Source organism: Anguilla rostrata, chromosome 14 (assembly GCF_018555375.3).
Source record: "Anguilla rostrata isolate EN2019 chromosome 14, ASM1855537v3, whole genome shotgun sequence".
NCBI lineage: Eukaryota > Metazoa > Chordata > Actinopteri > Anguilliformes > Anguillidae > Anguilla > Anguilla rostrata.
Genome location: NC_057946.1, coordinates 40656135 through 40800313, shown reverse-complemented (window position 1 = coordinate 40800313; position 144179 = coordinate 40656135). Strand labels below are relative to the sequence as shown.

General features: G+C 43.9%; 5 protein-coding genes across 11 annotated transcripts; 2 read left to right on the top strand and 3 right to left on the bottom strand.

Moving 5' to 3' along the window:
- The first annotated feature begins 24100 nt into the window (after nt 1-24100).
- LOC135239695 (EKC/KEOPS complex subunit Lage3) lies at nt 24101-26083 on the top strand. Its single transcript, XM_064308563.1, has 3 exons — nt 24101-24548; nt 24788-24916; nt 25436-26083. Exons 1-3 carry the CDS (start codon nt 24508-24510, stop codon nt 25548-25550), a joined length of 285 nt encoding a protein of 94 aa, XP_064164633.1. The 5' UTR covers nt 24101-24507; the 3' UTR covers nt 25551-26083.
- Nucleotides 26084-26271: 188 nt separating this feature from the next.
- Nucleotides 26272-35004, bottom strand: zgc:100918 (Ras-related protein rab7-like). 2 transcript variants are annotated; one of them, XM_064308561.1, is made up of 6 exons: nt 34794-35004; nt 34076-34146; nt 32686-32812; nt 31868-32086; nt 30020-30148; nt 26272-28033 (listed from the first exon to the last, which is right to left on the bottom strand). In XM_064308561.1, the coding sequence occupies exons 2-6, from the start codon at nt 34126-34128 to the stop codon at nt 27944-27946; spliced, it is 618 nt and encodes a 205-aa protein (XP_064164631.1). In that variant the 5' UTR covers nt 34129-34146; nt 34794-35004; the 3' UTR covers nt 26272-27943. The 2 variants fall into 2 exon arrangements, with proteins under 2 accessions (XP_064164631.1, XP_064164632.1); XM_064308562.1 differs by lacking the exon at nt 34794-35004 and adding an exon at nt 34303-34508.
- A 282-nt stretch (nt 35005-35286) lies between these two features.
- Nucleotides 35287-47552, bottom strand: wdr45 (WD repeat domain 45). The gene is made up of 11 exons (XM_064308559.1): nt 47362-47552; nt 46980-47100; nt 46438-46512; nt 45994-46098; nt 44994-45099; nt 44153-44247; nt 43286-43365; nt 39556-39764; nt 37495-37596; nt 35816-35961; nt 35287-35617 (listed from the first exon to the last, which is right to left on the bottom strand). The coding sequence occupies exons 2-11, from the start codon at nt 47026-47028 to the stop codon at nt 35508-35510; spliced, it is 1077 nt and encodes a 358-aa protein (XP_064164629.1). The 5' UTR covers nt 47029-47100; nt 47362-47552; the 3' UTR covers nt 35287-35507.
- trim69 (tripartite motif containing 69) lies at nt 47553-58898 on the top strand. Its single transcript, XM_064308558.1, has 7 exons — nt 47553-47689; nt 50265-51108; nt 51731-51826; nt 53111-53344; nt 54620-54642; nt 56175-56290; nt 57015-58898. The coding sequence occupies exons 2-7, from the start codon at nt 50656-50658 to the stop codon at nt 57557-57559; spliced, it is 1467 nt and encodes a 488-aa protein (XP_064164628.1). The 5' UTR covers nt 47553-47689; nt 50265-50655; the 3' UTR covers nt 57560-58898.
- Nucleotides 58899-66354: 7456 nt separating this feature from the next.
- On the bottom strand, nt 66355-136326 carry LOC135239071 (bone morphogenetic protein 1-like). Of its 6 annotated transcripts, none has more exons than XM_064307464.1 (20): nt 136065-136326; nt 120001-120114; nt 119475-119660; nt 118672-118789; nt 112892-113070; nt 111748-111853; nt 100550-100674; nt 96912-97027; nt 85682-85784; nt 83881-83997; nt 77905-78050; nt 74353-74548; nt 74012-74137; nt 73527-73690; nt 72179-72359; nt 70184-70309; nt 69315-69442; nt 68889-69102; nt 67443-67693; nt 66355-66722 (listed from the first exon to the last, which is right to left on the bottom strand). In XM_064307464.1, exons 1-20 carry the CDS (start codon nt 136207-136209, stop codon nt 66588-66590), a joined length of 2976 nt encoding a protein of 991 aa, XP_064163534.1. In that variant the 5' UTR covers nt 136210-136326; the 3' UTR covers nt 66355-66587. The 6 variants fall into 6 exon arrangements, with proteins under 6 accessions (XP_064163534.1, XP_064163535.1, XP_064163536.1 ...); XM_064307465.1 differs by having other exon boundaries at nt 73527-73687; XM_064307466.1 differs by having other exon boundaries at nt 119475-119618.
- Between the last annotated feature and the right edge of the window lie 7853 nt (nt 136327-144179).

Below are 144179 nucleotides of genomic sequence, written 5' to 3'. Positions count from 1 at the left end.
ATACTAATTGCACTACATATTACAGTACATAAGTAATTTACCACATTGATATGCCTTAACAGAACAGTCTTAACAGATATTTATGTATCTTGTATCTAATATGATTGTTCAGCTGATTTTAACTCAATGTAATGTCAGGGGGAAAATAGAGGTAAGTGATTCTGACAGCTATACTCGGGGTTTCAGGTTTTTCTGAAATTATTACAGAAATTACACTTTTTAATTTGAATGATTCTTCATTCTCTTGCAATCATATGTGCTTCTCTGCTTGTGTGTGTGTGTGTGTGTGTGTGTGTGAGAGAGAGAGAGAGAGAGAGAGCGAGAGATTTTTATTTTCACCATTTTATTTTCATCCATTTGTTTCCCTTTGTACTCCATTTCCTCCAGGTGAATCCACAGGTATTCCCTGCTTAAGGTTGTTTTGGGCTTTAACACAATGTATATATATATATATATATATATATATATATATCCTTGCATGTATATAGCACTTTTCCGAATGCTCAAAGTGTGTTACAGTGATGAAGGGGAACTCACCTCACCAACCACCAATGTGTAGCACCCACCTGGGTGATGCACGGCAGCCATTTTTCGCCAGAAAGCTCACCACACATTAGCGAAAGTGGAGAGGGAGAGAACATTTTTTAGCCAATTAAATCCAGGGATGATTTTTGGTGGCAGGTTTGAGAGAGCCAGATCTGGGAATTGGCCAGGACACCGGGAGACCCCCTACTCTTAGCGATAAGTGTCATGGGATCTTTAATGACCACAGTGAATCAGGACCTCGGTTGAACATCTCATCTGAAAGACGGCATCTCCTACAGCACAGTGTCCCCATCACTGCACTGGGGTTTATTTGACCAGAGGGAAGATTGCCCCCTGCTGGCCCACCAACACCACTTACAGCAGCAACTCAGTATTCCCTGGTGGTCTCCCATCCAAGTCCTAACCAAGCCCACGCTTGCTTAGCTCCAGCCATTCGGCAGGAGCAGAGTGCATGGAGGTATGGCTGCTGGCAATGGGTTGATAATCCTTGGTTAACCATAGTTATTGAATTTAATTTATTGGATTATTTTTAATTTAATTGCAGTTCAGTGTTTAAGAATCACTGTTTAATTGTCACTTTCAGTTACGCTGTGCCCAGCACTCTGAACCCAGAATACCTGGAGATGACTCTTTATCAACCTCAATACTTTTAGTAAATTTATTTAGAGGGAATTCAACCTCTGCACATATGAATTCAGATGTCTCTATTTGTCTTTGCTAGTGGATAATTTTGTCAGCATGAGAGAGGAACCACAGTCAAGTATGTAAAAAGTTTTAATAAGTAATGATTCAGAAATTAGCCATTTGTAATGCTGGATAAAAATAATGGTACAGTATGGTACAATGCAATACTATACATACAAGGTAATATGTAGTGACAAACAAGATGTGAATGTATTAGTATTATTGTCCATACATTGCTCACAACTCGGCTGATAATACAGAAGTCTAGATTACAGTCATGCAGATTGGCTACTGTTCTCACACTGAGGCATGTATAGGTAAATAGCCTAATGTGGGGGAAACTGGAATTAATGTGTTACTTGCGAGTAAAGCGTAGATTAAGGAAGGAGAAAGAGGAGAAGGGAAGATATCTGAGACCCAGCCAGAGTACGACACGCTAGACTGAAATCTGTGAAATACCACTCAGCCCAAAACGAGTGTAGGTCGGTCACACCGGAATGCAGCAATGTGGCACTTCAAGATGCAGATGACACAGTTTCTGAGTGGGACGGGAACTCAGAAGTCCAGCAGCATGGTGATCCAATCTGTTATTAGCTGGAGATGCTGAAATAATAGGAACTCACCCAAAAAAGGTTTGCTAAGGTTTAAGAAAAAAAAGAAAAAAGAGAGCGAACACCCAGGGTCATCTACCTAAAATCCCTGGCAGGGTGAGTGGGAGGTCTAAGTTGTCATTGGTTGTTTGGTTGGGTGAGCAGGAGGTCTAAGCTGTCATTGGTTGCTTGGCCTGGAGAGCGGGAGGTCTAAGCCGTAATTGGTTGCTTGGTTGGGTGAGCGGGACGTCTAAGCTGTAATTGGTTGCATGGTCGGGTGAGCGGGAGCTCTAAGCTGCCATTGGTTGCTTGGTTGGGTGAGGTATTATTACTGCTGTTTCCATTGGAGCGGTCCATATGTTAGGAAATACCAAACAATGTATAGGTTGAATTGTTCGAGATAAATATCATGTCTTACAGGTAACTAGATATACTTTTTTGCTTCGTCTTCATCCTGATTTCTAGGAGTTAACCATCGCAAAAATAAGAGCTTTAGGCTAAAGTTGCAGTGAGATGATTAATTACTTACTAGCAATGTGGGCTAGCAAATGCAGTACGGCAAGATAAGCAACCACTCACACTCGACCGTTGTTCATGTCCGCTGAGTATCAGGAACTGTGTCATTAGTTATGCCGAATATCACACTCTATGTTTGTTAGCGTGAATGGAGTTGCCTTGAAATACTCGGCACATTATGCTAGTCGTCAGTAGTGTTTCATAATGGACATAAGAGTGTCAGTAGTGTAGTGCCTTATATGGGACATAAGAGTGTCAGTAGTGTTTTATACAGGACATAAGAGTGTCAGTAGTGTAGTGCCTTATACGGGACATAAGAGTGTCAGTAGTGTTTTATACAGGACATACAAGTGTCAGTAGTGTTTTATACAGGACATAAGAGTGTCAGTAGTGTTCTATACAGGACATACGAGTGTCAGTAGTGTAGTGTTTTATACTGGACATAAGAGTGTCAGTAGTGTAGTGTTTTATACTGGACATAAGAGTGTCAGTAGTTCCCCACAGGGGGCACTTATAAATTTATTTGGTACTGGAATGTCTAAATTAGATTATTTTTTCACTGTTTGTAAGGTAAGAAGTTACTATTGACATACATAGAAATGCTCGTTTTTAAGTGCTCCTGAAAATGCTTTCAGCTCAATGGAAATAATGCGTTGACTTTTCCTAGCCTATGTACAAAAAGTGGATTGATTGCTTATGGCTCAGAGTGGGATTTTGGAAACGTCAATACCATCTGACGAAAAACATGTTTTCAAAGTACAAAAATGGCAAACTACTCTCACACAACTTACAAAGCACTGTCTATAAGTCATTAATTCAAATCTAGGCCAGCCATTAAAAGTATTGTTATCAAAATTGTGCCAATTTACATGAAACAATATTGGCTATCTTAGCTCACACAAATTAAATAAGCTGTATTCCAAAGCAATTCCACCCAATGCTTCCTAAATTGTTTCAAGTAACATGGCCCTATAGATTGCCTGAACACAAAAATAATACTGTGCAGGCAGAATTGCAGGCTATGTTAGAGATGGGATTGATAGAAGAATCAAACAGTTTGTGGAGCAGCCCCGTTGTGCTTGTGCCTAAGCAGGTGGGTCTGTGCGCTTCTGTGTTGATTATTGCAAGGTGAATGATGTCTCACGTTTCGATGCTTATCCTATGCCTAGGGTTGACAACCTCCTGGACCAGCTGGGTACTGCTCATTTTTTCACAATGCTGGATTTAACTAAGGGCGACTGGCAGATTCCCTTGTCTCCAGAGTCTAAAGAAGAAATGGCCTTCTCCACTGCATATGGGTTGTACCAATTTGTCACACTTCCATTCGGGCTGTTTGGGGCGCCTGCTACTTTCCAACGCCTCATGGACCGAGTGCTGCAGCCCCACTCTCCATATGCTGCAGCCTACTTGGATAATGTAATAATCTATAGTGACACCTGAGGGCGGCATGTGGAGCATGTAGGGGCGGTGCTTCAGTCTCAGGGGTGTGCATGGCTTATGGCCAACCAGAAGAAGTGTGCAGTTGGACGGAGGGAGGTACGGTATCTGGGGTACCACTTGGGCGGCAGGCAGGTGCGTCCCCAAGTTGATGAGACAGCAGCTATTGTGGCCTGCCTGTGACCCAAAACAAAAAAAGAGGTTGGACGGTTCTTGGGACTGGCAGGCTACTGTAGGAGATTTATTCCAGCTTTCTCTGAGCTGACCAGTCCTCTGACCGATCTGACCTGTAAGGGTGCCTCAGATCCGGTCCAGTGGACGGAGTGGTGCCAGCAGGCGTTTGAGAGGGTAAAACAGGCTCTCTGTGGTGAACCGCTCCTTTATACGCATAACTTTGCTCTCCCGTTTTGTCTGCAGACGGACGCATCGAACAGCAGGCTGAGGGCCGTTTTGTCCCCGGAGGTTGAGGGGGTCAACTGCCTGGTGCTGTACATTAGCCGGAAGCTGTCACAGTGGGAGGCAAAGTACAGCACTGTGGAGTGTCTGGCCATCAAGTAAGCAGTCGCACCTCTCCGCTATTATCTCCTGGGATGCCCTTTCACCCTCTGTTCGGACCACATGCCCCTTCTGTGGCTCCACCACAGAAAGATGGCAATGTGCGGATCACTAGTTGATATTTGGCATTCCCAACAAGTGATCAGTAAAGTGACAGTGGTATGAATTGGGGATTACAAAGCCAGGAATAGGCTGTGGCTGCACAGCTACTAGGACAGGGATCAAGAGCCCATGCAGCCATGAGGGGGGACAACCATACCCGCCTATCAAGAGCCAGCCCATGTGAAGTGGGATCACAGCTGATTGACAGGTGACAGTAAGGAAAGGATTCCACCCCACTATGCTCTATAGCTACAGGCTTCTCCCATCCTGTTTCCAGACTATAACTGATTATAAGCCTGAGCATAAAGGTGTTTTCAATCTAGATTTAAATATTGAGACTGTGTCTGACTCCCTTATAAATTTTGGAAGCGTGTTCTACAGTAGTGGGGCTCTGTAGGAGAAAGCTCTACCACGCTCTAGGTTCTTAGATATTCATGGGACTACCAAGTAGCCTGCATCTTGAGAACAGAGTGACCTTGTGGGTTGACAAGGTTAGTTTTATACACTGGTGCACCTCCATGCAGAGCTTTAAAGGTCAGGAGCAAAACCTTGAAATCTATGCTATGCTTAGTGGGTAGCCAGTGAAGTGATGCTAACACTGGGGTAATGTGCTCATACTTCTTAGTTCTAGTCAAGATACGAGCAGATGCATTCTGCACAAAAACGAGATATTAGGGAAGCTGGTTAATGGCATTACAGTAATCTAGGCGAGACATAACAAAAGCGTGTATCAATTTCTCTGCATCCCCACTGACAGGAAGTGCCTGATTTTAGTTATGTTACATAATTGAAAGAAAGCAACTCTGGATATGTTTCTTATGTGCGTGTCAAAGGTTAAATCAGGATCAATGGTAACAGGTCTTTCACAGCCATATTTGGTTCAGCCAGACAACTATTTTCTCCCTAAGTATTTTCGGACCTAACACCAACATTTTGGTCTTATCCGGATAAGGTCCCATTTTGCCAAGTGGGAGTATATATAATGAGAAAAGTACTGGTCCTAGCATTGATCCTTGTGGAATACCACATTTAATCATTGAGTAGCTAGACTCTTCTTCTTTTAATTTAACAAACTGTTTCCTGGTGGGACTGGGACTCCAGCAGCCACTCGCAGGGCTGAGTCATAGCTGGAAATGGCGGGACTGGGACTCCAGCAGCCACTCGCAGGGCTGAGTCATAGCTGGAAATGACGGGACTGGGACTCCAGCAGCCACTCGCAGGGCTGAGTCATAGCTGGAAATGGTGGGACTGGGACTCCAGGTAGTCTACCTTCCAAGTGCTGCCAATAAAAAGCATGAATGGGTGTCATACTGCAAGTGATTGAATATGCTTTACAAATGGAAAGGAAAGGATGAAAATTATTCAAGGACAGAAAGACGAGAGAACTCAACATCACAAGTTTGGAATTAGTCTCAAAAAGAATTTGGTCATGCACAGATGTACATTCTGTGCATGACACATTTCTACCCGATATCAAGCGGTGAGACTGCAATTTTTTGATGCTCCTCAACTTCACGCAAAGGTGTGTATGCATGTGTATGTGTGTGTGAGAAAGAGAGAGAGAGAGAGAGAGAGAGAGAGAGAGGGGGGTAGAAACTTGCATTCGCCCATTTACTTTTGCTAAAAGTCAGAGATGGTAGCTTGATGAGCTTGTGATTTGTGAGCAAAGAAATCCATTTTAATGTTTTTTGACTTTTGTTTAGTTGAGGAACAGAAGCCTTGTGTGTGTGTGTGTGTGTGTGTGTACATGCATGCATGTGTTAGAGTGTGTATGTGTGCGTGCATTCGTGTGTATGCGTGCGTGCGTTTGTGTGCGCATGCTAATTGGTGAGGTGGTACTTGGACGTTTTGATGATCTGATCAGAGGTGGTACTTGAATCAAAAAGTTTGAGAACCACTGCAATTGACAAACAGTGAGAAATAGCCTATTGTCACAGGTGAACAGTCAGTCAGCTACATCATACTTTGCTGAAATTAGCCACACGTGAGACCATTGTTTTGCTGAAAAGAAAGCAGTCCCACCTTCCTGTCCATTCACTGATGGGGATTTTGGGGAGTTTTAAATGTGGTACCTTGATCTGAAGGCCTTTGATTACCGGCCTATGCCTGGAGTGTAATCATTCTTCACCCACATCTTGTTTACCTGGAATGGGTGCTGTGTATGGGCATGGAAGTGATATTTTAGAGGGCAGGACCTTGGCTATAAACACTGACCAAGTGAAAGGTCTCCAACACTTGGAGGCATAATTATACCTGACTATAATAATTACCTTTCTGAAGAAAATAAGAAAACTGACACAACTCAGAAATAGGTTCAGGCATTATGTACGCCAAAATGCATCATTCACGCCCAATTTAAGCCAGCTAATTATAGGACTTCTTTCTGAGAAGTTTATGCTGATTAAAACATTGAAAAAAACTTTGTCTTGCTTAGAAAGTCTTTACACTAGAAATACATTTATATTTATGTATTTATTTCAAAATAGGCCTATGTTCATGTAATATATTAATGTGTAAGCGTACTGAATGCTCATTTGAAGCATAGATGAACCGTTATTTCAAGTCAGTGTAGAGGTGGTAAGTTTACAGAATGTGGTCTCTTTAGTCAGACTCTAAGGAATTCTGCCCCTGGCCCTGCTAATCGCCCCTGTTCTCTCCACACTTTTATAAATACTCCCATAAATGCCCAATAGAACAAATGCGTGTGTTGGCCAGCTTCTGTCCACCTCATGGAGCCACAGAGATGGGAAATCTGTAGTATGCCCACTGGATGTGCATGAAGTGTCGTCACCTAATACACTAGCTGAGCTTCTTTGTGAATTTTAATGGTGATTCTCGTCCAGAAATCCAGGTTACATTAACGCCACCTACTGCTCCGGAGTGTGGATCAAAGTATCTATATCTTGTCCCTAGACCTGTGTTATTAACAAAATACATAAAAATAACATGAAAACTCCTATAACTGAGGCTCTCCCTGATTCTCAGAAAGTTTACATAATTTACTTACTCTGTGAAACCACCTACAGTGTGATAAAGATGATGCCGAACTTGCTTCAAGCCAGCTAAATGAAAGAGTGCAACAGCCAGGACAGTCAAACTAGAGTAAAATTCCTTACCAGGGCACTTTACGGGGACTGGCCCAAAAGAAGGAACACTGGAGCACACGTTGCTCAGGGCAAAAGTCACTGTTTTAATGAACAGGGCAGGACTGATGTTTCGACGGCTACAACGTCTTCCTCAGAGTCAAAAAAACAAGTGGAAAGGCCACCCCAGGAGGATTATAAATTCCATCCCATCAATTATACAATGTAAGGTGTGCACGTGTACAAAACAAAAACACCTTGCGCAAATTACAACATACATATAATAAATATAGTAACATTTGACAACAATAACTGATACAATAAAAAATGGGTACAGAAATTAAATTAATAAAGGGAAAAGTTAAACAAATTATAGACAATTCTGGTCAAACATGAACAGTAAAAATCTTAGGATTACAAAATACATGAGAGATTGAGGGACTCATTTAGTCCATTAGGTTCCATACGATTAAGGGTATGAATCCAAAATGCCTCTCTGCGGCGCAGTTTCTTAATGATGTCACCACCTCCGGGTGACACAGTAACTTTTTTGATACCCCAAAATTTTAATTAAGAAACTGAACCATGATTGGCTTCAGAATAATGTTGCAAAATTCATAGTTCATAGTGTAGAACTGCATAGCAAAGTTCTTAGTGTGGATTGCTTTCTTGTGTTCTGCAATTCTAAGTTTGAGGGCTCACTCAGTCTGACCTATGCAGATTTTAGAGCATATGCATTTCAACAATTGCAATTAATTAAATCTTTCTTGTATTCTTTGCCCGAATGGGGATGGCGGAAAGCCTTGACATTGCTGGAGATGGAGCAGTGAACACAATGACCGCAGTGATAGAAGCCTCTAGGGGGCGCTGCTATCTGGGAGGGTTTAGTCTGGGGGTTTCTCCCAACACTACTTTATCTTTTGTTGCAAGGCCTTCCGAAGCACGCAAGGGGGATCAGAAAACTGTTTTTTAAAAAGAGGATCACTCTGAAGAATAGGCCAATGTTTCAGAAAAAACAATGTTCTTCACTTCCCCAGCGACCAGATTAAACTCTGGAAAAGCAAATGCGAGGAGGAGTGGCACGCTTCGGTTTTTTGGAGAGGAGGGACTTCCTGTTAGTATCGCGGGCACGGTAACACAAATGAATGAATTAATGAATCATTGCATTTATTAGCACTTTTCTAAACACTCAAAGTGCTTTACAGTGATGAGTTGGAACTCACCTCACCCACAACCAATGTGTAGCGCCCACCTGGGCGATACACGGCAGCCATTTTGGGCCAGAACGCTCACCACTCACCACTCACCACTCAGAGGGAGAGAACATTTTTTAGCCAATTGAATCAGGGGATGACTAGGTGGCAAGTTGGAGAGAGCCAGATTGGGAATTTAGCCAGGACACCAGGGAACCCCCCACTCTTTGTGTCATGGGATCTTTAATGACCACAGTGAGTCAGGACCTCAGTTTAGCGTCTCTTCCAAAAGACAGCATCTCCTACAGTACACTGTACCCATCACTGCACTGGGGCATTGGGGTTTATTTGACCAGAGGGAAGATTGTAGGAGCAGGGTGCATGATGGTATGGCTGCTATAACATCAGCAACGTTATATACTCTCTGAAATCTGTTCCGCATTTGACAGATATTGTCTTCAAATTCAGTCAGTGTCAGTACTATAGTTGCATCTCAACTTCAATACCCATTGTAGCACCATCTTTATTCTTAGCAACTCCACTGTGTAGACATAAATTGTGTTGTATTATTAAACACATTATTAGCCAGAACTACAAAGTCCACCCCTGTACTAATTCATCTGGATGCTTTGAGACAGCAATATACATTTGTTTAAAATCAGGGTACTTCCCTTGAATGCAGTTACTGAAAGCTTTTCCTAAATGAATTTAAATACCCATTTAAACCCCCAAATCACTTTGTCTATTCCTCCTTTTCTTTGTGGCAACACATTCAATGTCCTTACCTCCATAAATCCCTATCATCTGAAAAGAACGATTTGCCCATACCAGGTGGTATACTTGAAAAAAATGAAATTGATAATTTCAGTGAACAACAATGGACTGATAACACTGTCCTATGGAGTACTGGATAGTCCACTATTTACCCGTTGAGCAGTTTTGTGCTCATTCTAACCTGCATTATTCTATCAAGCAGAAAATCCTTAATCCAGTTGAAGCCCTCCCATCGATCCTGATCAAGTTTAATCAATCAGAAGCCCTTCTTTCCACATCACGTCATAAGCCTTTTCTGCATCAAAAATACTGCAATCACAGTTTTGTTCACTTGAGCAGTTCCTTATTTCAATTTATTACTGGATCTACTGTACCTCTCCCTTTCCAATACACTCTCAAACAGATGTGTTAAAAACAGCATATTACATATGTTAGAAAAAAGCAAAAAAATCTTTAAAAAAATAAATAAAATAAACAAAAATGTAGAGACCAAATTGTTTTAGTTTAGGTGTGTGTTTACATAGTAGATAGTAGATTCCATAAAATAAATGAAGTTACGCAATATGTCATCAAATATACCAGTTTTTTATTTCAGATTGTACATTCTCTCATTGGGAACACAAGACTAGAGATCTTTGATAGAGTGAGTTAGATGGAGGGTGTTTGTGCTTCCAGCGAAGGGCAGTACATTTATTGGGTCTTGCACCGGCTTAAGGCCTAAAAAAGTTGTTGTTTTACAACAAAAATGTATTTTCAAAGCCTATGTCTAAGCAGAAGACTCAAATTTCAGTGGCCTTGGAGGAAATCACTCATCTGAGTGAATATTAATGAAGAGGACAGTGAAAACAGCTTTGACTCCTTAGCAGAGGGCATGTGCAATACAAGACTTTTACATTTTATAATGTGAGCATCAAAATATATTCTCATATATTTTTATATATATAATTATTATTATGCTTATGGATAAGGAGTAGGCCTCATTTTGAATAATAAATGTAGCATGTAAAATTGACGTGTTTAACATGTTGATGGTAGCGGGGTATTTCATAAAATGTTCAATAAATGGACGCATCACTGCATTAGTAAACTAAATCAGCGTTTCCCCACCTTTTTCCTGCCGGGGCACACTTTCCAAATTTGCAGAATCTCAGGGCGCACCACTCAAAAGCAAGTGACACACTGATGTCGACGTGATGTGTCAACAGTAGGCCTAAAATGTTCTTTTGGGGTTTCACTTAATGAATATACATATTAATTACATTTATTTTGGCTTTTGTGAATGGGATTTGTTTATTTACGTTTTTTAAAATGCGGTTGGGAAACACTGAACTAGATAGCTAATGTAGTTATTTCCTACAATCGTCCTGACCTGCTGCTGATAGGTGGCAAGGGTAGGGCAGAGAGAGGGGTGGAGAGGGAGAGAGAGAGGGGGGGCGTGGTAGGTAGGGGTAAAGCGAGCCAATTTCAGCACACATCTTCCACTAGCATATAGTATACAATATATTGGGATGGCAGGTATGCCATTCTGCCAAGTTACGGCTTGTTGTGGCAGCATGCTCCATACCTACACATTACATTTGGAACTTTTCAGGGTTCCCTACAGAAATAACCACAATGACCACAGACTCTCAGCCCTTAAAAACATTAACTCCCCGTACCTTCTGACCTCATGTCAACAGACAGAATTCACAAACAACTTCACATGTCCGCATGATAAAGGTCCAGAACTTAGGGGTTTTTGCATTTTTAAAAAATTCTTCTTCTTCCTGTTTTCCCTACCAATTACATCATGACAAATGCTACAGGGCCACAAGGAATACATCTTCCCATTGGATGTTTAGCTACATGACCCAACTAACCAGCTCATGCCTAGTGAGGATATTTGGATTAAGCTCATTGAGGAACATGAAAAGGGCCTTACAGTAGGCGTGTGTTACCAGCCGCCAGCTTCAGACAGTGGTGTGAACTCAATGCTCCTTAGAAACATAACAAAAGCTTGTCAGGAAGGTGAGATTATTATCATGGGTGACTTCAATTACCCTGCTATTGCTATGATGACAGGACAAGGAAAAAGAGAGGAAGATTTTTTAGATGTTATAAATAACCTTTTTTTGGCACTGTATATCAGTCAGCCTACAAGAGGGAAATTAATTCTGGTTCTGGTGCCACGTAATGATCCTGACAGAATTTGGAGCATAGAGGTAATCGAGCCACTTGGGCTAGCTATCATTCGGCAGTTAGTTTTGATGTATTTTGGTAAATTAACAAGGCCTCCTCTACGAATAATTTTAATAAGATGAGAGCAAATTTAAATCATATTAAGTGGGTGCAGCTTCTTGACTGCAAGTTTGTGAATGAAAAGTGGCTCAGGTTCAAAAGGGTTATTCTTGAGGCACAATGTAAATTTATTCCAAAAGTAAAGAAAAGTAAGTTTAAGAACCAGTCTACCCAGTGGATGAACAATGCTATATGGAAGAGTTTGAGAAAAAAACTGTATAAGATATATAAAAACAACAGCACTGAGAGCAATAAGGCTTAATATTGTAATATTCTAAGGTTAAAAAAAGAACTACAGGAATCTAAGACGCTCTTTAAAAGGAAAATTTCCCACGATGCAAAAAGTAATCCTAAACATTTCTTTCAATGAAGGAAATGTAGGAAAAGTAAATTGAAGGAGGATATCAGGTGCACAGGAACAAAGAAGGAGCATTGCTTTTTAAGAATAAAATATTGCTGATACCTTAAAGTTACAATCTTGAGGATCTCCGTTTCATTCTCTTTGGCGGTATCAATGGCGAGAAGCAGTAATTGCAGGTGTGTTTTTGGACCCACTTCCCAGAGATCCAACAAGACCCAACCAGTGTCGCCTGTGTGACATCAGTCAGTTGGCACCTGGGCCACGCTAACTATAACACTTACTATTTACTGAATAAAAAATGGTTGTTATAAAAGTAACGTTATGTACATACTCATTCATTGTCTAAGATTAGGCTAACTTATGCTGTCTCTACACTGCCGAGCTGGGTTAAAATGCTGTAGCACACCTGGGGTAGAATTAGTGATGATCAATTTCCACAGACGTTCTTTATCCACCTTTTGCCCGGTGTGAGCATCTTTACACTGCAGAGAAGAATCCGCGGGATTCGCTGTGGCTCGGGCAATTATGTATCACGTGCACAATAAACATTTTCTTTCTCGTGAATGATTGTTGTGTGATATTTTTGAAACAACTGCCTTGCAAAATTACCCCTGGTGTTTCTGGTTTTGCTAGCTAAACTGTTCGAGAATAAAGCTGATATGGGTGTTAAATTACCAATCAGAACAAGAAGAATAAAAACAAAGGAGATTTCATCAAAAATGGGCATCAAGGCTGAAGGAACATATGAGGAAGCATAATAAAGTAATAATAACGCTAATCCATACTGCCATATTTTTTTATTTAGTTTTCTCCGGCTTGGCATCTTTACACAGAAATCAGATCTGCTCCACCTATACCCCGGGGTTAATGCTCAGTGAAAGACGGCATTATTCCGATCATTATAATATATTGATGAACTTGATGGCAATGAAAATAATGTTAACCTTAAGGCCAGTTCAGATCAATGATTCGCAACGAGACGAAACGGTTTTAGAATGTTGCAGAGAAAATTGCAAAAAATTGCCCTGAACTGGTTAGTTGAGGGCATCTTTAAACCACTGGCAGGCATTTTAGACAGTCTTTAGAAACTGGAGAAATACCTGAGGACTGGAAGCAAGGTAATATAAAACCAACATATAAGAACCCTTTCTTATATGTTGGTTTTATATTACCATGCTTCCAGATCGTACTGATCCAGGAATCTACAGGCCTGTCAGTTTTGCATCACATGAAAAATACTGGAATCTATCATTAGATTAGATTAGATTAGATCCTTTAATGACCACACAGCCAAGGCTGGTGGAATTTGTGAGCGGTACAGAATAGAAAAAACAGCAGGGTCCCAACATTTAACGCCAATATCACAATAATTTCTAACACAATACAACATGGGACATCCCAGACAATTTAACACAATACAACATGGGACATCCCAGACAATTTAACACAATACAACATGGGACATCCCAGACAATTTAACACAATACAACATGGGACATCCCAGACAATTTGACACAATACAATGTGAGACATCATAGACACAGAAGCATGACAGACAGCAGACAGGGGGACAGGTGATTAGCAGAGGGAGTTCAGAGTTCTTATGGCAGTGGGATAGAAACTGTTTTTGAAACAGGTTGTTTTTGTGGGCAATGTTCTATGGTGCCTTCCTGAGGGTAACAACTGAAAGACATGATGTGCTGGATGAGTGGGGTCGGAGATGATTTTCCTTGCCATTTTCACTGTCCGCTTATGATGGAGAGTTTCAATTGATGGGAGGGGGTACCAATGATTTTTGATGACCTGTTGACGATGCGTTGTACTTTATTCTGGGAGTGGCTGTCCAAACTGCTGTACCAGACTGTTATGGATGAGGTGAGGATGCTTTCTATGATGGCAGAGTAGAAATGGAGCAGAAGATGCATTCTCACTCTAAATTTTTTAAGCTGGCAGAGGAAGAATAATCTTTGCTGCGCTTTTTTAAAGATATAGTCTGTGTTGATGTTCCATTTAAGGTTATTGCTTATGTGAGTGCCAATAAATCTGAATGAGGCAGTGACGGATACAGGCTGGTCAGAGATGAGTATGGGGGTTTTGGGGTGTGATTTATGTCTGAAGTCAATGATGAGTTCTTGTGTTTTTGATGAGTTCAGGAGGAGGTCATTGTTTGTGCACCAGGTGACTGCTTGGTTTATCTGTTCGCGGTATTCGTTATTGAAGAAGAAGCTGTAGTAGTCAATATCGCAAACAAATCAATGTATTAAATTGTAGTTTTTAAATTGAGGGCAGTAGGAGAGAAGATGTCATAGTTATTTTTGTTATTCATTGTTGGAGGAGCTTGTCGAGGGAACCTATTTGACACTACCTAGCTAAGATTACCTAATATTAAATAGCAAGTTAGCTAGCTACATTAGCTAGATAATAACATTTTATTTGGCCCTGTTTCACATACGTTACTAGTCGAAGTCAGTAAACCCGATTAGTTTGTTGACATTTTGGGATAAACTCAGGATTGTCATGCTAGTTACATATTTGCTGATCAGGTTGCCTGTCCCCTGTGGTAGAATACAAATAAATGGCATCCATTATTGTTGCCTTACATTTATTTAGCAGCTGCTCTTATTCAGAGTGACCTGCAGTGCAGGAGAATTGTAAGTGCATTCACCTAATTAATATGGGCAGTTGTGCAAGACCTGGCTAACAGCATTCCCACACCAGTAAGTATAAGCCGCGTTTCCACCGCAGGAACTAGGGTCTAAATTTAGTTCCGGGGGCTTTATTTTACCCCCAAAAAAGTTCCTGCTCGGGGGGTAGTACTTTCCAAAAGTACCAGAACCTTTGGGGTGGGGCGCAAGCGCTGAAAATTTCTGATTGGTCGACTACTTGCAGTGTTATTTTTTTTTATTTCAACCGCCATGTTTAAAAATCTGCAGCCGCAAACCGATTTATTTTCATAATAACTTCAAATCAAACTTGTATGTTATGCGGCGCAGTAGCCTAATTTTGGTTATAGCCTGCCAAACGTCTTGGAATTATAACGTGTGCTCTTCTGTTCTTTTCTTGCTTTAGTATTCGTTTTATAAAATGCTAAGCATTCGTGCTGGGACAGCATATTACGTACCAAAACATTCAAACGGATTAATTCGGTTGCTGAATATTTTCTTCCGGATTTTCTTTGTTAGCCCGCTGTAATTGACTCAAAACGTTTGATACAGTTATGTGAGGTATGCGGTAGTTCTGCGTAATTCACATTGGTGATACAGTAAAAGAAAATTGGAAATCACCTTCCGCACTTTTTGTCAGGGTAAAATAACAGGTTAATTCTAGTAATCGTCCCTTTAGCTTTTTCAGACTGCCGTAATTTTACTCTGCCATTTTTCAATTCCACAAAAAGACCAGGAAGACTATGAACTAATTTATGGTGCATGGTTCGCATCTGGAGGGCACACTTCGCTGCTCGGCTAGCAGTAACTTCGAAGGAAAGCAAACGGTGGCTGTACCACTGCTAATTTAAATTTTCACGCAAGTCCGAGTTTTCGTTCTATTCTTGTCATTTTGCGATTAGCCTATATGGAATTGACGATGAGAAAGTAATCAAACAGCGAATTGTTTACAACGTGTGCATGTTTTCTGCTGTTGTTGCCAGTTATATTGGAAATGTGAATGCATTCTGTCGCCTCGAATGTCAAGACATGAAAGTGAATGTTCACATAAAAACATAATGAATGTGTTTGAGAGGATATATAAAACAGTTACAATCTGACTATTGGCCTGTTATATCCTATTTGTTGCATAACAACGGTCCAAGTTCAACTACCAACTACAGTTTTGCTTGACAACGGTAAAATATGCCCAAACGGCTGCAGAAGAATATTTAAATTCCAGGTGATTAAATCGATAAAAATCAATAAATACAAAAGTAACCATATAGCCTACAGTCATTGTTGGTAGCCCGTTGTATATAAGTGGAATAAACCCCTCCGGGCTGTCCCGGTTATTAGAAAATAATGTAGGCTACTTCGGTGGTAGTATGGGGTTACAGAAAAAATCATAGGACAGATGGACCGACGACAACGTCGCTTTTTCATACGTCAGTGGGCTAATTTGCCTAATCTTCGCGCGACTTTAGACCGCGGTGGAAACGCAGACAACCATGGGCTGAAGGAACCTTTCAGTTCCTTGAAAAGTAGTTCCTGGGACTAAAAGTTCCGTACTTTTGGTGGAAACGCGGCTATAGATGCAACACCACCAAAATACTAGTGTGTTCACAGTGCTAATCAAGAACCAAACCACAAATCCAAAATACAAATAGACTGCAGTCTGGAGAAGAGAAACATAAAACCGTAACATAACCAAAATCTAGAAAAATATCAGAACCTGAATTAGTAACAAAGGTGGGAGGGACTGAGGAAGAGTCTTGATGAAAGCATGCTCTGGCGTGTGTGTCCTGCTCAGAGAATTGGCTGCACTTTGCTGTTTGGAGAAGAGACCAGAGGACAGTGCTGTTGTATGAACATTCATGTTTTGTGTCCTGCTGACAACAGTCAAGCACCATCAGAAACCAAGGGAAACTGAGCTGCCTACTGTTGCTAAGCTACAGATGAGAGTTCCATCATTTTGGCCATGTCCCTAACTAACGATTGTTGCTGACGTGGAGACAGCCAAGTGAATTTGTTTCATCTTGCTTGCACTTTTATGTGTTGTCACAAAGGGTTAAAACATGACTGTAAGGTGATGGGCTAACATAGGTAGGTGGATGATCGGGACTGCAGTCATAGAGCCACTCTGTTTTATTGTTGTTTTATTTAATTTGAGGCCAGAACGTAAAGAATCTGAAAACCCTGTTTCAGAAAGCTTGTTCAAACCACCACCCACAGAGGACTATCATTCAGCATCTACAACTAAATACTTACACAAGGTCTCTCTCTCTCTCACACACACACACGTTTGTATTGCTATACTTGTGAGGACTACCCATTGACTTAGATTCATTCCATAACCTCTAACCCTAACCCCAACCACTACATGCCTAACCTTAACCCTAACCTTAACCTAATTGTAATCCTAACCCTAACCCTAACCCTAAATCCTAACCCTAAAATAGCCTCTTGAACTTGTGGGGACCAGCAAAAGGTCCCCACCTTACGTAATTTCCCTCATCTTTCTGTCCTAGTAATACATGCCCACACACACACACACATACAAACACTTACTGCTCCTGCCTCATGCTGAAACTTGCAGTTTACTGACCTGAAGTCACTTCTCTGTTTCAACGTGTATTTCAGATACATGGTGCCACTCTGGAGCATGGGCATCTCCCCACTGTTAGTCTGTACTCATGGCCTTTCCCTCAGCCCAGAGCAGTCCAGTGCAGCTCACTGCAGCTCAGTGCAGCCCAGTGCAGTCCGGTGCAGCTCACTGCAGCTCAGTGCAGCCCAGTGCAGCTCACTGCAGCCTAGTGCAGCTCACTGCAGCTCAGTCCGGCCCAGTGCAGCTCACTGCAGCCCAGTGCAGCTCAATGCAGCTCAGTGCAGCCCAGTGCAACCCACTGCAGCTCAGTGTAGCCCAGTGCAGCTCGCTGCAGCTCGGTCCAGTCCAGTGCATCTCAGTGCAGCCCAGTGCAGCTCACTGCAGCCCAGTGCAGCTCACTGCAGCCCAGTGCAGCTCACTGCAGCTCGGGCCAGCCCAGTGCAGCTCAATGCAGCTCAGTGCAGCCCAGTGCAGCCCACTGCAGCTCAGTGCAGCCAAGTGCAGCTCACCGCAGCTCGGTCCAGTCCAGTGCATCTCAGTGCAGCTCACTGCAGCCCAGTGCAGCTCAGTGCAGCCCAGTGCAGCTCAGTCTAGCCCAGTCCAACCCAGTGCAGCTCAATGCAGTCCAGTGCAGCTCACTGCACCTCACTGGAGCCCAGTGCAGCTCACTGCAGCTCACTGCAGCCCAGTGCAGCCCAGTGCAGCTCAGTGCAGCCCAGTGCAGCTCAATGCAGCCCAGTGCAGCTCAGTGCAGCTCAATGCAGCCTAGTGCAGCTCAGTGCAGCCCAGTGCAGCTCACTGCAGCTCGGTCCAGCCCAGTGCAGCTCAATGCAGCTCAGTGCAGCCCAGTGCAGCTCAGTCCAGCCCAGTGCAGCTCAGTGCTACCCACTGCAGCTCAGTGCAACCCACTGCAGCTCAGTGCAGCCCAGTGCAGCTCAATGCAGCCCAGTGCAGCTCAGTGCAGCTCAGCGCAGCTCAGTGCAGCCCAGTGCAGCTCACTGCAGCCCAGTGCAGCTCACTGCAGCTCGGTCCAACCCAGTGCAGCTCAATGCAGCTCAGTGCAGCCCAGTGCAGCTCAGTCCAGCCCAGTGCAGCTCAGTGCTACCCACTGCAGCTCAGTACAACCCACTGCAGCTCAGTGCAGCCCAGTGCAGCTCACTGCAGCTCGGTCCGGCCCAGTGCATCTCAGTGCAGCCCAGTGCAGCTCAGTGCAGCTCACTGCAGCTCAATACAGCTCAGTGCAGCCCAGTCCAGCCCAATGCAGCTCACTGCAGCTGAGTGCAACCCAGTGCAGCTCACTGCATTCCAGTGCAGCTCAGTGCAGCCCAGTGCAACTCGGTGCAGTCCAATGCAGCTCGGTGCATTCCAATGCATCTCACTGCAGCCCAGTGCAGTCTGGTGCAGCTCAGTGCAGCTCAGTGCAGCTCAGTGTAGCCCAGTCCAGTGCAGCTCAGTGCCACTCAGAGCAGCCCAGTGCAGCTCACTGCAGTCCAGTGCAGCTCACTTCACCTCGCTGCAGCTCAGTGCATCTCACTGCAGCTCAGTGCAGCCCAGTGCAGCTCACTGCACCTCACTGCAGCCCAGTGCAGCTCAGTGCAGCTCACTGCAGCTCAGTGCAGCTCAGTGCAGCTCAATGCAGCCCAGTGCAGCTCACTGCACCTCACTGCAGCCCAGTGCAGCTCAGTGCAGCTCAATGCAGCCCAGTGCAGCTCAGTGCAGCCTAGTGCAGCTCGGTGCAGCTCAGTGCAGTCCAGTGCAGCTCACTGCACCTCACTGCAGCCCAGTGCAGCTCAATGCAGCCCAGTGCAGCTCACTGCAGCCCAGTGCAGCTCAGTGCAACCCACTGCAGCTCAATGCAGCTCAGTGCAGCCCAGTCCAGCCCAGTGCATCTCACTGCAGCCGAGTGCAGCACAGTGCAGCTCAGTGCAGCTCAATGCAGCCCAGTCCCGCTCAGTACAACCCAGTGCAGCTCACTGCAGCCCAGTGCAGCTCAGTGCAGCACAGTGCAGCTCAGTGCAGTCCAGTGTAGTCCGGTGCAGCTCAGTGTAGCCCAGTGCAGCTCAGTGTAGCTCAGTGCAGCTCAATGCAGCTCAGTGGAGCCTAGTGCAGCTTGGTGCAGCCCAGTGCAGATCAGTGCAGCTCAGTGCAGCTCAGTGCAGCTCAATGCAGCCCAGTGCAGCTCAGTGCAGTCCAGTGTAGTCCGGTGCAGCTCAGTGTAGCTCAGTGCAGCTCAATGCAGCTCAGTGTAGCCCAGTGCAGCTCAGTGTAGCTCAGTGCAGCCCAGTGCAGCTCAGTGCAGCTCAATGCAGCTCAGTGCAGCCCAGTGCAGCTCACTGCAGCTCAGTGCAGCCCAGTGCAGACATCACACTGAGCTGTCCTGGTCTCAGTAGCTCCAGGCAAACTCAGAACAATGGCCACACTGTTTAAAAGCCACTCAGGTCTCCTCGTGTAGCCATGCCAGTTATCATAAGAGCAATCAGGCCTGTTCTGCATTTGCATGCATATTTATGCGATGCATTAAACATTTATTGTATATCTGTATCTGTGCATTTATTCATCGTATGAAATGTAAAGGTTTTGAAAATGGCACTTTTTGTTGAGGCTGTTGATTCTGACAGTAATAAAGACAAATGTCAGATAAAGGAATCCTTCATTAAAAATATCTTCAGATGGATTACACTGCCTCTGGATGCATTGGCAGAGGATTTCCTCAAATCCACATTTTTATTTAATCAATCTTTTTTTAACCATAAGAATAAAATCCTGTCCAGGATATATGTATTAAAGTTAACCATTGTTCATTAGCTGTGTTTGTGTTTGTGGTGGCTTTGTGTGTGTATGTGTGTGTGTACCTGTGTGCATTCCCCTCCCCCCATTCCAGCACTTTTTGGTAATTTATATTTGTCCTAATATTGTCACTTGTTCTTCTGCCTAGTTGGCTTGGCAGAGGTTAGGTCAGAATAGTGGTCACTGTGTGAACTAAACTGCGTTCTTGGCTAGAAATAGCTGTACGAAATAAGTATTGTATCTTATTGAACCTGTGTGTTGTAGTTGTCCATGACCATGAAATTCACCTCTGTACGTTGCTTTGGATAAAAGCGTCTGCCAAATAAATGTAATATAATGTAAATGTGTACCTGTGTGCGTTCACGAAAGCAAATGTGTGTGTGTGTGTATGTGTGTGTGTCTGTGCGCATTCATGAAAGCAAATGTGTGTGTTCTTGTGTGCATGCGCTTGCCTGTGTGTGCATGTATATAAATTTATATGCCTGAATTCTCACATTTGTCTGTCCACATCTGTTGATGGTGGCACGACCTTCCCCAATTGGACAGGAAGGTGGATTTGATGGCTGTATTCCACATTTTCAGACTACGCATCAGTTTTTGTTTTTTTTTGTTATTAAGAAAAGCTTCTCTCCCTTCAATCTCATTGGTCTTGAGGCTTTCATGCACTTTGAAATTGGTAATTACATGACTGTAACTGTATCTCTGGTATTTCCTTTCCATGTGAGCTAGCTCTCTCCTGTAGTCCTGTGGCCTCTCCCATGATGAGCGCTAGCTCTCTCCTGTAGTCCTGTGACCTTTCCCATGATGAACGCTAGCTCTCTCCAGTAGTCCTGTGGCCTCTCCCATGATGAGCACTAGTTCTTTCCTGTAGTCCTGTGACCTCTCCCTTGATGAGCACTAGCTCTCTCCAGTTTTTAATGAACCTTCCAAATGAATCAATTCACAAATATCTCATTTAATCAGAGATTTCCATCTTCTGCTACTATTCTTCAGAAGATCTTAATCTTTAGTATTTTGGCTGGCTGGACTGTCAGTGTATGAGCGACTGAGCATGTCAGAATATGAGAGACTCAGTGTGTCGGTGTGTGAGGGACTGAGTGTATCAGTATATGAGCGACTCAGTGTGTTAGTATATGTGTGCCAATAACAGTTTTTACATGCTGTTTAGAAGTTACAAAAAAAATCCAACATGAGACAGGATAGGGTATCAAATTCTGCACAGAAAAAAATGGAATAGAATAACTTTTTTCCCAAAGGAAAATTGTGATATACTTGAGATATATTTAAGAACTTCAGCTTAATGAGCAAGTCATTCTTTATTCCTGATGTCTTTTATACTATGAAGAATAAATAATATTGGGCACATTTCAGTAATAAATTTTTTTTGTAATTTTTTTTTTTTTTTTTGCAGTTGCACACAATATTTCTACTTACATTTCTCTCTAAGTGGGACTTAAATTCTTATATCTAATTCTTCTGTGATTAGCATATTCTGTTATCTACTGAACAGTCCCACATGGGTGAGGTATGAGTAATGTTTTGTCTTTACTGTTAACTTGAAATTTTGAACAGCTTCAATTTCCTTTGTCTTCCCCTGGTCAACCCCCCCCCCCCCCCGCTTTGCAGCACCAGTGTTCAGTTCGGCACTGAAATAGTTTCAGATCTCAGTTTCAATTCAGCAAGTTGCTCACTTCATTTGAGCAAGATAGGGTGAAGTTCATTTAAGGTCTAGAATAAAAAAATACTTTTTCTTTGAAAGTTTAGTAACTTTCCTTTTGCATGCACAATGCATGTATCCCATAGGCCGAACACAATTGGGAATTTACACCAATGGAATGGACTGCTTCCCCGGTACCTTTATACTCACAATTGATGGTGCAAAAAGCAAATGAAAATGCTGCCTGTTCTCATTTTGTTTTTCATAGAGAACCAAACTAGAAAGTATTTTAAGGGGTTCTGTTTGTTGGCAATCAAAAGAAGGATAAAATGGTTACTGGCCTTCTGTGTGTCTCAAAGAAAAAAAGAAAAACAATCAAACATTTTTACGTACAATGCAATTTAACTGGCCTAATTTAATTGAGCGGTAACTGGGAACTGTACCTGCGCTGCTGTCTCTGGTTTGAAAGTGGTCTTATTTCTCATCAAAAGCTTAAATTAATTAAAATAGGATTTTTAATGTATTATTTTATTAGTTTTTGTCCAATAGATTATTGAATTACCTTGCAATAAAGGGTTTGCAAACAACATTTATTGTGACCACTTATTGTAATAAATTTTTTTTGGTCAGTGTGCTGTTCTTGTGTTTCACCAGTAGACGGACGCTTTGCTACCATCAAACATGTTTTTATGATGTAAAACTGTAACAATTTAACATCATAAATAATAGACTATTATAAGGTAACATGAAGATTGTAAGTAATTATTTTTGTTAATGGTAAAATGAGTGGTTCTTTGAAAGAAATAGCATTTGTTTTTTTTACTGAGTGTAAAAATGACTGCAGACATCACCAGGTGCTGAGAGTATCTTCTCTAGTGATGCTCTGCCAAGCCTGTACTGCAGCCATCTTCAGGTCCTGCTTGTTTCGGGAGCAAAGTTGCCTTAAAGGTATACTATGTAGGATTTTTCAGCCATTAGATTTTGGTTTTAAAGGTCAAACATGTATATATTCCTGCAGTAACACAATTTTCAGCATTGAACATAATGTTCATTCTTGTAAGGTACTGACATGTTAAAATTCGCCTCTCTTATCTGTTCAAAATATGTGATTTTACAGAGAATTGTGATTTTTGTGTGTAAGTTGAGGCCAAAGTTACAGACGTAGCCAATATTCATACCCATGCCAAATTTTAGATTACAGTTAATTTTTATTGACAAAATAGGCTTCTTCTGGGTGGAAAATGCATAGATTGACAAGGAAAGTCTTGCTTTGTAGTGCGTAGCCAAAAGCAGCAGCTTAGACTTGACTTGACTTGACTTGAAGGAGGTGACAAAAGACGGTAAGACATTGTGTTAGAGCAGTGGCGGACCGTGCCCTCTCACCGTGGGCCTTCAATTTCCGAAATCCGCCCCCACACCCCCCTCCCCCAACCACGCGCAAGCACCCCGCTGAAAACAAAAAGAAAACAGCCAAACTGCCACCTCAGTAGGCTACACTTACATTCACAACTGGACTGGGTATCACTAGACAGATAGCTACGGCATAAAGCTACAGCTACAATTTTCTAACGAAAATTACTAACAAGTTGCTATGTTGACACGGCAACGGTTGTCACGTGCAGGCGGGCTAGTAGCTATGGAAACTTGAGTGGCCGTTGCCAGAAAGCGACCATTGTTGTAGTTTCAATATAGCTACTTACTTTTTAAAAGCACAGAACAGCTTTGAAATCCATGGTAGTGATATCAATGGGTGTCACTTATCTCGTAGAACAAAACGTGGGGCTATCAGGCTTACGTTCATCGCAGACCTTATTTTCGGCAAAAATACGGAATACCTTTGCGAAAAAAGAATTGGAAATCTGACGAGAGAACTCCATGGCTCAAAAAAGCTAACTTACTTCCGGGTTTTAGGACTACAAACTGTGATAATTGGTCATAGTTTTCTCTGTTCTGTTCAGACAAAAATGTTTTTGCTACAGGAAAAATGTATAATGCTATCGCCTGCTTCTATTGATTATCTCAGTATGAGCTCTTGTATAATTCGCGCAGGAGCGAGTTTGTTGAATTTCTAAAACTCTCATAGGAAATACAAGGCAGCCTCATCATATAATTTTATTTCCGGACCGTGTCGAATCTGCCTGGCCATCCTGCGGCGGTGCCACATGCGGAAGTATCGAACCATGTTACCACGTTAGCCTTCTTGTTCTTATACAGTTCAGTGGTTGAAGCCTAGGATGTAAGGGGGGACAGCCTCTTCTGCGCATGTTGAGGGCACAAGAGCCTGCTGCCCACTGAATTCAATGTAGAAAACCAAGGCGATTTAACTACCAAAGAAAGCCTCATCGGTCAATTTTTTGTGATCATAAATGTCAGTATATGTAGCAGTTTGTGAAGCAATTGTTGTTTGGTCCAGGGGTCTTGGGAAAATATTAATGAAAATGTACATGTTTTATTACATATTTTTACAATCTGCTTTTCATATGAAACATGACGATCGTTAAACGAGTTTCAGAATACCACCAGCTAACTTTTATTTGCCTTCGAAGGTTTGACATTCCCCGTTTATTTTAATTGGAGCTCCAACGTTTTTCCCTTAGCATGCGCAGTACATGCTTACTTCCGGGACTTCACAAGCTTAGGTTAGCTGAAGGCGTGCTTGCCTATCCAGTTAAATTTGCATAATTGCAAAATCAACATGGCGGCGCCTTGCAACGAATATCCCGGTAAACTGGAATTGTATCCTTAAGTAGGCTAACTATCATGATCAAATCTGGTTTATGAAATTGTGCGTTATGTGTGAGTGCCAAATAATGTGCGCCATATTTTTATTGGTTTTGATTGTGTTGTCATAATACACATTTGTTTGCCAGCTAGCTAGTTCGCCCAAATGATCTGGAGACACAGTGCTGAAATACTTGTCTGATCATTTGGAGGGAAAGCTAGGTGCTTGCTACTCTTCCTTAACAGCGAATTCGTTCCCTGCTTGTCCCGTTCCCGTCGGCTCGAGAAGCCAACATTGCGCTGCGATCTCTGTTACCGGACCGTGAGCCGCGCAAGGGCGGAATCAGCAAGGATCTTTCTGTTTCAGATAACGCCATGTCTGTGTGAGTGATGTGTTGTGACTTTTTGCTGGTATCTAACGTTGGGGAAATTATAACAATTTATCCGAAGGTGCCCAGGTGGGCATTGCTTTGGCATCGTCGAGCACAACCTATTTTTTACAGTCTCTGAGCACAACGCATGTCTGAATAGCTTCTATGAAGGCAGGCATGTCGTTTCGTGTATGGGGGTGCACTGTGCCCGTGCGGAGAGTTCAGCGCTTTTCAGGATATCCTACACAAATAAGTCGAGTATTCACAAACGTTATAGAACAGTGTAGTTGCGTGCTCACTTTTTAGTGAATATATAGTTCACTGAAAGCATGGACTTGTGTTTTGGATACTCTGGTTATACCAATATTTTAAACTACTTATCAGAAAGCAGACTAAAATATTGCTCATTTTGGAGATCACTGGCTGGATGAGGAGCTGAAGGATGTAGTGAGAGGTGAAACCAGCAATTTTTTTCTTAAATAACTGTAACCCAGTTAGAGTATTTACCCTTTCATATCTCACCTGTCACAGGAAATGGACTGCAGATGAGGCTCGGATCCTCCGTGTATCAGTTGGGTCCTTTCTGGATCACCTGGCGCTTGTTTTGGAAACCATGGAGGAGTTTGGGCCCCCACTTACCCTGTAACTCCCCCCCCCCCCCCCCTCAAGCCAGGGCAGAACTCCCTGACTGAGTAGATAGCTCAGTTAGACGGGCCACAGGTGTACATTATTGCAGGATGTGTTGGTCGTTTATCTACCTCTCTGACCAACTGTAACCCAATGGATGGTGAGACAGAAAGAAGGAACAGGAAGAAGAGGGAACAGCCAAAATGGGAAAGATTGAGAGTTCTGCAGGAGGGCTGGAACCAGGTCCTCCTTTTCAAACAGAACGCACTGAACAAACTCACTCTTTCTGCACATTTCCTTTGAATAATAACTGCGGTGTGTCATTTTTTTTGGCATGTAAATATAATACAAAAACAATATTTTATACTGCAAATGTACTATCTGTATTACTATGGCTAGTTTTTGTGTAAAAAAATGTAATACATTATTAGCAGTTTCTATTGGAATGCAAGATAAATACAATTAATCACTTATCAATGTCATGTGGTTTCAGCTAGCCTTTCATGTTTCTAGTCAACAATGACTTGCGTAAACAATTCTTTTTGTTTTGTTTTTTTGTTTTTTTACATAAGCAAGTTTTGGGCTAGGTTCTGCGTAAATTGCAACAGTTTCCATAAGTCTGAATTGACATTTAGACCAGCTCACATTTTTCCCTGAGTTGTCACCAAGAAATTAAGTGAACTAACAGAAAAACAAAAAAAGCAGACTAAACACACTTAAGGACACAGCACATCCATATCTGTCATATATGTAAGCTTTTATTTAATTTGATCTTGTCAAGTAAATTATATTAATATAATATATTAATACAGCATGATTGTTCAGACAAAATGTTCTACTCATGTTCAAATTTGAGTTCATAATTGGTATTGTACATATATCAAATCATTCTAAATTGTGATATATTTAAATATACATATTTATACAAGTATAACTAATAACGGTAAAATACAAAGGCAAAACAAAGACTGAAAAGATTGAGCAAAACAGAATGTATGTTTGTGTGTATCTGAGTAATGCAGTCCAGCCTGTTTTCTCGCGGTTCTCTCCTTTGGGCGTATACAAGAAACCCTGCATAAGCCCGGCACACACCACCACCAGACCGTAGCCAGACCAAATGGCAGGGGGTGGAGCGCCTTGGACAAGCGTGCAGCATCTTCAGTCTTCCAGGAAACATCGGAACTGAGCCTGAGCTCCTCCCAAGTTCCATCCTGGCTGAGGTATAATCACACAAATGAGAGCGGAGGCAGGAGGGGGGTGGTAGAGTAGGAGAGACTTTGTCCTGGGCTTATGTTCTGCACATAAATCCCCAGCCCCGGCACTTAAAGGAGCTACACGGTGCACATGCTGACAGCAAAAGCAGTCATTAGTACAAAGGCTGTAAAGGGCTGTAATTATTGCATCTACTCCACAACTGCCCCACGGTCTCCTGGTATTGCCATTTCTCCTGCTGATGTGCCAGATACAGGGTGGGCAGTTGATCGACCATCCTCAAACCAAACTCCTCCTGGCACGTCCTGCTCTGCACTCTCTGCAGGAGCCCCTTCATCCCAAGCCCCGCGCACCACAGGGCTGCCAGTTTCCCCTCAGCCAGTGCCCAGCTCCTTCCACCCACCTACAATCAGAGACGGCCACGGACGCACACAGAGATGCGCGTCTGTGTATCAGCTGAAAAGTTTAAACACACAGAGATGCGTGTCTCCGTTTAGCAACTTAAAACTTTACCCCAGTGTGGTGCTATTCCTCCGGCTAGCTCTTCCTCCCAGCTTTCTGGCCCACTCTCCGCCTGCTCGTTTTGTCTAGGGCCTGCGGGCTGGTCCGGACTGAGCACGTGGCTGAAGCTGCATCTCAGAAGCACAGAGCTCTTGGGCACCCCAGGGCGTGCAGTAGTGCCATAACGGCTACACGTACGCCACAGAGAAGGGAAAACGCTGAGATGAAGGCCGATGACGAGAGAGACACGGACGGACGGACACAGTGGAGTCAGGGCATAATCCACATGTATAACAAAAATATTTCAAAAAATAAAAAGCAATAATACCAGCAAAAACAAGGGCTAATGTTGAGGGAACACAGGATTATCGGTAGTTTCTGAAGCAGTTCTGAAAAGTTTAAACATCTTGACACTGCAGGAGGAGGCTGAGCAAATGGGCCTCTCTGCTTCCTCTGGTTTGACTTCGTTCTCTTTGGGGAGTAAAAATACAGGAACGTTTTTTTTTCACTTGCCATTTACAATCAAAAAGGGGGTAAAGCTGAGGGGTGTCAAATTGCCCCTGCAATTCATAAACAACAACTTCTCTTCCTCCCCTCCCATACCCCATACTTGCTCTCTCTCTCCCCTTCCATCCCACATCCACCTACTCTCTCCGTCTCCTCTCTCCCTCCTGTTCTCTCTCTGTGGTCCTGTCATTTTCAGCAGCTGCAGCTGTCGTTGGCGGAGGCTGGTTTGTCATCGCTCAGTTTGATCTGATCAGGGAAATCGTAGGACTCCACCTCAGACTCCTGTAAGCCAGAGGAAGGGGGCAGTTTACTTGGACATGATGGCTTTTCACAGTCCAGATCACAACAAGCGCACATCATTGGCAAACAGTCATTTCAAGCATCATGACTCCACTGTGGTGTGAACCCCTGAGCAGAAGGCCATTTTCAGCTCTTCTCTGTCACTGCTGGGATGCATTTGATTCTAGCTAAAGGGACAGCAAGTGCATGGGTGTGTACTAGGGATGGCTCGATACCACTTTTTCATGTCCGATACCGCAACCTTGAGTATCTGCCGATACCGTGTTTTTCCTTCTCTTAAACAACTGAGCTGTTAAAGGGGTATTTTACCCAAACATTTTTCTGCCTCTATCTACCGAAAACATAAGACTTCATCATTGCTATGCAAGTATTACTGCTAAAAATATTTCGATTATATACATTATTTTTTAAATTGAGTGTCTTTAAATAGGTTAGTGGTATATCTATAAGCTAACGCTGGTCACTCACCAAGACACCTGCCCAGTTCTCCACTGGTTCTCCTCATACCACAACTCAATTTCTCTCCTCTGACCATTTTTCCTTCGAACCCTGGTCTGTTCCTGGTCTCTTGGACGCTTAGCAGGCTCATAATTATAAGGCTGCGGTCCGTCGTATGCGTTTGCATAAACATTTACAACCTCTTCAGAGTCAAAAACTAGCGTTGAGATCCATTCTTCTTTATTGTTCAACTTGACCGCTCTCCCTTCTGTTACGTCACTTCCGTTTTGGCATTTTTAGATGCGGAAGTATAATTTTCTCACAAAAACGACTCCAGAAATAACTGTAGGGTGTGTATATATATATATATATATATTTAACGAAAATCTAGTTCCTACATCATTTTCCTACACTTCACTGGGGTCTCCAACCTGCAATATGCTCTTTAAGCATTTACGTGATAGTTCAGGCTAATGGATCGTATCGGATTATACTTTTTTTTTCTCCAATATCCGATCCAGTGATTTTGGCCAGTATCAGACCGATACCAATACTGAGTAATGGATCGGTGCATCCCTAGTGTGTACAAGCATGTGTATACCTGTCTAAATGTGTGTGTATGTGTATATCTGTCTGAAGGTGTGTGTGTGCGTATATGTGTGTATACCTACTTGAAAGGGTGTGTGTATGTGTATATCTGTCTGAAGGTGTGTGTGTGTGTGTGTGTATACCTGTCTGAAGGTGTGTGTGTGTATATATATGTGTGTATACCTACTTGAAGGTGTGTGTATGTATATGTGTATACCTGTCTGAAGGTGTGTGTGTGTATGTGTATATCTACTTGAAGGTGTGTGTGTGTATGTGTATACCTGCATGAAAGTGTGTGTGTGTATATGTGTATACCTGCATGAAGGTGTGTGTGTATACCTCCTTGAAGGCACGTGTATGTGTGTTTGTGTACCTGTGCGAAGATGTGTGTGTGTATATGTGCATACCTGTTTGAACAAGCATATATGTGCGTGTGTACAAGCGCATGTGTGTGTACCAACCATGTGTATACCTGTTTGAAGATGTGCGTTTGTGTGTATATACCTGCTTGAAGGTGTGCGTGTGTGTATACCTGTGTGAAGGTGTGTGTGTGTGTGTATATACCTGCTTGAAGGTGTGTATGTGTGTATATCTGCGTGAAGGTGTGTGTGTGTATGTGTGTATACCTGTGTGAAGGTGTGTGTGTGTGTATATGTGTGTATACACCTGCTTGAAGGTGTATTTGTATATTTGGGTATGTGTATATACCTGCTTGAAGGTGTATTTGTATATTTGGGTATGTGTATATACCTGCTTGAAGGTGTGTGTATACCTGTGTGAAGGTGTGTGTGTGTGTATATCTGTGTATATACCTGCTTGAAGGTGTATTTGTATATTTGGGTATGTGTATATATCTGCTTGAAGGTGTGTGTATACCGGCGTGAAAGTGTGTGTGTGTGTAGGTGTGTATATACCGGCTTGACGGTGTGTGTGTGTGTATACCTGCTTGAGTGCATTGCGTGCGATGGTCTGGAAGGCTTGCTCTACGTTGATAGCTTCCTTGGCGCTGGTCTCAAAGTAGGGAATATTATTCTTACTTTGACACCAAGCCTGCGCTCGCTTTGCTGTCACCTGCAGACAGAACACCGTGTGAAAAACGCTGTCTTGCACACAGGTGCGCTCGCCCACACGCACACACATAACAGCACCTGTTTCTCCAAAATACCTGGAGCCTCATAATGTCGATGACAGACTTATTGGGGTTCCAACACATCATCAGATACAGTGCCTTCGGAAAGTATTCAGACCCCTTCACTTTTTCTACGTTTTGTTACGTTGCAGCCTTATTATAAAATTGATTAAATTCCTTTTTAATTCTCATCAATCTACACACAATACCCCATAATATCAAAGAGAAAACAGGTTTTTAGACATTTTTGCAAATACATAAATATTTTTCAAATACACAAGTATTCAGACCCTTTACTTTGTGCACCTTTGGCAGCGATTACAGCCTCGAGTCTTCTTGGGTATGACACTACAAGCTTGGCACTCCTGTATTTGGTGTATTTCTCCCATTCTTCTCTGCAGATCCTCTCGAGCTCTGTCAGGTTTGATGGGGAGCGTTGCTGCACAGCTATTTTCAGGGTTCTCCAGAGATGTTCGATCGGGTTCAAGTCTGGGCTCTGGCTGGGCCACTCAAGGACATTCAGACTTGTCCCGAAGCCACTCCTGCGTTGTCTTGGCTGTGTGCGTAGGGTCATTGTCCTGTTGGAAGGTGAACCTTCGCCCCAGTCTGAGGTCCTGAGTGCTCCGGCACAGGTTTTCATCAAGGATCTCTCTGTACTTTGCTCTGTTCATCTTTCCTTCGATCCCGACTAGTCTCCCAGTTCCTCCTGCTGAAAAACATCCCCACATCATGATGCTGCCGCCACCATGCTTCACCGTAGGGATGGTATTGGCCAGGTGACGAGCGGTGCCTGGTTTCCTCCAGACGTGACGCTTGGCATTTTGCCAAAGAGTTCAATCTTGGTTTCATCACAGCAGAGAATTTTGTTTCTCATGGCCTGAGAGTCCTTTGGGTGCCTTTTGGCAAACTCCAAGCGGGCTGTCGTGTGTCTTTTACTGATGTTGTCCTTCTGGAAGGTTCTCCCATCTCCACAGAGCAACTCTGGAGCTCTTTCAGAGTGGCCATTGGGTTCTTGGTCACCTCCCTGACTAAGGCCCTTCTCCACCGATTGCTCAGTTTGGCCGGGCGGCCAGCTCTAGGAAGAGTCCTGGTGGTTTCAAACTTCTTCCATTTAAGAATGATGAAGGCCACTGTGTTCTTCAGGACCTTCAATGCTGCAGAAATGGTTTTGTACCCTTCCCCAGATCTGTACCTCGACACAATCCTGTCTAGGATGTCTACAGACAATTGCTTTGGCTTCACGGCTTGGTTTGTGCTCTGACATGCACTGTCAACTGTGGGACCTTATATAGACAGGTTTGTGCCTTTCCAAATCATATCCAATCAATTGACGTTACCACAGGTGGACTCCAATCAAGTTATAGAAACATCTCAAATATGATCAATGGAAACAGGATGCGCCTCAGCTCAATTTTTAGAGTCACAGCAAAGGGTCTGAATACTTATGTAAATGTGATATTTCAGTTTTTTATTTTTTATTTTAAAAATCTGAGTACTTTCTGAAGACACTGTATAATCATTTCACAAGCAAAGAACAGCCATGTATCATTAGCCTAATAAAGCCCATGGCCAAACACCGAAGAGCAGGCAGAAATAAGAGTGCTTGCTGCTCTGCTTGCATGCACTTCCAGGTGCAAAGGGCCACTGGTTTGTGCACTCGCCTGCCTGTTCTCCAGGTCGATCTTGTTGCCTAGCACCACAAATGGGAAGTTGTCAGGATCGCGGGGGCTGGCCTGGATCAGGAACTCGTCCCTCCAGCTGTCCAGGGTCTTAAAGGTGTTGGGTGCGGTCACATCGTACACCAGCACGCAGCAGTCTGCCCCGCGGTAGAATGCCACGCCCAGGGACTGGAAACGCTCCTGACCTGCTGTGTCCCAGATCTGATAGGGATACGCATACACACATACACATACATACATACATACACACACACACACACGCACACACGCACACGAATGCATGCACGCACACACACATACACGCATGCACACATACGCATACATACACGAATGCACACATACGCATACATACACGCACACACGCATGCATGCATGCACGCACGCACGCACACATACACGCATGTACACATACATACACGCACACACGCATGCATGCACACATACACATATGCACGCACGCGCACACACACACAATGGAAAGAGAAAGAGAGTCACAATTTCAGCTGACACACATCTGGGTTATAAAGCATCAGATCAACGCTGATCCAGATAATAACACAATGCTGTGCTGTTTTGTGCTCCATCATAATAAGTGTAGGCACACAGGGGACAGGTGAACATAGTGTATTTATAAAGCTCTTCTCATGCATGTCTAACCCAAACTGCTTTACAGAAATAAAATATACAATTAAATAAAACAGGACCATACAAGTAAAACAGGATACCATACATCATAAATCACTGCATACAAATACAACAGCATGTAAGAGAGTGACATCCTGCTGAAATAACAGACAGACCTGCATGGTGACTAGTCGACTGTCCACCATAACCTCCTTGGTGAGGAAATCCGCTCCGATCGTGGCTTTGTACTGGTTGCTGAATTTCTTATTAACATACTGGTTCATCAGAGAGGTTTTCCCCACCCTGAACATAGAGAAAGATAGCTTTTCACTGTGCATGCACTAGTGTTGTCATGATACCAAAATTTTGACTTTAATACCGATACCAGGTTCGAATTGACGGTTTATTAACAACCTGGTTTATGAACAACCTTGTAGTTGAAGCCTGTTCAACATATTAATAAGCATAGGCCTATAGTGTTAGAACACTAAACAATAGAAATGTGTGTGTGTGTGTATATATATATATATCAAAAATTAAACAATTGTAAATTAAAGAATCTTTAAACAGGTATTTCACTTTAAAATAGATCTAAAAATAGCATATTTTAATAACAATACAGCATCTTCCTATAATAAAATATTTCCAAATTAGAATACCTATAGTATAGTGTTAGAACACCATATTAAATAACAGAAATAGAATCTTTCCAAATCAGATCATGTTGAGTCTGAGGCATTACTTTTCTGTCTCTCTCAGGCTAGTCGCTACTGAAATGAACTGAGTCGAAGCTTGCGCTGCATCAACGAGTGAATGCACAAGTCACCTGACTTGACTACCTTAGTTGCTACTGCCATCTAGCGAAGATTCACAAAAATCACACCTTTCTTCCTCTCAATCAGTAATGCGGGAGACAAGTTTCACTGGCATTTACATTAAACCTAAAAGTACCGAACGTCGGAAAATTCTAATACTGAACCGTTTTTTTAAGTACCGAAAAAGTAGGCCTACTGAAGCCTCGGTATACCGTGCAACATACATGTACATACATACACATACACACACACACAGAGGCAAACACACAAAATCAAAAACGAAAATTCTAAATTGATATATTCTTTTTAACTTGGTGTTTATTGACAACATCAAACCAATATAAAAGTAGTTTACTCCCACATACTGATGTGGTGTGGGGATGGGATTAGCCTTTGGAATCTTATGTTCTAGCCATTCCTGTTAAACAGAGAAATTAAAGAGTAAATGTATAAAACACCAGGAAATCTTCTAAATGCCGAAGAATAATTGTGAGAGTAAAATGTACGTTGAAGAATTCCTTGCGAAGAATTGCTAGGGATCTGCCCTAGAATGATTACTGCAATAGTGGTACTCAAACAGGCTCTGCCACAACTGAGCGATGCGCATTAGCACGAATGGCTTCAATATCAACGCTTTACGTGTCAAGAAGAATACGTGGTGTCAGTGTGACTGCTTATTATTTGAGCAGGGCGTATTTTAAAAACACACTTTCCCATGTGAAACGCTGCTGTCACAGAGGTTCTTACTCACCCCGAATCCCCAAGGATTATCACTTTAAGAAGTACCTTCTTCCGAGAAGCCATCGTAGGCAAACCAGAGCTCTGAAAGAGGAAGGGGATTTTGTAGATTGATTTATTGACGTGTTGTAAAACTGACTCGGATACTTGGGCTACTTGCTTCTATTGTTTAAAAAAAACGCTAACTAGCTGGTTAAATGAACACACGCCCTGCAGTAAACTAGCTGTATAACGACTAACCCGCAAAGTTCTTGGAGTAACTTCAACAAACCGACGTTATGCAACGTTGCTAGCTAGCTAGCTACTCGGATGAAACGCCAAGCAATGCAGCATATTGCTCAATCATTGCGATCAGATGGTGAAGTTTATAATAATAAATCACGTGCAGTGACTAAGCGAGTTAACCGTTGCGCAACGGACGTGTGACTTTCACAGAAACACTTCAGACCGATCACCAACGCAAGAACGTAATACAGACTACGCTGTTGCCAGCAAAGTACAATCAATCAGGCGTAACAGTATTTCCAAATTTGATTACAATTAAAAAAATAAAATTAAAAAATAGACGGTAAAATGAGAATTTAGATTAAGCGTGATCCATCGCCACGTATACTGGACATATTATTACGGTTTTTCGGGGAGTAAGAAGGTCGTATAGACTGTAAACAAGCAGTAAAATATGAGGATCTGAAAAACAAAAATATGGCATCACCACAGGCAATCTCACTTACACAATTTTAACCTTCCGGTTCCAAACTTTCGACAGTCAGATAGGGACGCCGTGTGCCAGATGTTGGTGTCCCGTGACTGACGCTTTGCAAATAGTTGACAAGCCTATTAGTGATTTTACAAAAGAAAAATGATTCCAAATTCCAATAAAAATAGTCAAGGGAAACATTCGTTGTTGTACATATCCTTCAATATGGCTGCGGTGATCACGAGGGGGTGACGTACTACTACAAACTCCACCCCTTCGCCGCAAAAGTCTCGTGAAAGCAATCACTGCAGCGCTTGCTCGAATCTATGCCATTTTGGTTTAAAATTGGTTTTGCATCACATGCAAAGTGCAACATTAATCTAGAAGTTTTGTGATGTGCTCCTGTAGTTTGCCCCTCCCCCATAAACATTACACCATTTGATGCAAGTTAGCAAAATGTAATCTTTGAAAACAAAAAATATTTTATTTTTTGCTTTGATTACGACACAGGATTCTGACACAGCAAGTGCTTAAAAAACATTTTATTCTTTACACAATACACTTATTGTCTAAGTACACCTGCAAACAGAATCTGTTTGCAATTTCACAGCAAACAATCCTCTCTTGCATCAAATCTCTCGGTTTATCATCCACTCCAAGTCTCTCAGTTATTCACACATTTCAGCCTCTCACTCTACACCCCTCCATCTTCTCTGTCTCTACCCTCCCTTCCTCTCCCTCTCCACCCTCAGAAGTCATCATCGTCACAGATGTCTAGATACACATCGAAGGCCTCTCGATTGCAGTTTCCGTCAGGTGTGAACACGTACTTGTGGAATGTCCCATCCACACAAATAGCTGAGGACAAGAGCAAAGAAGAAAACAGGAGAGATATGAGGAGACTGTTGATCAAGACAAAAATGATTCCTTCACCTCTGTTTATTAAAGAGCTATAATTAACCCATGCACATCTGGCCTTTTTACACAGGCTGCAGTTTCACATGATGTGACTTTCAGGACACAGCTGAGACAATGGGGTGAGAGGTGCTCTGATACCTATGACAGAGTTGACGTTCTTGGAGGTGTTTTTCCCAAAGGCACAAATGCAGGCACACTCTGCTGGCACTGTGAAACTCGCCAAGGACCACTGGCTGTCCACGTATTGGCCAATCACCGGCCCCACCTTCCCCACACGAGCCAGTCTGAGAGAGAAGCAGTGAGAGATGGGGGAATTAAGTGGGCGAGAGAGTCGTTTACTCAACTAACTCTACTGGTCACATCTTAACACAGGGAAAATAATTTGGGCACAGTTGAGTTACAAGCCGATGTATCTGAGAGAAGAGGAAGGAGAGGTGGGGGGCAAAGAGGGAGAAGAGAGAGAACAGATACAGGGAGGGCCAACCCCTCTTTCACACAGCCAGCGATTCGGTCCACCAGTTGCCGGAAATCCATTCATTCTCCATGAAGCTGAGCGTCGGCCAGCGACCCAAGCAACTGGGCAACTGAGTGACAAAAGTGCTAGAGAAAAGTTGCCCACGGTTTATCTTTTTGTGGGCATTGCTCGTCAACAGCCAATCAGTTTCAGGCTTCTTACCTCTCCAACCAATATGATACCATTTTGTGAATAAGTGTTCCGCCCAGCTTTGCTCATTGCAATGTAGGAGCTGCAAAAACGTAAAGGATAGGCAGCAGACTATATGGCAAATATGTGACTTGTTCTACCAAAATCAGTCACAATGACACCAAAACACATTTGAGTTTCATACACCACTAGAGAGCTGGTTAAAGCAAACAATCTATACATCTCTCTCACTAGCTAGATAACATTAGTTATTGAGAGAGAGATTGCTTGTGAGATATAGAGAGAGCGCTGGCTAGCTAGCTAGAGAGATATTGAGATCGCTAAGTAGCTAGCTGGCAACCGAGAGAGAGAGAGAGAGAGAGAGATCGCTACTTAGCTAGCAGCGGCAAATAATAATTATCAGTGTCATGATATACTTATAGAAACTAAAGGATAGGCTATATGGCGAATGTAGATATTTGTTACACTGTGTAATGCACTTATTTCTCTTCAAAAATGTGTAGCAGCACGAGACCACTAAGAGGACACAACGGGAAGCTCTTGCTCCTTCCTCAGCCTGGTACCCTCGAGCAACCCACCAACCAAATCGCACGATGCGTGACTGCGGGATAAGGAGAACAGACAGACAGACGGACAGAAAGAAGGACAGACAGACGGACGGATGGAGGGCTGAGGAGAACAGACAGACAGACACACAGAGGGCTGAGGAGAACAGACAGACATACGGACAGACAAAAAGCTGAGGTGAACAGACAGATAGACAGAGGGCTGAGGAGAACAGACAGACAGACAGACGGAGGGCTGAGGAGAACAGACAGACAGACACACAGAGGGCTGAGGAGAACAGACAGAGAGACAGACGGAGGGCTGGGGAGAACAGACAGACACACAGAGGGCTGAGGAGAACAGACACAGACAGACGGAGGGCTGGGGAGAACAGACAGACAGACAGACAGACGGAGGGCTGGGGAGAACAGACAGACAGACAGACAGACAGAGGGCTGTGGAGAACAGACAGACAGACAGACAGATGGAGGGCTGAGGAGAACAGACAGACAGACAGACGGAGGGCTGAGGAGAACAGACAGACAGACAGACAGAGGGCTGAGGAGAACAGACAGACAGACAGACAGACAGACGGCTGACAGCGTACGCGGAACGGCGGTTCAGTTTGGTGTCTTTCAGAGCGAAGATGTGCACAGTTCCCTTGTCACTGGAGGCACACAGGAAGGACGAGTCATGACTGAAGTTGATGCTGAGAAAGAGAGAGAGATGTGTTGTGAGCGTGCAGTCCAGCAGTGCTACAGCATACTAGGTACCTGTGACAGAGCTGGCATTCTTCACATTACATTATGTTCACATTATAAGCAGATGCTCTTACCCAGTGCAGTTTACAGAAGTGGAGCACATTTTAGCATCAGGAATATAAAAGTGTGGTATGACTAAGGCGCAGAAGGCCTGTTTATAATCAGTGCGTGTAATGGTAAATGGACTGCATTTATACAGCGCTTTTATCCAAAGCGCTTTACAATTGATGCCTCTCATTCACCCATTCACACACACACCAACAGTGAAAGGCTGCCATGCAAGGTGCCGATCAGCTCATTGGGAGCAATTAGGGGTTAGGTGTCTTGCCCAGGGACACTTCAACACGCCCGGGGTCGGGGGATCAAACCGGCAACCCTCCAACTGCCAGACAACCGCTCTCACCTCCTGAGCTATATCGCCCCTTTATGCTAATGTCGCCCTATAATGCTAATCTAAAGAGTCTGCTGTTAGATCTCTTTCTCACAGTCAGCTGCAGAAATGGACAGCAGGTGAAATAAGATAAGATAAAACTTTATTGTCCGTTTTCACAAAAATTTGTCTTGCATCACAAGCTCCAGCAATCTTCATAAATATAGCGATACATAAAACATAAAACCATGATATACGCATAAAATGTGTGTTCCTCCCCTCTGTTTGCCCTGCTCTGAGCCAATCCATCAGCATCATCATCTACACCATGTGCTCTGAGCCAATCCACCATCACCTACACCATGTGCTCTCAACCAATCCACCAGCATCATCATCTACACTATGTGCTCTGAGCCAATCCATCAGCATCATCATCTACACCATGTGCTCTGAGCCAATCCATCAGCATCATCATCTACACCATGTGCTCTCAGCCAATCCACCAGCATCATCACCTACACCATGTTCTCTCAACCAATCCACCAGCATCATCATCTACACCATGTGCTCTCAACCAATCCACCAGCATCATCACCTACACCATGTGCTCTCAACTAATCCACCAGCATCATCACCTACACCATGTACTCTAAGCCAATCCACCAGCATCATCATCTACACCATGTGCTCTACGCTCAGTCCTCCCTTCAGCAATACTCTGTGTGAACGACCCATTGCCCATCTGTCCCAGTCTCACCAGTACAGCGTGTGTGTGACCCATTCCCCATCTGTCCCAGTCTCACCAGTACAGCATATGTGTTACCCATTCCCCATCTGTCCCAGTCTCACCAGTACAGCGTGTGTGTGACCCATTCCCCATCTGTCCCAGTCTCACCAGTACAGCGTGTGTGTGACCCATTCCCCATCTGTCCCAGTCTCACCAGTGCAGTGCATGGGTGACTCATTCCCCATCTCCCCCAGTCTCACCAGTACAGCGTGTGTGTGACCCATTCCCCATCTGTCCCAGTCTCACCAGTACAGCGTGTGGGTGACCCATTCCCCATCTGTGCCAGTCTCACCAGTACAGTGTATGGGTGACCCATTCCCCATCTGTGCCAGTCTCACCAGTACAGCTCATGGGTGACCCATTCCCCATCTGTCCCAGTCTCACCAGTACAGCGTATGGGTGACCCATTCCCCATCTGTACCAGTCTCACCAGTACAGCGTGTGTGTGACCCATTCCCCATCTGTCCCAGTCTCACCAGTACAGTGTATGGGTGACCCATTCCCCATCTGTGCCAGTCTCACCAGTACAGCGTATGGGTGACCCATTCCCCATCTGTCCCAGTCTCACCAGTGGTGTATGGGTGACCCATTCCCCATCTGTCCCAGTCTCACCAGTACAGCGTGTGTGTGACCCATTCCCCATCTGTGCCAGTCTCACCAGTACAGCGTGTGTGTGACCCATTCCCCATCTGTGCCAGTCTCACCAGTACAGCGTGTGGGTGACCCATTCCCCATCTGTGCCAGTCTCACCAGTACAGCGTGGCGGGATCTGTGCCCCTCCGTAGCTCCACCAGTTTGTCACGGGTGGTGGTGTCGAACAAGCGGATCAGTGTGCCCTTACGGGAGGCGGATGCCACCACACTGCCTGGCTGGTTCAGTGCCAGGCAGGCGATCTCGCTCTGGTGGGCGTTGATGGTGAATGGAGCAGAGGATGTGCCTGGTTTAGTGTTGGACAGATCCTGCAGGGAGGGCGAGACAGGCACAGAGACTCAACAACTACCCTATACCAACATCTGCCTGTTACACAAGCAGGGCCATTGTTCGTCCAATTCCCTGCTGTACGATCTCTGAGGGCATCAAATGCCTTATTTCTGTGTAAACCCCAAATGCTTCTATATCTGCGTACTCCAAAATCCCAGCACTATCTTCCGCTTCCCTTCTGGATCTCCAGACCCCTCACCTCTGATTAGGAGAATTGAAGCTGTGATGACAGTGAGGGTGTTGCCAACCTCTTTCCATACCGCTGAAGCACAACAGGAGATGCTTTTACATCATAAACTATGGATAAGGTGTTGCCGCCCTGCTGTCTGATAGCCTCTGATCATGCCAACTTGGCTCCCAGATAATGGATCTGCCTCCCTATGTCCTGCGTTGAACACTACAGAGAGAGAAAGCATGCATCCGCAGTATTTCAACGCCATTCACACCAATGAATGGAGAAAGTACAGTCATATTCGGCCTAACTTTTTTTTTTTGATAGGGGTTTCAAAAAGAGCAGAAGAAGCGGAGGACAGGATAACGATTGCAGGTGGCAACTGATACGGCTGAGTCGTGGCTACAGGCACTGGAAAAACAAATGCAAAATATGGCCGATTACATGGATGATGTAAAGAACTGAGGTAGGAGAAAGAATGTTTGACTCACTGGGCTCACAGAGAATGTGGATGGCAATAGCCTAACCAAGTTCCTCCAAAATGTGGCTACCTAAATTCCTGACCACTGAAACCAAAGCAGGTCACATTTAAAATTGAAGGAGCTCACTGTGTGCTAGCCGCAAAACCAAGTCCAAATCGGGGTCCTCATATCGTCCTGATATCATTTCACAATTACGTGGACAAGCAGAAAGCATTGGACATGTGATGCTGTCGGGCGAATGGACAGTATCTAACACAAGGTGGCTCAAAGTTGCAGATTTTTCAAGACTTCTCCACAAATGTTCTTTGGTCAAGGTCAAGGTATGTTCATGAGAAATCGGTGCCCAGCATTTACTACTTTATCCAGCCGTGCGGAAAGTCACCCACAATGAAACATCCAAGATGTTTGGCTCCCCTGACAAAGCGATGCCGTTGGTGGACTTCTTGGGCCAACATGGCATGGGCAACCTCGTTTCGCTACAGCAGTGTACAGGTTATGCTGGCTATAATTGTTACAAGTATTGGATTGCTGATGGGCCAGTGGTGAGTACTGTTATACAGTCAGGTCCACAAATATTTGGACACTGACAAAGTTATTGTTATTCTAGCTGTCTACCACAGCATATTGGAGTTGAAATTAAATAATGAATATGAGTTCAAAGTGCAGACCTTTAGCTTTAATTTGAAAGTATTTACATCCAAATCGGGTGAACGGTGCACTTTTTATATGTGGCACCCCCCCTTTTTAAGGGACCAATGGTAATTGGACAATTGGCTGCTCAGCTGTTCCATGGCCAGGCGTGTGTTATTCCCTCATTATTTCATTTACAAGTAAGCAGATAAAAGTTCTAGAATTGATTTCAAGTGTGGCATTTGCATGTGGAATATGTTGCTGTTAACTCTCAATATGAAGTTCAAAGAGCTGTCACTGTAGGTGAAGCAAGCCATCATTAGGCTGAAAAAATACAAAAACCCCATCAGAGAGATAGCCAAATCATTAGGTGAGGCAAAATCAACTATTTGGTGCATTCTTAAAAAGAAAGAACGCACTGGTGAGCTCAGGAACACCAAAAGGCCCGGAAGACCATGGAAAACAACTGTGGTGGATGACAGAAGAACACTTTTCCTGGTGAAGAAAAATCCCTTCACAACAATTTGCCAGATCAAGAACAAGGAGGTAGGCATATCTGTATCAAAGTCAACAACAAGACTTCACCAGAGTAAATACAGAGGGTTTACCACAAGATGTAAACCATTGGTAAGTCTCAAAAACAGGAAGACCAGATTAGAGTTTGCCAAAAAAACATCTAAAAAAGCCTCTACAGTTCTGGAACAACTATGTATAAAAATGGTTGTAATTCCTACATTGTTCATACAATATTTTTTGACAAAACCCTTAAATTAAAGCTGAAAGTCTACACTTAAATCACATCTTGATTGTTTCATTTCAAATCCATTGTGGTGGCGTACAACGCCAAAATTGTGTCACTGTCCAAATACTTATGGACCTGACTGTATGTGAGCAACCTAGATGTTTGAAGGTTTGTAGGATCTTCCAAGAATAACCAATGTTGGTAATAGAAGCGAATGGCTAATTATAGTGGTGCAGTTTTAGGACTAGTGGTGCAGTTTTAGGACTAGTTGTGAACAAGGTTGTGGAAAAGATGAAAAGGATTTTTTTTTTTTGGGAAACCTCCCGTTAAAGCACTAATTGTGCTGTGGTTTTCTGCAATATAGTTACTGTGTTTTTTTTAGTGCAACATTGTGAATTTGTTCTCCATGAGGGGAGAGAGGGGATAGAAAATCAATTATGTTAAGTACACTACATGGCCAAAAGTATGTGAACACCTGAACATCACACCCATATGTACTTGTTGAACATCTCATTCCAAAAACCATAGGCATTAATATGGAGCTGGATCCCCCTTTGCTGCTGTTAACAGCCTCCACTCTTCTGGAAAGGCTTTCCACTAGATTTTGGAACATGGCTGCGGAGATTAGCTTCCATTCAGCCATAAGAGCATTACTGAGGTCTGGCACTGATGTTGGGCATAAGGCCTGGCTCGCAGTAGGCATTCCAATTCATCCCAAAGGTGTTGGATGGGGTTGAGGTCAGGGCTCTGTGCAAACCATTTCTTTAAGGACTTGGAAGCACACAATTCTCTAGAATGTCAGGTATGCTGTAGCATTTAGGTATACCTTCACTGGAACTAAGACCCCAGACTATTATTCCTCCTCCACCAAACTGCACAGTTGGCCTATGCATTCGGGCAGGTAGAGATCTCCTGCCATTTGCTCAGCACAGTGCCCATGGGCTGCGTACAATAACAGGTACTCAGTACGGTGCCCATATACTGACTACAATAAACAGGTACTTAGCATGGCGCCTACTGTGTACAATAAACAGGTACTCAGTACAGTGCCCATGTACTGAGTAAAATAAACAGGTACTCAGTACAGTGCCCATGTACTGAGTAAAATAAACAGGTACTCAGTACAGTGCTTGTGTGCTGAGTACAATAAACAGGTACTCAGTACGGTGCCCGTGTGGTGAGTAAAATAAACAGGTACTCAGTACAGTGCCCATGTACTGAGTAAAATAAACAGGTACTCAGTACAGTGCTTGTGTGCTGAGTACAATAAACAGGTACTCAGTACGGTGCCCGTGTGGTGAGTAAAATAAACAGGTACTCAGTACAGTGCCCATATACTGAGTAAAATAAAAAGGTACTCAGTATGGTCCCAATATACGGAGTAAAATAAACAGGTACTCAGTACAGTGTTTGGTGCCTCAGTGCAGTGCACAGGTATTGAGTACACTGCCCGCATAATCACCATGTACTCACCACAAGCTGCAGGCTGCCACACTTGTGTCCAGGGAAGACCAACAGCAGCTTCTCCAGACTGGGGCAGAGATCACACAGGCCTGTGAGAGAGAGAGAGAGAGAGGGAGGGAGGGGGACAGAGAGAGAGAGAGAGAGAAGGGACAGTGAGAGAGAGAGAGGGAGAGAGACAGAGAGAGTGAGAGAGAGATGGAGAGCAAGAGGATCCTTTATTTAACCATCATTTATTTCCACTCTCAATCGAGTGTTACAGTGATCACGTTGTTTTGTAGGCTAACTCTGGAGTTACTTCCGCCATGGGTTCACTCTGAAAATTTCCCATTCATTTTTCCCATAGGCAATTCGTTTTCGGTCGAAAATAAGGTCTGTGGTTAACATATGTCAAAGAGAGTTTCACGTTTTGCTCTACGAGATAACTTGCACCCATTAATAACTCAACGGTGAATTTAGAAGCCGCTATGTGCTTTAAAAAAGTATGTTGCTAACAAGTTGCGTTTCAACTACAATGGTTGTCATGTGAGGGCGGGCTAATTCCATTCCCTCACCCTATTCCATCTGAAAAGAACATGGAGCACCCTTAACACACTCTGAAATGCATTCCAGCTCTCCATTGCTTTGTAATGCCACAACTCCGCCATCACTCTGTCACTGGTTACACTTAAACTTTCCTCCACTACTTCTCGTGTGCTATGCTTTGGCTATATTCACACCGTGCTTTGTGCTGATAAAGCACATATAGAGAGGGAGGGGACAGACACCATTATTGTCATCTCACATGTGTAACCCTCCTGCTGCAGTACTACACACTACCATGTCATGCTAATGATGCTATCTGAGAAACTGAAAGAGTGCAGCATATGTTCCAGGTACCTTTGGGGTTGTCGCGGGTATCAAACTCAAATAGTTTGACAGGGTTGTCGGGGAAACTATACACGTAGATCCTGTTCTTCAGAACGATGATTATCCTTTGGGGTAAATGGCATGGTAACAGAAAGGAAAAGACAGCAGGGTGAGGCACCGTGAGAGTGTGACTTGGGGAAGACAGTTCAGCAGACAACCAGTGTTACTGAACACCCTCTCCAGATGCAGTCCTTTTAAGCCACCCCTGACCAGGGGTCATGTAAATCCATGACAGTCGTGTGTGATTGTGCACTTGTGTGTGTGCCCTTGCAGGTGTGCGTCTATAGCAGTCTGATACAGGTTGACGGTTAACACACATCTTTTTACTACACCTACTGTGTCAGACCTCTCTCTCCTAAAAATAAGATAGCTTAACTAGGTGAAAAATGTACTACTGCTTTTATGATTGTTCTCCACAATTGGCTTAAATTTATCTGTGATTCAACTGATTTTTCTGGGTCTAGGTTCAGCTCTGTTCTTCTAGCCTTGATAAAACTACATGGAAGGCACTATGAGTAAGATAACTTAATACAATCACATATAGGGAAAGATACCGTGATAGGATTCCCTAAATTAAATTACAAATACCTAAATGCAAATATAAAATTCAATCTTCACAATGAATGTTATACATCACCCTACTGAATCCTATTCATATTTTAAAGTCTGCACTCATATTGACAATGTACAATGTGCTAAAGTCAGTTTTTGTGTGGTGTTCAACCTCCTTATTGTGAGTCTGCTGAATAAATGTACGGTAAGTTATGTGTGCGTGTGTGTGCACGTGCATGCGCATGTGTGATTTACACACTTATCATGTCTCATGCGGACGGCCAGCACAGGCTTTGTGAAGGTGAACTCCAGGACCAGCTTCTCCTTGGAGTCCCGCGACTCCCGTGCATCATCCCAGATCAGCACTGCAGATACAGAGAGGATGGGACAGAGAGCCAATCAGATGGATCAACAACCAATCAGAGTCACAGAGGGATCAACAGCCAATCATAGTCACAGAGGGACCAACAGCCAATCTGAGTCACAGAGGGATCATCAGCCAATCAGAGTCACAGAGGGATCACCAGCCAATCAGAGTCACAGAGGGACCAGCAGCCAATCTGAGTTACAGAGGGATCACCAGCCAATCAGAGTCACAGAGGGATCAACAGCCAATCAGAGTCACAGAGGGATCAACAGCCAATCAGAGTCACAGAGGGATCAACAGCCAATCAGTCACAGAGGGATCAACAGCCAATCAGAGTCACAGAGGGACCAACAGACAATCAGAGTCACAGAGGGATCACCAGCCAATCAAGAGTCCCAGAGTCATCATAAAGGGGGTTAGGGGTTATTAGAGTTACAGTAGGGGTTCATACAGGGGGTTAGGGGCAATCAGAGTTACAGTAGGGGTTCATACAGGGGGTTAGGGGTTATCAGAGTTACAGTAGGGGTTCATACAGGGGGTTAGGGGTTATCAGAGTTACAGTAGGGGTTCATACAGGGGGTTAGGGGTTATTAGAGTTACAGTAGGGGTTCATAGGGGTTCATACAGGGGGTTAGGGGTTATCAGAGTTACCGCAGGGGTTCATACAGGGGGTTAGGGGTTATCAGAGTTACAGTAGGGGTTCATACAAGGGATTAGGGGACACATGCTTGTCACTAGAAACAGAAAGTAGCAGAGGACGTTCAAGGTCATATTGAGAAGCAAACAACACAATATATTAACTGAAAGCAAAACATTTATACAGTATTATTTACACTCTTATAGAGAGAGCAAAAATAACTGATAATAAATATTTAAAGGACAAAACACCCACCTGAGATTTCTGAGAATTTGGGGTTCACACCCCCACCCACAATGGCCAGGAGATTGGAGCGGTGCAACATGGAGCAGTGAGCTACACTGCCTACCTGCTCATGATCTGAAACACACACACACACACACATACACCATGCACACACACACATACACACCATACACACACACAGACACATACACCATACACACACACACATATACACCATACGCACACACATACACTCACACACACACACCATACCCACGCACACATACACACCATACACACCATACATGCACACACACACACACCATACACACACACGCATACACAAAAATACACATACCAAGACAAGCATATAGGCATATAGTCAGTAGGATGAACCTTGAGCTTCACTGAAAGTACAGCACACACATTCAGTAAGTAGTACAGTGACAGGGACACGGCATGTGTCTACTTTACCCAGATGTCCTTTCTCCATCAAGGGCTCCACATTATAAATCCTAACCCCGGTCTCCATGGAACAGCAGAAACAACCTGGAGAAACACACACGTGCACACACACACGCATGCACACACACATCACACATCACACGCAGACACACACACACACACGCATGTACGCGCACACACATGCAGACACACACACGCACACATACACACACACGCATGTACGCGCACACACACACACACACCATGTCATACAGTACGTAAAAATACTCCCTCCTGAATTTCAGGATAATCAAAAACATCACAAACAATTTTTTTTCCATTTTTACATGGAATGACCTTGATAGCATTTGTTAAGACAATCAAATGGACACAGTGCTTGGATTTCACACGTTTGTTTAGCTACAGTTCATGACTTGTCCCCACATTTGGACATTATGACTGCTCACTAACTCTTAACCAATATCTACCTACTTGTCCCGTGTAGCTCTATGAAGACCAATGATGTCATCTTAAATGCAGATAGGGATGAAGCTACACCTGCAGCTACTTACTCTGGTCCTGGTTGAACTGTAGGCTGTTGACTCCCCTTTGCTGGGCCATGTCTGTCTTTCAGTTGGCTAAGACCGCTGGCTAACAAGCTGCAGTATGGTCAATTTCATGTAGTCTCAGGTCCTAGCAAAGGCAGCCAAAACAAACAACGACATTTAATTGTAAGGGACATACCGACAGCATGAAAATACAGAACGCTTTATGTACGCGTTGTCAAAACATCATATGTATCAACCAGCCTAATATCCATCATGTCAGAAATGGTCGCAGAAATGAAAACAATCACAAACCACCAAGCTAGGTTCTTGAATGTAGCTTAGCAGGCATATACCATCCGTAGTATCAACAAAACCAACTATTATAAACACAAACGGCGCTTCTTACCATGAACAAAGAAGACACGTTGGAATTGGGGGGAAAAGAAAGGTTTATATTAAGACAGAGGGTTGTTTACCAAGCTCTGTATCGAAAGAACATAATACGGAGAGCGCTGTTGTTATTGTGATTGCTGGTGGAAATGGCGTCACTTGCGAGACTGACGTTTATCCGGTTTGAGAAGGCACAGCATGGATTGTGCAAAACGCAAGCGCTACGTCCAGTGGATTTCAACAGAAAATGGAGAAGACTACCGAGAGTCTGACTCCATGTTTACTTTGCGTTTGCAAGCCCGAGCGGTTGGCCGAAAATTTACAGCAGTACGGAAATACATTCAGTATGTTTTTACTTGTGATAAATTTCCAGACTGGACATTTTAAAACTCTGAATGGAAATCAAGTTTTTTGATTTGTCGTAGTATGATTTTGATATAATCGTCAGTAGAATATAGAATATGTATAATAAAAATACCCGTTGTTTTTATTTCTACAATTGACGCGCGTTGTTGAGGAAGTTTAAACAAGACAGGGGAGAGTTCGGTGTTTTCCGTTGACGTGAATGCGTAGCGTTGAGTAAATGTGCAGGTGGATACAGACCGTTCTCAGTTCTGGGAAAAACGTCCCCCCCTCCCCCTCCCCCTGTTTAATTTTAGGAGGCTGACGGGTGCGGTCAGACTGCATTGTTCTACCGCGATTGCTCTTTGATTGCAGTGTCATGGGAATATTGCTGGCCTTGAGCTCCTTGTAATTATCAAGGTTGCTGCCCCCTCAAGCATGCAACTGCTCTTCCTGTCGTGTTGCTGTGTGTAAACGAGCATATTGCTGGATTGCATCTGAACGTGGGAAAGGCATTTTGTTTGTAGTTGTAGTTGAAGGCAATAGATCTGTAAATAGGAGAATTTTCATAGTCATGGTTGTAGTGGTGATAATAGTGACGTGCGCGTTTACGCATGTGTTAGTCCTTCCATGACAATCTATAAGATTAATAAATTCATTTTGATGCTGCACTTATGAAGTTAAGACGTACAGTACCTAATATTGGGATGGCAGGTATGCCATCCGCCAAGTTACGGCTTGGCGAGGCATGCCCCAGATACAGCACTGAGAGTTTGCCACTTTTCAGGGTTTCCTGCAGAAATAACCACAATGACCACAGACTCTCAGACCTTAAGAACATTAACTTCTGTACCTTCTGACAAACGACAACTTCATGTGTCCACATAATAAAACCCCAAACTTGGGTTATTTTGAGTTTTTTTTCTCCTTTCCTTCTTTTCCCTATTAATTGCATCACAAATGCTCCAGTACCACAACCAGCAATTCTCCTCGTTAGACATTTAGCTACATCTAGCAATAATAACATCTGAGTGCCACAACCAGCAATTCTCGTTAGACATTTAGCTACATCTAGCAATAATAACATCTGAGCTTGAAACTAGCCAATTGCAGGATACTCCGATACAGTCGACAGATGCTATTTCAGCCTAAAACTTTGTGGTCTCCATCTTTGCTTTGTGTGGAAGCTAGCTTGCTAATTCAGAATTGCCAAAACATAAAAACTATTGCTTTTACAGCTGTATAATCTTTGTGGGAAATTCAGTTATATTTCTGAGGTGCATTCCCTATAATTTCACATGTTAACCCCACATAATATTGTTTCATTTCATGACTGGGGATTGTTTAGATTTTGACGATGCCCATGCTAAAACAATAACTTTTCAAAGTTATCACTTTACACAGTTTCGCTTTTGGCATTTTAACAAAGTTTAACGTTAGCTTGCTTGCTAAAAGTACAGACCGAGTGTAACATTAGTGATGAAGATGGCACCGAAATAAACCACAAAAATTTGCGTTGCAATTCAGTGTTGTAGGTAGGCCTACTGGTCATATGGGAACTGCTGCCAGCCTACCTGCCCAATTGAGTCCATGTTTTAAAAAAATATTTATGTCATCAAATTGTTTATTCTTATTCATATAGGAAAAGTGTGAGATGCATGCAAACAATAGCAAAAATAAAGAGCTATATTATATATAGCCAACACTTATTTTAAATATGGCTAGCGCTCCGTTTCGAAAGGATTGTAGCTTGCTGGTTAACTTGCCAGTCACTTATAGCTTTTCATTTAAAACATTTCTTAATTATATGTTGATTGTGGTATTAAAATTAATTGAGAGAATGAAAAGTGTGATGTTTGGTTTTGCTTTCAACTGGCAAAGTCCTCAGAACCAGTCAGCTCATCAGTCATTTGCGTAACGTTACATAGCTAGGAAGTGGCTTGATTAGCATTGCAAGAAGTTACCAAAAGTTTGCTATTTTTTCCAGAGATATATCAATCTAGCTGGCCAGTTGCAACCTTAATTATCAATCACTTGGTCGCCATTTTCAATGACGGTCAGCAGGGAAAGCGCGCGCGCGCATGTGTGTGTGATTATACAGTTGAGCCCAAAATTATTCATACCATGCCATTTCATCTGGCTGGAAATGACATACGAAAGTGACAGATATTAACGAAAAATATTACCTATTTTTAAGTTTTTTGTTTTTTAATACATTATACAGTTTTCAAACTACAGTGTACATTGTCATGTATTAGTAGGCTTGAATATTTGGCATCGCTTTTGATCTTATTGTTTGTCATAGACTATACGAATTAAGTGGGAAAAGCACAGTCAACAATACAGTTACAGTATTTATTAGATATAATATAATATATAGTATAATACAGTTTTTTTATTAGATTTTGATTACCCAGCCTGAATTATTGTCCCAGTCCAGCCCTGTTTGGCTCCCTTATTCATTACCTCATATTAGATAAGAGCATGGAAAGCCCCTTACAGTCTCTTGTAATGGGACTATTTGCAGACAGCACCCTTCTTTCCATAAACAAACATTTGTTGGATTGAATATCCTAGGCCGTCCCCTGCTTCCTTGCCAGAGGCTGACATCACGGAGGGGCAGTGGAGGTCCACGGCAGCACTGTGCTTCCCCTGGGCCTGGAGAGGGAGAGCCAGGAACCGCCCCCACACCAACCCCCTTCCTTTCCCACAGTCAACAGGAAGACCCAGGACCCAGACAGGGAGAAGGGGCAGAGACCGAGACGGAGAAGGAGACGGCCGGGGGAACAAAAAAGGGAGCTAGACAAGAAGAAAAAAGCAGGCAAGGAGAGGAAAACCACAGGAAGGAGGGAATGAGAAAAGAAAGTGTCTAAAGAGAGAAAGAGGAGAGGAAAACAGTGGAGCAGAGCAGCATCTCTTTAGTTTTAGTTTTAGTGTGGAAGAGGGGGAGCAATCGGACGGCGTGACAATGGCTGCCTGTTCTTCGAGGAGATCTACCCAGCGCCTGAGCCGGGACCTGACCTGTTCCATCTGCCTGGACCTCTTCAAACAGCCCGTCTCCCTCCCGTGTGACCACACCTTCTGCCAGGCCTGCATCACCAGCTACTGGACCGGCCCAGCCTGCCAGGCTGGCTCGGCCTCCTGCCCCCAGTGCCGCACCGCGTTTCCCGGACAGAGCTTCCGGCCCAACCGGATAGTGGCCAATATCGTGGAGAGCTACTGCCAGGCCCTGGAGGAGAGCGGGCAGCCGTGCCGGGCAGCCCCCCAGGCCCCGCCGCCCCCCCTCTGTCTGCGCCATCGCGAGGAGCTCAAGCTCTACTGCGAGGAGGACCAGGAGCTGGTCTGCCTGGTGTGCGGGATTTCCCAGGAGCACCGGAGCCACACGCTGGTCAGCATCGAGGATGCACAGCACCGATTCACGGTGAGACATGGGCCGGGGCGGGGGGGAAGGGAGGGGAGGGGCAGAAATATCCTTTTGTGTAATGCTTGTCTTGCGATCTGTTTCAAAATGCTTTGGTTGAAATAGTAATTTTTTCATAAAAATAAAACAGTCTGAATTAAATTGAATGAATGGTTAATTTGTATGAATGTATGTTTGCATGTGCACAAAAGACAAAGAAGAGATGAGAAGTGGAGAAAAGGAGGGGGAGTGGAGGAGAAATATAGAGAGATAGAGAGAAAGAAACTGAATGAAACTGAGGACCCCATAGGACAGGGAGAGTGTCCTGAACCAACCATTTTGCTGGCTGGCCTTGGTCACCCCCCTGTGAAAGAGTGAAGGGTGATCATGGCTAGGCTACAGTGCAGCATAGTTCTTAGGGAACTTCACTCCATGGCCGTAGGTCTCATTCCCAGGTGGGGTGCTGCCATTGTGCCCCTGAGTAAGGTACGGAAGCTGAACTGCTTCCGGAAATGTCCTGCTGTATAAATGCATTGTATGTGAAGAATGTCAGCCATGTAAGTCGCTCTGGATAAGAGATTCTGTGAAATGTGAAACTGAAATTAGTGAAGAGTTAGCTGTGACTGAGGGCTCCCTTTGACAGGCGTCACTGAACAGCTCCATGACGGCGCTACAGGCGGAGCTGAAGGCTGCTCTGCAGTGTGAGAGTGAGGCAGAGCAGGAGGTGACGAAGCTGAAGGTGAGACCCGCCCTGTTCCTGCCATCTGAAGCCCTCTGTCCACAGTCTTCCCCTCCTCTATGCAGCAGCCTCTCCCTTTTATTCTCTCCAGACCACATGCTCCCTGTGTTGGCTTTGCTTCTGTTAGCTTTGCTTTGTTTCCATCTCAAGTATACAGTGCAGTCTATAAGTATGTTGACACATTGACACTATTTTTATTGTTTTGGCTTCGTACTTAAGTACATTGTTGCCTAAACATTGGGTGTGTCAAAATTAATTGTTTGGTACATCCTTAAGAAGCAAAAATGCACAAGTGAGCTCAGCAATAGGAAACAACCTGGTAGACCACAGAAGGCCACCATTGTGGATCTTCAGCAGGATGAATTCTGAAGTGTGCAGAAAACATCTGCTCAGATCCACCCAAATGCCTCAAATCTCATTGGATGGCGCTTCAGCTAGCTGCAGGACAATGACCCAAACCACACTGCTAAAGCAGCCAAGGCCCAAAAAGTGGAATGTTCCTGACTGGCCAATTCATTCACCCAACCCAAATCGAATTGAACATGCGTTTCACTGGCTGAAGAAAAGACTGAAGGCAAAAATCCCCTGGAACAAACAGGAAGCAAAGATGGCTGCAGAACAGGCCTGTCAGACCATCTCCACGGAGGACATCCAGTGTCTGGTGATGTCGAATGGACACAGACTTCAGGCAGTCATCAAATGCAAAGGATTTGCAACCAAGTACCAAATATGATAGCTTTCTTTCAGATTATGTTAATTTGATTTTGTTAATTTGTATTCAAAATGGGGTGGCAAAGTGTAAAAAGGGCTGTAATGTAAAATTTGCTGGTGTACAGACCCAAAACAACAAAAATTGTGTCGCTGTCCAAATACTTATGCACTGCGCTGTAGATGGAATAGAATAGAGTGATATAATTTTATAGTCTGTTAAACATACAATGGAAATTGTGCTTCATACCTTAGGGTTACGGTATAAAAAGTCATATGCATATCAATAAGAAGAAAATACTACACTGTGCACAAAAATGATGTTATAGCTGGCATCAATCTTTAATCAATATGGCCTGGCCTTAATTGCAATTCAAATAGCCAAGGAGAGAGATTCAGCTGTGCACGCATGCTCCTGCTTCCTCTGTCACTCTCTGCTGTCTGTACAAACAAAAGTATGAAAACAAACCACAACATGCACCAGGAAAACCTGCTGCGAGGAATTCACCTGTCACTCTAACCTTCATGAACCCCGCCTCCTGAAATTCTCCCCAATGGCTGTGCCCCCATGGCCAGGAGCACACAGCGGACCTGAAGCACCGCATTGAGGCGCAGTTCTCCGACCTGCACCAGTTCCTGTACCAGGAGGAGAAGCTGCTGCAAGTGAAGCTGAAGACGGAGGAGCGGCGGGAGCTGATCCGGCTGGACGAGTACAAGGCCGTGCTGTCCGTGGAGATCTCCCGTCTGCGGCGAGCCATGGGCGACATCGAGGACAAACTGCGCGAGCGGGACGCCATCCTGCTGCTCCGGGTGAGCTCTGCCGAGGAGAGAGCTTTTAGTCTGAACGTTGGGCCTTAATAGCGCAGTAAAAGTGTGGGAGACCAAAGGGTTTGAAGATCAGTCTTAACAGAACCAGCAGTGGGGTTAGACTAGAATGTTCCTCGTTCAGTCCTGCAATGGGCTCTCATGAGTTTTTGTTTTATACCTGCAGGCTCATATCTCTTAACAGCAAAATATGTGTCACTGAGCATTGCATTTAGAGTGTTGTGACCAAAGCATTCTTTGTTTGATTCCTGGGGCAGGCTCTCAGTGAAATAACAGTGCCATTTGCTTGTTCAGTCATGGACACTGTGTGAAACATGAAGGTTGTCGGTTTAATTCCTGGACTTTTACTTGTGTGTGACTTGACCTGGGCTTTTTGCAGGGATGTGGAATGTGGAGGAGGGTCTATTTAATTAGATCCTAAGGCTGTGGAATTTCACACTGGATGAGCCGGTTACAGTGGCAGGAAGCCACAGTCATTTTAGTGGAATGTTTGGTTAGACTAAAGGTTCTGGGGTCAAACCCATGGCTTTCACAATGAAGGACCAAACATGAACCAGACCGTTTGGGTCATAGACTTCAGCCTGAGAATCAGTATGTTAGGTCTCTTGGATGTAGCTGTAATGACACGCATGTCAATAAACACTTATCTGTACAGTACACAATAGGATTTCCCATTTTAAACATGCATATGCTGCAGTTAATGTGTTTAATGGGAACTACATTGTGTTCTGTTGTGGGTGTTGGATAAAGGTTTTAATAGTTAATCATTTTATTGAGATGGGGGCTTCAGCCAAAAGGGGGTCGTTCAGAAAGGTTTCATTCAGGGAGTAGGGAGCTTCTTGATATGCTGGAATTGGAGATGGGCTTGGCCAAATCTCACTGTAGCACTGCCGCTCAAACGTGAACACACACAAGTTTTGAAGCAAGACACACATATTTAGGCCAGATGCTTAAAATGTGAAAACTGCATGTGTGTGTTCATACTTCAGTAACACTGAGTCAGGGCTGAGAAACACACACACACACACACAGGGCTGAAACACACACACACACACACAGGGCTGAAACACACACACACACACACACGCAGGGCTGAAACACACATACACACACACACACAGGGACTTTCCCCTAATTGAAGACAGGGCTCCGGAGAGAGGAAGTGAGTAATTTCAGACTCTGAGGTAATGCTGGAACAGTTTTCTATAGCCTCAGCTTCCATCATGATCAGCCCTCTGACTGTTTTCTCCCCCTGAACAGAACATCAAGGCCCTGCTGCAGAGGTGAGTGTGGGGTTCGGGCTGGGGAATGATTAAAAACACATGCAGTCTATACGCGCATGCACAGCACACGCATATGCACACACACACTCATACAAATATGTGTGTGAGTGTCTGCATGCATGTGTGTATAAATGTGTGTATCTGTGTGTGTGTATAAGTGTGTGTGTGTATAATTATGTATTTATATGTGTGCATGTGTGTATGAATGTGTATCTGTGTGTGTGCGTGTGTGTGCATGCATGTATAAATGTGCTTCTGTGTGTGTGAGCGTGTATAAATGCGTATGTGTGTGTGTTTCTATAAATGCGTATCTGTGTGTGCGTGTGTGTGTATATAAATGCGTATCTGTGTGTGCATGTGTGTGTATAAGTGTGTGTGTGTGTGTGTGTGTGTAAATATAAATGCTTATCTGTCTGCGTGTGTGTGTATAAATGCGTATCTGTGTGCGTGTGTGTGTATAAATGCGTATCTGTGTGTGCATGTGTGTGTATAAGTGTGTATCTGTGTGTGTGTGCGTGTGTGTGTATGAATGCGTATCTGTGTGCGTGTGTGTATAAATGCGTATCTGTGTGTGCATGTGTGTGTATAAGTGTGTATCTGTGTGTGTGCGTGTGTGTGTACAAATGCGTATCTGTGTGTGTGTATAAATGCGTATCTGCGTGTGTGTGTGTGTGTATAAGTGCGTATCTGTGTGTGTGCATGCGTGTATAAATGCATGTGTGTGTGCGTGTGTGTGTATAAGTGCGTATCTGTGTGTGTGCGTGTGTATATAAATGCGTATCTGCGTGTGTGTATAAGTGCGTGTGTGTGTGTGCGTGTGTGTGTATAAGTGCATATCTGTGTGTGGGCGTGTGTGTGTATAAGTGCGTATCTGTGTGTGGGCGTGTGTGCATAAGTGCGTATGTGTGTGTCTGCGTGTGTGTGTATAAGTTCGTATCTGTGGGCGTGCGTGTGTATAAGTGCGTATCTGTGTGTGTGCGTGTGTGTATAAATGCGTATCTGTGTGTGCATGTGTGTGTATAAGTGTGTATCTGTGTGTGTGTGCGTGTGTGTGTATGAATGCGTATCTGTGTGCGTGTGTGTATAAATGCGTATTTGTGTGTGTATAAGTGCGTATCTGTGTGTGGGCGTGTGTGTGTATTAGTGCGTATCTGTGTGTGGGCGTGTGTGTGTATAAGTGCGTATCTGTGGGCGAGCATGTGTATAAGTGCGTATCTGTGTGTGGGCGTGTGTGTGTATAAGTGTGTATCTGTGTGTGGGCGTGTGTGTGTATAAGTGCGTATCTGTGTGGGCGTGTGTGTGTATAAGTGCGTATCTGTGTGTGGGCGTGTGTGTGTATAAGTGCGTATCTGTGTGTGGGCGTGTGTGTGTATAAGTGCGTATCTGTGTGGGCGTGTGTGTGTTTAAGTGCGTATCTGTGTGGGCGTGTGTGTGTATAAGTGCGTATCTGTGTGTGGGCGTGTGTGTGTATAAGTGCGTATCTGTGTGGGCGTGCGTGTGGTCACATGATTGGTCTTGGTCGTCCTCATTAGGCAGCCGCTGAAGTTTGAGCGGCCAGCCCACACCGTCCCCAGCCTGTGTGAAGGCCGGTTCGCTGGGCCTCTGCAGTACAGAGTGTGGAAGTCCCTGAAAGGGATCATCTACCCAGGTACCCACCACTGTTCTGTGCTCCGATTGGCTCTGACAGATGTCAGCCTGTGTCCCAAATCTTTCACTAGTTCCATTTACAGTCTGTAAATGGGCTCTGCGCTCTGATTGGCTCTGAGCCCATTCTGTGCTCTGATTGGCTCTGAGCCCATTCTGCACTCTGATTGGCTCTGAGCCCATTCTGCGCTCTGATTGGCTCTGAGCCCATACTGTATTGCGATTGGCTCTGAGCCTATTCTGTACTCTGATTGGCTCTGAGCCCATACTGTACTGTGATTGGCTCTGAGCCCATACGGTACTGTGATTGTCTCTGAGCCAATTCTGAACTCTGATTGGCTCTGAGCCCATACTGTACTGTGATTGGCTCTGAGCCCATTCTGTACTCTGATTGGCTCTGAGCCCATTCTGTACTCTGATTGGCTCTGAGCCCATACTGCACTTTGATTGGCTCTGAGCCAATTCTGTATTGTGATTGGCTCTGAGCCCATACTGTACTGTGATTGGCTCTGAGCCAATTCTGCACTCTGATTGGCTCTGAGCCCATTCTGCGTTCTGATTGGCTCTGAGCCCATACTGTACTGTGATTGGCTCTGAGCCCATTCTGTACTCTGATTGGCTCTGAGCCCATACTGCACTCTGATTGGCTCTGAGCCAGTTCTATACTGTGATTGGTTCTGAGCCTATTTTGTACCCTGATTAACTGTGTGCTCCATTCTTTTTCCAAGCTCCAGCCGCCATCACCTTCAACGCCAGCACATCCAACCCCTGGCTGAGCCTCTCCCCTTCCCTTACCTGTGTCAGGTACCAGACCTTCCATAACCCGGTGCAGGACAACCCCCAGAGGTTCAACGCTGCCCTCTCCCTGCTGGGCAGCCAGGGCTTCACCTATGGCCAGCACTACTGGGAGATTGAGGTGTACAGCAGCACCGTTTGGACTCTGGGCGTGGCCCGCGAGTCCGTGGCCAGGAAGGGGGTGATCAAGGCCCTGCCGGCCAATGGGTTCTGGACTCTGTCCCTGTCGTACGGGGTCCAGTACATGGCGGGCACCTCCCCCCCCACTGTGCTGCCCCTGGAGGAGCGCCTGAGCCGGGTCGGGGTCTATCTAGACTACAAGAGGGGGCTGGTGTCCTTCTACAATGCAGAGAACATGGCACACCTCTACACCTACCAGGAGAACTTCACAGAGACCCTCTACCCCTACTTCAACCTGGGCTTTCTGGACAAGGTACATGAGAATGAACCCCTCAAGGTGTTCCTTCCCAAAATCTGACCGGGATCTCAGCCACAGGCACACAGAGTACACCCCACATCTGTCTCTAGGCTGGACCAGGACAGACTTATATACTTGTGGGGAGGACAGACTGACACAGTACCCTGTAGAGAGATGCACAGGAATTCTAGTCCCGCCCCCAGCAAGACTGAGCCAACCGTACCATGGTTCAGAACACATCAGGATCTGTTCATGTTTCATCTCATCTATTTTTTTTGTGAACATATCGCAATAATTTTCAAATAGCACATAACAATGATTGTAATAAGAAATAATCCATGCTTGTGGTAAATATATAGCAGTTGTGGTTGTGGTGTTATAGCAGTTAAAGGTGATAGCATGAAGAAATATTTTGTACTTACCTCATTTGAAATATCTACATTTATCACTAAACCATGAGGTTGTTTTAATATATACTGATTTAAAATATATACCTTAAATATGCCACTTTAAAGCTTAGCTACACCGACATGTACTAAAAATATTCAATAAATACCAAAGGCCATGAACGTTTCTGATGCATGTTGTGTGCTGCTGGGACACATCCTCCAGCTTTTATTTATGGAATTTGTTAGTCACCATGGTTTCAGTGCCAAAAGACAGCCTGAAAATAATGACCACTGCACATGCAGCACTAAGCCCATGACACTGTGACAATCAGTAAAGATGGAAGTGCAGATATAAGTTATAAAGGGGAGGAAAAGGAATTACCTGCACTTCTCCCAATTTGGAATAACCAGCTGCAGGCCCATCATATCACTGCCTACATTCTCCATTAATATGGGAAGTGCAGCACCTGTGTTAGACCACATTCAAGCACATTCTTTTCATTTTAAACTATTGTCTTTTAAAATTTAGATGAAGGCAAAGTCAAATCAAGAATATGTACAGAATATCCTGTTCTTGTTATAATGTTATACGTTATATGTTATAATGTTATGATGTTATACGTTATATGTTATAATGTTATAATGTTATATGTTATATGTAAAAATGTTATAATGTTATAATGATATACGTTATATTTTTTAATGTTATAATGTTATACATTATGATTAAATGGCCTTGACTGGCTGTTTTGTGGAGCACACTGCATGACCAGCAGTTAAAGTAACCAGATCTCCCTGGCTGATGGAAAACTATTGTAAGATATTGTGCACACATTTAATATTTTGTGAAAAATACATTATATGCATTTTTATTTAGTGTAAACTACCACATTTGTATGAAGGTTTGTATGAATACATAGGTTTTCAGAAGTAATTGTGCAATCTGACTGAATAACGCAATGACTTTTGTAACTGATTTCAAGCGGAAGTGATTAAAATTTATATATATATATATATATATATATATATACTCTTTCCAGTTGGTATAAAATATAACCTCATACTAAACTGAACTAGCAGTTGAAAAGAATGCGAAGGTAATGTTTCACACTATGGGACTACACCCACAACATGGAATTTAACAGCTGAAGGAGTTCTACATTCCCTGTGAAGAGTTTTGCAGTCATAGGTGAGAATACCTGGTATTCCCCAGTTTCATATGCACTCAAAATAAGCAAAATAAATGTTAATGAAAAAAGGTTAATAATTAAACTGGGTGTGGAATTAAATTAACTTAAAAGTGAGAATGAACAAAACTAGAAGCAAAAGGTGAATTAACCCCTGACTGACTTTTGCCTTTTTGGTACAGTATGTCAGAGCAGGGTAATATATTAGATTAAATAAATTAATCATATATTCTGCTCCTGCATTCCAGTCATCCTCTCACACCTAGCTGCAGAAAGCTGTAGGGTCTTCTGCTCCTCCAGTCCGCTGTGCTCCTCCAGACTGTGCTCTTCCCCAGACTGTGCTCCTCCACACTGTGCTCTTCCCCAGACTGTGTTCCTCCACACTGTGCTCCTCCAGGCTGTGCTCTTCCCCAGACTACTGTGCTCCTCCAGACTGTGCTCCTCCAGGCTGTGCCCTTCCCCAGACTGTGTTCCTCCAGGCTGTGCTCTTCCCCAGACTGTGCTCCTCCAGGCTGTGGTCCTCCAGACTTTTGTACTCCTCCAGACTGTGCTCCTCCCCAAACTGCTGTGCTCCTCTAGACTGTGCTCCTCCCCAGACTGCTGTCCTCCTCCAGGCTGTGCTCTTCCCCAGACTGCTGTGCTCCTCCAGTCTATGCTCCTCCAGGCTGCTGTGCTCCTCCTGGCTGTGCTCCTCCAGGATGTGCTCTTCCCCAGACCGTGCTCCTCCAGACTGTACTCTTCCCCAGACTGCTTTGCTCCTCCAGACTGTGCTCCTCCTGGCTGGGCTCCTCCAGACTGCTGTGCTCCTCTAGGCTGTGCCCCTCCAGACTGCTGTGCTCCTACAGGCTGTGTTCCTCCAGACTTCTGTGCTCCTCCAGGCTGTGCTTCTCCAGGCTGCTGTTCTCCTACAGACTGTGCTTCTCCAGAATGTGCTCCTCCAGGCTGTGCTCTTCCTCAGACTGTGCTCCTCCACACTGTGCTCCTCCAGACTGTGCTCCTCTCCAGACTGCTGTGCTGCTCCAGACTGTGCTCCTCCCCAGACTGCGGTGCTCTTCCAGGCTTCTATGCTCTAGACTGTCCTCCTCCAGATTCTTGGGGATGAGAAGTTTCAAATAAAACTGTGTCTGTCTTTGACAAGCAAGATCACTCATCATATCCGCATCCAAACTCGCTACCTCCTACCTACCACTCCTTCCTAAATGCTGAGATAAAAAGGTATGCACTGTAGAAAATAACCACCTGGGGGAGCCAATGCAGCAGTTATATGATTTAAGGCCAGGTTGCCCACTTCAAGATCTACCATCCTGTAGGTTTTCACTCCAACCCTAACAATGCACACCTCATTCGATTAGTAGAAGTGTCAAATTATGGTTGAAATGAAAATTTACAGGGAGGTCGATCTCTAGGAACAGGGTTGGGCAGTCCTGATTTTTGACATTCAGTTTTGTTCTGAAAGTGGTATTAGCAAACGATCCAGATCGGTTATGTCAGTATATGGTAACATCTGCTGAAATCTGAACTAAACCCTGACATAGTGAGTGATGTGCTTTGTCTGATCATCGTATTTAGAACTGATAATTCAGGATTTTTGGAATGTTTTACTGAATAGATCCAATCACTGGCCAGCCCCTTTTTTTTGGAATACCCACTCATTCACCTGGAGCTTGTAGGCGACCAAAGCAAAATTTAATTTAGTTCGCACCCCCCTTGAATAATTATCACTTTTAATAGCCTACAATGATACTGAATGATTGCATGGGCAATTGCATCTAAAAATACGTTCACACATTCTCTGCTGATGAATCTTGTTGTAGGTGCTTCGGGTGCGCTGTTCTGAAATGTGATAATGGTGTCTTTTAGAAAGTTTCTTACATATAAATGCTACCCTAGTTGCAACGCATGAAAGACTTCATGTGTTGAAAATTATGCAATTTAATTAGGTTTTAAAAATCATTTTGCAATGGAGATGAGAAGTCATGGTTGCACAGAGCAAGATTTGTAACTTTCAATAGTTAGCCAGATACTGTACTCTTATACTGAGTATTGTTATATACTGTTATACTGTACACTTTTATTGATCTTATTGGCTGCTCTTGCAATTAGTTTATTGACAGTTATTTTTTTGTTATTCTTTACGCTGTGGAAGTTTAAAAACACAGTGCCTTTGGAGTGGCAGACTAGGCTAGTGGTCCCCATTTTTAAGAAGTGTGTTCCAATTATCAGGGAATCACACTCCTCAGCCTCCCTGGGAAAGTCTGTGCCGATAAGAAAGGCTGATAGTTGATTCAGGAGGAACAATGCAGGATTTGTTCAGGCCACGGAACAACAGACCAGCTTTTTACCCTCTCACAGATATTTGAGGGGTATGGGAGTTTGCCCGTCCAGTCTACATGTGTTTTGTGGATTTGGAGAAGGCATATGACCGTCTGCACCACGGTATCTTGTGGGAGGTGCTGCAGGAGTATAGGGTGCCGGGGTTGCTGTTGTGCACCATGTGGTCCCTGTATACTCGGAGCGAAAGCTGTGTTCACCTTCTCGCCATTAAGTCAAGCTCGTTCAAATTGTGTATCGGACTCCGCCAAGGGTGCGCTTTGTCTCCCCTCCTGTTCGTGGTATTCATGGACAGGATTTCAAGGCGCAGCCAAGGTATGGAGTGTGTCCAGTTTGGGGACATAGGAGTGGCATCTCTGCTGTTTGCAGAGGACGTCGTTCTCTTTGCCTCATCATACTGTGACATTTGATGCGCACTAGAGCGGTTTGCAGCTGAGTGTGATGCGGTTGAAATGAGGATCAGCACCTCCAAGTCTGTGGTCATGGTCCTCTCCTGGAAAAATATGGTTTGCCCTCTTCAAGTAAGGGAGGAGCAACTGCCCCAGGTGGAGGAGTTCAAGTATCTTGGGGTCATATTCACGAGTGAGGGAAAAAGGGATTCGGAGATCAACAGCCATCTAGGTGCAGCGGCTGCAGTTATGCAGGCATTGTATTGGACGTGGGTGGCGAAGAAGAAACTGAGCCAAAAGGCAAAGCTCTCAATTTATTAGTCGATCTTCGTCCCTGCTCTCACCTATGTTCACGAGCTATGGGTAGTGAGCGAAAGAGTGAGATCGTGAATACAAGCGGCCGAAATGGGGTTTCTCCATACGGTGGCAGGGCTTACTCTTCTTGATAGGGTGAGGAGCTCAGCTATCCAGGAGGACCTCAAAGTAGAACCGCTGCTCCTCCGCATTGAAAGGAATCAGTTGAGGTGGTTCGGGCATCTGATAAGCATGCCTCCTGGGCGCCTTCCTCTGGAGGTGTTCCGGGCTCGGCCACCAGGGAGAAGACCCAGGGGTAGACCTAAGACACGCTGGAGGGATTATATCGAAAGGCTGGCCTGGGATCGCCTGGGGATCCACCGGGATGAGTTGGCGGAAGCCGCTGAGGAGAGGGACGTCTGGGCTGCTCTGCTTCTCCCTTTACCACTGCAACCCAGACTTTGGACTAAGCGGTTAGAGAATGGATGGATGGATGGATAAGTAGTCCTCTGCCAGAAATCCATAATCTGTAAAACAATAATCTGTAAAACAACAGCCATAATGACTGCTGTTCGAGCCCGGATATAGCCACAGGGACAGCTACGCAGCACTTCAATTACATGCAAACCAGGAGGGTATTTTGATTAGTGCTTCCAGGAAATGGGAGAGAGGAACTATTGCTAAACAGCGGTACTTGCATACTGTCATGTCACACATCACACAGACTTTTATTGGTAAGCACACACCCCATAGTGTCCAAAACAAACACACAAATAATGCATGATGAGTGAACCTTGTAAGCACAGGGTGTGTATGTGTGTGCGTGTGTGTGTGTGGGAGTGCTGGTGGCTGGACACAGGGTGTTGTGATGTGTCTAGTGCAGTAGTGCAGTAGTTAGAGGCAAGGTGCATGCTTCCTTGGCTTCCTTGCCATTTGCTTGCAACCCTCTCGCTTACAGCTTGCTGCGCTGGCTAGCCCTTGTGGTGAACAGGGAAGCTGTGTATGTAAGTTTTCCCTTGCCAGTACAAAGCCTCTCCTTCACCAAGGCTCCTGTCGAGCCTCCTCGTGGCAGCACACGGTAAATGAATTTTTAGCGATTCCAGGCAAATCGACAGGGAATTTTCAGAGCTGCAGTGGTCCCCAGAGGTGTGATGTGCAAGCCCACTCTGAGTGGACATGCCCTGGCATCAACCAACCACTGCTCCACTGCCTTGTGGGTTAGTTTGGGAAGACAAAGGCTAGGGGAGCACACCCTGAGAGAAAAGCAAGTGTTAGTGGTGCACTTTTAAGGCGAGCCTCGATAGACTGGGGTTCCGGCAGCCTCCTGCAGCTGTGGGGGGTCTCTGGTCATCCTGAGTCTTCCTCATCCATCCGGCACTTAAAGTCTGACGGCGATGGGGAGTCTGGTAACGGGAGCAGGAATGAATGCTCTGGGAGCTCCTAGCCCGACACCTGCACGTCAGTGGCACAGGCTAAAGGTCGTCAGCAGCTGGGATGAGAGGCAGCTGCTCCCGGCAGACACCTGCGCGACTGAGCAGCCCTATTTAGAACCACACTGCTCACCCCATACGGGGAGGGGTCTAGAAAAGGTGGCCCAAACATTGCCCACTCACATTTTCCTGGATAGGATACCGCGCCTAATGGGACATTCCACATAGCGGTCGAAATAAGCACAGTAAAACTATCCCCCTAAGATCTGCAACATGGAACGTACGAACACTACTAGACACTGCCCATGGAACAGAGAGGCCCCAGTGTAGGACGGCATTAGTGGCTGCTGATCTCAAACGATACAACATTGACACCGCAGCTCTAAGTGAGACCAGGCTGCTCGCTGAAGGGTCACTCAATGAAGTTGGAGAGGGTTATACTTTCTTTTGGAAAGGTTATCCCCCTGAAGCACAGCACCTAGACGGGGTGGGCTTTTAACAAGTCTCACAGAAACTCCTATCGGCATAAGTGAGAGACTTTATGTCCCTACGCATCCCCTTGGCAAAGAAACAACATGCTACACTAATAAGTGTATATGCCCCAACACTGCCATCAGACAACAGTGCCAAAGATGCTTTTTACCAATCACTCAATGCAACTCTGGCCAGCATTCCCAGGAGCGACAAGATCATCCTGCTGGGTGATCTTAACACCAGAGTCGGACAAAACACACAGTCCTGGGGAGGAGTGATTGGCAAGCATGGTGTTGGGTATGCGAATGCCAATGGTATAAGGCTTCTAAGCCTCTGTGCTGAACATGACCTGGTTATCACAAACACCCTTTTTCAGCAGAAAAATCATTACAAAACATCCTGGATGCACCCAAGGTATAAACACTGGCATCTATTAGACTACATAATTGTAAGACGAAAGCACACCCAAGAAGCCTTACACACATGTGCAATGAGATTAGCTGAGTGCTGGAAGGACCATCGCATAATTGTTGCTAAACTGAAAATCCAAGTACGTCCTTCCATCCGATGCCAGAGGTCCACCAAGAAGAGCCTGCACTGTGCTAGGCTAAAGTCTGTGCTAGACTTATTGGGTTCGAGATTACAGCTGAAGAAAAATGAAACCTCCTTGAGCAAAGACCTGTATGACACAGCTGCCCAAACCATCGGTTACAGCAACAGGAAACATCAGGATTGGTTTGACGAGAACTCAGAGACAATACAGACCCGGCTGCACAATATGCACAAAGCCCACAACGCTGCACTTAATAATCCACACTCAAAAGTCAATGGAAGGCAAAGCATAGGGCAGTACAGGCCACAATGCGCACTCTACAGAACAAATGAAAGCCTGTGAAATCCAAGGGTATGCGAACAAAAAAGACATGCACAACTTTTATGATGCAGTCAAGACCATCTATGGCCCAAGAAGTTGCTCCCTTGCACCTCTTCAATTTGCAGATGGAACAACTCTTCTCAAGGACCAGTACCAAATCACACAAAGATGGGCTGAACACTTTGAAACCCTTCTCAACCAGCCAAATAAAGCTGACTGCAGAGTGTTGGAAGAACTGCCCAATCATCCTGCTGTGTCTGACCTTGATCTCCCACCAACCTTCTCTGATGTCTTATATGTCACCAAGTCCTTGAAAAACAATAAGACACCCAGGCCAGATGGCATTCCAGCTGAAATAATCAAACAGGGAGGCTATCTGTGCACCAGATCACTCCACCTGTGCATTCAAGAAATCTGGGAGCATGAGACCATCCCCCAATGCAAATATTGTGACAATCTATAAGAACAAAGGAGAAAAATCTGTTTGTGGTAACAACAGAGGCATCTCACTGCTCTCCATTGCAGGGAAGGTTCTGGCCAAAGTAATGCTACACAGGCTCATTTGCAACATCTCAGAAGACCTGCTGCCAGAATCCCAGTGTGGCTTTCGTAAGGATCGCAGCACTGTGGATATGATTTTCACCATCCGGCAGCTACAATAAAAATGCAGAGAGCATCACCAATATCTCTTTGTGGCCTTTATTGACTTGTCAAAGGCCTTTGACACAGTCAATAGAGAACTGCTCTGGGATGTCCTACTCAAGTATGGTTGTCCAGCAAAATTCATCAACATCTTGCGCCAGTTTCATGAAGGGGTGATGGCTCGTGTAACTGCTGGAGGCCAGGAATCCCAGCCCTTCTGAGTCTGCACAGGAAGACATGCATGCCTGACAGAACTAAACCCACCAACACCAAATCCAACATTTGTGTGTCTTGAATGTGGTAGAGAGTGAAAGTCACGAATCAGACTTTACAGTCACAAAAGGACACACTGCTAAATGCAGAAGAAGTCATCATCGAACTTGATGGACTACCTTAAGCAAGTAAGTAAGCAAGTGTACGAGCGCACAAGTGTCTCTGTGTGTGTGTGTGTGTGTGTGTGTGTGTGGAGAGGGGAGGGGTCCATGCTGGTTTCTTGCAGTGAAGTATGAAGTATGCCTTAAAGGATAACTTTGGTTTATTCTGACCTGGAACCATTTTTCCAAACTAATTCCACCATCTTGAGCGGTACTGATAATAATTCTGTCACATCTTTCTTTGTGGTGCTTTGGTGACCCTTGAGAATTGCTTCACTCTGCTTTGCAATGCAGTCTAATGGGGATAAAACAAAGTTATCCTTTAAATAGGGATCAGATATCGACTTACCCTTAGATCTTATAAAACCACTGTGCTTCGCTTTTACTTTTTGTATATTTATTTATTTATTTTTTACAAAAATTCCTTTTTTTAAAGAAATATCCATCAGTACACACCCCCCCCCACCACCCCACCCCTCCAAAACATAACCCTTCATTATAAAACTAAAAGAATCTACTGCTGAATGGCTTTTCTCCTCACTGTCATAGGGGGCAAAGTTGGGCCTCCTAAGATCACTGCTGACCCTGTCATGGTTCCCCCTAGTCCAAGAGCAGTGCTGAGGTTGGGCTGGTGTCTCACTTTGGGCCCCCTACCCCGCTGAACCCCCCGCCGGCATGCATGGCCCAGAAAGGCCCCGGCAGCGTCACTTGCTGGTGTGCAGGGTGTCCTGGAACTTGGTGCTGGTGTAGCGCAGATGAAAGCCCTTCTTGTTGATGGTGTCGTCTGAGTGGAACTTGATGAGGATGGAGTCACCGGCGGAGTAGATCTCTTCAGGGGGCTAGGGGGGTAGGAAAGAAAAGAGGGCTATCACATGGAGGCCATTTTAAATACATTAGCGTAGGGTACATAGGAGTTATACATGTGACTGCAATAGAATAGCTTATGATAAATCAGTGCAAATGAACATGGTGCATCCCATTATTACTCTCTAATTAGCAGGCTATTCTTTATAGCTTTATTTCACACATTGTCATCATTCTGTTTTCTAATAGTTTCAATGGACTTTACACCCATTGAAACTACTTAGACTCAAAACAACTAAGTGCCAATGGGTTTTTCCTGGTTAAAATGGTTAGGTTACATTTGTAATTTTATTTCCTTTATCTTTAATTATTTTTTTTGCCTAATTTTTAACAATGACAAATGTAAGTCACATATATACGTATACAGAAAAGTATGGTTTTAATGTTAGCAGTTATTCAATATTTAGTACCCCCAAATGGAAAAAATGTACTGTGACTATTCTGATGTTAAATTAATACGCAAACCCCACATGGACAGGGTGTTCAGTCTGGCAAACCCCACACTGACAGAGTGTTCAGTCTGGGCAAATCCTACACTGACAGAGTGTTCAGTCTGGGCAAACCCCACACTGACAGAGTGTTCAGGCTGAGCAAACCCCACACTGACAGAGTGTTCAGGCTGGGCAAACCCCACACTGACAGAGTGTTCAGGTTCTCGTTGGCTCCAGGCAGATGTGTGGTGGTTCTGTAATTACCCCTGATCCACAGTACCGCCCAAGCCTGGGGGCTTTGGTATCCGGCCCATCGAAGAGCTCCATGTAGTCGTAGCCGCAGTCAGCCTCTTCCTCAATCTCAAAGGTCTGGAAGATGAGCTCCACGCCGTAGCCTTTCTCTGCCGTGATCACCCACTGGCAGTCTGAGGCTCCGGGGTAGTTGTTGTCCCCAAATTGAGCATGGGAGTACAGGTCCTTCGCTTTGACCTCTGCTTTCAGGCCTCCGCCGCATTCTGAGTACATACACACATGCATGCGCGCACACACACACACACACACACACGCACACACAGATGCATGCACGCACATGCAGAAACACATACACACACATACACGCACCACACACATACAAACACATACACACATTCGCATGAACACACACACACACACACACACACACACACATACACACGCACACACACGTACGCACGAACACACACACACATACACACGCACACACACACATATGCACGAACACATGCACAAACACACACACACACACACATACACACACACACATACGCACAAACACACACGCGCATGCACACATACACACACATGCACACACACACACAGGCACGCACGAACACACACACACATACACACGCACACACACACATATGCACGAACACATGCACAAACACACACACACACACACACATACACACACACACATACGCACAAACACACACGCGCATGCACACATACACACACATGCACACACACACAGGCACGCACACGCACACACACACACACACACACACACATACACATATTTGAAAGACATTGGTTTTTTACTCAAATGAAGCACACAAGATGACACTCACAGCAGAACTAAAGCCAGCTCAGCTTTAAAATGGCCCTTCTAGTGAAATAAAGTGGATTGAAGTGGACCATACTGAACTGAACTGGACAGAAATTAACCACATTGAACTGAAATGAGCTGAACTCAACTGGACAGAAATGAACCCCCCGGACCAGAACTGACGGAACTGAACTGAACTCAGCTGAACCACACTGAACTGGCTGAACTGAACTGAACAGAACTGTATTGACCACATTGAACTGAACTGACTGAACTGTATTGACTGCATTGAACTGAACTGAACTGTATGGACCACACTGAACTGAACTGATCTGAACTGTATTGACCACACTGAATTGAACTAAACAGTATTGACCACATTGAACTGAACTGAACTGTATTGACCACATTGAACTGAACTGTATTGACCACATTGAACTGAACTGAACTGAACTGAACTGTATGGACCACACTGAACTGAACTAAACAGTATTGACCACATTGAACTGAACTGTATGGACCACGCTGAACCCGCCTGAACTAAACAGTATTGACCACTCTAAACTGAACTGAACTGACCTAGCTTGCGTCTTATCTTGGTGTGAGAGGCGGAGCTCTCCTACCAGCAGAAAATGAGGCCTCGAACCCATTCATCTGCAACGAGTTGTCGGAGAAGAAGCGCAGGAACATCTTGTTGCCGCTGGAGATGAGGGGCGTGGGCTTCTTGGTGCCACAGAAGCGGCCCAGGCTCGGAGCCTTTCCGTCGCGCCCGTCGTAGACCTCGATGTGGTCGTACGCGCACTCCAAGTGGGGCTCCATGTCAATCTGGCTGAATGCCTGGAACAGGCCAGACAGGGGATGGGCAGGGGAGCAGGATTGAGATGAGGAAATACGTATCCACAATCCACAGATCCACATCACCATAAAGAGCAAATCTTAGATCATTACAGCATTTTTACTTTCTCTTATTCTCAGCGACTTACACACTGTACATTTTTACATACAATCCATATAGCGTTCAGCCGAGGTTGGGCGGGGCAGGCTCATACCAGTTTGATGCGGTGCCCAGGGGTAGTGGACAGGGCCCAGGAACAGGCCTTCTTGCTGGGGTATTTATCAGGCCAGTTGGGACTGGTGATGGTTCCACTCACACTGTTCACCACGTGTTCACAGCTCGCTGGGAACACATAGTCAGCCAAAACAATCAAAAATCAGCCAATAGTCAGCACAGTCAACAGCCAACACAGTCAGCACAGCCAACTCAGCCGACACAGTCAGAATACAGCCAACACAATCAGCACAGTTAAGGGGCGGTGGTAAATGGAGTGGGGCAGTAGTAAAGAGGGCGGGGCAGTGGTGAAGAGGGGTGGGGTGGCGGGAAAGGAGAAGGGTAGTGGTGAAGGGGCGGGGGGGGGCGGGTGGAAATGGGAGGATGGGCAGTGGTAAAGAGGGCGGGGCTGGTAAAGGGGTGGGGTGAGAAGGGGGTATGGTGAAGGGGGGCGTGGTAAAGAGGTGGGCATGCGTGGTGAAGGGTGGGTGGTGGTAAAGGAGGGGGCAGTGGTGAAATGGTGTGTGGGCGGTGGTAAAGGGGTGGGCAGGTGGCAAGAGGTGGGGCGGTGGTGAAATGGGTGGGGCGGTGGTAAAGGGGTGGGGCAGTGGTGAAATGGGTGGGGCGGTGGTAAAGGGGTGGGCATGGTAATGGTGGGCGTGGTAAAGGGTGGGGCAGTGGTGAAAGGGTGGGGCTGGTAATGGTGGGGCGGTGGTAAAGGGGTGGGGCAGTGGTGAAGAGGGTGGGGCAGTAAAGTTGTAAAGAAGGTTGGGCGGTGGTGAAATGGGTGGGGCGGTGGTGAAGAAGGAGGGGCGGGGCAGTGCTGAAGACAGAGGAGCGGTGGTAAAGGGGGCGGGGCAGTGCCGGTACCTTCTTTGCAGTAGTGCTTGTTGTCGTGCAGCACAAAGCCAGTTCGGCACTGGCAGCTGTAGCTGCCGAAGGTGTTGATACAGTCCTGCTGGCAGCCCCCATTTTGCTTAGAGCACTCATCCTTATCTGGAGAGAAGAACTTGGCACTGAGCTCTCATGTTCTCCCACACAGAAACTACTGGCTTTCTGCTTTATACTATAAAAAACACTAATCTGCCCCCTCCTCCACCCCCACTAACACCCTGTATCAATACCTCCTCTATCCCACCTCCCCACCCCCACTAACACCCTGTATCAATATCTCCTCTATCTCACCTCCTCCACCCTCACTAACACCCTGTATCAATACCTCCTCTATCCCACCTCCCCCACCCCCACTAACACCCTGTATCAATACCTCCTCTACCCCACCTCCCCCACCTCCACTAACACCCTGTATCAATACCTGCTCTATCCCACCTCCCCCACCCCCACTAACACCCTGTATCAATACCTCCTCTATCCCACCTCCCCCACCCCCACTAACACCCTGTATCAATACCTCCTCTATCCCACCTCCCCCACCCCCACTAACACCCTGTATCAATACCTCCTCTATCTCACCTCCTCCACCCTCACTAACACCCTGTATCAATACCTCCTCTATCCCACCTCCCCCACCCTCAGTAACACCCTGCCTCATTACCTCCTCTATCCCACCTCCCCCACCCTCACTAACACCCTGCCCTCTGCTTCTATCCCACCTCCTCCACCCCCACTAACACCCTGCCCTCTCCCTCTATCCCACCTTCCCCACCCTCACTAACACCCTGCCCTCTGCTTCTATCCCACCTCCCCCACCCCCACTAACACCCTGCCTCATACCCTCCTCTATCCCACCTCGTCCACTCCCACTAACACCCTGCTCTCTTGTTACGTTCCACGTCACTGTGTATTTTTTTCCCTCTGTAATGTTGCAGGAGGGCCATTCATCATTCCATTTACTGTCCCGGCTGTCAATCATTGTTATTCTGGTCCCGCCTCCACCAATCACATCCCTCCTCTGGAAGATAAAAGCTGTGTGGCTGCTGCTGCTCGTCGTCTCTTTATCGTTGATCTCTGTTCGTTTTCGCTGTGTGTTTGTGCATCCGCGTTTTGAGATTTAGAGACCTGTGTGTGTAATCGTTCCCCTGCTTGTGTGTCTGTGTGGTTGTCTGTGTGTGGTCCAGGCCCTGGGGCCGGTTAAGACAGGGGCCTCTATACACCGGTGCTACACGTAGGAGGAAACCTGTATAGACACTTTAGAAAAGGTGTGGTTGTCAACCGTGTATTTTGTTTGTAAGAGTAGTTAGATAGGCAGTCTTTCGTTGTGCTTAGTTAGTTAGTCAGATTATCTTTTGTTCTAGCTCTGTTTGGTTTTGTTTATTTCATTTCTTTGGCAACATCCATGTCCCTTGGCCTTGTGACCTAGTTGTGGCTTGGTTTTGTGTAAAAACTTGTAAAAATGTAAATAGCACTTCACTTGCACTCTTTTATAATATAACACCTTTAATAGCACCGGCAACCTTGTCTGTCTTGACTGTTTCCACCTTATGTGTTCAACACCTTTCCACCCAGTCATTTTATTTCACAAAATGTTACATACTCCCTCCTACCCCTAGACGCCTGAGAGTCATAACACCTCTGCCTCTATCCCACCTCCTCCACCCTCACTAACACCCTACCCTCTGCCTCAATACCTCCTCTATCTCACTTCCCACACCCTCACTAACACCCTGCATCAATACCTCTTCTATACCACCTCCCCCACCCCCGCTAACACCCTACATCAATACCTTCTCTATCCCACCTCCCCCACCCCCACTAACACCCTGTATCAATACCTTCTCTATCTCACCTCCTCCACCCTCACTAACACCCTGCATCAATACCTCCTCTATCTCACCTCCTCCACCCTCACTAACACCCTGCCCTCTGCCTCAATACCTCCTCTATCCCAGCATGCTCTATGCTCACCAGAAAAGAACTGGGCCTTGAACCCTTTCTTGGAGACTGTGTTGTCGGACTTGAACTCGATGCGCATGCTGTTGTACTGCGATGTGATTGGCTCCGGTTTCTCCGCCCCACAGTACTTTCCATGGAGCCTGGAATCGGTGGAAAGGCCACTCCGCACCTCCAGGTAGTCGTATTTACACACCTGAGTGGGGGAGGCGAAAGTAAGAGGCTGTGAGATGTCTAGTTACTGCTAGCTAATCTGCTAGCTACACTAGTCCTCTCTTGCCATTACCTCCCACAATGCAACAGCAACAGATATTGGTATTAGCTATATGCAAACGCTGACAGGGAAATTTCCCCTGATGTAACTGTAAGGCTGCCATGCATTATGCTGACAGAAGATCATGTGACTCTTGTGGTGCTGACTGCTGTTTATTTGAGGTGCTACTGCCTGACTGTTTCCTCTGGTCTGTGAAGGATATAATATTTGCAGGAAGCTGAAGGTGTTTATCTTGTCTTGTCAACTCGTACGGATCACTGCCTTCAATGTAATGTAGTTGGCTTACCAGCACAAAGCAATAAAAGTCCAGTTGTCAGGTTCTACACACTGTAAACTCAAACTCCCTTTGAGTTTAAAGGCTTTCATTTTAAGGTGTAATTAATACAGAAGTGTTGCGCTTTCTCTTAATTAAGTGCTAAAGGTAATACTGCTTACCCTTTTATATTCACACATATTTTTTACTGTTGAGAACCATTCCTCTATACAATCAGTTATTTGTCATCATGGCTGATTGATAAAAGAGGATATTAAAACCGGGAGCAGATGTTACACCGCTGACAACATAAAAGGGTAAAGTTCCACATTTAGTCTTAAAACTAATGAAACGTTGGGCTACTTCTTCAGGAGTTGCCCATGATTGGCTACATTACAGTGAAAAAGCATCTGTCTTCTTTCTCTGTCTCTGCTCCTCCTGGCGATTATAGGCCAGGCGTTTCATACTTTTGAAGCAGGACAGCCATGTTCCTCTCAATATACTCTGCAGGTTGTGCTGGCAGAGGACAGTGCTGACCCCAAAGTCTAGCAGTCCCAGGGACGCATGTTTAATTAGATTGCCTTCCTGTAGTGAAACGTGTGTGTGACCATGTATTTGATGTCCTGTTGTCCACATGTTTGTGTGGCAGCTGCCTCTCCATGTGCATCTAAGCAAACATTGGACTTTTTTCGCCTAATGAAAAAGGTTTAAAAAATAAAAGAAATAAACAGTATACAACAGCAACAACAACAATAGTAATCATTTTTTAAAACTTAAACATAAATGTCCTCTTGCTGCCTGTACTGCCTTCGCCACGCCCATCCCCCCATGCTCACGTCGTTGCCCTCAGTCTCAAAGATGTCGAACTGCAGGGTGATAAGGTACTGGGTGGGGGCCACCAGCTGCCAGACGCAGTTCTTGTTGGGGGGGTATTCACGGGGCCAGCCAGGGCTGGTGAAGGAGCCGTTCAGCTTGGAGATGAAACCACCGCAGGCAGCTGCTGGGGTGAGAGGCAGGAGGGAAACTGGTGATGGGGTAAGCCAGCAATCAGTACCTAACCCTGTTTCAACCAACACCAAAATATTATTCGACCAACACCTAACCCTGTTTCAACCAACACATAACCACGCTTCAAACAACACCAAAATATTATTCAACCAACACCTAACCCTGCTTCAAACAACACCAAACTATACCAAGATTTTTATCAGTGTCAATCAAAAACTCCTTAGCAACCATATACTGGTAGTAGGAATGGTATTCATATCAAGAGAAGTCACGGAGAGAGGGCGGGGACGGCTCAGCGTCAGGCTGCACTCACCCTCACAGCTGCGCTTGTCGGATGACAGCTCGAACCCAGGCTCGCAGGCACACCGGTAACTGCCCAGAGTGTTGACACAGCGCTGCTCACAACCGCCATTGTCTGGCTTGGAGCACTCATCCACCTCTGTTATTACCAGGAGGTGGCATGCCGATCACATGACCATACAAGAACAAACAGATATATAACCATAATAAAGTTAAAAAATAAAAAAACAGCACTGCATCAAAATCACTATGACCATCATCTTCATAACCACCATCACTATCAACAATAAACATCATCATGACCATCATCATTTTCAAAAATTCTCCTCCAGTACATGGCCAATGACCTCTGACCTTTTAAGAAGTTGACAGCAAAGCCAGCCTTGTTAACAGACCCATCAGATGCAAACTTCATCCACAGCTGGTTGGAGCTGGTCATGATATCGTCTGGCTTGTCGTAACCACAGAATCTGCCAAGCAAGGGGCTTGTTTCTGAGTTACCGTCACGCACCTCCAGGTAGTCATAGGAACAGCTGTCATGCCTCTCGATCTGTGTATGTGTGTGTTGGTGGGGGTGGGGGGGTGGATAAAACATAAAAACTAATATTATTCAGTGTGTCATCACACTTCACACCTTCTGATGGTGGAGAACAAAGGTGGACACCCAGGACTCTACAAAAAGACCCTGCGCCATCAAAATCTGATTTTTAAATGAATTAATGATTATTATTATTATTATTATTATTATTATTATTATTATTATTATTATTATTATTATCATCTGGCACCCAATGTGGAACTGTACATATCCTATTCCCGCCCTAGTAAGGTGTCCAGTTATCTAAAACGGTAGTCATGTTCTGCTGATTTAGGAGAGTGTCGACATCCATAGTTCTCTTCCCAAACTCACGTAGTGTGGAGTAGGGATATGACGGTATACCGGTATACCATAAAATTCAAATATGAAATAGTACCATCATAAACGTAACGTAATACCATGATAGTAAATCACGTGACAAAAGATATTTTCATGCGGGGAATTTTTTTTCCCAACCATTACCCTAATAAAATATCTAAATAACCCATATTAAATAATATACTGGACCTGAATTGAGATAATGAAAATCCTAGATCTGTATTTAGAGGCAAAATCATTTAAAAAAAAACAGGTCGCGTCTTTCCAACCAATCATTATGCTTGATGCATGACATGCGTGCCCCCACGGGAGCGAGCAGGCACAGCTGCCGTTCTCCCGCTCGTTCTTCCTGATGTAAAATGTAAGCTAGCTTGCTACCTACAAATTACCAGCAATGTTATTTTTTCGTTCATGTAAAAAACGAGTTAAAAAACTAGCTAAATGAGTGCCGAGGAGTCAGGCGAAGGCAGGGGAGAGGCAAAGAGAAAGTTGTCAGATGAACTGAGGTTGAAGTTGAACTCACAGACTAGGTAGGGCCAGTTATGCAACGAGAGATTTTTTGGACGTTTTGAAAAGAGACATGCTTTCACAAGAACAAACAAACATTGATACAGCATATTAAATACATTGACACAGCATAACGTGTCAATTCTACACTGATGACTTATACAACTGTTGTTTCCATGCTGATGAATTGTAACGTTACAGCTCTCAATTATAACGATTACATGTTTGAGCGATTGCGATTTAATTGTAGGCTATTTGACATTATCCGTAGACCAGGCTTTTCAGTGTGAGTCTCATTCATTTGAGTAGGGTCCAGGAAGTTGCCTGCTTCCACGCAGCGTTTGTGGTGAGCAAATGTTTTTCTCCCCTTTGTGGCTGTTGGTATTGCACTCATTGGCTGAAGAATGAGAGTAGGCGTGTCAAACAAGGTTGTTGCTTACAATAAACACGCTATTTTCGTGAAATTACATAGGCTATTTACGCATATGATTTCTCTTTTCTGGCTGTGTACGATAATTTTCTTTAAAATATGATAATTTTAAGCGTCCGGTACGATAGTTTAATATTTACCACCTGGCAACGCTGGTTAGCTAGCTGTTATACAGCTACACGGCATCTTCGTTTGCAGTCCCTTACAACACCTGCGATGTCTGACACTGATTCTGATAGCGACCGTAATGAAGAATTATATCCCCCCAAAAAGCGAAGTCCGTGTGGGCTCACTTTGGATTCAGGAAAAATGATTTTTATTATTTTAAATGTACAATTACAAAGAGTGAACTATTCAGTTGCATTTTTTGTTTTATTTTTCAATTAAAATGGTTTAAAAAATCTGCAGATCCATAAATAAACAGATCGAGGTGTAAACTTTGCGTGATTTTTTTATTTTAAAACCTGATACTGTGATATACCGAAAATCGTGATATTGAGTAATACGATTATCATACTGTGAAATTTTCATACTGTCACATCCCTAGTGTGGAGCTGGAGGAAGACCTTTCATATGTAGCTTTAGGACACAGTCCACGGGTGCTTGATCGACCATCGGGGACCCCTAACTCTGATCTGTATGCTGTATGCACCTGCAGGCCACGGGTGCCTGATTGACCAGCAGGGGTCGCTAGAGAGCAATGAAACGCAGACCCCTGGGTGGGTGGGTGGGTGGGTGGGTGGGTAGGTAGGTAGGCAGCCAGCCAGCAACATGGCCAAGGCCGGTGGAATGTGTTTTTGGTACAGTGTGTTATGTTATACTCTGCAGCACAATACATAAATGGACAACAGCAGACAATCCACATATTAGCATGACACAATACAGGGGTACAGTCAACAAATCATCCCCCAAAAAATAAATAAAATAAAACAGTACACACAACCATATATAATAGGTTCATGGTAATGCATGTCAGTAGTGTGTGTGGAGGGGGCTAGAGGGAGTAGTTCAGAGTCCTGATAGCTAAGGGAAAAAAGCTGTTAGTGAAGCGTTTAGTCCTAGTGGACAATGACCTGTAGCACCTCCCTGAGGGAAGGAACTGGAAGAGGTGATGAGCAGGATGTGAGGGGGCGGAGATGATCTTCTTTGCTCGCTTTACAGTTCGGGTGAATATGTAGAGATTCAACTGAGGGGAGTGGGTGGCCTATGATTCTGGATGCCTTGTTGACAATCCCGCTGTATTTTTTTCCATGTTTGACTGTCCGTGTACTGTAATAAAGGATGTGATGATGGCTGAGTAGAACAGAACGAGAAGTTGATGCTTGATTGAAAGCCGGTATTTTTAAAGCTGTCTAAGGAAGTAAAGTCGTTGTTGAGCTTTTGCAACGATGTGCTCAGTGTTAGTTTTTCACTTCAGGATATTGCTAATGTATGTTCTGAGGAATTTAAAAGAGTCGGTGGTGGTGATGTGGTCTCCATTTATTTGTATGGGTATTTTGGGATTTGGCATGCATCAGAAGTCAATAATGAGTTCTTGGGTTTTGGCTGCATTAAGCAGGAGGTCATTGTTTGCACACCAAGTGACAGCTTGGGCCACCTCAATGCGGTATTGGGTTTCATCATTGTTGGAGATGAGGCCTACAATGGTTGTGTCCTCTGCGTATTTGATTGTTTTCACAGAACTGTCCTTGGATGTAAAGTGGGTGGTAATTCACTCACTATCTGTTCATATTTCTGTATACACTGAAACTATGCTGAAATTTGTACTAATGATGTGAAGCACAGCACTGAGAGTGGGGAATTGAGTCACACCTTTGGAATGGTGGTATTGAGAACATGGTACCACTTATTCACTTAGAAATATACTTCAAAATTCAATTTCAAAAAGTTGCGCTTTGTTGAAATTTTGAATTTTGCCCACAGATTCCATATTCCAGTCCTTCACAAAAAAAAACTGGTTTTACCTTATTAGGCCGTAGACACAATAATTAAGCAGAAATCCCTGACACTGTTGACACTACAGAAACAAAGGACAAGGCAAAAACGCGTGTACCTCAAAGGACTGGAAGGCAAGACCCACGTGGAACCCCTGTGCCACAGTGATCGTCCACACGCAGACCTTGTTGGGCCGGTAGTCGTCCGGGTAGTTGGGGGACTGGATCTGCCCAATTTCCCGGTTTACCTCCCCTCCACATATGGCTAAGAGGAGAAAATGAGAGTGGGAGGTTTTCACATTTTAAGGCATTTAGCAGATGCTCTTATGCAGAGTGTGACAATCTTCTACCACGCACTGCCGTCACTCGACCCTGGGGGGTATATATTCTCCGATGTGACTGAGCTGTCCATTTGTTACTTTCATGTACTATTCTCCAGTGTAAATATGGTCGGTACTCCAGCTTGCTAGCTAGCTAACTAATGTTTAAACCATAGACCGTAGAAAAGAAATGGACAAAGTGATGATGATGTGACCCATTCCTGTCCTATGGCTTGTGCGAAGCCAAAACCAGGGTGCCACCAGTTTTTACAACCAACGCAAGCGCATTTGGGTGAAAAGGTGGAGTCCACGACTGCAAGGAAAATCCGCCCAGACTGCCATATATGGTCATTGGACATGCCCACGTATGTAAAACTGGTTTGTTGTTTTTGCATTCAGCTCACGATTGGAGGCAGCAGTATTGCAGGCTGGCACAACCACACCCACAGAACCGCATTTAGATGCCCGTATCCAGAGGACTCTCCCATTTTTAAAATTTGAATGTGTATAACCTAGCTAAAATGCTGAAATGTTCTAAAAATGTGTTCATATTTTATCAATAGTTTGTCTAATTAGCATCCTAGCAGTAGTGTCATCCATTAGCACGTTTGCTAGCGAGTGAATCCTGTTAGGGTTTTAAAATATGATTATTTGGAGTCAAAAGGTTGCCTACAAAATTACAACAACATTGAATAAGTCTTTCTATCTTGTACCTGGGTTCAAATATTAACTCAAATTCCGAGAGTGAGGAGGAGTTTCAAAAGAAAGTAAATTCTTGCTGATATCACGTGTATGCCTCCATTCAGGCTGCGACTGACTGTGCACATGCAGGTGTCACAGGCACGAGACACCGTCAGGCCAGGAGGGGACACAACATGGTTCATTCAATATGATATTTATGTATGGACCATAATGCCATTTTACTTGATAAAATGAATATACCACACTCCTCCCTGGAAAATCAAAATTCTGATACATTCATACACTCTGGTTTTCTGATACATTCAAAATGACCCAGTAATAACTTTTCAGTAACCCTTATGCAACACAAACCATACATATTTTTATGTGTTTCCATGGTACCTTAACTCGTTTTCTTTTTACTGGGTGTTTACAGTCAGAGATATGCCACTCTCGGGCCTCGTTGTCCATCTGTGATCGAGCTTGGACAAGTAACAAAATCATTTGGTCAACATCTTTCTTACACAGATTCTCTTCTAGCTGAATAAGGTAAGTAACAGAACTAAGTACCATTTTAACCATCCAGGTAACCACCTCTCTCTCTCTGCAATCCCTGACTAGTACACATTGCTCTGTCTGAAACAAACAGACACAACACAACTATGCTGGTGTTACCTGTGTCCTGCAAGGCATATTACTGTATGTAAACAGAAAACTATCAACACTATGCACTGCCCATAGGAAAGCAAAATCCAAGAAGAGATTTCATAGTTGTTCTTTCATTTCTCCTAGACACAAATGAGCTATTTTTAATGCTAAGGTGAGACCAAAGGCTTTTTCTCCTACTTCTCAAATTCAATTCAGGAGAAACAACCACATATAATCTCATTTATGTCTTAATCTGATCAAAACAAGAGATCTCTAAATGATCTTAAATAAGTCTAATTTAGGTCTCCTGAACATGGGACCATGAGATCAGAGAAAGAGCTCAAAGAAAACTCAGCTATGACTCCAAGGATCTCATGATTCTTCTCAAATATGTCTCAGTTTCCTCATAGTGACCTCATGAGAAACAACCGTATCTCAATTCAATATCCATTCGTCTTACTGAAGAATCTAATTAATTCTCTCATTATCTCATCTTTTCTCCTAAGGGGGTTTTAGGAGCAACAATTCAGATTGAAGTGATCTCAAAAAGGTGTACAATTGAGATCTTTTTACTTTCTCAAGAGTTAAAGAAAAGACTATCTGGAGCAAAAGATTTTCCTCTGGGTATGCACCTCCCTGGAAAAACCTATATTATGTGCTGCCATTTCCATGGGTGCACTGGATCACTGTTTGGCAGGTGTCTGTTTGTTGGGCAGATCTGACACATTTTAACCGTCTCTTCTATGTCTGAATCTAATCTAGGCCTCCAGCAATGGCTTCTTGCAAGTGCTTTCATTTTAGCCATTCCCCAGTGATTTCCATGTAGCTCATTGTGTAAGGTACCCCATACAGCAGCAGGCACCACAGCTCTGAGACCCCACAGCACACAATCACTTTCCACTGCCGATCCGCCCCTTCTTTCCCAGTAGGGTTTTAAGTCTGCATCAGAGTCATGGTTTGGTCGGCCCTGTGAGTGTGAAGTGCTTTACTGGGCCTTGAAACTTTCCTTAAGCCCTAGTCACAGTTAGCCCGTTAGCGTCAGAAAACCATGTTCTATGCAACATCACAGTAGAGGCTGCCCTGGTCACAGTTAGCCCGTTAGTGTCAGAAAACCATGTTCTATGCAACGTCACAGTAGAGGCAGCCCTAGTCACAGTTAGCCAGTTAGTGTCAGAAAACCATGTTCTATGCAACGTTACAGTAGAGGCTGCCCTGGTCACAGTTAGCCCGTTAGTGTCAGAAAACCATGTTCTATGCAACATCACAGTAGAGGCTGCCCTGGTCACAGTTAGCCCGTTAGTGTCAGAAAACCATGTTCTATGCAACGTCACAGTAGAGGCTGCCCTGGTCACAGTTAGCCCGTTAGTGTCAGAAAACCATGTTCTATGCAACATCACAGTAGAGGCTGCCCTGGTCACAGTTAGCCCGTTAGTGTCAGAAAACCATGTTCTGTGCAACATCACAGTAGACGTGCACAAGTAACCCTGGGGTATTCAATAATCCAAAATATATATATATATACATTTTTCAGTGCAGCACTGTTTATTTTGACACCCAAATTTGATTCAGGTTAAGGGTTCTATTTTCAAAGCGGTGCAAGGGGCAAGCTTGTTGACAGCATCAACATCTTGAACTGGCGCTATGGCGTTTCTTAGCAATACCGCTAGGATCAACAAATTCCCTACATAACATCCTTTCGCTTGCGCTGCAGTGGGAGGGGTGGCACTGTCTGGGGTGTGTTCTAAAATACTTTCAGTGCAGTGACAATTTGAACCAACGAAGACCCATTGCATTATGATCAGCTGGAACCACCTCTTAGCGGCAATGAAATAGACTGAACGCAACTTATTAGTCATGTAGTTCTATGTAGTGTCTATAGGTGATGCCAACATTACACTTCCATTTAATGACCAAATAGCCTATAATTATTATGAATTAATTCATTTAGAATTTAATAGAATAAAACAGGACAGATTACAAGAAACCTGCGATCATATAGGCCAATAGCCTAAAATATATAAATTATATTACACATTATATTCAACCTTTTTCGGCATTTAATGCATTCGCCACCTCCTCCCACGCCTTCCGAACGTCTGGGAGACAAGATGGTGTGGATTGTGATCCATAAATTGCTACAGTCCTAGCAATTTGAAATGAATTTGATAGCTGACAATATGAAAGTGTCATTTTCTCAGGAAATGTGCAGATAGAGAGCACCTCTGACAAAAGCTGTCTCATAAAGACTCAACAGAGCATCTCACTGACTTCAGGCCCTCTAAGATGAGCATGTGAAACCCTCTCATAAGGGTCTTTCAGTAAAAAGCATCACACTGAATAAAACTCTATTGTGACCATATATTTAATATCTAAACTGCCTCTGATGGAGAATATTATATATTTTTTCTAATATATTTTTGTACTTTTGACGTAAGTATTTCTGGAAAAAAAAGTGCTGTTGTCGTTGACGGTCCAGTGCGTTTGGGTTGCTCATTATGAAATTGCATTGAGCGATTGCGTTCCAACTGGATTTTTTTAAAAGCATGAGAACAACAATTTGATTGGCTACCATAGAGACACATCTTGGACATTTAAACCCCGTCTTTTAGCGATACCGCCATCAGGTGCGCCAAGATTGGCGTCGTGAAATTACCAAATTTCTCGCCGACACGCCCTCAGAGCAATACCGCCAACGCTTACTCTTGCATTCCCCATCGCGTTTGGTTTATGAAAATAGAGCCCTACGTCTTCTGACTAAATTGGATTTTAGTTCTATTCCCTTTTTAGTCATATACCAGTGGCGTAGGTTTCATTTGAACATTGGGGGGGACACATTAAGTGGGGGTCTGGGGGTCCTCCCCAAGGAAATTTTGTGCGTCAAACACTTCATTTCCTGCAATCTGGTGAATTTTTATGCATCAATTTATGGTGGAAAAGCTTCTTTCATGTTTTTATTCGGAGGGACAAATGCACGTGTTCTAAATATTGAGGGGGATGTATCCCCTGCGTCCCCCGTCCCCCCCCGAAATCCTTTTTATTTGGGTGAGTAGGCTACATGCTCAACTGGAGAATCGAAACATCAGAATGGCGCTTAATATTGAAAATATTTAGTAGTGAAAAATGTACTACTAATAAATTTAGCTAGCTACATACATGTTATAGTATAATACAACTAATAGATAAATTTTAATGTCAAAACAAAAGATGTGTCTTGAAATAGCATAAGTTCCCTTTTCCCTCTCTCATTTTATAAGTGGGGTTATTTTTATGTGTATAGTTTATGTGTACTTTTCACATGTTGGGCGTTCACTTGTGATTTTTGAACATCAGACTTGCTCATAAGAATTAAACAAACACCAAACACCCATCAGCTTCAGATTGGCACCACTCAAACAATATACCACAAACAAGCTAACTGTTATGTTTTAATATCAAAAGCGCTTTAAAACAGAAAATGTGACTGAAATAAATAAACTTAGCTAGCTCGCTAACTTGGCTGCAGTGCAGCGAACCAGTCACAGCCAGCTTGTTACTGGCTGCACAGCTGTGAGAGCAAAAGGAATATGAGACAGGCAAGGCCAGTGCTTTTTGTCTCAGTACGACTGTTTTTGCAACACGGCATGCATTAGTAGTAAGTACAGTAGTAAGTACACATGGCTTATATTGCATTTTGTTTTCCTTCAAGTCATATACAAAGTTTGTTCATATATCACTTCTTTTCTTACTCCCGAAACTGGCTGGGGCAGGGACATGGTAAGCCATGTGTTCATGTTCACAGCCTGATCGCTGTTTTTTTTTCGCAGGTAGAACGCTATTCAATCCAATAGAAACAAGTACAGAGAAAATGAAATGCAGTTGCCGATTCGCATTTTAATTTGAAACCTGACCAGATTGTGTTTCCGTACCCGTTGATGTAGATGCAGTGAGTATTTATAAAGAAGCGGGTCTTATAAAAACACTATCGCCGGGCGTTGTGGTGCCTTTAGTGAGGATCTCTTGTGAGAAAAGCTCACTAAGAAACACAAAAAACATGTAGGCTAAAGGAACTGACAAAGGTAAATTCTCAACTGTTCTCCCCCTTCCCATCTCTCAGCAGTGCTCATGAGCTAATGCCGAACCTTCCAAACTCATCCTATAAAAAGAAAAGAAAATTGCTTATGTAAGGCAAGACATGGCTTTTTCTCTCTCATGGTTCTGTGCAGTTGGCTCAATGTTACAAACACCACCCCTTTTGTGTGAGCGCATAGATAACTTGAGTGGGAAATCCTAGGTTGACAGATTGATTTTATAGCAAGAATTGTGATACCCATTATTTCCATGGTTAGGATATGTAGGAGCTGGTTAACTTGGACTTGGCTTAACTAAGTTGAGCTTCTTTCATGATATGGGCCCCAGACCTGTTCGGCCATCAGCATGCGTTTCAGCTTTGAATACCAGTGGGCGTACCTTCATACACAGCTGAGAAACCTTTGCCCACCCAGTTGCTGCTGCTGCGGAACTCAATCCAGAGCCGGCTGTCGGTGGAGATGATTGGTTCTGGCACCTGGTTGCCACAGAAACGACCTAGAAACAAAAATAGCAGCACTAATAAGCTATCACTGCACTGCACGGTCTGCCCAATCAGCTCTTACCCAGTGAGGTAGTGAACCTTTCAGCACTGTTTTCATCTTTTTGTCTTTGATTAAGACCCGCCTGTTAATTTTTCCCATCACTGGATGGTTCTTTCCCATACAAGCTTTCTCCTAATGAAGCTGTTCAAAAGATAATCTTTAATTGGATTTTAGTAAGTTTTCTGAACCAGCTGTTAGAACTGAGATGGGACGGGGAAGTACAAGTCATTGTGCTCCATGGTAGAATGCACACTGAACGCACATTATTAACTCTCAAAAATGTTTGTGATGAATTATAACATTTATTCTGTGATCACATTGTCCAGTAAAATCTTGTCTCTCTTGCAAAAGTTATTCTGAATAAGTTCTGAATCTGATTAAATAAATAATATCCACAAGTTTGTTGAAGCTGAGGCTGAACCCAGTATTCCTGGCCTTAATACATACAGCTTGTGCTTCAGAAAGCTGTTGCACAATGGTTTAGTCTAGGCAATGGGTTGCTTATGTATCCCATGCCTCAGAGAGCCTGGTTCACTCTGCATTGTCCAGCTGCTAACAGGCTATATAGTCAGCTGCTAACAGGCTAACATGCTATCTAGTCAGCTGCTAATAGGCTACCTAGTTTGATTAGTATCATTTTCGTTTGTTAGCTACTTCGTGCTGCCCCCCATCCCCCTTTTTGCTAGTTATCTAACCGGGAAACTGCTGAAAGTTGATAAAAGTGTATATGGTGTTCATCACTGTGTACACCAGAGAATGGGCTCTGATGAGGGCACTCTGCTACTGCTGAGATCGCTGTTCCACAAACTGTATCCAGATGCTCTGTAGTGTCCTCTAGCTGCACTTACTCTCCAAGCAGGCACCGTGTCCCAGGTCTTAAACCTGACATGCCTGTGCACCACGGCCAGCCCCATGGTGGGGCGTGAGGGGGCAACGACCCCTCACCCAGATTGTCCCGCCCTCTCAGTCAAGATGAATGTGAAAAAGGATTTTAATTAAATAAATAAAAGACACCCAAGTGCGTCGGCTTTCTAGTGATAATATTACAATAGCAATATTTTAGTTAAGGGCAGTCTGTTATGTAAAGCCAATTTTTGATTGGTTGTCTGGTTAAGCTTGCTCCCATAAGTTACGTTGTGTTATGTTGAACAACTCACGATTTTCAGATTTTCAGATGCATCTGTTAATCAACAGTGTGTCATTTTCTCAGGAAATGTGCAGATAGAGAGCACCTCTGACAAAAGCTGTCTCATAAAGACTCAACAGAGCATCTCACTGACTTCAGGCCCTCTAAGATGAGCATGTGAAACCCTCTCATAAGGGCCTTTCAGTAAAAAGCATCACACTGAATAAAACTCTACTGTGACCATATATTTAATATCTAAACTGCCTCTGATGGAGAATATTATATTTATTTTTAAATATATTTTTGAATTAAATTCTCTCTGGTTACCAAAGTGCATTGCTCTGATCAAAACAATGTCTTGTAAAGACTGCAGAGAACATCTCTCTGATTTAAGACCCTCCCTGCTACTGACTTTCACAGCTTGGTAAATAATCACTGTGGTAGAGACTTATAGAGACCTCAGGCAGGCCCACAGACAGAAGCTCTCAGTTCAGCACCAACGGACAGAGACCTTTGAGTGGTGCTTGCCTCCAGTAGCCCTCCCTGATCTCCACATAGTCGTACCAGCACAGGTGACTGCGGTACAGGTCCAAGGAGGTGAAGTTCAGGATGATCTTTAATAAAGAAAAACAAGTGGGCAAATCACACATTGTGAAGATTATCAGCTCACTGTGTTTTACCATTAATCTTATTGTTGGCTTCAATACCTTATTATACATTTATTTAACCTACTGCTGATTATTGTTGACACTTTATATTTATTTCTCATAAACATCATGGTGCCCTGAAATGGGGGTGTCTATGTATAAACTCCTCTAATTTCTACAAGGTGAAACCAAAGTGTATAAATACCCTTAAAGAAAATAAATCAAGGAAAAATATGTCTTTGACCCAAAAGTGACAAAATTGCAGAAGTCCCTTATGTTTACCATTATAATCACTGGCACTGCTATTGTTCAGATATTAAAGTATTAAAATCATGGTTTTACAATGACATCAATAATAATCCAGTTTAACAACATTTTAAAGCTGTATTTAACAAACAACATATATATTACATAGCCATAACATGCTTTTATAGCAAAGAGTCAAACATAGACATAATGCTTTTATAAATAAAAAAGAAAATTACTCATCCTTGCTCTGAACTGCATAGTATGAACTGCATGAACCCCACCACAACCTCTACCTCAGAGACACGTTAAGTCCATTATAAACTGAAAACATCATTTCATAATTAAAAACATAGTTCCTCATCTTCATTACGAACAACTGCATGCAATTAATTCCTAATGATTTTTTAGCTGCTACCGCAGCTCTATAGCTCTGTCTGTCGGTCGGTTGGTTGGTTGGTCGGTCCACAAAAGGTGTCCCACCCCATAGCGGCCACAGTTTTCGCCCCAGAAGGCTGAAATTTGGCGTGGACGAAGGTAGAGGTGAGTAACTTTCAAGGCCAATTGACCAAGAGGGGGCCTATCACAAAAAGGCACATAACTCCCAAATGGATTCACAGATTTGCACAAGATTTTGTGGGAAGGTTGCTCATGAGCCAAAGAAGAGGTCACGTGTTTGTGTGAGGGTGTGTGAGGGGGTTTGGCGATGGGCGTGGCCTACCACAAAAAGGCTCATAACTCCTGAATGGATTTACAGATTTGCACAAGATTTTGTGGAAAGGTTGCTCATGAGCCAAAGAAGAGGTCATGTGTTTGTGTGAGGGTGTGTGGGTGGATGCATGCACACATGGATGCATGCGCGTGTGTGGTCGCAGCTATTGCAGATTCGTGCTTGCTTTTTTTAAACTACAAAATGTGTTTACTGTTTTTTGTTAATACTTGTTCTCCCCTCGTTGAAGCCCTACTTTACCTGTATCTCTGATTTGCATAAGCTTGGATAAATTTGAAAAAGAAATTGAAAATTTCCCTGTGTGGAATACATCTTCAGCTATACTCAAACTTTCTCAAACTGTATTTTGTGGAGACAAGCTCCAGCACATGAGCTGGCAGCGGCATCAGACATATCCAGATTTACAGCATCGATTTCTGCACCAACCTAATTTGATAAAGATTATGATATCATATATTGCTAAAATATTTTCTTAAAATAAAAGACATAACTCAATCAATTTGCAAACCTGCTATGGACCTCTTTTTAGATGAGTCAACGTTGTATTTTTAAATTATAGTGATGTTTATATAATTATAGTGATTTGTTATATAGGCTAAAGGAAAATGTATTGAGGCATATTACAGGAACACTGAGAAAAGTGCTAAAATGTGCATGAAAAACACAAATTGGAAAAAGCAGTTAAAGAAAAAAAGTGTAATTTCTTCAGTCATAAGAAATTCAGCACATTTCTCCCTCCCTTCTCCCTGGAGTGCGCTTTTTTGTCGTTCTCCTCTTATTAATTCCACAGACAACATGCAGCTTTGGTGGTTTGCTGGGATCACACGCACTTGGTTACATTTCACGCAATTGTCATGTAACTGCTCTATTCAGTTTATTCAAAGTCTCAGTTTCAGTGAAAAACTAAAAATATATGGGTGCCATTATCTCGCAAGAGTTCTTGCCTATCATTTCTAGAACTGCAGCATCCACAATTATTCATCCCCACCCTAAAGGCTTTACAACTTCATCAGAATGCCGTGAATTAATTTTGGGTGATTGTATTTGCGAAGTTTTTTCGACAGTGCTTGATTGGGAAACTCTTTTCAAAGCACTGGTCATTCAGTTGCTGAACAGCATGCTGGAGTAGACAGCGACACGTTCACAACTGGGTAAAAGCATCTGTTGTCTATTGTCAAGGGGTTGTGAAGAAAATGGCACAAACTGCCTGTATTTCTCTATTTTTTTGAATTTTAAAAACGCAGTTATTTTAAGCCCGAATATTAATTATAAAGTCCCCAAAGCACGATGGTGTCGCTCTGGCCTATCTAGTGTTAAGGGAAGTTCTCACTCACTGTCTCTCTGCAGGTATGTGTGTGCATCAAATTGAGAAACTTGGTGCTGACTTCTGAGCAAATCACATCAAAGAGATGGGAAAAAAGATCCTAATTTGAATAATAGTGGCCAAATTTGGCCCTCTTGCAACTCATCATTTTTTCACAAGACTTATCCTATCTGCAAATACATGTCCTATCTAAGTTTAGGCCTGGATATGATATGGATTAGTTGGTAGGCCCTATTTTGGGAGGAAAAAAATAATTTTTGCTTGCTAAAAAATGTGTTCACTTGAGTATATCACCAAAAGCAAAAGTATCAACTCAGGTATATCATCTTACATTGCCAATATGTTATTTGGAGTAATCACATCATAGAGCCATGTCAACAGGATATACCATTGCTTTATAATATCAGCAGAGTACCTGGTGGAAATATTCTTAGAGAACTGAAATGGTTCAATAAAACTGTTTTATTTTGTTTTGATGACACTGGAAACAATTTAAACAATAAATAACTATGATTAACAATAATAAATTAAAAAATAAAAATAAATCTACATTATATATAACTATGAGATAAAACAATAATATTACATACATTACATTACAGGCATTTAGCAGACGCTCTTATCCAGAGCGACTTACACAACTTTTTACATAGCACTTTACATTGTATCCATTTATACAGCTGGATATATACTGGAGCAATGCAGGTTAAGTACCTTGCTCAAGGGTACAACGGCAGTGTCCTTACCCGGGATTCGAACCTGCAACCTTTCGGTTACAAGCGCAGTTCCTTACCCACTGTGCCACACTCCGTCCATTAATAAATACCTTTATAAATAACTATGCATACAACTAATTATATATAATTATATATATTATATATTATATATATATAATTATATATATTTTTGCCATGAACTGAATGATGAGTCTACAAGCTACTGAAGCAGGTGACAAAGCCTACAGAATGTTTCCCAATGTTTCAAACATAGTTTCAGTATAACTGTAGGCTTTGTAATGCCTGTAAAACAATGGTTATATTCCTAGTTATAATCGTCAACATAGTCGTTGAATGTAGTCATAACATAGTGACATTTGTCTTTCATTACACAAACCGTAAACAACATGTAACATATTAGAACAGCATGAAGTTGTTGGTTTCAGTTCCACTTTCACGGAAATAATTATCCCAGGAAGTGCACTTTCACCTTCACCTCCCGAACCATCATCTTCGTCATTAGAATGAAGTATGGCTTGAAGTGGTAGTTCTACTAATAACATTTATTTCTGAAACATTTCTGAAGTATTAGAACTGCAGCGCTGTGAGCTCTGTGATTCGTGTTTTCAGCAGCTAGTACTGTTGGTGACGAAACAGCTTAAATTTAAATATAGCAAAATATAGTTGTGGTTTTAAAACGCAAATCTGCTTTTATTGTTGTCAGTTTGACGTATTCGAGAGATGCGAGTCTCCACTGCATAACAAAAAAAGGAAATGAAATAAGAATGTTGCTACATTCAGAAATAATGGAGTCATTCATCTGAGATTAAAGAGTGTTCATGATGCCAATAGGTGTCATTCGGGTTCACGGAGTTAAGCAGTTTACGATTCAATCTGATTGTACGCATGTTTCGTGAATGAGGCCATTCACCCTACAAAATCTGCTAGGTTCAATTTTATTGACCCCTTCTTCCTCGAGCTCTCTGCTGACCTGATCTCATTGCCACTCTCTTACTTATTCAACCCTAACCCTCTTTCCAAATGTCCAAAATACCCAGTAATTAGAAAACTGCCTTTGTGCTACCCCTTTGTAAGGGGGAAATCGCTCTGAATCCTAATAATCACCTCATTTCTATTATACAATGTCTCTTGAAAAAGAAGTTAACAAACAGTTAACTTGGTTTCTGGATTATTATGGTGTCTTGTCTAACATGCAATCAGGTTTTTGTACATATTTGACCTCCTTTGTTAGCCAAACTAAGGATTAATTGTTTGCTCCCTCTCCTTCCTCTTGTTTCTCTCCGGCTGCTCCCTCTGCTTCCTCTCATCTCCTGCTGCTCCCTCTTGTTCTTCTCCTCTCTCTCCCACTGTTCCCTCTCCTTCCTCTCTTCTCCTCTTTCTCCTGCTGTTCCCTCTCCTACCTCTCTTCCCCTCTTTCTCCTGCTGCTCTCTCTCCTTCCTCTCCTCTCTCCCGCTGTTCCCTCTTCTTCCTCTCCCCTCTCCTGCTGTTCCCTCTCCTTCCTCTCTTCTCCTCTTTCTCCTGCTTTTTCATCTCCTTCCTCTCCTCTCTCTCCTGCTGTTCCTTCTTCTTCCTCTCCTCTCTTCCGCTGTTCTCTCTCCTTCCTCTAGTCTCTCCCACTGTTCTCTCTCCTTCTCCTCTCTCCCACTGTTCCCTCTCCTTCCTCTCCTCTCTCCTGCTGTTCCCTCTCTTTCCTCTCCTCTCGCCTACTGTTCCCTCTCTTTCCTCTCCTCTCTCCTGCTGCTCCCTCTCCTTCCTCTCGTCTCTCTCTCTTGCTGTTCCCTTCTTCTCCTTTCTCCTATTGCTCTCTTTCCTTTGATCCTCTCTCCTGCTGCTCCCACTCCTTCTTCTCCTCTCTCATGCTGCTCCCTCTCATTCCTTTCTCACCCCAAAACCTGGTTGCCTCTGCCAGGAGGTTGAGACTTAGCTGTTCATGGACCTTTCAATAAGACAGTGACCACAAAAATACATCAAAATCAACACAGAAGGTGTTGCGGGAACACAAAATCAATGTTTTCCAATGGCTAACTCTATTGAAAACCTGTGGTCTGAACTGAGGAGGGCAGTTTACAAGTACAAGTGCCTAAGAATATCAAAGATTTTGACATTTTCGGCACAGAGGCATGGTCCAAGATAGGATTTCACTGATATATTGACAGGCTGAAGTATCAGAGCAATATCTGCCATTTTTAATATATCGGTTATCGCCTGTCGATCCCAACCAGCTGGTGATATGAAGAAGCCTCCCTGGACAACCAAACATACTGTAATTTGCACCAAGCCTACCATGTAGAGGAGAGTCCCAAAAAATAAACCACCAACAGCCAGCCCTGGAATGTGTGCATCAAAAATGTGGAAAAGGCACAGGGAAAAGCAATCCTTACACTAAAGGAGTGTAAAATATTGTCTGTTTTAACCCTTTAAAGGAAATGTTTATTCTCTATCTATCTTCAGCTCAGCAACCTGAAATCTGGTAGTGTAGTGTATGGTTGCAGCAAATCATTTTAAATTGTCCCCAGGAGAGGAATCCCTAGGAAATGGAGGTGGAGGAAGATTCTGGGATATTACGGGTTGTGGTGGTGGAGGAGGATTCTGGGGTGTGGTAGGTTATGGTGTTGTAGGAGGATTCTGGGGTGTTTATAGCTTGTGGTGGTGGAGGAGGATCCTTCTCTGGACCACCTTTGATTTCTTCCATGTGCCAATGACCATGACAAACCTGGTCAGAAACTATTTCCAAGATCTGCAGTTCTGTCTCACAACAACAGAGTACACTACAGCATGGAAATCTTTGGAAGTAGGAATAATGGCAGGCCGCACCATCTCCCCTCTAGCCTTCACCATGGCAACCAATGGAACTAATCATCTGAGCATCCAGATAGGTCGTAGGAGGAGAATGCCGGAAGTCTGGAGAGAGACTACCTCCCATTCGTGCTCACATGGATGACATGACCACCCTGACCTCAACTGTCGCATGTACAAAGCGACTGCTGGAAAAGCTTCAGTCAAACATGAAGAGGGCATGAATGAGGTTTAAACCCAGTAAATCCAAGAGCATATCCATTGCTAAAGGGAAACTTACAGACCAGAGATTCCACATCGACGACACACCCATTCCAACGGTGTCAGAATTGCCTGTCAAGAGCTTGGGGTGGTGGTACAATGCAAGCCTCACAGACCCAGACACAGACCGGAGCATCCAAATCAGGGAAGAAACCATCAAAGGACTGGTCAGCATAGACAAGGCCTTACTCCCTGGCAAGCTGAAACTGTGGTGCCTGCAGTTTGGACTGCTTCCACATCTGATGTGGCCTTTGACAGTCTACAAGATTCCCATCACCAAAGTCGAGAAGCTGGAGAGAACAATCAGCTCCTACATAAAGAAATGACTTGGACTTCCGCGTTTCCTCAGCACTATCGGCTTGTATGAGAATGGTGCACTGGAACTGCCTGTCTCTAGCCTCAGTGAAAAATACAAGTGCACCAAGGTGAGGCTTGTCATGACCCTGGCTGAGTCTCAAGATGTTGGGATATGAGCAACTGCTCCCAGGCTGACAACTGGGAGGAAGTGGACCCCGTCTGAGGCTGTAGAGCAAGCAAAATCTGCTCTCAGGCACGGAGACATTGAAGGTCAGGTGCAGCATGGGAGAGGTGGTTTTGGTCTTGTGACAAGTTGTCCCACTTGGCACAAAGCAACATCAGCCCAGTGGCGAAAGCTGGTAGTTGCTAAGGTCCGCCAGCAAGAGGAGGCAATGCGAGGTGCAAGGGCAGTTTCACAGGCTGAACAGGGCCAATGGACAACATGGGAAAACCTGGAGCACCGCAAACTCACCTGGAAGGATCTGTGGGAGATGGAAGGAGGCAGAATTAGCTTCATCATCAGAGCCACCTACGATGTGCTTCCCACTCCCAAGAACTTAAAGCAGTGGTTTGGAGAAGATCCATCATGTCCGCTCTGCAAAACACTGGCAACTCTAAGGCACATCCTTACCGGCTGCAAAACCAGTCTTTCCCAAGACCGCTATACCTGGAGACAATCAAGTTCTCCGGCAACTGGCAAGTATCCTGGAGCAAAGGAGAACTGTTGCCAACGCCCTATCTCCCCAAACAACTGGCTTCTCTAACACCACCGCCTTCGTACCAGCAGGACAACTCCAAAAGCTTCCAACTACAAGGAGGGAATCGAGCCTACTGGACACAGCCCGTGACTGGAAGATGCAGGTGGATCTAGACCAGAAGCTCATCTTTCCGCCAGAGATCATGACAACAGATCTCAGGCCGGACCTGGTCTTGTGGTCTACCTCACAGATATCCCTATGCATTGTGAAGCTAACTGTGCCTTGGGAGGCTGCAGTGGATGAAGCGTATGAACGGAAAAGGTTGAAATACGCACACATAGCAGCTGAAGCAGTGCAGCTGAAGAGCACGAGTGGAGGTGGGCTGCAGAGGTTTTGTGGCCAAATCAACCACTGAGCTCCTGAAAGAGATGGGAGTTTGAGGGTCCTACGGCAAGCCATGAGGTCAATGTCGGAGGCTGGCGAGTGTAGCAGCAACTAGCTTTGGTTGAAGAGAAAGGACCCGATCTCGGCTGCAAGGTGACTATCAACCTATAGGAAGGGGTAAAAGTGGAGGGGGGCGCACCTGGGATGCCAGATGTTTCCGTTGAGCCCTCTGGAGGTGTCGTGGGCTTATCAACGAAACACCAGAGAAGGAGGGTGCCCACCTGATGACCCCAGTGAAGTGACTGATTACCCCTACTGCCACTCAAGAAATCAAGGGAGTGCTGATTATTGTAAGGCATAGTTACAACAAGTCTTATGAGCTAACTTATGAGCCATTTTTAATGCATTTAAATAATACCCCAAAGATTTGTTCTATGTGCACAAAGATTTATTTCTCTCAAATTTTGCCCACAAATTTGTTTATATCACTGTTAGCTAGCATTGCTCCTTTGTCAAGATAATCCATCTCCTGCACAGGTGTGGCATATCAAGATGCTGATTAAAAGCCACGATCACTACACAGGTGTTCCTTATGATGGGGTCAATAAAAGGCCACCCTAAAATGTTGAGATTTTTGTTATTCAACAAGATGTCACAGATGCATCAAAAGTTAAGAGATCATGCAAATGGCATGCTGACTTCAGGAATGTCCTGTAGAGCTGTTTCCAGAGTAATGGGTGTTCATTTCTCCACCATAAGCCGCCTCTAGTGTCGTTTCAGAGATTTTAGAAGTTTGTCCAACAGGCCTCACAACAATAGACTACGTGTAACCATGCCATCCCAGGGCCACCACATCCGACTTCTTCACCTGCGGGATCGTCTGAGGCCAGCCACATGGACAGCTGATGAAACAGTTGGTTTACACAACCATAGAATTTCTGCACAAACTGTCAGAAATCGCCTCAAGGAAGTTCATTTGCATGCTCAACGTCCTCACTGGGGTCTTGATTTGTCTACAGTTTGGTGTCACAATCGACGTGAGTGGGAAAGAGCTTACCTTCGAAGGCCACTGGCATGCTGGGTAAGTGGTTTGTTGATGTCAACGTTGTGAACAGAGTGGCCCATGGTGGTGGTGGGGTGTTCGTATGGGCAGGCATATCCTATGGGCAGAGAACTCAAGTGCATTTTATCCATGGCAATTTGAATGCACAGAGACATTGTGATGAGATCCTGAGGCCCATTGCTGTGCTATTCATCCACTGCCATGACTTCATATTTCAGCATGATGATGCACGGACCCATGTTGCAAGGATCTGTACACAGTTCCTTGAAGCTGAAAATGTCGCATTTCTTCCATGGCCTGCAAACTCACCAGACATGTCACCCATTGAGCATGTTTGGGATGCTCTGGACCGGCGCATATGACAGCGTGTTCCAGTTCCCACTAATATCCAACAACTTCGTACATCTATTGAAGAGGAGTGGGACAGTATTCCACAGGCTACAATCAACAATTTGATCAATTCAATGCAAAGGAGATGTGTTGCGTTGCATGTGGCAAATGGTGGTCACACAAGATACTGATTGGTATTCTGTTCTTTTCATGGTATGGTCTTTTTTGGGGTATCTGTGACTAACAAATGCATATCTGTAACCCCAATCACATGAAATCAATAGATATGTGCTTAATGAATCTATTTCAGTTGACTGATTTACGTTTATTACCTTTGAACTCAATAAAATGCAAATGTGTTGCATTTATATTTTTGTTCAGTGTAGATAATCCTCCTTCCTCATGATGCCATATATTTTCTGAAGTGCACCAGTCCCCATTCCAGCAAAACACCCCCACAACCTGATGCTGCCATCCCCATGCTTCACGGTTGGGATGGTGTTCTTTCGGATTAAGAGCCTCAACCTTTTTCCTCCATACATAGTGCTGATCATTATGGTCAAACAGTTCAATTTTTGTTTCATCTGACCAGAGAACACTCCTCCAAAAGGCTATGTCGCTACAAGCTTGGCACACCTGTATTTAGGGTATTTCTCCCATTCTTCTCTGCAGATTCTCTCAAGCTCTGTCAGGTTGGATGGGGAGCATTGCTGCACAACTATTTTCAGGTTTCTCCAGAGATGTTTGAACAAGTTCAAGTCCGGGCTTTGGCTGGGCCACTCAAGGACATTCACAGACTTGTCCCGAAGCCACTCCTGCGTTGTCTTGGCGGTGTGCTTAGGGTCGTTGTCCTGTTGGAAGGTGAACCTTCCTGAGCACTCTGGCGCAGGTTTTCATCAAGGATTTGTCTGTGCTTTGTTCTGTTGATCTTTCCCTCGATTCTGACTAGTCTCCCAGTTCCTGCCGCTGAAAAGCATCCCCACCATCATGATGCTGTCACCACCATGCTTCACCATAGTGATGGTATTGGCCAGGTGATGAGAATTGCCTGGTTTCCTCCAGATGTGATGCTTGGCATTGTGGCTAAAGAGTTCAATCTCGGTTTCATCTGACCTGAGAATCTTGTTTCTCATAGTCTGAGAGTCCTTTTGTGCTTTTTGACAAACTTCAAGCGGGTTGTCATGTGCCTTTTCCTGAGGAGTGGCTTATGTCTGGCCACTCTACCATAAAGGCCTGATTGGTGCTGCAGAGAGGGTTGTCCTTCTGGAGGATACTCACATCTCCACAGAGGAACTCTGGAGCTCTGTCAGAGTGGCCATTGGGTTCTTGGTCACCTCCCTGACTAAGACCCTTCTCACCCGATTGCTGAGTTTGGCCGGGTGGCCAGCTCTAGGAAGAGTCCTGGAGGTTCCAAACTTCTTCCATTTAAGAATGAAGTTGCTACTGCCACTGTGTTCTTTGGGACCTGCAATGCTGAAGAAATGTTCTTGTACCCTTCCCCAGATCTGTACCTTGGCAGAATCCTGTCTCGGAGGTCTACAGACAATTCCTTCGACTTCATGGATTGGTTTTCTGCTCTGACATGCACTGTTAACTGTGGGATCTTATAAAGACAGTTGTGTGCCTTTCCAAATAATGTCCAATCAATTGAATTTACCACAGGTGGACTCCAATCAAGTTTTAGAAACATCTCATGCATGATCAATGGAAACAGAATGCACCTGAGCTGAAACCTGAGTGCCATAGTCTATCTCTTATAGCAAAGGGCCTGAATACTTATGTAAAGGTGATATTTCTTTTATGTAAAGGTGAGATTTCTAAAAATGTATTTTTACGTTGTCATTATGGGGTATTGTGTGTAGATTGATGATAATAAAAATGAATTTAATCAATTTTAGAATAAGTCTGTAATGTAACAAAATGTGGAAAAAGTGAAGGGGTCTGAATACTTTCCAAAGGCACTGTACCTACATGGGTACCTACTCTCTCAAATAATAGGGATTAGCACATTACTGCTAGGTAATTAGGAAAATGTTAAACAGTATGTTTTCTTATAGCCTACAGTTTCTTTTGATTCGTAGTTACACCAAATACCTTCTGAGTTAAATTTTCATGCACCTTTTCATGCAGCTCCCCCACAACCCTGCCCTGATTGGTTGTCCCTCTGCATAATGGCCTTCGCCGAAGAAGCAGGTCTTCTTCAGTGCTTTAGGGGTGGCCTGCCTACCTTTTCCCCAGGCGTCACCGAAATCCTCCAGACACAGTGCATGTAGGCGGAGTATCCGTTGGGGAACCCAGGCGAGGAGAAGTTTCCACTGCTGTCCTGCAGGCTGTCGCCACACTCTACCAGAACACAAGATGTAAAACGCAAAGCAGACCACCACACCCTACCAAAGCAGGCCACCACACCCTACCAAAGCACACCACCACACCCTACCAAAGCATAACACCATACCCAACCAAAGCACACCACCACGCCCTACAAATGCACAACGCCATACCCAACCAAAGCACACCCTACCAGAGCACAAAACCACACCCTACCAAAGCACAGCAGCATACCCTACCAAACCACAACACCACACCCTACCAAAGCACAGCAGCACACCCTACCAAAGCACAACACCACATACAGCAGCACACCCTACCAGAACACACCATCATACCCTACCAAAGCAGATCACCACACCCTACCAAAGCACAACACCACACCCATGGCCGTACCCAGGGTTTTAGAAATACCGAGGTCCAAAATCCGAGCCCGCTAGGGGACATTTTTTTGATTTCCCTGAGTAGCCTGGCTGGCTACTTTCTCTCAGTCCCCTCATCTTGTCCTGTATCTCTTCCCTTCCCAAAGCTGGGCTTTGATTGTTTGAGGCTTTTCATTTTCTTCTCTGTCTCAGTGAAGAAAGTAAACACAGGGTTTGAATTTGAATAGCATCGTAAACAATTGGATTTGGCTGGCACGTTAACACCTTTTCATGTAAAATGATACTTAAGCTCAACCTTAACAACGACAAGACACTATATATCTTTACCTTTCAAAATCTAATGATTATATTATGTACACTAGTATTTACCAACCTGTAGTATGATAGAAAAATATACGACAAAAACCACAGCAAGTTATTAGTGTGCATTACAATTCGATGCTGGATTTATTCTGAAATCCAAGCATGAAACATAATTCCCATTGATCACAGGCAGAAAGCGCCATTTAGCGGCCCGGATGTATAAGGTTATTATCCTACAGTGAAATGAAATGAGCGTTACGTAGGCTATTCTAAATTAAATATTAGCAATGCAAATAAAAATATATATATATGTTTAACGTGGCGCGACCGCACAGGAGCTATTCGTCAGATGACGTCTAGATGAATGACATTGAACTACAAGCAGTTCAATGCAATCTGATGCTCTATTCAAAAATGAGAGGGCTATGTTTTTAAGAAATAGAGCGTTCTATTCATATACAAATTTACGAACGGGAAAACTCAGTTGACCTAAACTGGCTGATAAAAATGGACGAAATAAAAAGATTATCAATATTAATGATTGAAAACAATGTAGCACCTCTTGTGCAAGAAATTGTGGGCAGTGAGGATGATGATGGTAATACAGCTTGACTAACGTAAGTTGGAAATATCCCATTTGTGACAATTGCAGCTAGTTAGCTAAACAATTTAGCATTATATTAAATTTCGTGAGCTAGCATATCAAACGTCTAACTTTAGGTTTAGAGACTATAGATCTGCGCTCTGCTGCTCCGTCTCCTGATACAAGGTGCCCAGAGTACGCTCTGGACACTCCGAGAGGGCGGTGCTCTGAATAACATTCCAACAGCGCTCAGAATTTACGAACAGCCCAGTAATGTTATGGAGTGCGCTCTGCCGCAAGCTTATTTGCGAACGCACCCTACATCATGCTTCACATGGATGCAGTGGTTGCCTGTCGGCTTTCCTTCAGTTGTTGATCAAAGAACCACTGTGTTGAGTAAAGATTTTGTTGTAAAGACAAGATCATCCACTTCACCACACGCACACACACAAGCAATGACGGTGATCAGATGAGCAAGTTGGCTATCTTGGCGTTGTGCAATATCTTTGCCGCAAGTTATTTTTAGACAATTTCACGACTTTTATTAAATACACCAACGGAAAAAATACCTCGGCCCTGACCTCGGTGACCTCAATGGCCATGACCACACCCTACCAAAGCAGGCCACCACACCCTACCAAAGCTCACCACCACACCGAACCAAAGCAGACCACCACACCCTACCAAAGCACAACACAACACACCCTACCAAACCACAACACCACACCCCACCAAAGCACAGCAGCACACCCCACCAAAGCACAGCAGCACACCCTACCAAAGCTCACCACCACACAAACCAAAGCAGACCACCACACCCTACCAAAGCACAACACCACACCCTACCAAAACATAGCAGCATACCCTACCAAACCACAACACCACACCCCACCAAAGCACAGCAGCACACCCTACCAAAGCACAACACCACACCGAACCAAAGCAGACCACCACACCCTACCAAAGCACAACACCACACCCTACCAAAGCACAGCAGCATACCCTACCAAACCACAACACCACACTCTACCAAAGCACAGCAGCACACCCTACCAAAGCACAACACCACACCAAACCAAAGCAGACCACCACACCCTACCAAAGCTCACCACCACACCCTACCAAAGCACGAGAAGTGTTTGAAATTGAGATAAAGGTAATGTATTGAGTTTTTGCATAAAGCTTATTTCTACATTGCTTTAAAATCCCAATATTGTCCTGGGTATATCAGACCCAAGGTAAACAGAACAGTAGGGTTAAAAAGAACTCCTTCATACCAAGCATTCCCCCGGTAGAGCAGGACTGGATTTGCAGTTAATTCGCCAAAGCCATGTCCCACAAATCCTGTGGTTGTGTGCTGGTGTAAAGGGCACATAACATTCTGTCTCTCAAGATACTTCCTGCCCTCCACCCCAGAAAGTGTAACCCAGGGAACGCCACTGGGTCAGCAGTGGATGCTCAGTTATTTGAAGAGTATATATACTGCAGTCTCAGAGCCACAAAGAGCCTCAATGTAAATGTATAAGCCTATGGGCTGGGACACATGGCTGGTTGGCAGCAACTGCTTATTGAAACAACCACAACAGCTACAAGGGTTTACAGCTATAGCAACAAGTAAATGGAGCAGATTCAGGGTTTTCTGACATACTTTAAATGGCTCAAGTTTTTTACAGACTGATAAATAAAACGTTTTGATGGAAATTAACCACCGACAGGCTTTTACAGAGACATACTGTACATCAATCAATTAGAAGTTTTGCTCATGTTAAGTAGCTACATGCTTATATTGTAGTGTGTGTAGTTAATGTTTTTTAGTGTGTGCAATTAGTGTTTATTGTATGTGTAGTTAGTGTTTGTAGTGTGAGTAGTTAGTGTTTGTAGTGTAAGTAGTTAGCATTTGTAGTGTGAGTAGTTAGTGTTTGTAGTGGGTGTAGTTAGTCTTTGTAGTGTGTGTTGTTAGTGTTTGTAGTGTAAGTCGTTAGCATTTGTAGTGTGAGTAGTTAGTGTTTGTAGTGGGTGTAGTTAGTCTTTGTAGTGTGTGTTGTTAGTGTTTGTAGTGTTTATAGTTAGTGTTTATAGTGTGTGTTTGTGTCTGTAGTGTGAGTAATTAGCATTTGTAGTGTGAGTAGTTAGCGTTAGTACAGTGTGTAGTTAGTGTTAGCAGAGTGTGTAGTTAGTGTTTGTAGTGTGTGTAGTTATTGATTGTAGTGGGTGTAGTTATTGTTTGTAGTGTGTGTAGTTAGTGTTTGTAGTGTGAGTAGGCCTTACTTGAACAGTTGTAGAGCTTGTGGGCCTGTGCAATGTCCCCTTTGCTTAGCCGTGTTCTCTGTCCAATAGGAGGCCGCACCCCATTCCTATCCAAGCGAGGGAGGATAGTATCCAGAAAGATGCCTCTGCATTTAGAGGAAACACTTACACTTAGAGAGTAGTGAAAATAGGTAAAAACCAGTAAAACAGAAATGAAATACAGATCATACACTCTCACATACACTTCAGATTGATAAAAATGAGTCCAGGAAAGGATTTAAAAGAGCCCACTGAATCAGAAGCTCTAATGCTCTTCCAGGGTCTCATGGCTTTTACAGCAAAGGCATGATCACCTTTCATTCTTAACCTAGATTGTGCCTTTTAGGAAAAAAATCACATGTAAAAAAACTGCATTTCAGTAAGGACAACGTACGTATTTATATTACATATATTAATGAATATGCAATGTCATTATTTTGGTTATTTTTATCACCAGATTGCACTAACCTATCAAACAGGGAGAATGGTACACCTCCCCTATTAAACAGGAGAACAATCAACCCCCCCCCCCCCCAGTGCAAGCTGGGGTGGGCGAGGGTGAGTGTAATTCTCTGAGCAGCAGCAAGGGAAGCATGCAAGGAGCCACGCTGGAGAGGTCTGACTGTCAGTTTAAAAAATGTGTGACACGTGCATATGATTGGTTGAATATGATAACATGTAGCAATGATTGTATGTTGGCAGATATCTAGATAATAATAGAAAGCTATGAGTAGAGCAGAGCACCGGCTGTATCCTGAAAGATCAGGAAGACCATATCGATATCCATCCAGAACACAAACTTTGATCCTGGATCAGACAATGGCCATACTGACATTATGCTATAGTGAGAGTACACAGCGGGGCAGTGTTCAGAAGAGCAGTGTACAGCAGTGTACAACAATGTACAGCAGAGCAGTGTACAGCAGTGTACAGTAGAGCAGTGTACAGCAGTGTACAGCAGAGCATTGTACAGCAGTGTACAGCAGTGTACAGCAGAGCAGTGTACAGCAGTGGACAGTACAGCAGTGTACAGCAGTGTAGAGTAAAGCAGTGTACAGTACATAAGTGTACAGTAGAGCACTGTACAGCAATGTACAGCAGAGCATTGTACAGCAGTGTACAGTAGAGCAGTGTACAGCAGTGTAGAGTAAAGCAGTGTACAGTACATCAGTGTACAGCAGAGCATTGTACAGCAGTGTACAGTAGAGCAGTGTACAGCAGTGTACAGTAGAGCAGTGCACAGCAGAACAGTGTACAGCAGTGTACAGTAGAGCAGTGCACAGCAGAGCAGTGTACAGCAGTGTACAGTAGTGTACAGTACAGCAGTGCACAGCAGTGTACAGTAAAGCAGTGTACAGCAGAGCAGTGTACAACAGTGTACAGTAGAGCAGTGTACAGTAGAGCAGTGCACAGCAGAACAGTGTACAGTAGTGTACAGCAGAGCAGTGTACAGTAGAGCAGTGTACAGCATTGTACAGTAGTGTACAGTACAGCAGTGCACAGCAGAGCAGTGTACAGCAGAGTACAGTAGATCAGTGTACAGTACAGTAGTGTACGGTAGAGCAGTGTACAGCAGTGTACAGCAGAGCAGTGTACAGCAGTGTAGAGTAGAGCAGTGTACAGCAGTGTACAGCAGAGCAGTGTACATCAGTGTACAGTAGAGCAGTGTACAGCAGTGTACAGTACAGCAGTGCACAGTAGAGCAGTGTACAGCAGTATGTGTACAGTAGTGCAGCTGTAGTTAAATACTGCAACACCCTAGTTAAATACTGCAGAAGCAACCTGGTGTAACCAGAAGCAACCTTAATAATAATAATAATAATAATAATAATAATAATAATAATAATAATAATATTGCTTGTGGTCCAAGCAGCAAAGCCTAGAACCCTATTGTTTTTGATCAACTTAAAAAAAAAATCCTTCCCTCAAATGAAACAGGTAGAAATATCTGCCTGGTGAAAATATGCTGAGAGAACTGAAAAGGTAAAATAAAACAGTTTTATTTTTTTGATGACACTGCAACCAGTTCAAACGATACATTGGGATGGCAGGTATGCAGAGTTACGGCGTGGTGGGGCAGCATGCGAACCTAGCTGTCCAAGCAGCAAAAACTTCTTTACAGACTGCAAAAAACTCTCCTAATGAAACTGCATAGAAATCTCCTATAAAATGCAAGAACTCCTAAAGACTGCAATAAAACTCTCTATACTGAGACCTGCACAGTAAACTCTTGATCTGAGACTGCAAGAACTCTCCTGTGGGACTGCACAGAAACCTCCAACGAGACTGCACAAAAACTCTCCTATACCGAGACTGCATAGAAACTCTCCTATACTGAGACTGCATAGAAACTCTCCTATACTGAGACTGCACAGAAACTCTCCTATACCGAGACTGCACAGAAACTCTCCTATACTGAGACTGCACAGAAACTCTCCTATACCGAGACTGCATAGAAACTCTCCTATACTGAGACTGCACAGAAACTCTCCTATACTGAGACTGCACAGAAACTCTCCTATACCGAGACTGCACAGAAACTCTCCTATGACTGAGACTGCACAAAACTCTCCTATACTGAGACTGCATAGAAACTCTCCTATACCGAGACTGCATAGAAACTCTCCTATACCGAGACTGCATAGAAACTCTCCTATACTGAGACTGCACAGAAACTCTCCTATACTGAGACTGCACAGAAACTCTCCTATACTGAGACTGCACAGAAACTCTCCTATACCGAGACTGCATAGAAACTCTCCTATACCGAGACTGCATAGAAACTCTCCTATGCTGAGACTGCATAGAAACTCTCCTATACCGAGACTGCATAGAAACTCTCCTATACCGAGACTGCATAGAAACTCTCCTATACTGAGACTGCACAGAAACTCTCCTATACTGAGACTGCATAGAAACTCTCCTTTGCATCGCTCAGCCTTGGAGGAAATATGAACACACTGATCTGCCTTTTGAATGCAAGCTACACTTTTCTGATGGATTTTTATAGCTACGGTGGTTTCGGCCCTATATTTTCATTTCTGTAATATTTCCCATTTTATTTATTAATTTATTTTTGTATCTGTCTTGTTTTAATTTCCTCATTTTACTGTATATTGTGTAATCTTGTATCCTGTTAAGTTTTATTTTGCTTTTATTCATGTTCTCAAATGTGAAGCACCTTGCATTGCATTTTATGTATGAAATAAATGAACTAATAAAGTCTATTATATTTTCAGCATCGCCAACAGCATATAAAAATGTGCAGGTGTGAGAAAGTGGAGCCCAATACTGTTAGGGCTCATGCTTCGCTCCAAGTTGGCAATGTGCACACCTATTAATTGCTGGAGGTAAATAAATCCCTCATAAATTTAAACATTCATTCATTGCAGCGCTTATCCAAAGAGTACAAATGCATTCATGTCGTAGAAGGAATAGCCGCATCACTGATTAAATCAGCAGTGCTCATAAAGAGTGCCGTGAAGGATCACGTCCAGCTCCAAATGCTCCCTTCTGAATGCTCTTCTCTCAGTCATGGCTCATTCATCGACAAGAACCTTGCGTTCCTTTCTGCTGTTGGTGTGTGTGCGATTTCACCGTGTGGCTCATAGGCCACGTCCCTGTTCTCCAGCTAACTTGCTTAAACCTGCAGAGGCTTAAGACTCCGTTGCCCCGGTAACAAGTCAGGCTAAATTGTGAACTGGCTTTGGGAAACCGAAAATCCTGAGTTTATTCCAAAATGTCAACAAACTAATCGAGTTAACTGAGTTGGCCACATATGCGAAACAGGACCCAGAACCGGTATTCTACCTTCTTTAACATAACAAGCATGTTTCATTGTTTGAATCCTTTTGGGTATAATATAGCCACAGTTTAGACAGTTTAGCTCTGCCCCGGGTGGGGGAGCAGGTGTGCTATTCTCCCCTGGGTGAGGGAGGGGGTGTGCTCTTCTCCCCCGGGTGGGGGAGGGGTGTGTGCTATTCTCCCCCGGGTGAGGGAGGGGTGTGTTCTTTAACATAACAAGCATATTTCATTGTTTGAATCCTTTTGGGTATAATATAGCCACAGTTTAGACAGTTTAGCTCTGCCCCGGGTGGGGGAGCAGGTGTGCTATTCTCCCTTGGGTGGGGGAGGGGTGTGTGCTATTCTCCCCTGGGTGAGGGAGGGGGTGTGCTATTCTCCCCCGGGTGGGGGAGGGGTGTGTGCTATTCTCCCCCGGGTGGGGGAGGGGTGTGTGCTATTCTCCCCCGGGTGGGGGAGGGGGTGTGTGCTATTCTCCCCTGGGTGAGGGAGGGGGTGTGCTCTTCTCCCCCGGGTGGGGGAGGGGTGTGTGCTATTCTCCCCGGTGGGGGAGGGTGTGCTATTCTCCCCGGGTGGGGAGGGGGTGTGTGCTATTCTCCCCTGGGTGGGGAGGGGTGTCTCTTCTCCCCGGGTGGGGAGGGGGTGTGCTATTCTCCCCGGGTGAGGGAGGGTGTGTGCTATTCTCCCCGGGTGGGGGAGGGTGTGTGCTATTCTCCCCGGGTGAGGGAGGGGTGTGCTCTTCTCCCCGGTGGGGAGGGGTGTGTGCTATTCTCCCCTGGGTGAGGGAGGGGGTGTGCTCTTCTCCCCCGGGTGGGGGAGGGGTGTGTGCTATTCTCCCCTGGGTGAGGGAGGGGGTGTGCTCTTCTCCCCCGGGTGGGGGAGGGGTGTGTGCTATTCTCCCCGGGTGGGGGTCCTTGAGGTGAGTAGTGTGCTAATTTCCCAGGATGTGCAGGGGACGGGGGCTGCCCGAGAACACAGCCATTTCCCGGGCCCTGTCCAGGCAGTGCAAAAGCCCATGGCTGCCCACTGTGCTTTAGCAGCCCTCCACAGAGGCTGCGAGCCCCACGGTGCCGGCGGACTCAAGGGTGATATTCCAGAGGCGCTGAGCCAGTGGCTGCCTTCCCATCATGCCTTGCTCCAAAGGCCACCTAGAGCCTGAAACACACCTTAATCCTTTATTTCACCATACCTTTACAATCTAACATCCAATCTGTATAAATTCTAATATTTACATATTATCATATTACACTTATCTACACAATTAACTAGCACATGCTCTCCACTGTAAATTTGTAAAGTTCAAAACTTAAGTGTAAAAAAGTGTTTTCTATAAAACTAAGCAGGAGTGATTTAAACTTATGTAAAAAAAAAGTTGCAAATAATGTCAATGCCCAAATAAATGCCCAAATTCCTCAATTTATTAAATTATCTGTTTACAAAATAACTAAAGTGTTTAAAAATCAAGCTATTTCAAAAGTACACAACTCGACCCAAATAATTTTGTCTGCCTGCTTTGTAAAGTTTCCCGTCAGCTTTCCACCCACATAGATGCATGGAAGATGGAGTGCTATCAATGTTTAAAGATATCCTCAGAAATCAAGAGAAAACAAACACTTTCCAGATTAGTTACATAAAAACAGACGGAGACTTTGTGCACTTCACCTTTGAAACTACTGCAGGCCAGCTACTGCAGACCGGAGGTCATCAGTCAGAGATCAATACTGAACCGCTGGGCCATTTAAACCAGTCACAGAATTAACAGGCAACTAGTGTAAATATACATACTGAAGCAATGCAGGATAAGTACCTTCACAAAGGTACAGCCATACATTCTGTGTTCTGTGTTTCATGAACTCATCTCACCGGTCCCTGTATGAGGATAGCATGGAATAAAATGGATTCCATAATGTAAAAAAGTTGTGAATGACATGTCTGTGTCATGCAAGGTGATGCTGACCAAATAATGTTACACTCATCCTTCATTTTGTGTTGTTTACAAAACAAGACCAGGTTAAAACCTAGTATATGGCTGGACTTGACAGTGTTTCCTCTGGGATGTTTTTCAGCAGCGGGGGAAAGGGTTTTGTTGTACCTGGGTGGTGCGCGCGTGTCGCCGGAGTCGGAGTGAATATCAATAGGTCATTTAAAAATATGAAATAAAATGGCACTTGACTGCAAAACAAACATTAGAACATATTTATTGACAACCAGTAAGAACATAAAAATATTGTAGTAGCCACCACTAACGTTACATATTTTAGAACTAGAAGGCATTTCTTTCCCTTCAAAACTTCGGGGCATAGCTAAGAACGTTGAGCCCCTCTCTAGCGAAAGTAACGTTAGAGCGACAGCACATTATCGACCACCTGAGGGGCGGAACGTGTATCAACCACCTGAACCGCTAGTGTATTTACTTCGTAATTTATTAGAGAGAACTGGACATTGTTACTATTAAAATGTAAGTCCTGTAAAAATACACATAATAAACTGATTTAAAAAATCAACTTCATACATATACATTTAGTTATATTAATACAGCCTTATTTACTATATCAACTTTAAGACAAGTAACACGCTTGGAATTATCTCATTGCGACCCACTAAACCCAATGGCACAGCTTTCCTAATGGCTATTTTGCATCCTGCGACTTGGGTTACAACTGTGAATATGTACGGATTCCTGGACGTGCCGATACATTCATTTATATGGGGTGGCCGATACAGGTCCCCTTAGCAACCAAAAGCTAGCGCTGGGCCACCTCTGACTTATTTTCCGGCATTGAAAAAAATCGCGAAAGTACTGAAAAAATAACCACTGGAGGATAACAAGGACATTTTTTTCTAAATAAGTAGGCTGTTAGGCGATATTTTGCCTATGTCATATGCAAATCTGTTTACGTTACCTGGCTAACGTTAGCTGGAACATTATTTCACAATATATTATTAATATTAATAAGAATTAGTTGGCCATGAACATCCATAGAGAATACATTGCGAATGTTTATTTAAACTCTAAAATCTAACTTAACATTAGCTAGTTAAATCTACCTTTTTTCTTGTTCTCCGGTAACATAATCCTATCCTCTACCCTGTTTGTCACTCTGCCTGAGGACGAGGAGAAAATGCTGTACTCGCTTGTTTATTTGGTTATTATGACGCATGTGATCCGGCCGACCAATGGTGCAACTTCACTCAGTCACTCAGTCACAGACATTCGTATTTGTAGGGCTGGCCCTGCTGTTGCGGTCCAGCCAAAAAGAACAGGCTAATAGATTTTCATGACAAGCAGCCATGACTTCAGCCGATAGCTTCCTGTCTTCTGTAGCTACCTAGTTGACAACACCGCAAGCTAATAACACTACTTCCATTTCTTGAAATATATGACCGTAAATAATTTCTACTCACATTTTGCAATTATAAAGAGGTATAAAAAATAATAATAATCCACCTACACCTGAACGGCCTTTACCTAAGGCTGGAGATTTGGATACATTTTTTTATTTTGTTTTCTTGTGACCACAAAATAATTATCTGATCTCAAGAAACAGTAACAAGCTTGTTTTTTCACATCATGATCATGAGAAAAAGTCTTACCTTTTTTTAAAATTTTGTGATCTTGACATAACCCATTTCTGCCAGTTTCCATCTCCGATGGTGAACGCTGATGTAATAATTATCTGTAATCAGCAGGCATAAATGTCATCTCTGATTGTGCTAAGCCTTAATCAAAATAGACACAACTAAGCTCAGGTAAATCAACCAGAGCCAACTCAGCCATTGTCAATCACCACAGTCGTTTGAAACTTTTCGTTTGTCAATCCATTTATACTAATTTATTTCATGATCTCAAGAAAACAATTTTTGTTTTCTCATGATTACAAAATAAGGGAACAAGTCTGCTATGTCGAGATCACAAAATACAAAAAGCTGTTCTGTGAAAGACAAAAAATATCTAGGCTACCCATTAGGGATGGTGCTGAATACAAATACCATACATGGCAACACTCGGATAATGCCTTCTCCTCGACTTTGCCCAATATTATACGGATTCATTTATTTTATCTCTTTGATGCGATTCACTCAGAAGTCAGCACCAAGCATTATCATGCTTTGGAGACTTTATAATTAAAATTACTCCACCACCATAAAGCTATATCCCCCTCCTTCCACGATTTTCCTAAATATTTGGGCTTAAAATAAGTGTGTTTTTAAAATTCAGAAAAATCGACTCAGTCAAGAAATACAGGCAGTTCAAGCCATTTTCTTCACAACCCCAACCCCCGACAATACACAAAAGGTGCTTTTACTCTGGTGCGAACATGTCGCTGTCTACTCCAGCATGCTGTTCAGGAACTGAACAACCAGTGCTTTGATGTGAGTTTCCCAATCAAGTGCTATCAAAACTTACTTTGCACAAATAATCACACAAAATTAATTTTCTGCAATCGACTGAAGTTGATAAAGCTTTCACGGTGGGGATGAACAATTGGGGGCACTATAGTTATAGTGATAGATAGTCTCTCCAAAGGGAATGGAGGGAGAAATGTGCTGAATTTGTTATGACCAAAGAAATCACTTTTTAAAAATAGGCTATTGCAGTTTTATTTCTTGAACTACTTTCAATTCAATTTCCATTTCTCAGAAACTTCTGATTCTGTTGTGGCTTTGGGTCTGCCAGACCTCTTCCTGTCAGAGTTTCCTCCAGTTTCCAAGTGCCTTTCGATGGTGTAGGAAACTGTACTCACTGACACCATGGCTTGCTTTGCAATTTCTCAAAAGGAAAGACCTACACTTTTAAGGGTTATAATGGTCTGTCTGTCTTTCTTTGTTAATTGCCTTTTTCTCACCATTACGATAGCAATATACTACTTCCTGCAGTGCAATATTGTACAAATAATGCTTTGGAGGGTGTAGTAATATAGTCTGTTCCAACACTGATTTTATACAGCCAGAGGGTTTGGAAGTAATCAACAAAAGTTGGGACACCTGTCGGAATTGATTGCATCAACTTTCAAGGCTTAATTTACTTCCTTGCCTTTTGTTTTGTCATGCACATTTAGCACTTTTCTCAGTAGTTCTGTCATTTGCCTCTAAGAATTTTCCCTTTAGCCTATATGACAAAACCGCTATAATTTATAAATACAGTACAAATGTTGAATTTTTTCAGCTTTTTATTTCAGTCCCTTCTAAAAAGAGGTCCATAGCAGGTTTTGCAACTCAAATTGATTGATTTGTGTCCTTTTATTTAAAAAAAAATTGTTTTGCAATATATAATTTCATCAAATTAGGTTGTTACTGGTGCATAAGTCGATGCTGTAATACTGGATACGTCTCACGCCATTGCCAGCTCAGGTGTGGGAGTTTGTCTTCACAAAATACAACTTGGGGAAATTTGAGTAAGAGCATAATAGCTGAAGATGTATTCCACCCAGGGAAGCTTTTTTATGTTTTATTTAATTTATCCAAGCTTATTCAAATCAAACAAAGGTAACGTGAGGCTACAACCATGAGGGGAGAGTATTAAGAAACAAGAAACAACAAAACATGTTAGCCTTACATTCTAACAGCCCAAAGAAATGCAGGTTAGGCCACTGGCATGGTGAAATCTCTCTGGGCCCCCTTGTTGCCCAATATTCTTTCACCACCAAAAATTTGTATTCCGTCACAGCAACAAGATAAAGTTAGCAATAGCCCTAAGACATGCCAATACAGCAGTGAAAATGAAATGGCGAAATAAACAAGACAGATTTTTGTGGAATTATACCATGTCATTCTACCATCAATATCTGCGACTAAATATGGAATAAATATACAATCTTACCATTAGTTTTACATGTAAAGATGTTCCTTTCAAAATTCAGGGATCATTGATTGTCTTGAACAATCTGTTTGAGAAGTAAACACACAAATAGAAAGCGGGGGTAGGTATTTCCAAGGACCATGAACAAACCCCCCTTTCATTTTACACCATTGAAAGTCTTATAAGTTTGTTCTGATTTGATTGATACCTCCTTTATCCTGTAGAAGACAGTACAAGCTTTCCAACGGTATATGGAATATTTCATTTGAAATTTATTACAAAGAGTGAGTACCCCGTGTGTCTGCATGAGTGTTTTTTTTTCAGCACAGCATTCAACCATAACATTCTGGTTCAATATAAAAGCACTCGTTCAGGCTTAATTGTTTCTTCCAAAGTTTTTTGGAAGATTTGACTAATTCAGCTATTTTGGATGGATTTGGAAACACTAGAATACAATGCTTACATTTTGCTTCACAAATCTTTGGTAGTTCTGCATATGACCATCAGGTTTTGCATACTTGTGGTCAATGTGATTATGATCCAAGGCATGTATAGTTTTACCTGCTGTATGTATGTGATTTCTCAGTATTTTATTTCAAACTGAAGGAGAACAACTTAATCTTCGCCTTTTTGCAAAGATAACTGCATTTGTAGCAATTTATGTATACCTAATTATGAATATGAACTAATTATTATTAGTTCATATTCATAATTTAGGTAAAAATAAAGGTATAAATGTCTTGCTCCATTTAAGCCATTTTCCAAGTCTCCGATGCTCACACCTGGAGATATAAAGCTCTCTCACGAGCACCTCCTAAATGGGCAAGGATTGGCCAGATTTGGCATCTGCGCAAAGGGGTTTAAGACCTCATTAAGTGTAAGGGGTTCCTTGGTGTCCTGGCAAAATTCCCAACCTGGCTATCTCAACCTGCCATCTAATCATCCCCTGCTTTAACTGGCTAAAAATTTTCTCTCCACCACAGCTCATGCGTGGTGAGCATTCTGGTGAAAAATAGCTGCCATGCATCACCCAGGTGGGTGCTACACATTGGTGGTGGTGAAGATCATTTAGAAAAGCAACGAAACTCAGCAATGAGACAATGAACAGGGGACAAGTGAAACGTTTCGATATGAAGAATATCCGTATAAACTCTCATATGAAGGAATGTCTTAACATGTTCATCTCCTCTCCCTCATTCTGTCTCGCCACCAGTATTCTATAAAAACCTCTGTTCTTGGATTCATAATAATAACCAAATATTGCAGATATGAAATAGTTTGCTATGAGTCAACTGCATAAATCACAGTTATTAAAATCGTAGTCACAGCATGTTAAACCCATGCAATCTGCCCCACTGAAGCGCCATTTTCTTTTTAGTGGTACAGCTAGTGGAAAGCAGAGGGTAACAGATAGAGAAGGGACCACAGATGTCCGCATGGGGGGGAATCGCTGCCACATATCCCCCCATAACCCGTACTTAAAGTGAATGGATGCATACAGCCCTTTGATCTTGACCTTGACCATAAGACAGCAAATTGGATAAATGTCCCTTCAATATATAGCCACATGTTTTCCTACCTGGAAAAGGTGTTCCTAGCGTAGTGCATTATGCTGTCAAAGTCGTACACTTCCCCCAGTGAATCCACCTCCCCTGGTTCCATCTTAAGGAAATTGTACTCCTGCCCTGTGGGGGAAAGGACACTATGGCTCACATACAACTGGCACGGTGCAACAGCTGAGGGGCAAGAGGCCCATTAGTGTATAAACAGGTTTTACATATGCAACCAGAGCCTCACTGATTGGCCATAAATGCAGAGGTTTTAAATATGTGACTAGAGCCTCACTGATTGGCCACATTTGCACAGGTTTTAAATATGCGACCAGAGCCTCACCGATTGGCCATAAATGCACAGGTTTTAAATATGTGACTAGAGCCTCACTGATTGGCCACAATTGCACAGGTTTTAAATATGGGACTAGAGCCTCACTGATTGGCCACAAATGCACAGGTTTTAATATGCGACCAGAGCCTCACTGATTGGCCATACATGCAGAGGTTTCAAATATGTGACCAGAGCCTCACTGATTGGTCATAAATGCACAGGCTTTAAATATGTGACCACAGCCTCAGTGATTGGCCATAGATGCACAGGTTTTAAATATGCAACCAGAGCCTCACTGATTGGTCATAAATGTACAGGTTATAAATATGCGACCAGAGCCTCACTGATTGGCCAGTCATAGTTCATTTGGATTCCTTTCTTGCGAAACGCTGAAAACCCCTGCCCACTTTGGTACATGAATGATAACTACACACACAAAATCTGTAAGAAATAAAAAAGGTTGTTGGGGGGTGGGGGGGCGGCGGGGCACCACAATGATGATCTTGAATGGTAAGGATAGCCATGGTCTGGATCACTCAAAATAATACCTTTTAAAGCTGCAGCTCTACATGGGAGGGGGAGAAGGTTGTTGGACTGAATATAATATGATAAAATAATCATAGTATATATGACAAAATACAATCGTTAAAAAACGGTCATCTGCCATGCATTTGCAGGTTTTGATAAGAAGTCAGTATATAAGGTTGAGCCTCTACTCTGTGGTTATCCTTGTGAACTAACAGTGAAGGTACAGGCAGCTCATGTAAAACAACACTAGTTGTTTTGATGGGGGATACTGACAGGAAGTGAGCAGACTGACAGGAAGTGAGGCGTGTTACCAGGTTGGATGTTCATTCTGACGATGCTGACATGGTCATCCCTATCAGGCCTAGTGTGCTCATGCCAGAATCCAATCACATGACCCAACTCGTGCACCACGATGCCAAACTTGTCACAGTTCTTTCCAATGGAGATAGCCTGGGGACCCCCTCCTCTTCTCCCCACAAAAGAACAGCATCTGCAGGGGAACATATGCTTACTTTTGATGGGATGGGGACAGGGTCAGGGAAGGGAGTCAACTGGAAAACTGGAACTAGTATGTGTGCATATATATATATATATATATATATATATATATATATATATACACGCACACACACACATGCACACACAAACATGCACATACACCGTGACCTCCATTTTTCCGGATTTAACTCAGACTTAGAATACTTAGAATAACTTAGAATAAAGACTAGATAATGAAAGTTCTCTTATATCTGCACTAAGGAAGCAATTGAACACACCTGACTAATGAGAAAAACCTGTGAAGCCATCTGTCCCAAACATTATGGTGCCCTGAAATGAGGGGGGGGGGGGGGTATTTTTTAACAAGTGCTGTTATTTCTACATGGTGAAATCAAAATGTATTAATATATCCTTTAATAAAATCTGAAAATCTGCACTTTAGAAACATGAATTATTTGACCAAAAATAAAAAATTATGGAATACAGAGTTAAATCAAAAATATATAGCTTTGTCCCAAACGTAATGCCATTCACTGTATGCATAAAGTATTGCTTTAACTAACCTGCCTTGAGCTGGATCATACTCAGAAACACTATGGGAACAGAACAGAAGTGAAACAACGTGCGTTTGGTGCATCTGGGCAGAGTGGAGGCTGGCAGCAGCAGAAAGTCCCCTTGAATAATGTCTGGGCAGACTTATCAGCCCAAGCATTCCACTGCCTGCTCTATAATTTATTCCTGAGTTTGGAGCAGTCATAAGGAATAGTCTGGAGCAGTTATAAGGGACTGAGACTGGAGCAGTCATAAAGGACTGAGTCTGGAGAGGACATAAGGGACTGAGTCTGGAGCAGTCATAAGGGGCAGACTGGAGCAGACATAAGGGACTGAGTCTGGAGCAGTCATAAGGGACTGAGTCTGGACCAGACATAAGGGACTGAGTCTGGAGCAGACATAAGGGACTGAGTCTGGAGCAGACATAAGGGACAGTCTGGAGCAGACATAAGGGACTGAGTCTGGAGCAGACATAAGGGACAGTCTGGAGCAGACATAAGGGACTGAGTCTGGAGCAGACATAAGGGACTGAGTCTGGAGCAGACATAAGGGACAGTCTGGAGCAGACATAAGGGACTGAGTCTGGAGCAGACATAAGGGACTGAGTCTGGAGCAGACATAAGGGACAGTCTGGAGCAGACATAAGGGACTGAGTCTGGAGCAGACATAAGGGACTGAGTCTGGAGCAGACATAAGGGACAGTCTGGAGCAGACATAAGGGACTGAGTCTGGAGCAGACATAAGGGACTGAGTCTGGAGCAGTCATAAGGGACTGAGTCTGGAGCAGTCATAAGGGACTGAGTCTGGAGCAGACATAAGGGACTGAGTCTGGAGCAGACATAAGGGACTGAGTCTGGAGCAGACATAAGGGACTGAGTCTGGAGCAGCATAAGGGGGGGGGGGGGGGGGGGGGGGGGGGGGGGGGGGGGGGGGGGGGGGGGGGGGGGGGGGGGGGGGGGGGGGGGGGGGGGGGGGGGGGGGGGGGGGGGGGGGGGGGGGGGGGGGGGGGGGGGGGGGGGGGGGGGGGGGGGGGGGGGGGGGGGGGGGGGGGGGGGGGGGGGGGGGGGGGGGGGGGGGGGGGGGGGGGGGGGGGGGGGGGGGGGGGGGGGGGGGGGGGGGGGGGGGGGGGGGGGGGGGGGGGGGGGGGGGGGGGGGGGGGGGGGGGGGGGGGGGGGGGGGGGGGGGGGGGGGGGGGGGGGGGGGGGGGGGGGGGGGGGGGGGGGGGGGGGGGGGGGGGGGGGGGGGGGGGGGGGGGGGGGGGGGGGGGGGGGGGGGGGGGGGGGGGGGGGGGGGGGGGGGGGGGGGCTTGGAGCAAAGGGATATGAGCATAAGACTGATCTGGCAGATAGGTTGGAGCAGCAAAGGGACGTTAGGATAAGGATGTTGGAGACTAAACTGTTGCAGAAAGATATGACAGACATAAAAGTTGGCAGTATAATGAGTGGAGCAGCAAGGATAGTTGGCAGAATAAGCTGAGTGGACACAAAATATGGAGCAGCAAGGGACAGTCGGACGCATAAGGAATTGGAGTAAGGGATATTGGCGCATAAGACAGTCTGGAGCAGCATAGGACAGTCTGAGCAGATAAGGGCGAGCTGGACACATAGGACTGAGTCTGGAGCAGCATAGGACAGTTGGAGCAGCATAAGGAGAGTTGGAGCAGCATAAGGGACGAGCTGGACACATAGGATAGGAGCGACATAGGGACTGAGTTGGGCAGCATAAGGGACATCTGGGCAGCATAAGGCTGAGTCTGAGCAGCATAAGGACAGTCTGGAGCAGCAAGGGACTGAGTCTGGAGCAACATAAGGGAGTCTGGAGCACTAAGGGACATCTGGAGCAGAAAAATATAAGGAGAAAGCAGACATAGGAATGGAGCAAATAAGGGAATTGGAGCAGAATAAGGACAGTTGGCAGTCATAGGGACTGAGTCTGGAGCAGACATAAGGGACTGAGTCTGGAGCAGACATAAGGGACTGAGTCTGGAGCAGTCATAAGGGACTGAGTCTGGAGCAGTCATAAGGGACTGAGTCTGGAGCAGTCATAAGGGACTGAGTCTGGAGCAGTCATAAGAGACTGAGTCTGGAGCAGCCATAAGTGACTAAGTCTGGAGCAGTCATAAGGGACTAAGTCTGGAGCAGTCATAAAGGACTGAGTCTGGAGCAGTCATAAAGGGACTGAGTCTGGAGCAAACATAAGGGACAGTCTGGAGCAGTCATAAGGGACTGAGTCTGGAGCAGCCATAAGGGACTGAGTCTGGAGCAGTCATAAGGAACAGTCTGGAGCAATTATGAGGACTGAGTCTGGAGCACATAAGGACTGAGTCTGTAGCAGTCATAGAGACTGAGTCTGGAGCAGACATAAGGGACAGTCTGGAGCAGACATAAGGGACTGAGTCTGGAGCAGACATAAGGGACTGAGTCTGGAGCAGTCATAAGGGACTGAGTCTGGAGCAGTCATAGAGGACTGAGTCTGGAGCAGCATAAGGACTAAGTCTGGAGCAGTCATAAGGGACTAAGTCTGGAGCAGTCATAAGGACTGAGTCTGGAGCAGACATAAGGGACTGAGTCTGGAGCAGTCATAAGGGACTGAGTCTGGAGCAACATAAGGGACGTGATGGAGCAGTCATAAGGGACTGAGTCTGGAGCAGCCATAAGGGACTGAGTCTGGAGCAGTCATAAGGACTGTCTGGAGCACATAAGGGACTGAGTCTGGAGCAGACATAAGGGACTGAGTCTGGAGCAGTCATAAGGACTGAGTTGGAGCAGTCATAAGGGACTAGTCTGGAGCAGACATAAGGGACTGAGTCTGGAGCAGAAGCATAAGGGACATCTGGAGCAGACATAAGGGACAGTCTGGAGCAGCAAAAGGGTGTCTGAGGCAAGGACTGAGTCTGGAGCAGACATAGGGACTGAGTCTGGAGCAGTCAAGGACTGAGTCTGGAGCAGTACATAAGGGACTGAGTCTGGACAGTCATAAGGGACTGAGTCTGGAGCAGACATAGACAGTCTGGAGCAGATAAGGCGTCTGAGCAGACATAAGGGACTGAGTCTGGAGCAGACATAAGGGACTGAGTCTGGAGCAGCATAAGGGACTGAGTCTGGAGCAGACATAAGGGACTGAGTCTGGAGCAGACATAAGGGACTGAGTCTGGAGCAGACATAAGGGACTGAGTCTGGAGCAGTCATAAGGACTGTCTGGACAGTCATAGGAGCAGTCGGAGCAGCATAAGGGACTGAGTCTGGAGCAGACATAAGGGATTGAGTCTGGAGCAGACATAAGGGACTGAGTCTGGAGCAGTCATAAGGGACTGAGTCTGGAGCAGTCATAAGGGACTAAGTCTGGAGCAGTCATAAAGGACTGAGTCTGGAGCAGTCATAAGGGACTGAGTCTGGAGACAAGGACGAGTCGAGCAGTATAGAGACTGAGTCTGAAGCAGCCATACGTGACTAAGTCTGGAGCAGTCATAAGGGAATAAGTCTGGAGCAGTCATAAAGGACTGAGTCTGGAGCAGACATAAGGGACTGAGTCTGGAGCAGTCATAAAGGGACTGAGTCTGGAGCAAACATAAGGGACAGTCTGGAGCAGTCATAAGGGACTGAGTCTGGAGCAGCCATAAGGGACTGAGTCTGGAGCAGTCATAAGGAACAGTCTGGAGCAATTATGAGGGACTGAGTCTGGAGCAGACATAAGGGACTGAGTCTGTAGCAGTCATAAGAGACTGAGTCTGGAGCAGACATAAGAGACTGAGTCTGGAGCAGACATAAGGGACTGAGTCTGGAGCAGTCATAAGAGACTGAGTCTGGAGCAGCCATAAGTGACTAAGTCTGGAGCAGTCATAAGGGAATAAGTCTGGAGCAGTCATAAGGGACTGAGTCTGGAGCAGACATAAGGGACTGAGTCTGGAGCAGACATAAGGGACTGAGTCTGGAGCAGTCATAAGGGACTGAGTCTGGAGCAGTCATAAGGGACTGAGTCTGGAGCAGACATAAGGGACTGAGTCTGGAGCAGTCATAAGGGACTGAGTCTGGAGCAGTCATAAGGGACTAAGTCTGGAGCAGTCATAAAGGACTGAGTCTGGAGCAGTCATAAGGGACTGAGTCTGGAGCAGTCATAAGAGACTGAGTCTGGAGCAGCCATAAGTGACTAAGTCTGGAGCAGTCATAAGGGACTAAGTCTGGAGCAGTCATAAAGGACTGAGTCTGGAGCAGACATAAGGGACTGAGTCTGGAGCAGTCATAAAGGGACTGAGTCTGGAGCAAACATAAGGGACAGTCTGGAGCAGTCATAAGGGACTGAGTCTGGAGCAGCCATAAGGGACTGAGTCTGGAGCAGTCATAAGGAACAGTCTGGAGCAATTATGAGGGACTGAGTCTGGAGCAGACATAAGGGACTGAGTCTGTAGCAGTCATAAGAGACTGAGTCTGGAGCAGACATAAGAGACTGAGTCTGGAGCAGACATAAGGGACTGAGTCTGGAGCAGTCATAAGAGACTGAGTCTGGAGCAGTCATAAGGGACTGAGTCTGGAGCAGTCATAAGGGAATGAGTCTGGAGCAGTCATAAGGGACAGTCTGCAGCAGTTATGAGGGACTGAGTCTGGAGCAGACATAAGGGACTGAGTCTGGAGCAGTCATAAGGTAAATGGTAAATGGTAAATGGACTGCATTTATATAGCACTTTTATCCAAAGCGCTTTACAATTGATGCCTCTCATTCACCTATTCACACACACACACTCACACACCAATGGTGAAAGGCTGCCATGCAAAGTACCAATCAGCTCGTTGGGAGCAATTAGGGGTTAGGTGTCTTGCTCAGGGACACTTCGACACGTCCAGGGAGGAGCATCAAACCGGCAACCCTCCGACTGCCAGACAACCGCTCTTACCCCCTGAGCTATGTCGCCCCCAGTCTGGGACATAAGGAACAGTCTGGAGCAGTTATAAGGGAATGAGTTGATAACAGACCCTACCCCACCCCCAGCATCTAAACTTCCCCACCTGAACTTGCCATCTCCCCCTTCCCTTCAGAGGAGCCTCACCCGCAAGGTCGGTAGGTGAACACGATGTAGCTCTCCTCGGCCGTCCTCTCGAGAAATGTCACGCAGGTGTGCTTCTCCCAGTGACGCATGGCCTGACGGAATATGGCCCGCTGACTGCCTAGAGATGAGCACCAATCAAAGAGCGTCTGGGGCCGGGGGGGAGGGAGGGTAGGCTAAGCTAAGGAAACACCAATCAGAGAGTGTCTGGGGCCGGGGGGGAGGGGGGCAGGCTAAGCTACAGAAGCACCAATCAGAGAGCATCTGGGGCCGAGGGGGAAGGAGGGCAGGCTAAGCTATGGAAGCACCAATCAGAGAGTATCTGGGGCCGGGGGGGGGGGGGGGGGGCAGGCTAAGCTATAGAAGCACCAATCAGAGAGCATCTGGGGCCGGGGGGGAGGGAGGGCAGGCTAAGCTATGGAAGCACCAATCAGAGAGTGTCTGAGGGGCTAGGCTGATGTGTTCAGCTTAACCTACCTCAGTCTAACAAAAAAGTTTCATCATTTCAAACGTTGTTTATGTGTTGCAAAAGCAATAAACAAAAACCTTCTTTCAAAAAAATACACCAGCAGCACTTCACCAACGCAGCTTTGGAGCTATGTGTTTTTAAACCCATCACCATGCCCTGCCCCCACTTCAGGGCCCAACTCAATTATAATACTGTTGTTTCATGTACTTATTAATGAAAACCCGTCAAGCCACAAGTTGTACGCACCTTCTAATGCAGCAGTCCAATGGTTATTTTACAAATGGACAAATGGACTAAGGCTTCAGGCCCACAGCTTTTAGAACATACCCCTACTCACCACTGAAATTCCCGCTAATCACGTATGGGATGACCCCATCTGGCCAAATCCTCTCAGACCGGGAGGTTGCCGCCCTCTTTCTGCGACGTGAGCTTCGGTTTTCAGAGGTAGTGCTGTTTAGGCCCAGCTCAGTTACGTTTGGACCTGGTGTTGTGGCATACAGACTCAAATCAGCGGCTGAAGCATCTGTCATTCAGCATAACAAACCAAGCAGTGACTTACACACATTGGTTTCACAAACTTTAAGAAAAGCCGGCCATGCAGTCTGGAAAGAGTAAGGGGGCCTTTGTACAGAACAAAATCTTTGTTTGCAAAAATACATTGAGACATTGTGACCCAACTTTTCATCAGAGTCTTATCCACCCCTCTACAGGGTTTAGGAATTTAAAAATAGAACACTGAACACAGAGTCCTGAAGTAAACAGACTGTTCTGTCTTTCAAAAGACACTGAGTGTTACAAAATGTCATTTGTTTGTTTGATCACCCCTTAGGCCCCTTCCATCCCTGGCCAAACAGCACTCACACCTGCAGTTGTGAGGTTGAAGGTCGGGAGGGTTTGCTGGCTTGTGTTCAGGATGCGGTCCTTCTTGAACATGCGTAGGTCATCCTCGTCCAAGGCAATGTCTCCCAGAAAGGCAGCTAAGACAGAAGCACGGACAGTCAGGCAGACGTCCTTTCCAGACAGGATGTGAGTGGACAAACGAACAGGGAAGACATATGGACAGACTGGCAGGACATACGGACGGGGAGGACAGACAGACAGACAGGACATACAGACGGGGAGGACAGACAGACAGACAGGACATACAGACAGAGAGGGGCACTGGGTCGGCGGTGCCAGAGGATTCAGCCAATCCAGCTGCAAGCCAGTGGGCAGAAGGATAAAATAGCTAACTCTGCTTAATGCTTTAGTGTAGGTTTTACTCAAAGCACCTGTTAACCTATAGTGCCCCACAAGCCAAACTCTCTTAAGGCGCTGCTCTCTTTCTCTCTCTCTCTCTGTCTCATTTGGCCAGAGAGAGAGAGAGAGAGAGAGAGAGATTAATGAGGCCTTTGCAATGGCAGAACTGCAGGATCAACAAATCATCCAGTTCAGTGCCAAGGGAGTTCAAGAGCCACCTGTGTGTAAGCATATGATCCAAAGGCCTTTTGATACTATGGATTTAAAGCTACTTCAAATTAACTAACATTAATCAATGTGTAAATGTGCAAATACCAGAATCATACCACAAATCTGCTAGTGCCACGCCACTAGAGAAATCCACCTTGTAATCCACATATTGCTACTTTCATATAAAGTCTTGCCACAATTGGTAATTTTAATGCATTTATTCAAAATGATGAATGTATATCTGCTTTTATATTGAGATGATGGTGGTGCTGTTGAATCCATTGTCGCCTCACAGCTAGTAGGTTCCTGGTTTCAATCCCAGAAGGGGCCTTTCTGTGTGGAGTCTGCGTGTTCTTCCCACGTCCGTGTGGGTTTCCTTCGGGCACTCCGGTTTCCTCCCACAGTCCAAAAACATGCAAGCCAGGCAAACTGGAAAGTCTACATTTGCCTGTAGGCATGAGTGTGTGTGCCCTGTGATGGTCTGGTGAACTGTACAGGGTGTATACCTGCCTCACACCCAAAGCATGCTGGGATAGACTCCAGGCCCCCCCCCCCCCTCCCACCACGACCGTGACCAGGAACAAGCGGGTAAGATGATGGCTGAATGGACTGATACATTGTGCCGATACGTTTCATTGAGAAGCAATAATAAAATGGAACATATATTATCTGATTATTCTTCAGAAAAGTAAGTACAAATGCTGGAAGTTTAATGTTGCTGTCCAAGCTCCTGAATCGTATTTTATTGCTTTAGACCAAAAACCACAGCCATCATAAAGTTGACAGGTTTTCCCAACACACTAAATCTGACAGGGCCATTCAGAAGCATACACTAAGACAAGGTCAATCAACTCCAAAGTGAAGTATCCCTTTAAGGCCCGGTGCATCCCATCCCCAGACTTCAAGATCAAGTTCAAACATCCAAAATGAAATGTCTGGTCTCCTCCTGCTAAACCATCTTTCCAGGTAGTACATCAGGGCTAGAGCTATAAAGGAGAACAGAAATTAGACTGTGATGCAATTTTTGGGGAAATGTTTTGTTGGTCTACATATGCTGGTTCCATTACACCAGTGAGAGCGTAATGAACTCAAAGCTAAGCCTCATTCAGTCACCTGCCAAACTCATGAGACTTACATAGCCGGCATTACCAGGGCAACAACAGCACTAACGGCTTACACTCAGCCTTCTGTCTTCACTTCTACATCCATCATACATTCCCTTTCACTTGTACATTCTACATTCTCTAATGCTAGTCCTGTTGTGTCAAAAGTAAGAACTCTGTCAATATTTCTGCATGGTCAGTCCCAGCAGCCATCAAATTGCTGTGCTCCATCACTTGAGAGGGAAAAGACAATGGTAAATAAGAGTATGGGCTGTTCTGAGTCTGCACCAGCTATTTGTAGAAGGCATGGCCACAGCCACTGCCCAGCCTTAAATATGATGCCCTTACACCAGCTAAATGACTTCCCATTGGAGAGAGGGATGTAAACTACACACAGAAACAAAAAAATGTAAAGTAAATATGTTTATTATTTTACTTTCCAAAAATTTCACACAGTTAGCATAGTGCAGTATAGCCTATTTGATTCATTTAACAGAAAAGCCAAAAATATGTTTCCTCTAGGAGCCACTCCACAGGCCTCTCAGACCACTAGGCGGATTGGAAATTAAGATCAAATGACTTTGACAAACTTGGCAAGATCGGTCAGGCTAAGCAAAAAAACACAAAGCTCTCATCCGCCCCTGTTCAAAAGGTAAATCAATACAGTGCATTCCATCCCCTGTACAAAAGGTAAATCAGTACAGCGCATTCCAGCCCCTGTTCAAAAGGTAAATCAGTACAGCACATTCCACACACAGCAAGTGAGGTGGGAATCACTCCACATTCCATAATTTATTACAAGGTAACTATGGGAACCACAGCTCAGGGTTAGCCAACATTTCTATATCAGAAAAGTTGAAGTTCATTTTAGACCATTGTAACTTCTGTAAAGAAATATATTTTTGTTCACTCTTAATGTGTTGTGATTAATTGAAAAGTTGCAACATTGGACAAAACTGTCACAGCATGACTAATCATTGTCTGACACTAGTCTAGGAGTAGTGAGGTTGTTCGGAAGCTGTTTAACATAAAACATAACATAACATGACATAAAATATAACATAACAAGGAGAACAGGCCATTCAGCCCAACAATGCTTGCCATTTTCCTCCCTAGTGCACCTTGTCATTGGTTTGCCTACAAATTAGACAGTATCTAACACTGTATCAAGCCTGGTTTTGAAAACCCCCCAGGTTCTGCCTCAACTACATGACCTAGCAGGCCATTCCACTACTACATTCGACTACTCTCTGTGTGAAGAAACACTTCCTGGTGGTGGTGCGGAATTTACCCTTTTCTAATTTCCACTAATGCACCCTCGTTCTAAAAACAGAACTCAACCAGGATAATCTCTTGCAGTTCACTTTGTTATTCCCTGTTATAAATTTAAAAGTCTCAATCAAATCACCCACAAACTTAGTTGCCCTTCTTCGAACTTTTTCCAGAGCCTCGATAAATTTCTTGTAGCACGGTCCCCAGAACTGCACATAATACTCTAAGTGTGGTCTAACAAATGCATCATATAAGATCAGTATAACTTCCTTGGATCTATGCTACTTTGGGTATATATCCCAGTGTCCTGTTGACCTTTTTTTACTGCTACAGCACAGTGCCTAGAACCTGAAAGGCTTTGATCAACCATTACTCCCAAGTCTTTTTCAAATTGACCCCATTCCAATTTTGTTTCTCCCATTAAGTAATCCTGCATGTTTTTATTTCCTACATGCAGAATGTTTCATTTGGTTATATTAAATTTCATTTGCCAAGTTTCCACCCACTTCTGAATTTTAAAAACTTCTTGGATTACTTTAGTAAATTCCAAACTATTATCTGAACCTCCAAGTTTTGCATTATCTGCAAATTTGACTAATGTACCTATGTCCCCGTCAAGGTCATTTATATGAATGAGGAAGAGCAGTGGTCCCAGCACTGACCCTTGTGGGACTGTACTTCCCACTGTTCCCTGCTGAGATAAGAACCCTCCTACTACTCTTTGTGTTCTACCCTGTAGCCAGTTCCAAACCTACTTTGAAATACCTCCAGTAATTCCTACTGTCTTAATTTTGAAAATTAGTCTCTCATGTGGCATCTTATCAAATGCTTTTTGGAAATCTAACTATATAATATCATAAGCCCTGTTATAGTCAAAACACTTGCTAGCTTCCCCAAGGAATTGCAAATAGGCTCGTCAGGCATGACCTTCCCTACGGAAAACCATCAAGTTAATTCTAACTTGTCTCTAATGGTAGATGCCAGTACTTCACATGTGATGCAATGTAAACTAACAGGCCTGTAGTTTCATAGATCAGTATGGTCCCCTTTCTTATGTACTGGTACTATATGTGACAGGAGCCACTGAACCCAGGCGCAAGTCGGCTGAGGTGATTCTCTACAAAATCATGTTTTAATTGAAAACACAGAAATTACCTCTTAAACATGTATACTTTCTAATACCTTGATATTTGATCGGTAAACATGAGAAAAAGTTAAATAATTAAACTCTCTTTCTCTCTATCTCTCTCTCTGTCTGCTTGTTGCGAGGGGGCAGGACAATGGCGGGACATCCATATTAATGACCATTCCCCATGACATTCCTGCATAAGTAGTCAGGAAATACCTTGTGTTGTTCACAATCTAGTCTACTTTTTTACGAGTGATAACAAGTGTCTTGGGAGATTCTATCATGTGTGACAACGCAGGTAATGTGGCTAAAGCTCTCCGACAAATTACTGAGCTGAATTTTGATAGTGCCAGCGACAAGAACGAATGGATTGACATGGTAATGGATTAATTTGTGGATAGAGGTGATGCCTCGGAAGATGGTTTATCAGACGCATCAGATACAGACATTGAGGAAAGCGTACAGTTTTCTGATGATGACCGAGATGAATATGATGATGTCGCCGCGGAGGATGCTAAAGTTTTGAGTTCAGTCGATTCTGTGAACGCCCATAGCGAGAAGGAGATGGGGAAAATTCTTGCGTTTGATTGCAAATGTGGGAAGAAGCAAAAAGAAAACTCTGATGAAGGGTCTTGCATGCTAAAACTGTCCTCAGACGTGATCTATGATATGAGGCTGTGCATGGCATCTTTAACTTAGGACGAGAAAGATCTTATCCTTCTTGGAAAGATATCTACGACGGTGAACAGGAGTGAGATGACAATCCCTTTACTCTATACAAATAAAGTTTTATTTTAATTGAACATGGTGTTTCTCCCTCTTGTTGTTCTCTCTAGTAGCTTAACTACATTTCCCAGTAGCGTGTGGTAGCTTAATTACTTTCAGAATGATGTAACTTTTAAGTACTATTCTTTTCACTGGTGAGTAGTAGGAGAGCAGCTATTAACAGCTTGTCAAAGGCATCATTATTATTCAAGGTAGGGTGTGACGAAGGCTGCATAAATGAATTCAAAGTCAGAGTGGGTGTGAACAAGAGGCAGTGAGAATCCCAACTTCTGCTTTCAACCTACATTAAAGTTGATTTCTAAGCAGTTTAAGTATTTGTATTCCATGCATTCAACAACAAATAGGTAGAACATACCACCACAATGCATTATGTGTAATTTGGTGTAACTGGTATCTATTTAAACACATGGTTGCTAAGGAAATATGTCATAAATGTGTGGGAATCCCTTGTCAATCTTTGGCAGTGCAAATCTCTGGTTTTCTGGCAGCCCATTCAGCATAAATTTCTAACTTCAAAAAAACACAACTTCCTCAATAATTGTCCAATCTCCATGTATGATACATCTATTTGAAACTCTGTTTCTCGGCTTGCTTATGCTACAAAAAGTCAAAATCAACTTTCCTGGACATAAGTCTGATTTTCTGGCTCCTATCACATATTATCTTGCTTCCAGTCTCCAGTTTCTAAACACTGTATAAAAACAACTGCCAGTGGTTTTTAGTAACCCTGTGGGGCTACTAAAAATAAAATGAAATAAAAAAAACCCCTGACCACATCATCCCTTTAATAAGCAGAAACCACTCAGTTTGCTCACGACTATTCTGTTTGTGACAGACATGCATGATTACATTAATTTGCTTTTGTGAAATCTGATTAAACAGACAAATGTAAGCTATGTTAACGATACAGGGGAACACAAAATTTACTCATGAATGTTAAGAAATCCGGCCAAGGTTAGGTAGAAAGAATATATTGTATAATGCTACTTACCAGCTAAGAAAAAGATCCCCTAAGGTAGTGTACATGAATTCTTTTTTCACAAAATGCCTATCTGAACATCTGGAAATTTGGAAAATATTTTTGGTTAAGGACCTTGCTCAACGGTAAACGGGATAAAAACTGGATTAATCCATCATGGTTACAAGTACAGTTACAATTGCCACAGGGCTGATTTCTGCTTTTCCTGTGATGTACCCACTTGGGGATTGTCATATAATGACAGGTGGGTTGGCTTAATCAAAGCAAAGAAGGCTGTTTACCCATCAGCTTCAGCTGAACATGCCTCTAGGTTCAGCTTCAGCTGTGTGTTCCTGTAGGTACAGCTTCAGCTGTGTGCTCCTGCAGGTTCAGCTTCAGCTGTGTGTTCCTGTAGGTACAGCTTCAGCTGTGTGTTCCCATAGGACAGCTTCAGCTATGTGCTCCTGTAGGTACACGATTCAGCTGAACATGTCGGTAGGCACAGCTTCAGCTGTGTGTTCCTATAGGTACAGCTTCAGCTGACAATGGCCCTAGGTTCAGCCTCAGCTGTGTGCTCCTCTAGGTACAGCTTCAGCTGTGTGTTCCTGTAGGTACAGCTTCAGCTGACAATGGCCCTAGGTTCAGCCTCAGCTGTGTGCTCCTCTAGGTACAGCTTCAGCTGTGTGCTCCTGTAGGTACAGCTTCAGCTGAACATGGCTCTAGGTTCAGCTTCAGCTATGTGCTACTGTAGGTACAGCTTCAGCTGTGTGTTCCTGAAGGTGCAGCTTCAGCTGTATGTTCCTGTAGGTACAGGATTCAGCTGAACATGCCTGTAGGTACAGCTTCAGCTGAACATGCCTCTAGGTTCTGCTTCAGCTGTGTTTTCCTGTAGGTACATGATTCAGCTGAACATGCCTGTAGGTACAGCTTCAGCTGTGTTCCTGTAGGTACAGCTTCAGCTGTGCTAACAGCTGGTCTAGGTCAGGTTCAGCTACTGCCTGTAGGTACAGCTTCAGCTGATGCTCTGAGGTGCGCTTCAGCTGTTGTTCCTGTAGGTACATGGATTCAGCTGAACATGCCTGTAGGTACAGCTTCAGCTGAATGTCCTTAGGTTCGCTTCAGCTGTGTTTCCTTAGGTACAGATTCAGTGAACATGGGCCCTTAGGTTCAGCTTCAGCTGTGTGTTCCTGTAGGTGCAGCTTCAGCTGTATGTTCCTGTAGGTATAGGATTCAGCTGAACATGCATGTAGGTACAGCTTCAGCTGAACATGCCTCTAGGTTCTGCTTCAGCTGTGTTCCTGTAGGTACAGCTTCAGCTGTGTGCTCCTCTAGGTACAGCTTTAGGTGAACATGGCTCTAGGTTCAGCTTCAGCTGTGTGTTCCTATAGGTACAGCTTCAGCTGTGTGTTCCTGTAGGTACAGCTTCAGCTGTGTGCTCCTGTAGGTACAGCTTCAGCTGAACATGGCTCTAGGTTCAGCTTCAGCTGTGTGCTCCTGTAGGTACAGCTTCAGCTGAACATGCCGGTAGGTAAGGCTGATGCTGTCCGTGGTCCTGAAGAAAATTCAGGCTTTGGAAGACAGCAGAATGTTCTGACATGAGCTAAGAAATTGGAGAAGAACTATGTTCCTCAGTACCCCTCCTGGCAGGCATCACAGTGAATTTAAACAATGCGTACCTTCAGGCAAGCACAATGTAGTATGTCTTAGCAAGCACAGCTACAAACCATGACCACACCTCATTTATTTATTATTTTAATTTTTTTCATTTGTGCCACACCTCCCTCACTAACTACTTTACCATTGGCTGCTGAGGTCAAAGGTTGCTGAAAACTTCTCTGTCATGACAGACAGCCTGTCTTATACATAGATATGATAATCTAGATGCCTCGCCGACCCAGTTCAGACGCATCTGCACAGCCACCATACTGGGGCGGCCAAGATCCACATCTAAACAAATGGTAGAGTATTCACAGAGCACAGGTTACGCTTATTTCTCAACCAGTTTTCATTAAATTGGGCTTGGTGTAAATAGGAATGTATAACCTTTGGATTTTGCCATTACTGATGCTAAAACGATGCTGTTAAAATGCATACAGTGGCCAAGCAAAGAGTGAGTAAGGGAGTAAGACTGAGGTCAGAAAAAAGTGCAAAATATTGTATAGATGTGTGAAGTTGTATCTGAATTCGGTGTGTTTACATGAGGTCAGAAGGTACAGAAATCAACTGTCGGTGCTGTGTAGGTGTGGGGCATGCCGCTCCACCAAGGTGTAACTTAGCGGATGGCATACCAGCCATTCCAATTAAATGTGATGATAATATAAAAACTACAAATAACATTCCCTAGATTAAAATTGCGGGCCTTACCGCTGGTGGTGCCAGGATTTAAATATTTCTGAGCCTGGGATTATTGAGTGGGCCTGTTAAATAAACATTTGAAAACCACTCTGTTGTCATGATTGATTTTTAAAATACAGCATAGCATAATATATTTCTGTCAGTTCATTATCAGCAAGTAGCAGCTTGTAGGCACTGGAGGAAAGGAGGAGTTTTTTCTCTCTCTGTTTAGCAGAGTTTCTGGCTAATTATGTGCCATACCAAGGTGGTACTAGTGGTGCTAGTGTTTTATTGCTATTCTAAGGTACAAGGATCGAAATTGCACTTGAGAATAATTCTGTATGAAATTTTGTATTGCCAAAGTTTCCGCATACAGTGAATTCCAATAAATAGCATGAATTAAAGCTGCAGAAGGTAACTTTTTTAAATAAAGATATCAGGGAACAGTCACGCTTAATTGGTAGCAATCATAGAAAGAGCTGCTGTGGGAGAAATCCAGCACCATAAACACCATACATTCTGTGTTCTAAGACCAGGGATTTGGCCCAATTTCTTGTTTTCAAAACAGAATGAACCAATCAAAGAGACAGGCTCTTCACATCATGAACCAATCAACAATGAGATTGACCTTGCACGTTCACTTAACAGTACACATACAGTAAGCACCATAATTAATTGGACAGTGACACATTTTTTGTTATTTTGGTTCTGTACTCTAGCACTTCGAGTTTGAAAGGATACAATGACAATGAGGTTGAAGTGCAGACTGTCAGCTTTAATTTGAGGGTATTTTCATACATATTGGATGAACTGTTTAGAAATTATAGTACACAGTCCCCCCCATTTTTGGGCATCAAAAAATATTGGACAGTTTAACATAATGTAGAATATGGTAATCATTTTTAATATTTAGTTGCATATCCTTTGCATGCAATGACTGCTTGAAGTCTGTGATGCATAGACATCACCAGACGCTGGGTATCTTCCCTGGTGATGCTCTGCCAAGCCTGTATTTGCAGCCATCTTCAGTTCCTGCTTGTTTCGGGGACTTTTTGCCTTCAGTCTCCTCTTCAGCATGTAAAATGCATGTTCAATTGGATTCAGATCCGGTGATTGACTCGGCCAGTCAAGGATTTTCCACTTCTTGACCGTCAAAATCCCCTTCGTTGCTCTAGCAGTATGTTTCAGGTCATTGTCTTGTTGCATGATGACGTGCCGTCCAATGAGTTTGGAGGCATTTGGTTTTATCGGAGCAGATAAAATATTTCTGTAGACTTCAGAATTAATTGTTCTACTTCTGTCTGCAGTCAAATCATCGATGAAGACAAGTGCAGCCATACAGGCCCAAGCCATAACACCCCCTCCACCATGCTTCACGGATGAGGTGGTATGCTTTGGATCATGGGCATTTCCTTTTTTTCTCCACACTTTCCTCTTTCCATCACTCTGGTACATGTTAATCTTTGTCTCATCTGTCCACAAGACTTCGTTCCAGAACTCTTGGAGCTCTTTTAGGTGCTTTTTAGCAAACTGTAATCTCGCCTTTCTGTTCTTCAGGCTTATCAGTGGTTTGCATCTTGTAGTGTACCCTCTGTAGTCCTGCTGGTGTAGTCTTCTACGTATGGTAGACTTTGACACATCTACACCTGCATCCAGGAGAGTGTTTTTGATCTGTTGGGCTGTTGTCGGGGGTTTTCTTCACCATAGAGAGTATTCTCGGTCATCCACTACAGTGGTCTTCCTCGGTCTGCCGGGTCTTTTGACATAATTGAGTGGACCAGTTGTTTTTTTCTTGTTAATGATGAACCAAACTGTTGACTTTGGCATGCCCAGAGATTTTGCAATGTTCCTGATTGATTGATTTTCATTTCTGAGCCTAATGAAGGCCAGCTTAATTTCCATCGACACTGCTGTCTTCCTCATGTTGTCACACCACAACAACAATCTCCAAAGGCAATTGCAAAGTCCAGAATCAAGACTAGACACCAACAGCTCTCTTCTGCATTCACTAACGACACAAATGAATACACCTGCCTAATGAAACACATCTGTGAAGCCAATTCAACAAATACTTGTAGTACCTTAAAATGGGGGACCATGTACAAAAGGTGCTGCCATTTCTAAACAGTTCATCCGACATGGATGAAAATTCCCTCAAATTAAAGCTGACAGTCTGCACTTCAACCTCATTGTCATTGTATCCTTTCAAACTCAAAGTGCTAGAGTACAGAACCAAATTAACAAAAAATGTGTCACTGTCCAATGAATTATGGTGCTCACTGTAGCTAGACTTTCACCAATAGATCCTGTCAGTAATGACATGTTCCTGTATCGCTGGTGCTGTCTAATGCCAGAAAGAATAGAAAATTCCCATGTGAAAAAACAGTATGCTAAAGTGTGCTTGAAGGATACTATTTTATACGTAGAACACTTGTAAGTATAATTAAAGTGTATATCAAGAATGCTTATTTACTGTATTTTCCACATGGATAGAGCTTGCTCTGAATACATATGAGAGCACCGGCTGCCAACATTGATATAATGGACACATAATCATAATGGCACAAAGCAAAGCAGTTGCTGCCAATGAAGCCAGGAAGGAGCACTGGCAAAAACTGCTGATTGTGTCATTTCCTTAGATAATGCCTTATTTGTCTTGCCACTCACAAAGAACAAATCTACTCCCTCACTAAGGGTCCACAGTTTATTTCTAACAAGAAACTGCACATTCTGTAGCTCCTAAACTTTAAGCTTGATACAGGATTTTAAAAAATCTTGCCTGAAGCAATCACACCAAGGTTTATTTATAAACTCAATAATTACTCAGGCCTATCACTGTCCCATAATTAAGGGACAAATGGATATGGACACTTAGGACTCAGAAACATGCATATGCACTGTATTCCCTCCATTGAGAATCTATATCTTTGTCAGAGCATAGACATTGACTACCCATGGAGAAAGCCAAGGGATTTATTATGTCTCTAAATAATCTCTGCCCTGCAATTAGACCCCTGAGCCCTATGGGACCCTCCAGGAATAGAGACGCCTTTATCTAAGGAGTTGATTGCTTTTACCACTGGCATAGTGTAGTATCTCTAACCCCTGCAATGTCCCCCCTGCGTGTGCCCCCCCCCCCCATTTTTGCTGGCCATTAGCCTACAAAAATGGGCTGCAAAGCAATACAATCAAGGTAAATATAAATGAATTAAATCAATACACTCCCACTTGAGAGATTCCTGTAGTCCTGTCTTGCTGCTTGTCTATACTATTGCCCTAAGGGACTGTCGCCTTGCTTTTCTTTGTGCAAATCTTTTAACCACGGCTTGTAGGTCCAGCTTGTTGGCCAGGCCGTTTTCGACATAGCCTATGGAGTAGCCTACTGAGAACCCCGACAGTCTGTCTTGAGACATGGTGCAAATGATCTCTGTAGAAGCCACAGTTACATTCATTGTTAAAGAGATGAAATGTGGCAGCATCAGGAGAACTGAAGCAGAAGGGAGTGGTGCTTAAAATACAGCAGCTTAGCAATTGAGCCTGTTTTATTCTCCTTAATTTCCGACCTTAGTGTGCTATGGAAAGCGATCACCTAGGAAACTCAGGACAGCCTACTGCAGCAAAGGTATGCCTACCTGCATCTGCATTTTGTCAGTCGATCTGGAAGCTTGGCTGACTTACTGGCTGGATGATTACTTTATTTTCAGTATTTTAGCTTTAACTTGATCAGATAATGTTCTTTTCACTGGTTTTGGGCACCGATGAGAGACTTTTTACTCATCCTCTTGAGAAATAAACCATGAACTCACTGTCTGACATGATTTAGTGAGCGATTATATTTTCGATAGCTTCATTTTATTCAGCTCTGCATTTTGTTTTTTGTTCTTAGGGGCACCACTCAGATATTTTCTCTTCATGTTAAAAACTGGACTAAAAAGTCAGTAAAAGAATTAACAGACTTGTGCAGCAGCTGAACCCTGCAGTCTGGAAGCTTTACAGGGCCAAACTCAGTGGCGTTTCTGTTTGTTTATTAAAGTTTCAGGACGTGTGGTGACACTGCTGCTCGTGCCCTCAGCAGAGGTGGTTGAGCCCACTGTACAGCCACTGCTTGTTGTGGAACCATAGTTAGCAGCTTCACGTTGACCACTGATGGTCGTCCAAAGGGTAACCTGAATGTTCCCACATTAGAGTAGCAGCACTCCCCAGGAATGTTCTTCAGTGCATGAGTGCAGCAGGTTCCAAAAAGAAAGACTGAGTGACACGTGCTATTCTAAGTGCTGCCCCTCTCACCATGTGGGAATATTCAAAAGTTCAGGCTTTGGAGTCTCTGGAGTACATTGTGCACATCCTGGTTTTACAAACGACAGACTATTTTCCGTCTCAACTGAAGTAACTGCTAATTACTTTTAGCCTAATGACCTACACTGTACGGTGGCCAATGCATCTAGCGCAATAACTTCGCTGCAGGAGTCCAACCCCTGCTGATGCAGTGTCATTAAAACAGGCAGGGGAGAAGAGTTCATGATGACCTTAGGACTTGCCAAATGTGGTACTGAAAAACAACTGAAAAACTATTTGGATTTTAGGAGCCAGAAGCATCCAGGTATTGTACAAGGGGTACAAGAGGTATTGTACTGCTTAACAGGGAGCAGCCAATTAAGTACAGAGCACTCAAATGATTAAAGACCCTGTGCAGCCTCCCTTTTCTTACATTTAAATTGTTCCTTTAGTTACTAAATTACAATATATATGCTTATATAAGCTTAAATAGCCAGGATCATTATCCAGCCAACTCAGACTAAGCCTAGAAAATTGCAGGTCAAGATAAAGGAGTTGCTGCTCTGGTTTAGCAAATTTCAAGCTCGCTTTGAGGAGCAGAAAATTCTGTGCTTATGTCAAGTTACCCAGAAACTTACCCAGCAGAGTTCTCCACATACGAGGAACGCGGCCAAGGTTAGCCGTGCAGCATGAGTTACCTTGACGATATACACCCATTAAAAGTGATTCAGCATCATGATATGGTAAACCCAGGGTTAAAGCTTAAGTTAGCTCACTTACCCTTATAATCTCGCTTCATAGCATAACTATACCACCCTGAAGTTGAGTAGCGCTGCTCTAGTATAAACGAGTAGATATACGATCATATACAATCATAGCCATGCCAAGTTGGATGTTATAAATAACCACTCAGTTGTGGTTTTCAGAAAAAGCCACTATGTAAGATAAGATTTGATCATAAGGCCATTTTTGAATGAAAGCCCTGCATTTCTCTACAGAATCATCATCATCAACAACAACAACAACAACACTTACTTGCTGCTCAAAGTGATCTGACAGAAAGTAAGCCTCCACTAATGTCAGTGGCAGAAATTGACAGTTTTCTCCCCCTGTACTTTGGATTAGCTCCAAGCAGGTGGTGGCAAACCAGCAGGAAGAGTTAAACCCATCTTAATGAGGCAGACTAATGAGGGAGGGCAGAACAACAGTGGGAGCTGAGTACAGCCTAATGAATCAAGGTTCAACAGGGGTTTTAAGGCCTAAAGCCCTCCGTGTCCAGAGAATGGCAGTCTGCATTCTCGGTCCGCAGTTTTACCAGTTTACACTTGTCACAAAAAAGATGTCTCTCTCTCTCTCTCTTTCTTTCTCTCTCTCTCTCTTGCTCTCTCTCTGTTTTCTCTCTCTCTCTCTCTCTCTCTCTCTCTCTCTCTCTCTCTTTCTTTCTTTCTCTCTCTCTCTCGCTCTCTCAGACCTTTTTCCAGCGTTCAAAAGCACCATAAGTGAACATCACATGATCCGTCAAGGGGACAGCTGGCCCAAATCCGAGCCAAGGAGTGTGGACAAGCCACCCCTGAACCTCAGGGTATTGTCCAGTGGGGTACAGAGAGCATCTCTCAGAGTTAGCAGCTTGCCAAAAATAGCTAGGGAACTCTGTGGAAGCAGAAAAACACAACATAAATCTGAAACCGTACAGGCGAAGACATGCGCACATATGAGCTTCCTCATTAGGCTACTTTGTGCACCAACTGAGGATTTTTACAGCGAATAATTTGTTCCAATACCTATATTGCTGCATACGCACACATACATTTTTGTGTTGTCTGCGCGACATTGAAAATTTTCCTTTGAAAATTTTATGCACATTATTGAAAATTGGACAATCAAAAATGCGAATCAGATACGTTTCCATAAACTCATTTTCAGCGAATAAAAACAGACTTTGTGCACGTCAGCGAAACATCCCACATTTAGAGGGGTTTTCACGAACTGCTTGCTATCGGGGAATAAATAATAACTATTTCCTACAAACTATCCTTGGGAATATTTCTTGTTTCCCGACAGCGGCGACTTGACCACGACAGGTGCCGTACTCTTGGAAACGAAGACGTGTAAAAGTAGTTCTGGCTGGTGGTCAGGAACTTTACGAACAGTCTTTGGGTGCAAAATGTCAGATTGTCTAAAACGACGTTCGATCTCCAGTTCAGCACGATCTGGCCATTCGTTGACAAAGGAAACACACGATTACTACATCATGTGTACAAATTCAGTTTCCATCGCTATTTATCGAACTTCTGCATCGAATAACCTCAAAATGTAGGCTACTTCATGCGAGCGCAAAAATGTTTTTACGATATCTGTTTTGTTTTTTATAGCCTATATATTTTTTTTTTTTTAATTTGGCGTTTTCTTATTCACAAGTTCAAAAATGCGCATACATGGTTTGATAGATATATGACTAATAGTGAGTAGCCTAATACGCTATCACAAAGATTAGAGTGTAGGACAAAGAGCCATTACCGTTATAGTGTGAATGCCCTCCTGTTTACAGCAGCCAGCAGCTGCTGGTGGGTGCCAGTCATTTGTTCAAATGAATTAGAAAAGTGCTTGAAAAATGTTGTAGACACAAAACACATCAACCATAGTCCGCATTTATCAGCCAGTTGTTTCCACAAAATGCTCGAGGAAACGGCAGCTTACAGTAAGTTAATTATTATTGTTATTAATATGTAGGAGGATGGAAACAACATTCATGACGAATTGCAAACCTGCTGGTAAAACTACAAAACTAACGTCTCTCTTTGAGTATTTACTTCAGTTTACTTTTGTTCGGTGCTCGTTCCTATCCGTAGCCTACAGCCGATCACTGCTGTCAAAACATGGATAACTTCGACTGCTTTTTGTATGTCCAGAGGGGTGAGAATCTAAGTTCAGAGACGTTTGACGTAAACAGACTGGGTTAACCCCAATACAGCTCATGTTTTGCCAGGATAGGGTATAACATACATATTTGGCTAGAAAACCTTCACTTCTCAACCAAATTGAAGCCGTGCTTTCACCTGAACGCCTCGACGGCATTTAACCGTCTTTTCTCCACAGAAATGTTCACAGGGTCTTCGAGTCGTAAGATGTCCTTTTTGACAACTGTTTTCGTACTCTACAAAGCATACATTTAGCCTTGCGGTAAGCTCTAACGAAAGACATGTCCGTTCCACTATTTTAAAGGATGTAGGCTATACCGCCTGCCTATTGCTATCAGTTTATTGTACAAACTTCACTTTTCCCCAAGCCCATAAAACCAAGCAAGTCCCGATGTCAAAATCTTTCATGTTTCTGAATGGTGTGTAAAGGCATGCGAGACATTTATATGCAGTATCAGCCTACAATCAAATCGGCCCTCTGCAGTTATCACCTATATATGGTACTTCACAAACATAGCAAGCATAATGTGACAGTTGGCTTTTGGTTTCACTTCACTTTGCTTTTCCCGGTAAAGCCACGTATTTTCCCGTCAGTTTCAGAAATTGCGTCCTTTTTTCGCCACAGATTTCAGATATTACTATGTTTTCAGTTTACGGTTTCCTTTCCAACTAAACGAGAAAGTGTAACTTTTTAGAGCCATACCAGCTTTGCAGGGATCCTTGTAATCAATTGCATCCACAGTGTCCGCAGGCTCCACATAGTAACTTGTTTCTACCTCGTCCAAATCGATCGCCAGTAACACGCGAAGACTGCTCAGTATAAGCAAACATCCCGAGGGGAGATTCATGGTTCCAGACTGGAGGGTCGTTTTTTGAAAGTGGGAAGGAGAGGGGAGAAAATGCAATGTCTTTTTTGTGGTGGTGGCGGTGGGGGGTTGCTACAATGAGGTCTGGCCGGAAGGCGGGTTTAAATCGGAGCTCTTCCCCTCTCAAAGTCTTTATTCTGGGGCACTGATTCGCTGCCATAGGCGGGCACGGTGCCAGCACCAAACTTTGCAAACTTAGCAGAAACGGCGACGACGGCATGTGCACAGCGGCGGCAGGATGCGCAGGCTAATTTGCGCGTGCTACTAGGATTAACTTCAGTGCATCTGCAGTTGGCCACTGCGTCCCCTCAGAAGCAGCTATCCGTACCACTCAGACAGTGAAATCAGTTACAAAATGTTTCTAGACCTTTTCTGAACCTGGAAAAAGTTATTCACATTATTTGACATCAATTAAACTATGAAAATATGATTTCATTTAATATGATAACCCTTTAATTTCACAATTATTATGATAATGATGGTGGTGATTATTAAATGGACTGCATTTATATAGCACTTTACAGTTGATGCCTCTCATTCACACACACACACACACACACACACACACACACACACACACACACACACACACACACACCAACAGTGAAAGGCTGCCATGCAAGGTACTAATCAGCTTGTTGGGAGCAATTAGGGGTTAGGTGTCTTGCTCAGGAACACTTCAACACACCCAGGGTGGGGGATCGAACCAGCAACCCTCCAACTGGCACACAACCACTCTTACCTCCTGAGCTATGTCACCCCATAGTGCTTACTGCACCTGGTATTCCCAGGCAGTCTCCCGTCCAAGTACTAACCAGGTCCGAACCTGCTTAGGATGGATGCAATGCAAATACTGTGTAAAAAGCTGTGTAAGTTGCTCTGCATTAGACAGTAATGTAATATAATACACAGTTTATGAGTGGAAGGAGCTGATGGCATCGGATCAGCCTCCACTGCCCCATATCAGCAGCCAGAGTCATACCAACCATACACCCTATATCTACCATACACCCTATATCTGTCATACACCCTATATCTATCATACACCCTATATCTACCACACACCCTCTATCTACCATACACCCTATATCTACCATAGACCCTCTGTCTATCATACACCCTATATCTACCATACACCCTCTATCATAAACTTATATCTACCATACACCCTATATCTATCACACACCCTATATTTATCATAACCCTATATCTACCATACACCCTATATCTAGCATACACCCTCTATATACCATACACCATATATCTACCATACATACTATATCTATCATAACGCTATATCTACCATACACCCTCTATCTATCATAACCCTATATCTACCATGCACCCTATATCTACCATACACCCTATATCTACCACACACCATATATCTATCATAATCCTATATCTACCACACACCCTATATCTACCATACACCCTGTATCTACCATACATCCTATATCTATCATGTACCCTATATCTATCATACCCTGTATCTATCATCACCCTATATCTATCATACACCCTCTATCTACCATAAACCGTATATCTATCATAACCCTATATCTACCATACACCATATATCTATCATACATCCTATATCTATCATAACCCTACTTCTACCACACACCCTATATCTACCATACACCATATATCTATCATAATCCTATATCTACCACACACCCTATATCTACCATACACCCTGTATCTACCATACATCCTATATCTATCATAAACCTATATCTACCATACACCCTATATCTATCATGCACCCTATATCTATCACACCCTGTATCTATCATCACCCTATATCTAATATACACCTCTATCTATCATAAACCTATATCTACCATACACCCTCTATCTACCTTACACCCTCTATCTATCATAACCCTATATCTACCACACACCCTATATCTATCGTACACCCTCTATCTACCATACAACCTATATCTACCATACACCCTGTATCTATCATACACCCTATATCTATCATAACCCTATATCTACCATGCACCCTATATCTACCACACACCCTATATCTACCATACACCCTTTATCTACCATACACCCTATATCTATCATACACCCTATATCTACCATACACCCTTTATATACCATACAACCTATATCTATCATAACTCTATATCTACCATACACCCTATATCTACCACACACCCTATATCTGCCATACACCCTTTATCTACCATACTACCTATATCTACCACACACCCTATATCTATCATACACCCTATATCTACCATACACCCTTTATATACCATACAACCTATACCTATCATAACTCTATATCTACCATACACCCTATATCTACCACACACCCTATATCTATCATAACCCTATATCTGCCATACACCCTTTATCTACCATACTACCTATATCTACCATACACCCTGTATCTAGCATACACCTTATATCTATCATAGACCCTCTATCTATCATACACCCTCTATCTACCAAACACCCTATATCTACCATGCACCCTCTATCTACCATACACCCTATATCAACCATACACCCTATATCTACCACACACCCTATATCTACCATACACCCTATATCTACCACACACCCTATATCTATCATACACCCTATAACTACCATACACCCTTTATCAACCATACACCCAATATCTACCACACACCCTATATCTAACATACATCCTATATATATCATAACCCTATATCTACCACAGACCCTATATCTATCATACACCCTATATCAACCATGCACCCTATATCTACCACACACCCTATATCTATCATACACCCTATATCTACCATACACCCTTTATATACATACACCCTATATCTACCACACACCCTATATCTACCATACATCCTATATCTATCATACACCCTATATCTACCATACACCCTTTATATACATACACCCTATATCTACCACACACCCTATATCTACCATACATCCTATATCTATCATAACCCTATATCTACCACACACCCTATATCTATCATACACCCTATATCTACCATACACCCTTTATCTACCATACATCCTATATCTACCATACACCCTATATCTATCATAACCCTATATCTACCATACACCCTATATCTACCATACACCCTATATCTATCATAACCCTATATCTACAATGCACCCTCTATCTACCATACACCCTATATCTATCATACACCCTATATCTACCACACACCCTATATCTACCATACACCCTATATGTCATGGTTCTGTGTTTCCGTCTCTGTCTTTCCTTGTTGGGCCGCCAGATGGTGGCAGTTCTGTTTTGTGTCCTGCTTGTACCCTGTTTAATTGTATTATTGTTTTCAATTGTTCAATTATTGTTTTTTGGTTGTCTCGTTTTCCCTTCCCTCTCTGTGGCCTGATTGTGCATTGTGCCCTGCTGTGTCTCGTCAGTGTCTTGTCTATTTAAGTTCCCTTCTCCCTGACTCAGGTGCTGGATCCTTGTTGGTTGTTTGTTAGTGCATGCCTCTGATCATGTTCCTGTCCCGTGTGTTCCTGCCCATGTTTGTTCTGTTTTCAATGTGCTTTTGGACTTTTGGATTTTCTTGTTTCCTGTGTTTTTTGAAGTTTTTCTTTGTGTTTTGTGAGAGTTGCCCTGCAAGGTTTTTGGTTCCCTTTTGTCCTGGAGTTGTTAGTAAAGTCTTTGTTCATCCCATTTTGGAGTTTTGAGTTTTTTCCCCCTCACTCCGCGTTTGGGTCCTGACCCCCACTACGCCCCCGTGACACTATATCTACCATACATCTTATATCTATCATACACACTATATCTTTCATACACCTTGTATCTACCACACACCCTGTATCTACCATACACCCTATATCTATCATAGACCCTATATCTACCATACACCCTCTATCTACCATACACTCTATATCTACCATATACCCTATATCTACCATACATCTTATATCTATCAAAACCCTATATCTACCACACACCCTATATCTATCATACACCCTATATCTACCATACACCCTATATCTATCACAACCCTATATCTACCATACACCATCTATCTACCATAACCCTACATCTATCACAGCCTCTATCTATCATAAATCTATATCTACCATACACCCTATATCTACCACACACCCTATATCTATCATAACCCTATATCTGCCATACACCCTGTATCTACCATAAACCCTATAGCTATCATGACCCTATATCTACCATAGACCCTATGTCTATCATATAGGGCTGCCGCGATTCGTGACATGTTCGATGACGTCGACACTGAAAATGCGTCGACATAAATATTTTAAACCGACGCATCGTTTTTTAAATTCATGAATTTGCCCTTTTGATTTCTAAAACGCTTCAATTCATTATAACAAATGTTTTTCTTCAATATCACTACATTATTGCTATGTAACGTCAGTCGTTTTTGCCTCCAGTTATTGGTCGGCTCCAGTCAACGCTACAGTTTTAAAAGAATCATGGCGGCTGCAGCAGAGTCGGACTTTGTTGCCAAAGAGGTTCAGAGGTTCCAAAAATAGCTGTGTGTAATACCACACGTGTTGTTTACGACGTTGTCACCCTTTTTAGTACAGTCTGGCTTGATTGACAATTCATTTATTCAGTAGGTGAGATTACAAGCTTTCTAACGATATAACATGTCTAATTTTGCTTTTGGAGTAGCGTTTTTTAGGTCAGCGTAACCGAACATTTTCTTATCATGGCATTCACTTACGCATTCATTCTGAGGTAGCAGTAAAAGACGCTGCACCTAACAAAACGTTGTCAATGATTTCTCGTAATTTCTTGGAAAATACTATTATTATTGAGGACTTCTGGGCATAGCTGAACCATATGTTTGCTGACATAGTTTTCTGGAGCAAAACAGAAGCGGATAGAACGGTCATTGATTTACTGTCTCTGTCTCTATCTGCTGAACACAGGTAAAATTTCATCATTGCTATGCAAATATTACTGCTCAAAATATTTCGTTTATATACGTTATTTTTGAAATTGAGTGTCTTTAAATAGGTCAGTGGTATTATATAGTGTGGATATTTCACACTGTAATGTAGGCGTTAGTCAGTAGTGAAAAGTTTCCAAGAGAAGAGCTAGCGTACTATAAGTCCAGAACATGTGACATTCTTACATTAGAACACACATGTCTAACAGACATTTGATTCCAATATTTGAGTTGGACTTTGAGCTGGACACCATAGTCTCTTACACTCTAAACATGTTGCACTTTGTTTAATATGCAGACCTAACTTTTTTACTTTGATAAGGGGTTTAATAGAAACTTGGATTTATTTTGGAGAACACTACTGACTTAAATAATAAGCCCTCTTTTTATTTATTTATCATGTTGGAGTTGCCAGTGTATACCCACAGTTTTGCACTTTAATATGTAAACCTGTTTACATTTTGTTTTGCGCTGCGTTATACAATGACACATACAGTTTGTTGTTGTCAAAATAAAATGAACTTAAATTAAATGGTCAATTAGATTTTTTGGAGGAAAATTAATCGTTCAGATTAATCGACTAATAGGTAAAATAGTCGATAGATTAATTGATAGAAAAATAGTCGTTAGTGGCAGCCCTAGTGTTTACTGGGCTACCTTCTTTCAAAGCACAAGCAAATGACAGCATTAAAGAATGTATTCTTATTGCAAAGCCGTTAGTGATCATGTAAAACGTATATACTGTATATACTGCAGAAAACATATTGTTTAAACTATTCAATGAAATCATTTGCAATCATTTCTTTGGTACTGCTGTTATTTCCTGATATGCAAAGATTGATGGTAAACATGTTTGTGTATGACATTGTCCAATGTCAAGTGTCTATTTGTGAAAACTGTTAGCTAGTTTTGTCGGTCAAATTGTAAGGTCAGATTAGCTAGCTGAGGTAGACAGCAAAGAGGAGTCCTAGCTACAACTAAGCATATCAACGTGTCTTAGTTATAAACACAAAAAGTAGATCTCTGAAGATGAGATGAGTTGGACGGATTTTTAAAAAAGCAATTGCCAAACTTGCCACTCAACCGTGTCAAAAACTTGCTCAAGTGCTGTCATTCAGGCCAGATCATCAACGCACACCTCAGTCTCCTAACTTGCGAAAATGCTTATTCTGCATCCTCTGGAAACCATTGCTGAGCGGTCCATTTAGGGTACCCCCTAAATGGGCAAGGATTAGCCAGATTTGGCATGTGCGCTAAGGGGTTAACAGAGAGAAAGAGATTGAGAAGTAAGCAGAGTTGGACACATCACTAAGCTGTGCATACAGAGGCCTCAGCATGTGCTCTTTTTCTGAAAGAAGCATCTGTGTGAGGTGTCTGTGTGAAAGGGGATCATTTTCTGGGTGTTCCTGGTATATTCTGGATGACCGCATGATGGAATTTGACATGGCTGCCTGCCAGTTCATGGTTTTCAAAACAAATGGCACATCCAGTTAGTGTCCTTACTTCCGTGTGGGAAAGGAGGGACCTGTATGTAGCAGCCTGGGAAAGGAGGGACCTGTATGTAGCAGCCTGGGAAAGGAGGGCCCTGTATGTAGCAGCCTGGGAAAGGAGGGGCCTGTATGTAGCAGCCTGGGAAAGGAGGGGCCTGCATGTAGCAGCCTGGGAAAGGAGGGGCCTGCATGTAGCAGCCTGGGAAAGGAGGGACCTGCATGTAGCAGCCTGGGAAAGGAGGGACCTGCATGTAGCAGCCTGGGAAAGGAGGGACCTGCATGTAGCAGCCTGAGAAAGGAGGGACCTGCATGTAGCAGCCTGGGAAAGGAGGGGCCTGCATGTAGCAGCCTGGGAAAGGAGGGACCTGTATGTAGCAGCCTGGGAAAGGAGGGGCCTGCATGTAGCAGCCTGGGCCCCATGCCTGGGAAAGGAGGGGCCTGTATGTAGCAGCCTGGGAAAGGAGGGGCCTGTATGTAGCAGCCTGGGAAAGGAGGGGCCTGCATGTAGCAGCCTGGGAAAGGAGGGGCCTGCATGTAGCAGCCTGGGAAAGGAGGGGCCTGCATGTAGCAGCCTGAGAAAGGAGGGACCTGATGGCAGCCTGGAAAGGGGGCCTATGTAGCAGCCTGGGAAAGGAGGGGCCTGCATGTAGCAGCCTGGGAAAGGAGGGGCCTGCATGTAGCAGCCTGGAAGGAGGCCTCATGCAGCCTGGGAAAGGAGGGGCCTGCATGTAGCAGCCTGGGAAAGGAGGGCCTGCATGTAGCAGCCTGGGAAAGGAGGGCCTGATGTAGCAGCCTGGGAAAGAGGGACCTGAAATTAGCAGCTGCCCATGCCTGGGAAAGGAGGGGCCTGTATGTAGCAGCCTGGGAAAGGAGGGGCCTGCATGCAGCAGCCTGGGAAAGGAGGGGCCTGCATGTAACAGCCTGGGAAAGGAGGGGCCTGCATGTAGCAGCCTGGGAAAGGAGGGACCTGCATGTAGCAGCCTGGGAAAGGAGGGGCCTGTATTTAGCAGCCTGGGCCCCATGCCTGGGAAAGGAGGGACCTGCATGTAGCAGCTTTGGAAAGGAGGGACCTGTATGTAGCAGCCTGGGAAAGGAGGGGCCTGCATGTAGCAGCCTGGGAAAGGAGGGGCCTGCATGTAGCAGCTTTGGAAAGGAGGGGCCTGCATGTAGCAGCCTGGGAAAGGAGGGACCTGTATGTAGCAGCCTGGGAAAGGAGGGACCTGCATGTAGCAGCCTGGGCCCCATGCCTGGGAAAGGAGGGGCCTGCATGTAGCAGCCTGGGCCCCATGCCTGGGAAAGGAGGGGCCTGCATGTAGCAGCCTGGGCCCCATGCCTGGGAAAGGAGGGGTCTGCATGTAGCAGCCTGGGAGCAGAGACGTACCTCCAGAGAGAAATGCCTGCATTTCCCTTTGAGATTTAGATGAGGTTTTTGCAGAAATGCACATCTGCTTCCAGCCAGCAATTTGAAATGGAGTTTTTCTAATTTTTCAATCAATAATAGAAATGTAAGTCTTTA

Bases quoted from the DNA above. Each gene is read 5' to 3' on its own strand.
- LOC135239071 (XM_064307464.1), bottom strand. From the start codon at position 136,209: ATGAATCTCCCCTCGGGATGTTTGCTTATACTGAGCAGTCTTCGCGTG. The intron at 83,998-85,681 runs GTCTCTGTCCGT...TTTTGTTTCTAG, and splicing joins GAGGCAAGCACCACTCAAAG to GTCGTTTCTGTGGCAACCAG. The intron at 74,138-74,352 runs GTCAGAGGTCAT...TGGTAATAACAG, and splicing joins TGCTGTCAACTTCTTAAAAG to AGGTGGATGAGTGCTCCAAG.
- wdr45 (XM_064308559.1), bottom strand. From the start codon at position 47,028: ATGGCCCAGCAAAGGGGAGTCAACAGCCTACAGTTCAACCAGGACCAG. The intron at 45,100-45,993 runs GTGGGTGTTTTG...CTGTATCTGCAG, and splicing joins CAAATTCTCAGAAATCTCAG to TGCTGATCTGGGATGATGCA. The intron at 44,248-44,993 runs GTGTGTAAATCA...TTTACCCCAAAG, and splicing joins GTCCGCATGAGACATGATAA to GATAATCATCGTTCTGAAGA.
- trim69 (XM_064308558.1), top strand. From the start codon at position 50,656: ATGGCTGCCTGTTCTTCGAGGAGATCTACCCAGCGCCTGAGCCGGGAC. The intron at 53,345-54,619 runs GTGAGCTCTGCC...CCCCCTGAACAG, and splicing joins ACGCCATCCTGCTGCTCCGG to AACATCAAGGCCCTGCTGCA. The intron at 56,291-57,014 runs GTACCCACCACT...TCTTTTTCCAAG, and splicing joins GAAAGGGATCATCTACCCAG to CTCCAGCCGCCATCACCTTC.
- zgc:100918 (XM_064308561.1), bottom strand. From the start codon at position 34,128: ATGGCTTCTCGGAAGAAGGTACTTCTTAAAGTGATAATCCTTGGGGAT. The intron at 30,149-31,867 runs GCGAGTGCACAA...TTCTGTCTGCAG, and splicing joins TCGACCTGGAGAACAGGCAG to GTGACAGCAAAGCGAGCGCA. The intron at 28,034-30,019 runs GTATACACACAC...TCTGGCTTACAG, and splicing joins CACGCAATGCACTCAAGCAG to GAGTCTGAGGTGGAGTCCTA.
- LOC135239695 (XM_064308563.1), top strand. From the start codon at position 24,508: ATGGCGGCGCCTTGCAACGAATATCCCGGTAAACTGGAATT. The intron at 24,549-24,787 runs GTATCCTTAAGT...ACAGCGAATTCG, and splicing joins TATCCCGGTAAACTGGAATT to TTCCCTGCTTGTCCCGTTCC. The intron at 24,917-25,435 runs GTGAGTGATGTG...CACCTGTCACAG, and splicing joins TCAGATAACGCCATGTCTGT to GAAATGGACTGCAGATGAGG.